Source organism: Phacochoerus africanus, chromosome 5, assembly GCF_016906955.1.
Source record: "Phacochoerus africanus isolate WHEZ1 chromosome 5, ROS_Pafr_v1, whole genome shotgun sequence".
NCBI lineage: Eukaryota > Metazoa > Chordata > Mammalia > Artiodactyla > Suidae > Phacochoerus > Phacochoerus africanus.
In genome coordinates this window covers 112,477,424-112,599,941 of record NC_062548.1, presented here as the reverse complement: position 1 = coordinate 112,599,941, position 122,518 = coordinate 112,477,424, and the positions used below count along the sequence as shown (strand labels likewise).

The 122,518-nt window shown below is 47.3% G+C and overlaps 1 protein-coding gene across 2 annotated transcripts; it reads right to left on the bottom strand.

Moving 5' to 3' along the window:
• Positions 1-49,097: 49,097 nt before the first annotated feature.
• XDH (xanthine dehydrogenase) lies at positions 49,098-114,796 on the bottom strand. 2 transcript variants are annotated; one of them, XM_047782338.1, is made up of 36 exons: positions 114,672-114,796; positions 106,997-107,054; positions 103,685-103,781; positions 101,678-101,786; positions 98,005-98,131; positions 96,989-97,050; positions 93,799-93,867; positions 93,402-93,491; positions 91,958-92,099; positions 89,293-89,385; positions 88,560-88,711; positions 86,793-86,886; positions 84,914-85,023; positions 82,681-82,865; positions 80,973-81,147; positions 79,539-79,622; positions 77,484-77,653; positions 75,087-75,210; positions 73,319-73,438; positions 72,748-72,844; positions 71,755-71,879; positions 70,900-71,033; positions 70,383-70,470; positions 69,124-69,210; positions 63,203-63,394; positions 62,864-63,009; positions 62,481-62,562; positions 61,627-61,722; positions 60,591-60,719; positions 60,057-60,131; positions 57,605-57,657; positions 55,765-55,879; positions 55,046-55,111; positions 53,527-53,715; positions 51,694-51,870; positions 49,098-49,813 (listed from the first exon to the last, which is right to left on the bottom strand). In XM_047782338.1, exons 1-36 carry the CDS (start codon positions 114,717-114,719, stop codon positions 49,763-49,765), a joined length of 4,011 nt encoding a protein of 1,336 aa, XP_047638294.1. In that variant the 5' UTR covers positions 114,720-114,796; the 3' UTR covers positions 49,098-49,762. The 2 variants fall into 2 exon arrangements, with proteins under 2 accessions (XP_047638294.1, XP_047638295.1); XM_047782339.1 differs by having other exon boundaries at positions 93,402-93,488.
• Positions 114,797-122,518: the final 7,722 nt, after the last annotated feature.

Sequence of the window (122,518 nt, the reverse complement as noted above, 5' to 3'; positions counted from 1 at the left end):
GCCTGCCCCAGCACCCAAGGGCAAAAGCATGGCTGAAGCCTAGTCTTGCACAGGGGACACTGCTGCCATAGCGGGCCCGGCCTCAGCTTGCAGAGTGGTTAAAGGTCAAGTCACCCCACCCCCCATTTGTCACCTCTTCCAAGAGCCCTCATTTACATGCTGAACTGTGTCAGAAAGAGTGGAGCCATCTGGGGGGAACAGGCTTATTTTCCCTGTGAGAAGTTAACAAGACTCTATACATATTCAATCTTCTAGTCTAATTTGTCTGTCCGTCCATCCATCCATCCATCCATCCATCCTTTCACTCAGAAGACACTGAGAACCTCCTGCAGTAAAGGCCCTAAGATGATAGTCATACATCGATTGGGCTATTCAAAAATGCTCAATAAATGCCATCTGTGTAGGAGGGACAATTCTTGATGGATCCAATCAAGTTCCAACTCTCAAAGAGCTCACAGCCTAAACATTGATTATACAATGAGGGACTGTGACAGGTCATGGAATGGAGGCGCACAGGCAGAGCGGGGGCTCATGAGAGTCAGAAATGGCTTCCCTCTGAGGTGCGGCACTTGAGCTGACCCTGAAACCTTCTGGGGTCTGCCTCTTGCACGCATCATCCCCCTTCTCTAATCCGAGGAAGACAAGATTTTTGTGCAAAAGTAAACACACGCCATTCCCAGCCCACAAAATCCTGATAGACTCAGAACCACTGATGTATTTGAGGAAAGCATGATGAGAATTTTGCCCCTGGGGACTGTGCTCATTTTTCACAGGCCGTTTCAAGTAAAAAATTTATCGGTATCTTTTAAGTTAAAAATTTCAGTGCCTGGAGGAAAAGAAAAATGGTAACAGAGACATTATCCCATCTGGAGCCATGAGGGAAATGGGAGGAAGTAAGGAGCACGGCTCTCCCCCTCGACCTCCCCCTGGAGTAATGCGAGCTGCTCCCCACTCTCAGCTTCTCAGGTCCTTCTGGTGCAGAGAGGACTGGCCTTTCTCCCTCCCTAAAGTCCAATGAGCTGTGTCCCTTGCTTTGGCCGGTGAAATATAGTGGCAATCAACATGTCCCTTCCTGGCGGTTTGCTACCTTCTGCTTCTCTTGCCTGGCCAGGAGTGCTCAAGGGAGCCTTGCCGAGCCCCAATCCCTGGTCACTCCGCAATCCCTTACCAGTCTGCACTGGACAGGCGCCATGAACAAGATGTAAACTCTAGTCATTTTCATCTTAAGCCATGAGAATCATGGGCTACTTATTACCCAGGATCACCTAGACTGTCATGACCAAAATACCTGCTACGCTCTTCCAACAGTTTAGTCCACTGAGTAAGTATAAGGAGAGCAAGTCTGCCAGGAGATTGAGTTCCTGCTTTCTTAAGAACCAAGGTCACCAGAGAAGCTGAAGGCGCAGGTGATTTGCACAAAGTCCTTTAGTGTCTGAGCCATATTCTATCCCAGATCCAACCCCTCAATGTCACTTTTTAAACTGGAGAGCTTTGCACTAACGGAGCCAAATGCTGACAGGACCTGTCTTCTTTCCACAATAATATAGATGGTGGTGATTGACTGTGTGTTGTCTGCCTAGAGCTAAACAGTGCACGGGTTAGAAAGAGAAAAACTACAATCCCAAGACTCCCTTGTGGCCAGGTTCAGGACGTGATTTTAGATCAGATATACTCACGGGAGAGTTTGCTGAAGTGGATCTTGCTAGAGACAGACCCAGCAGCTCACATCAAAGCTTCCTAACTTCACAGCTTCCTTTTTAAGCTCAAGGAGCTAGGGGCCTAAATTGTGAGCTCAGATGAAGAGGTGGCTGTACCAGTGATGGTGCTATCAACAACTGGATGCCTCCTACCCAGGGTGCCAGAGCCCTGCTGAGATAGGCAGAGGGGGTCAGGCTGCAGCCAGCGGTGTCGTGGAGGGGTGTGTGTGTGTTTTGGGAGGATACCCTGCCTGAAATGGGTCCCACTGGATAAGTGAGGAAGAGAGGGGATGGCAGAAGAGAAGGAAGACTGGGGAATTTTCAAATACTCCCTTTCTAAAAATCCAGAGGTTACAAATGTGTGCACTTAGAACACTTAGGACTACAAAATAAGAAAATGTTAAAATAGCAGCTCCATCTCCTCCCTTGGATTTTCACGAGGGGAATTTCCCCCAACCTCTCCCCAGGAAACAGCACTAAGGGTGGCAACCAAGGGCAGGTCAGCAGGGAAGCACATCCTTCTGCAGAGATGAGGTGGAAGGTGCCAGGCCAGGGGCATCGGCTGCGAGAACTCCAGCATCAGGATAAGCCACATGTCCTCTCCGCGCCTCTGTTTCTCTTTCCCCTAAGTAGGGATCTCTTCAGTTTTTGTGGAGATATTGTGAGAATACAAAGAGACAACAGATGGGAAAGTTCACCAGTAACATAAATGCTGTACCTGTGAGTTTCGTTGGCATCTGTGCTGGAAGGCATGGCTCAGGGACAAGATGAAAATCCTGCACATGGGGGAAGGAAAGAAGCCAAGCCCCAAAAAGGCCCAGAGAAAGGAGAATGGATGAGCAGGGTGGAAGATCTAGGAAGAGCAAGGCTGGCAGCACTTGGATAGGTGAAAGGTGTCCGGGGCCCCGGCATCTGGGTAGATGCACAGCTCTGCATCCCTGCCTGGCCTCTCGGTGCTGACAGGGGCTATGAACAATCAAGGTGCGACCACCGGGTAGGAGGGATGCGGGGGGGGTGGGGGCAGCATGATAGCCTGGCCACACCTGGGGATGTCCTAGGTCATAGCAGATCCTCCAGGATGTTGAATACACAACCCAAGTATCGAATGTTTATCTTCATTCCCACAGTTTCAGAATCACACTGTCGTGCACAGGTGAAGTCTCCTTTTCTGCTAGCCAGTGTTTGTTTGAAATAGCATTTCTGAATTCTTGTTTAAGACAAAGAGCTAAGACAGTAGAAAACACCAGATCAGAGTGGAAAGGAGGTGACCCTCATTACTTCCTGTGACGGAATGGGACAGGGATGTGGTTCACCATTTTTTTTTTTAGGACCACACCTGCGGCATATGGAGGTTCCCAGGCTAGGGGTCAGATTGGAGCTGCAGTTGAGACCCATGCCACAGTCACAGCAACACCAGATCCAAGCTGTGTCTGTGATCAATGCCACTGCTTATGGCAACACCAGATCCTTAACCCACTGGGCAAGGCTAGGGATTGAACTCACAACCTCACAGAGACTACATCAGGTTCTTAACTCCCTGAGCCACAAGGGGAACTCCTGGTTCACCTTTGACAGCATCTCAGACTAACTGGCATAATGACGATGCTGAGGGAGCATGACTCCTGCCCAGGTCTCTTTTCTCAACAGCCCACTTCCTTTCTTCTCTTTCTCCTGCTCTTCTTTCCACCCCCATCCAGGATGCCAAAGGATCACTTCCCTCGAGCCGGGCATCCTGCCCTCTCCAGGCCAAGGGGACACACACACACACGTGTCACACATCAGCCATGTCTAGCCCGCCCCGCCACCCCCGCCCCTCCCCAGACTTGGTCTTGACATGGGACCACTGGTTGATCTGAGGAACCAAAAGTCTGCATGTGTGACCATGGGGTCAGATGCTGCGGCTGTGACTCTGGTCACAGGTATGGGTCTAGCAGGATGGCCCAGTGGAAGCAGTCCCTGTCAATCCAGCAAAGAAGAAGGTGGGAGATTCAGGGTCAGGGAGGTATCAGAACACACCACCCTGCAGGCACCTGCTCCTACACAGACTTCCCCTCTGGATCTTATCTGCTTCCTAAATGCCACCACAGCCTTCTTGGCAGCACACGGCAATTCCCCTTATTCCAGAAAATTTTGCTCCCCAGAAATATGCCATGGCATGAAAAGGTATAGCTGCAAGGAAGTCAGCTGGCGCTTCTTGTCCCGAGCAGAGTAATGGTCCAGGCCCTGAAGTAGATGCAGCTTGTCCTCTTGATACCCTGGCACGTCCAGGGACCACAGGAAGTGAGGCCTGAGATAACAGCAGCCCTGAACTCTGCAGTGACATTTCCTGGAACTTCTTGAGATGAAGAGAAAATAAGCAAGCTGACTCTGAGCTGTAGCACTTGGCCAGACGTCACTCCTTGGCCCCGGGGATTAACTTGATCTCTAGTTCAGAATCCCAGGGCTAGGGCTCTGTGTACAAGCCCCACTTTCGGCACCCAGGATTTCCTTCAGGCTGCCTGGACTGCTAAGGACCACAGCCTGCAAGCCATGGTTTTCCAAGACCCAATTCAAATCCTCCCCCTGAGCAAATGGGACACTTCTGCCCTCAACTTCAAGTCGTCCCTAGAAATTGTCCCCAGCTGCAGAGATCTGCCTCCCCTGATGGCACACCCACTTCCCAGAGCCAGGAGTGGTCAATGAGGGGCTTTAAAAGCCTGGCCCCTTGCCCCGCCTGGAACAGTTCTGAAGTGCCGTCTCAGCTCTAGAACTCCACAAGGGCTCTGCATGAGCCCTCCTGACTGCATGGCCATCCAACTGCTCCCACTGCCCACACCTGCATTTTTCCCTTCCTGAGTGTTCCCCCCAAAAGCACCCTCTAGCAAATTGGCTGCATCCTAAATGCCATCCCAGAGTTTGCTTCCAAGAGAGCCCAACCTGCACTAAAGAACAGGCTCTGGCAGTAGAAGCTGCTCTATAAATCCTGGTTGGCACAATCAAACAGTCAATAGCTCAATGATAAATCCAATCAGAGGTTGGCCTCATGAGGACTAGTGAGTTGACCATGCAAATAGGAGCAGTGGCCTTGCCAGAAAGTAAGTGCCACGTGGCACCAAACCTACTTGGCAGGGAACTCTGAGTTACTAAGGGAAGCTGGATCTGTGCAACACAGGGGAAGAGGCAAAAGGCTTCCAGAGTCACACCCCAGGCAGCTCCAGACAAAGGGTCGGGGTTTTCTTTTCCTTTAGCCATCTTTTTAAGATTTTTATTTTTTATATTACAGTTGATTTACAATGTTCTGTCAATTTCTGCCTTACGGCAAAGTGACCCCATTATACATATATATGTACATGCTTTCTTTCACATTATCCCACATCATGCTCCATCACAAGTGACTAGATACAGTTCCCTGTGCTGTACGGCAGGACCTCATTGCTCATCCCCTCCAAATGCAATAGTTTGCATCTACTAACGAATGAGGAGCAGGGCCATAGGACTCTTCGTCTTTGCAGAATGAGACCATTTTTTCACATCATGCTCAATCTGTAATTTCTTCTTTTCTTAGAGCAAATATCTCCTGTTCTGGGATGCGCCACAGCACAGAGACATACGGGGTCCATAGATGATGGAGGGAACATCCTTGCCTGGGTTGCAGCTGCAACCATAGCTTTTCAAAAAGTAAGCATTTGAGGGAAGGACACTTTCTCAGGGAGGGACCTGGTGAAGATGCTGTCCTTAGCAGATTTCTGGAACCACTGCATAGGGAGACGAAGACTTTTCTACATTTGCTATAAAAGCCCTGGTGATAAGGATGAGATTTCTTTTTAAAAACTGTAGACTTGTAGGATATACGAGAAGATCAGTGGCTGACAAGGAACTGGGGCAACAAAAGATCTGGGGGAGATCAGGACCCCCACAACTGGTGTCTACGTGCAAGCAGCCACGGATGGGTAGCAGCTGCCTGGAACATGGACAGGAGGAGGAGCGTGAGACCCAGTGCCCCTTCCGGGACCCATCACAGAAATGGTGAACCGTGGCACACGCATCCCAGATGAAAACGTCACCTGCTCCTCAGTGAAGAGGAATCACATTTAATACTAGAGCCATACTGTACATTATATGTGCTTTATTGTATAGTAATATGCTAGAAGCATTTAGTAGTTTAATAAACCATGTCGAGTTTATTCCATATTCTCAATTATTTTATCATCGTTGAAAATTCTTGAGAAAAGGAATCCTTTTCAGATTCTTTTAATCAAAGAGAATCCTGGACACAAGGAACCCCAATGAATCCATATGTGGAAGACCCTGCTGTCTGGAGTGGGCGGGATGGGTACGCAGAAGCCCTTTTAGAAGATGCTTTTGTAAGGCCTATTCTTGATTGGGTCTGGCCTTGGTTATAGAGCTGCAAATCTTGGAGCTGCACAGGACCTAGGAGACGATCATGTCCATCCAACCTCCGACACCCACCAATGGGGTTCTGTATCCTTATGACTGTCCCTGGCCACCTACATGTCCACACCAACTGCTTCTGGGTAGAGTATCTTTCAGCATCACTATCTAGTTAGAACAACACTCTGCCTTACAAACATGCACACATCGAACCACATCTGAAAAGGATGTAGGACCAAAATACACTTGTCAAAACCCAATGTACAACACCGAGAGAGAGCCCTCATGTAAACGACAAGCTTTGAGTGATAATGAAGCATCCATGTAGGCTCATGCATTGCAACAGGTGCACCACTCGGGGTGGGGGGGGGGATGTTGAGAGCTGGGGAGGCTGTGCCTGTGGGGGTGAGGGGGGTATATGAGAAATCTCTGTACTTTCTGCTCGGTTTTGCCATGAACTTATTAATACTGTGCTGAAAATAAAGCCTATGAATGAAAAAGAAAGAAGGGAAGTAATCAAGGCCCTTTCTGCACACATGGAGCTCAACAGCTGTATGACACAGAGACAGAAGTGCTATCTGACATGAACTCTGGGGTCAGTGGGATTGGTTCCTCTGCCTCCTTTCCCATCTCACTTAGACAAAATAAAGTTGATGACTGCCGGGCATTATGAGGGGTGGTTTGAGTTCTGAGTTGGGGAAACTGGAGTTGTGAAAAGAAAGATTTTAACAGGTGATCATTTAATTCACTGTCTGCAAGGTCCTTGTCTTTGCAGCTGCAGCTTATCTTGGGAGGCCTTGGTCTCCCTTGTCCTTGTACCCCCTTATTAGCACCCTGTTTTGGTTCTACTATTGAGGGCTGGTCTTCCACCATGGCTGAGCTCTGAGATCATCATGTCTCATCATTTCCCTCTGTTGTTGGTCTCACTTGATCCAGGCACAGAAATAAATAGCCCAAGATGACTTATTGTTGAGAGAAAAGGAGATAAGTCATGAGAAGGGAAAGAATTTTTTTTTTCCTTTGCAGCTCAGGAAATGCAACTCTCCAGATAAGTGAAAAAATGAACTCACAGAACACTGTAAACCAAGTATAATGGAAAAAAATAAAAATCATTAAAAAATAAAAAATTAAAAAATGAACTCTTGCATTTTCTTCCAATGCAAAAATAAAACTTCCCTTCAAAACCAGATGTACCCATTTGCCTCAAACCAGAGAAATAAAAAAGGCAGATTGGGGTGCAAAGAAAATGATCAATTTTGGTCTATTGCCTTTCTCTATGAGAATTAAACAAACAAGGCTGAAAAGTAAGATAATTCTTCCAGTGCTCTTCTCCTGACCCTTCCCACTGCCCACAAGGATTTCACACAAAGTTATTCAGCTTATTGTAGGTTCTGGCCCTAATCCAACAATTTTGCCAAAGTATATATTAGGAGCACTGCAGGGTCTACAGGGCCTTAGCGTGTGTGTGTGTGTGTGTGTGTGTGTGTGTGTGTGTGTGTGTGTGTGTGTGTGTGTGTGTGTGTGTGTGTAGCTGTTTTGTCTTGTTTCTCTAGTGGCCCAACAGTTTTGGAATGTATCTGAGAACAGCTTTGCAAAACACCTTACCAGAACCTTCCTATCCTGTTTTCTATTAAGCAATTCCAGCTTTGGAAAGGCAACATTGAAAAGTGCTTCAAGAGGAGTTCTCATTGTGGTGCAGCAGAAATGAATCTGACTAGTACCCATGAGGATGCGTGTTCGATCCCTGGCCTCATTCAGTGGGTTAAGGATCCAGCATTGCTGTGGCTGTGGCTCAGGCCAGCAGCTATAGCTCTGATTCAACCCCCTAGCCTGGGAACCTCCATATGCCCCAGGTGTAGCCCTAAAAAGTGAAAAAAGAAAAGTGCTTCAAGCTAAACAATTTGAAGACTCAAGACAGTATTGGCATATGATGAATCAGTCAGCTCTCAAGGCCTCCACGCCCATTACCAGCACCTCTGCAGCCTATCCCCTTGGCAGGGAGTGGAACCCCTCTTTGAGGTACATGTGTAAAATGCAAGGCTTTGCACCCCTTCCTCCCGGTGCTGACGAGAAGATGTCCACTTTGGTTGTCACCATTCTCCCCTCTCTCCTTCCCTAGCCACAAGTCCAAATTTGATGCACCCACAAATTTAGCACCTAATAATGTGAGATGGAGCTGTTTATTAAGGGTCTAATGTATCTTTATTTTGTCTGTTGACCAGAATGTAAGCTACCACGGGCAGGCTTGCATTTCCTGCTCCCATTGTTTCCTCCCAAACTGCCTGGACAAGAAACCTACAGGTATTTGGTGCTGGAAAGACTGGCACAGTCCCAGTGATGGCAGTCCCTTGAGGGCTGCAGTCAGAGAAGCCTCCAGCCTTGCACGGACTCAGACGAGACATGAGAGTTTCTTGCCCAAGGTTGACATCCATGAAGTGGTAGGATTAGCAATAGGACGTCTTTCCAAGGGTTGTTGTTCTTAATGTGTATCTTGTCTTCCCCTCTCTAACTGGAGAATTTCAAGGGTAGAGATACACCTTCGTCTACCTTTTATGCCCAATTATGTAGTCTTTTAAAAATACTTGATATAGAACATGATGGAAAAATGGATTAAGAATTTGTGCTACAAAAAATACACAACAGAATACTACTCGGCCATAAAAAAGATAAAATGATGCCATTTGCAGCAACATAGATGCAACTAGAGATTCTCATACTAAGTGAAGTAAGTCAGAAAGAGAAAGACAAATACCATATGATATCACTTATATGTGGAATCTAAAATATGGCATAGACGATCCTCTCCACTAAACAGAAGAGAACACAGACATGGAGAGCAGACTTGTAGTTGCTATGGGGGAGGGGGAAGGGAGCAGGATGGATGGGCAGTTTGGGGTTGGGGAATACAAACTGTAACATTTGGAATGGATGGGCAATGGGCTCCTGCTGCACAGCACAGGGAACTGTATATGATTGGGTCATCTTGCCATACAATAGAACTTTAAGAAACATTGTAAATCAACTATACTATAATTTTAAAAAGAGAACATGATGGAAGATAATATGAGAAAAAGAATGTATGGAATTCCCATTGTGGTGCAGCAGGAACAAATCCAACTAGGAACCATGAGGTTGCGGGTTCAATTCCTGGCCTCGCTCAGTGGGTTAAGGATCTGGCGTTGCAGTGAGCTGTGATGTAGGACACAGACACGGCTCGGATTGGGCATTGCTATGGCTGTGGTACAGGCCGACAGCTGTAGCTCCAATTCAACCCTTAGCCTGAGAACCTCTATAGGCTGCGGGTATGGCCCTAAAAAGAAAAAAAAAAGAAAAAGAGAGAGAGAGAGAGTGTGTGTGTGTGTGTGTGTGTGTGTGTGTGTGTATGAATGACTGGGTCACTTTGCTATACAGCAGAAATTGACAGAACATTGTATATCCACAAAGACAAATACCATATGATATCACTTATATCTGGAATTTAATATACGGCACAAATGAACCTTTCCACAGACAAGAAACTCATGGACTTGGAGAACAGACTTGTGGTTGCCAAAGGGGAAGGGGAAGGAGTGGGATGGACTGGGAATCTGGGGTTAATAGATGCAAACTATTGCATTTGGAGTGAATAAGCAATGAGCTCCTGCCATACAGCACTGGGAACTATATCTAGTCACTTATGATGGAGCGTGATGGAGGATAATGTGAAATAAAGAATGTATATATATATGTATGTGTGTGTGTGTGTGTGCGACTGGATCACTTTGCTATACAGTAGAAATTGACAGAACACTGTAAACCAACTATATTGGGAAAAATAAAAATCATTATTAAAAAAATTTTTTAAATGGATAAACAACAGGGTCCTACTATATAGCACAGCGTATTCAATATTCTGTGATAAACCATAATGGAAAAGAATATGAAAATGAGTATATATATATATATATATGTATAATTGAATGATTTTGCTGTACAGCAGAAATTATTCCCACATTATAAATCAACTATACTTGATAAATTTTTTAAAAAAGAAAAAATGCTTAATAAAGGAATGAAGGTTTTTGTTTTTGTTTTTAAAAAGGAGCAAAGGGCACAAACTCTTTGGGAAATAATAAGAATCACAATGTAGAAAATCTGAGGTTATTCACATACAGACCCCCTGGAGACCAGAAGAATAGACAAGTTCCTCTTTAAAGTCCTTTCTAGACGTGTGACACTGGACACTAAAAAACCTTAACTATTCACACTGTTGACCTTGTTTGTGTCTGGAATTTCTTGGGATCGCTCTGATAATTAGTTACTGACCATCCACGATGTTGCCACATTCTACCCCTTTATTGCAATGGAAAGAATAATAAGGCTTTGATGAGTGAAGACGTCCATCAGATAGGAGAATTTTTTCCACATGAGCAGTGCTCCCAGCACTGGACTAGCTGATCCTCATCTGTCCCCACCAAGGTCCTGACTGTACTGTGAGGGCCTCGTGACTAGGAACCCAATTACCTGAGGCTCTGTGAGGACAAGAACATTTCTGCCAAGTCAAGGATGGGCTATTTCCCCAAACGCTGAATTCTTGCCTAAGGCATATCCAGATTTACTTCCATGCCTTTGGGTAGAAATATTCCATTTCCAGGTTGGATCAGATTTACTTCATTTGATAGCTGAATCCCCAAACCAAGGCAGCCACCTCTTTTGAAAACCGACTAAAATGAACACCTCTCTAGATGGAGCACAGACTTTGGTTCACACCCTCCCCACTCAGCCTGCCAGGTTACACTGCCTGTCTGACTCTGTCAGGAAGATCACTGAAAGCACCGGACCAAGACCTGAGCCTTGAGGGTCGGGGGGATGAACAGGCAGAGAGGGCAGAGGGCGCACTCACTCCCTATACCTGAGACACTGAGCAGCAGCTGCAGAACTGGAAGAAGAAAATGTGATGTCAGGACCCAGTGGTACCAAATGCAATGGAAAAGCTCTCATGATAGAACAAAGGCTGGTGAAGTCTGATATGGGGGATGAGGGGGCCCAAGAGTCATCTGGAAGGGGACAGGGATGTAGTAACATGATAGATTACATGTGGAAGAGGTTCAGCAATCCACAGATGAAGAAGAATGGAACAGGAGCTCAGAAGGAAGCAGAATCATTTAACAAAGAGGCATCATGAGCATGCGTACAGGGTAGGAGGGCGTCAGTGGAGGGAAAGAGCTTAAGGGGGACCCATTGTCCCGATTTGCCCCTAACTGAGCAATTTCCTGGGATGTGAGACTTTCCGCATTTGAAGTGGTAAAGCCCCAAGCAAATGGGAATGAGGTGGTCACCTACAAATGCAAAGGGGACAGTGTGGGGATGGGAAGAGAGAATGACAGGATGCTGGGAGAAGGAGGGAAGCTGATCTGGAGAGGGAGGCTTTCTATACACCAATTTTTATTCCACTGAGAAGTATCTTGGTGCCCAAAGAACATTTGGGTTTACAAATTACAGAAAGATATTCTCAACTGCTCAGTGAGCTTGGTGCAGGGCTGAAGGCTTGCAGCCTCCTGCCATTTCTCATTCAAGCTCTTAGTTAACTCATTCCAGCTACCTAGAACTCTCCGGTCAGTGACTCTCTAGTTCTCTGCCCTCCAAGTCAAGGTCAAGCCTTCACTCTGTTAGCCTGCAGCCCCTCACAAATAAAGCTCCTTAGACCCGAGGTCCCAGGCTGGGCCTCTGCTTTGGACCAAAACATTCTTCAAGCGCTGCACGGGCAGAAAGCCTTCAGGCCTGCGGCATGTGGGCAGGCTTGTCCCCTGCCCTTCTCCTGCTCCCCTCTGGCCACATCCCTGCAGAGCCCACATCCTCAAATCCCTCTCTGACACTTCATCGACCCCATCCTCCTCCATCCTGGCTCTACTTCCTTTGACAGTGGTTTCACAGGGGCAGGATTTAGGCATACGATTCCTTGTTAGAGCAACTTTTCTTAGACTTCAGGAAATTCTCCAAAGCCGACAAACCTCTTCCCTTTACATTATATCAGGAGTTAGTAGCAAACAGGGTGTCCTGAAAAGATGGGAGCAGAGGAGCTACTGGCTCTGTTGCTATTCGCCAGGTGACTCTGGGTAAGTAACTTAAGCTCTCCAAGCCTCTATACCCTCATCTGTAAAATGGGTCTACAATGCCTACCTCCCAGCCTCAGCCTAATTCAATTGGAAGAGATGGGCAAAAAGAGCCAACTCTTAGCCACACTCTGAATAAGCTAGCAGCACAGAGGCGACAATAAGTTAAAAAGACACCATGGAAAGCCAGCAGTAAATATCTGCTGGATGAATGAATAAATGGATGGGTGACTACAGAATTGCTGACCCAGTCAGATCTGTGGAGAACCTAAAAATCAGTCAGTCTAACCTAGGTAGGAAGGGTGAGCAGCCCCGAGTTCACAGAGGCCAAATTTGAAGTAAGTTGGAGACATGGAGACAGGCAGGCTGGCTGGACACATGGAGCAAATGTGAGCCATAGAAAAGGCAGCCACCCTTGCTATGAGAAGCCTCCTAAGCACGGGGCCCAGCACAGGGTAAGCCAAACTCAACTGTCCAGGGTGAGCCTCAACTCCACAGAGGCTGCTGGAGCCAGAAGAGGTTCAAATGCAGATGAAAGGGAGTAAAGCAGACAGGTGCACGACCACGGGGGAGCCCGTCGGTGGGGAACTGGAAGACCCATGCCCTTTACATGCAGGCCTTTCAACATGAGTCAAGAGCAAGACCTTTACCAGCCAGACAAATTCAGATGAAGAAACCAGGTCAGAAAGTAGAAGGGCCTGCCCCTGGGTGACAGCCCAATGATGGGAATCTGGATCCTGCAACTGCAAACCCTACATTGTCAAGACCCCGGAGGAGAGAGGGCAGTCTGTGAACAGGGCAGGTTCAAACACAGGTCATCTGCCCATGATCCTCAGCTTGAGCCGAGCTTCAGGTGGCTTTCAGCACGGACCTTGCCCTGATGCAGATTCTGAGATCAACGTGCGGGAAGGGATGTGCCAGCAGTCACTGTGAGGACGTGATGCCCACTGGTGATGACACAGAGAGGCCAGCTGCCTTAGTCTGCTTGGGCCATCATTGAGAGAGCACCACAGACTGGCTGGTTAAACAACAGAAAGTTCTCTCTTCACAGGCTTGGAGGCAACAAGTCCAAGATCAAGGGGGACAGAACATGAGTTTCTTCTGAGGCTTCTCTCCTTGGCTTCATTTGCTTCACATGATCTTTCCTCTGTGCGTGTCTATGTCCTGACTGCCGCTTTTTATAAGGACATTGGACATCCTGAATTAGGGCTCACCACTGATCTCCTTTAACCGTAATTACCTCCTTAAAACCTCCAAACCACCTTTACATTCGGAGATACTGGAGGTCAGGACTCCGTGTGAATTTGGAGGGGACACGATCCAGCCCATAACACTGGCTCTTGGTAGAAATCAACACCCTTCAACATTTTAATGAGATCAGTCCTTTCTGTGTATCTGAGAAACAATCAAAAGGCCTCAAGGGATGAGAACAAGGGGCCTCATCATAGGAGCCACAGCAAACCTCTAATAATCAGCTTCCCCACCCCCCCAGTCATCTTAATTTTCTCGTTCGAGAACTATTTGGGGAGGACCGAACCTACAGCATTCCAGGCATCCTGCCAGGTGCTGGGGACAGTTTTGGCGAACAAAGCTGACCTGACCTGGGCCCTCAGGTTCATTCAGAGCCTGTTGAAAAACTTCTTTCTTCTGGTCCCACCCTTTACCACTTAGGTGACTTAGACCAGGTGGCTTCATTTCAGCGAGCCTCTGTTTTTTCCTCTGGGAGATGAAGCACATAAGAGCCATAATTAGAGAAGATAATGTGCCACACACAGAAAGTCTGTCACGTGGGGAGCTCATGTGCCCTTCATCATGGCCAACCTTCTCCCCTAAGTCCTGTTACTTAAGAGTCCACATAAAGTGATACATAAAAAGAATTAAACTTTTCAAACTTGGAGCATCTTTATTTTGCCTGAATTTGGTACATCCCCTTCCAGGGCAAGTCGAAAACAGGGCTATAACTTGCAGAGACAATGAACATGTTATCAACAGAAATGCACATTCCGAGATAATGTAGGTCCAGCTTCCCAGGGTCCAGCTTATCCCTCCCTCTTCCAACGCGGGGGGTTGAGGCAGGCCTGGCGCCATCTTGGACCATAAATCATTTCCAAACGGTTCCTGGACGGCACAAACCCCCAGAGCAGTACCTTCTATGCAGCTGAAGAATTTCCTGCCAAAACGGATAAGAATTTCCTGTTTTGCTTTTCATTATTACTTTAAATAATCATATTCAGAGTCTTGGAGGGGCGTAAGCAGCAGGGACCGAGAGGGCGCGGCAACATCTTTTCTGGATTAATTCCGGACTATTGGCTTGCAGCCACTTGAGAAATGGCAAGAGGAGATCGGAACAAAAATGCACAAAACAGCCAGTTGCAGTGAGCGAGCACAGCTGACGCCTGCGGTCCCCTATGTTCAGTGCTGGACTTGGCCCCTGCCTTTCCCCATGACGCCAGACCAGGCAGGAGTGTCCTCCCTGTCACTCAGCCTGATTCGCCTCTTGGAGTTCAGGAGGGAGCCCCCACAAGTCCTCAGGGTTACCCCTTTTTCCTGCCAAGAAGAACCCCGGGTGCCCTTAGAAGCATGACCCTCTCAGGGGGGCAGCTCCAGGTAACTCCCAAACTAACCACACCTGCCCCCGTGGGCATCCACACCTGCTCCAAGAATGCAGGCTAGACAGCTCAAGGTCTCAGGTGCCAAGATCTGGACCACATGTGTCCTGCTGGCCCTGCTGCTCCTACCCTAAAATAAAGCCTCGGAGCCTTAGGGCCTCATCCCATCCAGCCCCAAGGACAGCAGTAGCCTCTTACCCACGTGCTATTCTTAGCCCTTATACTTCTCTAGAGCTGCTCCTACTATCCACACACTACTCAACAGTTCACACACCTGCCCAGAACTGTCAGGGCCTCGCAAACAAGGCACACACCCCTCCTCCTGGCACTCAAAGCCTTGCGTGGCCTGATCTCCGATCGCTCTCTTATTATTCCTTCCCTCTGCACCTACGCTTCAGCCCATCTAGGCAGTTCCCCATGAAGTGAGCACTTCTCGTCCTTTGCCGCACCCCTGCTTCCACCTCCACCACCCCCTTCTAGATCCTCTGTTATCCCCACTCTCAAAGCGCAGCCTCCTCCATAGTTTCCCCATTAAGGCCACTGGGGGCCAGCGCTCCCATCACACCTACCCCACACAGCTATCTTGTTTTGTCACAGTGCAGGCACTGAATGGGTGGTAGGACTGCTGTCAAATATACCCAGTCTCTTCTTCTGGGCATAGAGTGGATGGCCTTGTGACCTGCCTTGGCCAACAAATGTAAATGAAAGTGATCTGTGGCATTTCAGGCCAGAATCTTTTGGAGTTCCCGTCATGGCGCAGTGGTTAACGACTCCGACTAGGAAGCATAAGGTTGCGGGTTCGGTCCCTGCCCTTGCTCAGTGGGTTAAGGATCCGGCGTTGCCGTGAGCTGTGGTGTAGGTTGCAGACGCGGCTCGGATCCTGTGTTGCTGTGGCTCTGGCATAGGCTGGTGGCCACAGCTCCGACTGGATCCCTAGCCTGGGAACCTCCATATGCCGCAGGAGCGGCCCAAGAAATAGCAAAAAGACAAAAAAAAAAAAAAAAAGAATCAGGCCAGAATCTTTAAAAGCCAGTATATACATTCCACATTTTCTTCCCCATGAAACATGTGTCAAGATGGAGCTTCCATTCACCTGAGACCTTGCCGACCTGCTAATGATCATAGCGTGGGAATGAGAAACAGCTTCGCTCCTTAAATCACTGAGATGGGGAGGTGGTCTATCATCACAGCTACATCTACCTTAGTCTGACTTCAGTAACATGAGATCTAGGAGCCCATTTAGTCCTGTCCCCCGCTTTACAGACAAGGAAACTAAGCCTTAGAAGAAGTAGAATGACTTGCCCAAAGTCACATCACTAGCAGTGACTCAAGTCTGGGGCCAAGTTCCCCTAACATCCAATCCAGTGCTGCTTCCATGGCACCATCTCATAGGACCCTTGAAACCAAGGACCCAACAACTGGAGTCTGGGATCTTGGCCCCTGACCTCCTCTACTTAGCCATGTGATCCTGGATAAGTCCCTCCTGCTCACAAACCTCAGTTTTCTCACTTCTAGAATGAAAATATGAGATAAAAATTCCTTCTAGGCTGTCTTTCTGTGTACCCCTGTGTACCCCGAAACATTCACGACGGTGGCCTGCATCTGTTGATGACCAACCAGCAGTCTTGTGGGCTTATCCCACCTCCCATGGGAATGACCAGACCTTCACCATGTGGGCAAAGGCCAGCCTGTGTCCACTGTACCACTCTTGAATCACTCTTCTCACCTCCCAGATCCTCATCCAGCTGCCCACAGGTATGAGTTTATGCTTAACTCTCTCTCTACCAGGCCCTGCCTTTAACTTGTATTTACTCAACAAACACTCACAGTTCTTAACTGACTCTACACAAGTACCTGGCCTCTGACAACACAGTGTACCCCTACACTGAGCAGTGTGAGCTTGCTTTGTTTCACATTTGTTTCTTGTGTTTTTCTTATCACACCCCAATTCTTGAGTATTCTAAGAGCCGTCAGTCTTGTAACCAGGTCATTGGGCTCCGGTCCAGGACACATTCTTAATTCCTCTCTTTTGTCTTTTGATCTCCCTTCCTTAGGCTGCCTTGGCACGAAAAGCAATTCCCTGGAAATTACGACACCTACGCAGGTGCCATTTAAAACATGGCAGGGGAGGGGAAAAAAAAAAACACAGCAGATCATCTCATATTCTTGGACATCGTGTTGAGGCTGCCCTTCAGCCATCAGCCACATGCCCAGCATTCCGAAGGGAGTAGTCAGCCCAGAGCAGGAAGGATCTCAGAGCATGGGTGACCTCTTCTTCGTCCTAGTAGCAGAGAGGATAGTCCACAACCTGGCATAGGTCCTTTCAGAGCAAACAGTTTGCCATAGAAGTTGTCCCCACAATGCCACTGGCAGTCATGGGCCTCCCTGGCCAGCTGTGATGGGCATTAGAGCAAATGACCCTGGCTAAACTCCCGGGTCCCCGCAGCCACCTCAAGTCTTCCCTAAAGCCCTCCTTTCATCTAATCCCAGGCAAGTAACCAACCAGATCAAAAATGGAAAGGAACCCAGAAAGTCTAGTCCAGCCTGTCCATGAGAATCTTATTACAAATAACATCTACATTTTAAATGTTCTAGTTGCCACATTGGTAATGTGAAACAGGTAGGTAAAATTAATTTTAATGTATTTTTAATACATTGTGGTAAATTGAAATGTATTGTTTCAATGTGTAATCAGTATAATTATTACTAATGAGAAAGTTCACATTCTTTGGAACTGTCTTTGAAATCCACTGTGTATTTCACACAGCTCACCCCACTTTGGAACAGAGTTCAAGTGCTCAATGGCCATTTGTAACTAGTGGCCTCTGTACTGAGAGCACAGGTCTAGTTAAGCCTCTAATTACTAGAGATGAGGAAACTGAGGCCCTGAGATGAAAAACGAATGACATCAAGGTCCCCCTTCAGAGGCAGGTTAAAGCCCAAGTGTTTGCAATGCTTTTTTAGTTGCATCCCTAAAAACAAACAAACAAACAAACAAACAAAAAAACAGAAAACAAAAAACAAAAAACAAAAAACACCAAACCAGAACAAAACAAAAATACTACTCAGTAGCAAGTAAGGTGTTAGTCTCTACAAACCCCAGACAAAAGGTTAAGGGTACATTAGCAGGTTACAAGAAGGAGTCATGTGACGTTTAAGTGCAAGCAAGCCCCGGATTCAGGAAATTTGTCCCTGCTCTCTGAGTGGGGCAATTATTTTGCTGCAGGTAAAGCCATGCTAAACAGAGAGATGTTCCAGGAGAAAGGGTCCTTGAGAGCTTCCAGCTGGCTGCACCTACACTAGTGGCCACTGGCTCCATTAGCCTAGCTCCTGACCTGAAGCAAGACATTGAACAAAATATTGCTGGTAAAGAGAAAAGAGCATGAGTTCTGGAATCAAGCAGACTCGACTTCCAGTCCCTGACCACCTCTGCAAGCTCCTGTTTTCTCCACTGTAATGAGGAAGATGCTGATGGTACATTTCACTGATGGCTGCTGGAGAGACTGAATGGCCTGGTCCCACTAATAAGTCCTCAGCACACAGTCAGGCCTCAGTAAACTTTAGCTTTCCTGCCCTGATGGGCCTGAGCTAGCTTCTCGTAACAAAGCACTGCCCTTCTCCTAACTGCTTTTGAGAAACGGGTCCTTTGGCTTTAAGAGCCACTCCTAGCCAGGGCCACTTAGCTGTGGAATCACATGATGGATGTCTCTGGACCACCTTTCTAGGCCCAACCATGATGTGTCTGGAGCCTCGCCCTGTTACAGTCACAGGGGCTGCTCCCAGCAACACTGCTGCCTGGGGTTAGAAAGAAAACCAAGCTGGCATATCATAGCTCTTTGTCCATCTGTGTCATCTGGGACCAGTCTCAGAGGAAGCCAACTCCGGTAGTGAACCCCAGGGCCAAAGCTTGCGAGGATGGGGCATCTCAGTGGGGGGGGATAAACTTAGTGCCCAGCTTGGATATGGGAATGCCTCTCTCTCCTTGTGGTATTTCTAATTCTAACATCAAGTAAAAATAGAATTTCCTGTTGATCTGATAAGAAATTCCTGTTTTTCGAGGGCATGGACGGCAGGGTTTACCAACTACTTCCGACATAGATGATTAAAGAAAGGCAGGGCCGTGTGGGTCCTGGTTCACTTTTCTTTATTTTTAACGTGTAAAGACAGCTCATATCAAGAAGAAACGTAGGGTGTGATTAATAATTTCCTACCTACACTGAAGACCTTGGCTGGCTTTGGAAAAGTTCTTTCTGTGGGTTCTCTGGGGTCTGGATATTTTTAGATGCCAGATGTAGTTTGGTCCAGACTTCTTAGACTGAGCTGCTGGACCTCACGCATGGAACATGGCATAGAAGGGAGGCACCCTGCAGCAGGGTGCAGGGGCCAGGCCCCAGCCTTCACCCCAAATCCTTAGTCCCCCCAACCTGTGCTCTGCTTCTAGGATGGCCCAGAGCCTCTGCTCAGCAGTCCCAGCTGTGCTTGCTTCTGCATCAACAGCTCAAAGAGTTTGTCTCTAGTGGACACTTGGGGCTTTAGGGCCTCCCAGCATCCATCTCCTAGTCCTTCTGTTAATGGCTCCCCCATTTCCATTTGCAGAATGACCTTTTCTCCCCATTGCACAGGCTTGAAGAAATGATCAATCAAGGATTCTCGCCCTCCCCTAGTCAAGTGGCCTGTCAATCAGACCAGACCCTCTTCTGGGATTTGGGACCTTGAGTGGAGGGACGTAAAGACAGGAAAATGACCACCACGCACCCACCCCAGCAGTCAGCCTCTCACCTCTGGGCCCTGGACCTTGTCTGGCCCCTGCCCTCTTGAGTCTGATTATTCATTTCTCCAATTCTGTGGGCCACCCAGCTGCCCTCTGCAGATCTCCCTTTTCTACTACTCCTAAGTAAAGCCCTGTGACGAACACAAGAGTGTATTGATGGTGAGTCAGCGGTGTCGCCTTACAGGCCTCCTAACAGGGAGGCAAGAGCCATAGCACAAACATGTGAACCTTGACGGGCGGAGAGCACCCCCACACCAGACAGCTCCCCAGCCTTTTAACAGCTCTGTGAGGAGGGCAAGCAGCAACCATCGCAGCTTTTGAGAAATGAGGAGGCTGAGGTTCAGAGACCCGCCAGCTGCTACACAGCCTGGGTGCGGCAGAGCCATCACTTAAACATCCGTTTGTCTCCTGATTCCAACCAGGATGTTCCCCACCAGACACTCTCTCCCAGGCCTCTTGAACTGAAGTGCAGCCATTTCTCCAAGATAAGGGTTATCCGATCTTGACCCTTTTCTGCAATTTTTTTTTTTTTTTTTTGCTTTTTAGGGCCATATACGCAACACATGGATGTTCCCAGGTTAGGGGCTGAATTGGCACTGTAGCTGCCAGCCTATGCCACAGCCACAGTAACAGAGGATCTGAGCTGCATCTGCGATCTATGCCACAGCTCACAGCAATGCCAGATCCTTAATCCACTGAGGAAGGCCAGGGATTGAACCTGCATCCTCATGGATACTAGTCAGATTTGTTACTGCTAAGCCACAACGGGAACTCCCTCTTCTGCCTTTTGATGCCCATGGCCTGGCTTACCAGTAACTGAAACTGGGAAACCAACCTCTGAGATATATTTCACAAAGTCTGACTTGTTACTACATCCAAGTGGAGAACTCATATAAACACATCCTCAGAGTTCCTGTTGTGGCGCAGTGGTTAACGAATCCGACTAGGAACCATGAGGTTGCGGGTTGGGTCCCTGCCCTTGCTCAGTGGGTTAACTATCCGGCGTTGCCGTGAGCTGTGGTGTAGGTTGCAGACGTGGCTCGGATCCCGCGTTGCTGTGGCTCTGGCGTAGGCCGGTGGCTACAGCTCCGATTAGACCCCTGGCCTGGGAACCTCCATATGCCGCGGAAGTGGCCCAAAGAAATAGCACAAAGACAAAAAAAAAAACACATCCTCAAAACCATCTTTAAAATGTCATTGGGATTGTATGTGTGTGTTCCTATTGGCTATTCACAACTGCCAAAATGTGGAAGAGTCCAAATATCCATTAATGGGTGAATAGATAAACAAATTTTGGTACACCTATACAAGAGAATATTATTTATCCATTAAAAAGAATAAAGTACTGATTATGCTACAGTGTCAGTGCATCTTAAAAATATACTAAATGAAAGAAATGTAAATAAATGCCAACATTGTATGATTCCATGTATAGGTAATATTCAGAAGAGCTAAGTCCATAAAGACAGAAGACAGTTTATGGTTGCCAGGAGCTGGAAGGAGTGGGAAATGGTGAGAAACGGCTTAATGGGTACAAGGTTGTACTCTGAATGACAGGAAAGTTTTGAAGCACATGAAAAGATGCTTGACATCACTATTAGAGAAATGCAAATCAAAATAACAACGAGGTATTACCTTACACCAGTCAGAATGGCCATCATCAAAAAGCCAACTAACAAATGCTTCAGAGGGTGAGGAAAAAAAGGATCCCTCCTACATTGTTGGTGGGAATGTAAACTGGTACAACCACTATGGAAAACGGTATGGAAGTTCCTTAAAAAAACTAAAAATAGACCTACTATGTGATCCCAGCAATCCCACTCCTGGGCATCTATACAGTGAAAAACATAATTTGGAAAGATACATGCACCCCAATGTTCACTGCAGCACCATTTACAACAGCCAAGACATGGAAGCAACCTAAATGTCCATCGACAGAGGACTGGAGAAAGATGTGGTATATGTACACAATGGAATATTAGTCAGCCGTAAAAAGAATGAAATGTCATTTGCAGCAACGTGGATGGACCCCGAGATGATCATACTATGTGAAGTAAGCCAAAGACAAATATGAATGATATCACTTATACGCAGAATCTAAAAAAATGATACAAATCAACTTACATGCAAAACAGAAATAGACCCACAGACATAGAAAACAATCTTACGATTACCAAAAGGGAAAGCAGGGAGAGGGGAGGGAAAAATAGGAGTTTGGGATTCACATATACACTTGGCTATATATAAAATAGACACCCAACAAAGACCTACTGCATAGATTAGGAAACTATACTCTGTGCTTTATAGTAGCCTATAAAGGAAAAGAATATGAAAAATAGATATGTATGTGTAACTGAATCACTTTGCTGTACACCTGAAAGTAACGCCATATTGTAAATCAACCTACACTCCAATTAAAAACATTTTTTTAAGTTTTGGTACTAGATAAAGTTGGTGGCTGCATAATGTTATGAATGTTCTAAATGCCCCTGGATCACTCACTCTAAAACGGTGAATATTATGTGAATTTTATCTCAATAAGTCACATAAAAACTTCAGTTGCTAAAATAATAATAAAACGAATTTGAACAAAACGAAACCAGAATATCACTGGGCCCCCTGCTTTCCTTTTAATTCCTCTTAGTGTCCCTGACTCCATTCCCTTCCTCAGTTCAGCATTCACGCTCACCTGCCACCACTTTTACTCATGACTGATGTTTGCTCAATCAATAACACCCCTGGACACCCCAGTGACGAGAGATGAAGGCTCAGCTGGGTGTTCAAATCCTCCAGTCTTTACATCTAAACGGCCAGCACCCCTCTACTTGAGTAGCCTGCTCTCCCCACTGTCACTGAGCTACGCGAGCCCAGCCCTCATAAGAGAGATGATCTTGAGGAATCTTCATCCTCTATAAAGGTGGCTGAAAATGTGATGACGTTACTAAACCACTGCGGCTGCTACTAAGAGTGTCCAGCCATCTACAACCTCATTCGCCCCAGCTCTCCAAGGGCTTTTATATTCGGATGAGCATGTGTCCCACCCAGCTGAGACAGTTTTCCTGAGCTCTTCTTGTTTGTGGAGTGCGCTCTGGTGTGAACTGTTCTGGTGACTGCTTTTTTTTTTTTTTGGCCCTTTTCCTTTTGCATATGATGCAGCTTTCTCTCACTCTGCATTTCTACCACGATAACCTCTACTCCCTTTTGTTTTACATTTCCCCTTAACCTTTCCCTTGGTTGAAACATAGAATGGGTATTTGCATGACCTATTGAGCCCAGACAGTGGCACTGGAGCCAAGATATCAGGACAAATCATCTACTAAGAACCTTCCCAAGGGGTGGTGCAGTGTGCTGATGGGCCAGGAGGTCCTAAGAAGAAGATAAAATGAGATCTCTAAGAACAAACATCTTTGATTTGTGAGCAAAGTTCCATGAAAGGGCTGGTTTCCCCTTTCCACTGCAGCATGGACCATGTAGCTTCATTACAGGATGGGAGGGGCTGGATGCAGCCAGTTGTCAAATGTTGCAATGGGGGCCCCGGGTTATTTGTTTGAGGTTTTAGCTGGTTGAAGGGCTGTTTGTTTATCTGTTTCCTCCTGATTCATATGCCTTTGTCAAACACACACTTTTGAGCAAGGCTATGAGCAGCTCAGCCAACCCATGATCAATAGGCATCTCAAAGTCAATGAATGCTAAGATCCTAAGCCAAACTTCAGAGACAAGGCCACCCAAAGAGAGGGTGTTCCGGCAACACTTGACATATACTGTTGCATTTAATATTCATGATAACTGTAGCTACAGAGAGATATAACTATCCCTCCACGAGTGATGAGGAAAAAGGCTCAGAGGGTTAGCCGAATAGCCCCAGCTGCACAGCTGGTACTCGTGGAGTGGGGCTGGATTCCAAAATCTCTGCTTTCCTTCCACTCCAATGTCAGTGCCCCTCTTCTCGCCTTTCTCATTCATCCTTGGAGCTTTTCTAAGAATGGGCTGGCCTCAGTTTAGCTCTCCCACCTGTGGGGTGTCTTTGTTGGACTTCTATAGTGCTGATGAGCTGTGTTGCTCATTTGATTATTGATTTCATAATCTTCTCATACAGTCTCACCTGTGTCCTAACATACACTTGCTTCCAGCATGTGTATCTTGTATCCTTGATAAAAGCATGGATTCCCTGAGAGAGGACAACTGCTCTGCCCTCCTTCGCCAGCCCTGCCTAGTAAAACGCCGAATAAGCGGGAACTGGGATCTGGGACTTTAAATGGTTCTCAAGGACTGTTCTCAGCCAGGGCCAGACCATTCCAGAAACCCCTCAGTGATGATCACATGAGGACATGAAAAAAGAAATAAATGGTTTCAACTGACCTCACGACCTCTAGTTATTTTGGCTGTTAAATAGCAATCTATAATTTCTTCTGGGAGAAAAAAGGGTTAATTCCACTCCTTCCAGGGTTTTGGCTCTCAGAGTTCCAGAGTTGACAGTCACTGCTATTGAAACTCACTTAGGGGACAAACTGCTTGTAAAAGCATTCAGATTCAAAAACCCCTTAAATTAAACTCCCTGGAACCGGTTGTGTTTCAGAATTCAAAATTCTTTAGATTGCAGAAAGGAGAGGTGCATATTCAATCTATTATGTAACAAGCCAGCAGGGTCCAAAGCTGCCCCTCATTAGTGTTTCTAAATATAGCTGGAAGCCACTTGAGGAGAGGTTTTGCTTCCAAATGAGTTTTGACACCAACCATACAATTTTCACAGTTTTTCAGACTTCAGAATCCTAGACAACAGAACATGGACCTCTAATGGATAATAATTATTGAGTGCTTATTATACTCCAGACTCTGCTAAATGCCAACTGTGAGTTATCTCATATAATCCACCAACAGCACTGAGAGGTAGATTCTCATTCTATTTCCATCTCCTAGATGAAGGAACTGAAGCTGAAAGATGTTAGCAACTTGCCCAAGGTCACAGAGCTTGAGCACTGGAGCAGGACTCCATGGGTAGTTATAGGCGTCACATCCTTCCCCCACCTCTGGGGTCCCCTCCAGGGGCACTGAGGCTGGTGGCCTGGGAGAGGCAAGTGACTCCTGTGGGACCGCAGGGCTATGGGTCTGGGCAGATTTCACCCTCAGGCGTGGAGAGGCAGAGCCCCAGGTCTTAAAAGCAAGAAAGTCGGCCACCTCCCTGAACTAAATGAATGACAGGCTCATGGCTGAACTTCAGCCTTGACCCTGAATGAGAAATTATGACACAGGCATCACTTGGCCTGGAGGGCGTGCATGGAACAGTGGTTAAAAGCAGGAGCTCTGAGGTCAGGCCATGGGGGGTCAAATGCTATAACTGGCTGGGGGGTGCTGGGCAAACTGTCTTCCTGGCTAAGTTTCAGCTCCCTCTTCTGTAAGATAAGGTTTCATGGCACTTCATCACAAGACTGTTTTGAAGATTACATGAAACAATTCATGTACACACCCTGCCTGACACAGAGGGGCCCTCGATATTAGCTTTCAATAGAAGCCTGTGTAGGATCATAAACTGAAATAGCCGAGCAGGGAAGGAATCAATCTTCTGATCCTTCGGTGTGCACGGGCCCAGTCTAAATCCTTTTGCTGGAGAAACGCCGTTTCAAAGCCTTTCACCGCTCAGCCACGCTAGACTGGGGTTTGAGGAGGTGAGAGCAGTGCATGGCTCAGATGGCAGGGGACATCAAGTGTGTCCACGGCAGACCCTGCGGAGGTGCCATGGCTGCTTTACACTGGCCGGGGGTGGAAGCGGGGGGAACACGGACTGGGCTGGAGCACGGAGGTTCCAAGAGCCCCAACAAAGACTCAATCCATGGTCTCTGAGCAACTCAAAGACACATCAATAAGTCACTACTCCTGTCAGTTCATTCTACACAAACGTCCTGGGAAAGGGCCTCGGTCGCACATGGTTTTCCTTCCGTAACCCTGAGAATATCTGAAATAATGGCCAGTCCTTCCTGATAAACAGTTTGGCCTTTCCCCACCAAACACAGACCCTCAGAAATGGCCACCTGGAGCAACACACATGACCAGCCATTCAACTGTCCCCAGAGGCTGCCAAGATTTGCCTGCGGGGATGCAAACAGAACCATACATCACCGGGGTCTTCTGGGGCCAGCACTGGGGTGACCTCAGGCCTGGGGCCACATTCTACAGGACACTCATGGAGATTCTGTGCCTGAAAAGCCTTCCTCTGATGCACAAACTCATGGCCAGACACAGGCACCAGACAAAAGGCACCAGAGAACAAAAGTTCCAGGAAGACAGGTCGTTTAACCATGCACCCTGTTCACCTCTGTATCCCCAGAGAAGAACCACATTTGACAAATAATATTACGTGCTTGACCAATGTTTGTTGAGTGAATAAAGAAAAGGACACACACCTTTTGGGCAGTGCAACGTAGGTAGGGCTCAGCTTTCCCCGAGGGGGTGTCTCTGTCTTGTCCTCTCCATCCTGGCCGCAAGCGCCTCTGGCCGGCACTGGAGCCCATCTGAGCACAATGCCTGACACCTGAGGTCAGAGGAAAGGGCGCCAGAGCCCCAGGAGCCTGCCCTCACTGGCTGATCTGACACTGCTGTCAGCTGTGGCCTGTCAACCCCGTATTTAAAGCTCACAACGTCTGCTCTTGTTCCACAGACAGATCTGCCGTTAGGAGTGGTCCAGGCTGAAACTCAGCTGCTCTGAAGAGCAATAATTAAATCAGCAGAGTGTGCTGTCTGCTTCCGGTTCCTTTCACACCTGTCTGCCAGCAGGATTACTGGGTAAAAGAAGGTCTCGGCTGGGCCCAGACTGGTAAGCACCCTGCAAAAGTATCCACAGGCCTGGGACTGGCCGGAAGGGGGTTGGTGGTCAGCCACATGCGGGGCAGCTTCTAAGACCCACAGAGCAACTCAATGACACTTCAGGAGCTGGAGGTGGAGGAGGGAAGCTGTTGAGGCCAGCAGAAGGGCTGGCCGAGGGTGAGGCAGCTAAGGATGGACAGTCAAGGAGGGAGACGTGAGTATTAGATGTGGCCCTGGACCAGCTAGGGTTTGTCTCATTTCCTCTTAGAAGTGTCCCCCAGGAAAAGAGACCACCACAATTCTGGAGGAGCTGCTTCCAGCACGTAAAAGAAGTGGGTCTGAGTGGAGCAAAAGATGGACCATTGAAGATGCTGTTATGAGCAGCTCAGACGCTTCTTCAGGACTACAGGACTGATTCCTGTGGGAGGTGGGGGCAGGAGAGGGTGAGCTTGAGCCAAAAGAGAAGACCCCGGTCCTCTGCTTTCGCCATCACTTTCCAACTTGATGGCCTTGGGCAAATCACCTAATTTTTCCTCTGTTAGATGGGACTGGTAACCCAAGCTCTGCTCTCCATATAGTTTCATTTCTTTTTCTTTTTTAAAAGTCAGTGAAAATATTTGGAAGCATTTGGGGTAAATTGAGGCCAAGAGAATTACAAAGTCCTTGCCTCTTACAACCAGAGACGTTAGACTGAACCCAGGGTCTTGACTCCCAAGCGTAGCCTATGCGGGGTCAAGTAGTATTAGGACCAGAAGTAACAATAGGGATGCTGATTATAACAGGGATCACCGCCACCTTTACCATATCTCAGGCCACTTGGCACGTCTGTCTTCATTCGAAGCCCCTCTGGGTTAAGGGAGCACAGCCTGGTGATGTTATCAAGGTCTTTATTTCAGACCCAACTCCCCATCCACCCCTGCTGCCAGGCACCCTTGGGCAGTGCACAACATGCCCAACTCCACTTGGCAGCCCCTGTGGTCATCACTTGAAGTTTTGAGTTGTTTTTCTGCAGCAGGAGGACTATATGGCAACATGTTACTGTTTTGAAGGCTGTTCCCACATGGAAATCACTTGGCAGCCCCTGTGGTCATCACTTGAAGTTTTGAGTTGTTTTTCTGCAGCAGGAGGACTATATGCGCAACATGTTACTGTTTTGAAGGCTGTCCCCACATGGAAATCAGTGGGCTAGAGTGTAGACTGGCCAAGAAAGAGAGGCACCAACCTGACAGTCAGACATCTCCTTTCCTAGATGAGAACAGGGAAAGGAGGGTAGCCTAGAAACAGAGGGAAGAAAGAAAAGGAGGAGAGCCCAGCATGTGGTTGGGATTTCAGGGAAGTTCTCAGCTTAGAGATGAGGAGAAGGCATTGTCAAACTTCCTGCTGGGGAGGGGACAAGGAGAAAGGACATGGAGAGAAGGGAGCTTTGAATGTTCCCAGTGGTTCCCAAGGGCATGTCCATTCTTGCTGCAAATGTCCCCCCACAACCAGGAGGTCTGGCCCTGCACATGGCAGCCCAGAACCCCATTGCACCAGTGGGAAGAGCAGCTGAGCCTTCTAGGGTGAGACAGGAGGTACTGGGCTTCCCAGCACACAAACCCCACTCCCTCCCCTGCCCTTTCTCCCTCCATGTATCACACATCCCTTTCTTCTGGGTGTGGACCAATGGCATTTTGCCTGGGTGGAAAATGCCCCATGCCCTGTGATACACAGGGCTCCATCCACTGCTCCCAGCTGATGGAATAACTCGGCATCCAGCAAACATCACGTAGCAGTCGGAAGGTGAAGGCATCAGCTCGGACACCATGCTGTGTGTTTCTAGGTCAGGTGAGATTCTGGATCTGCAGCATCAAGGTATTATGGGATGAGAGCACAGAGTTTCAAGTCAGCTGACCTAGATTCAAGTTCTGACTTAGCTACTCACCCACCCAATTTGTGACCTGAATGAGTTAGCTAACCTCGTTGAGGCTATTTCCTGATCTAGAAAATAGGTTTAGTGCTCAAGTCATGGAACTACCGTGAATTAAAAGTATCTGTGAAGTATGAAAGGCTACAGTGCGCTGAGATAGAGTGGAGGGGGAACATGGTAGTCGGGGTTAAAGAGCTCAGCACTGGGGTCCCAGTTCCACTCTTCACTTGCACTGAGCCTTGGACAAGGCACTGAAACTTTTTTTTTTAAATGTGGACTATTTTTTAGAGCAGTCTTAAGTTCACAGCATAGTTGAGCAGAAATTACAGAGACTTCCATATCCCCCCACTCCCCACCATCAGCACCTGCCCAGGGGTGGTACATCCATTACAACTGATGAGCCTCCACTGACACCCAAAATCATTGTCACCCAAAGTCATCATCCCAAGTCTACAGTTTATGTACTCTTGGTGTTGTATATTCTGTGGGTTTTGACAAATGTACAATGTCATGTATCCACCATGTAGTTATCATGCAGAAGAGTTTCACTGCCCCAAAAATCCTCTGTGCTGACTATTCATCCATCTGTCCTTCCAAGCCCTGGCAACCACTTGTCTTTTACTGTCTTCACAGTTTTGCCTTTTCCAGAATGTCATATAGTTGGAATCATATCATGTGGAGCCTGTTCAGAGTGCCTTCTTTGCTTCGTAATACGCATTTAAATTTCCTCCATGTCTTTCCATGGCCTGATAGCTCATTTCTTTTCAGCACTGAATAATATTCCACTATCTGGATTTGCCAGTTTGTTTATCCCTATTTGCCAGTTTGTTTACCCACTTACTGAGGGATATCATGGTTGGGTCCAAGTTTGGGCAATTAGGAACAGAGTTGCTACAAACATCCATGAGAAGATTTTTGTGTGGATGTAAATCTGCACTTCAGTTGAGAAAATACCAAAGAGCACTACTGCTGGATCATATGGTTACTGTAACTTTTCAGAGCCTCATTTTTCCAGATGGTAAAATGGAGATAACATCTCCCTGTAGGGCATGGTGATGGTTCATTGAGCTGAGGCACATGAGGCACTTAGCACAGCACCCAGCTCATAGGTGGTGCTCAACTAATGGGAGCTGTGCTTCTCGCCTGCACAAGTGTTAGTGAACCACTAATGAGGGGGATGACATAGGGGGTATGGCAGTCATGCATCGTGTGTTCACAGTCCAAGGCGGCACAGGACAGCAAGAAAGGCTGGAAGGTTATGGGGGCCCCACTGCCTCCACTGAGGGGGATGGGGTAGTCTCCTGAGCTGTGGGAAGAAGTGGAGATAAACGCTCTGTCTCACAGTGAAGTCTGTCCCAGGTTTAGTCAACCAGCATGTTGGGGAACCTGAACCCTTAGACGTCCGCTGTCCCCCACCGTCTCCTTCCCAAACCCACTCCCCAGGCAGCTGCCCCCAGCTCTTCCTCCACCTGACTCATCTGAAGCTAAGCCCCGCCCATAATCAGAAGCTCAGAGGTGACAAAAACAAGGCTTTAAAAATTTTTCTTTTCTTCTACTTCCTGTGAACTCTCTACTTTTTTCCCGGAATTACTAGGTCACCGGGAAGCATTGCTAGCTCAGTTTTGTTTTTTGTTTTTTGTTTTTTTCCCTTTTACTTCTCTGATGACAAGATCTACTTGGAGGCGGACTTGAGAGTAAGGTGTGTGCCAGCCGTATTTCTTGGGAATCCACTTCTTTGACATTTCTTTGGAGAGGCTGAGTGAGGGGACAGGACTGAATGACAAAATGAAGTTCCCCAAGTACTGTGTGGTTTGCAGAAAACAATGTATCCTTTCCTGCAGGAGGAACTAAAGATATGTTCTCCGAGCCCCCAGCCCCAGGCCATGGTAGCGGAAAGCAATAGTGCTGGTTATGTTTTATGTTTACATCTAACCCTTTCTTCTCCAGGCTGCTTTGGAACAATTATATGGTCTGAGTTAGAATTGGGCCTGAGCCTTCCAGGAGCCGGAAAGCTGATGTTTCCAACAATGACGCTTACAAAGCAAATGAATGGAAGAGGCTTCCATCTGAGAGCCTAGAGTGGGCACCACTCTAGTGACCTCATCTGAGCATCCTCCAGCACTTTGCCCGTAAAATGAGGGCATTGGACTTGATAATCCCTTTGATCTTATCTAGACTCATTTTTCATGACCTTAGCACTATCCTGTAGAAGTTACTGCGATGATGGTTGTGTTCACTAAAGCTACACTGTCCAGCTGGTAGCCACATGTGGCTACTGAACTCTTGAAATGTGCCTCATGGGAGTTCCCACTGTGGCACATCAGAAACGAACCCAACTGGTGTCCATGAGAACGTGAGTTGGATCCATGGCCTCACTCACTGGGTCAAGGATCTGGTGTTTCCATGAGCTATGGTGTAAGTCATAGATGTGGCTCAACTCCCAAGTTGTGGTGGCTGTGGCGTAGGCTGGCAGCTATAGCTCCAGTTGGATCCCTCACCCAGGAACTTCCATATGCCATGGGTGTGGCCCTGAAAAAGCAAGAAAATAACTAAATAAGTAAATTTTTAAAAAAGCAGTGTGCCTCATGGTATGGCAAGCAATGCTTTTTATTTCATTTAATTTTAATTATTTTAAGTAGCCACACTACCATATTAGTCAACACAGGTCTAGCGAGCTGGATTCTGGCTCTTTTAAACTGCATGTTCTGTCGTGTCTACCAGAAAGAGTCATCACAAATCCGTCCTCTTCTCCTTCTAGTTTCCAACTGGAAATCACCATCCTCTCCTCCCTGGTTTCTTTTCTCCTACTTTCACCCTCTAGGATCCATTTGGCAGAGCACAGAGTGAGCTTCTTAAAATATAAAATCAACCAAATAACTTTTCTTCTCAAAACCCTTCAATAACTTCCTCATTGCAGACTGAAAACCCTTCATTAGGCCTGGATATCCTGTTCCCCTCTCCCCCTTGCACCCCAACACTTTAGGTTCCTGGGAGCCACCAAATCCTTTTCCAGCTCAGGTCCTTTGCACAAACTTTCCCCTTGTCCTAGAACTGGGGTATCTGATACAATGGCCATTCGTCACATGAGGCTTTTTACATATATACACTTAAACGAACTGAAATTAAAGATTTAGTTCTTCAGTCACATGAGACACATTTCAAGGGCTCAACATAACATGTGGCTCATGGCTACCATGCTGGACATTAGAGACATGGAATATTTCCATCATCACAGAAGCTCTGGGACATACTTTCCCACACTCAAGATTGGCTAATTCCTACCCATCCTTCAAGTCTCAGCTAAATGGTCACATTCCTGGGAGTTCCTGTTGTGGTGCAGCAGAAACAATCCAACTAGGAACCATGAGGTTTCAGGTTCAATCCCTAGCCTCACTCAGTGGGTTAAAGATCTGGCGCTGCCATGAGCTATGGTGTAGGTTGCAGACACAGCTCAGATCTGATGTTGCTGCAGCTGTGGCGTAAGCCAGCAGCTGTAGCTCCAAATCAACCCCTAGTCTTGGAACATATATATGGGGTGGGTGCAGCCCTAAAAAGCAAAAATAAAATAAATAAATTTCGCATTTCCACAGAGGCCTTTTCTGATCCTCCAGTCTGAAATAAGAGCCCCCCAGGAGTTCCCGTCGTGGTGCAGTGGTTAACGAATCTGACTAGGAACCATGAGGTTGCAGGTTCGGTCCCTGCCCTTGCTCAGTGGGTTAACGATCCGGCGTTGCCGTGAGCTGCGGTGTAGGTTGCAGATGCGGCTTGGATCCTGCGTTGCTGTGGCTCTGGCGTAGGCCAGCGGCTACAGCTCCGATTCGACCCCTGGCCTGGGAACCTCCATATGCCGTGGGAGCGGCCCAAGAAATGGCCAAAAGACAAAAAAAAAGTTTAAAAATAAATAAATAAATAAAATAAGAGCCCCCAACAATCACTATGAAAAACAGTATGGAGGCACCTCAGAAAACTATATATAGAACTACCATATGACCTAGCAATCCTGCTCTTGGGCATATATCCAGACAAAACTTTACCTTGAAAAAGACATATGCACCCCCATGTTCATTGCAGCACTATTCACAATAGCCAAGACATGGAAACAACCTAAATGTCCATCATCAGATGAATGGATTAAGAAGATGTGGTATATATGCACAAAGGAATACTACTCATCCATAAAAAAGAACAAAATAATGCCATGTGCAGCAACATGGATGGAAGTAGAGACTCTCATACTAAGTCAGAAAGAGAAAGACAAATACCATATGATGTCACTTATATCTGGAATCTAATATATGGCACAAATGAACATTTCCACAGAAAAGAAACTCATGGACTTGGATAACAGACTTGTGGTTGCCAAGGGGGAGGGGGAGGGAGCGGGATGGACTGGGAGCTTGGGGTTAATAGATGCAAACAATTGCATTTGCAGTGGATAAGCAATGAGATCCTGCTGTACAGCACAGGGAACTATATCTAGTCACTTGTGATGGAACATGATGGAGGATAATGTGAGAAAAATAATGCATATATGTATTTGTGACTGGGTCACACTACTGCTGTACAGTAGAAATTGACAGAACACTGTAAACAAACTATAATGGAAAAAACAAAAATCATTTAAAAATAAATAAAATAAGAGCCCCTGCTTTCTTACAGAGCCCGCAATTTTCTTTTTCAGTTCTTACAACTGTTTGTAAGGTTATAGGTAGGTGTGTGGTTGTCTAATGTATGTGCCTATTACAGTCTAGGCTACTGTCTTTTTTGTTTACCAGTTAATCCCTGGACCCATTCTCAGTGGCTAAGACTTAGTGGAAGTTCATTCATGTTCGGCGAAGAAATGAAATAATGAACAAACCTATAGATGGATGGCATGGTCACATGTGATTTACTGGTCCTTCAAAGCACTAGGTAAAGAAAGACCCAGAGCTCAGGAACCACCTGGCCCTGGAATGAAATCCTGACTCCCATACGTATTAGCCAGTTGGTTAATCTTTCCAAGCCACCATCTCCCCACAGGTAAGAAGAGTTGTTATTGCCCAGCTCAGATCTCTGCTGAGCAGAGAGAGAGAGAGAAAGATAAAGGCTTGGCAGAGTCAGTGCTATATGGACATGCCTGTCCTGTATCACTTCCCCTATGGCCGTCCAGCCCTCTCTGTGGTCTTCTCCCTCTCACACTGCATCTCTGGTCTTTACCTCTAAGTCTCCCATTCCTTGGTTCTATCCCCTCTTAAAGGCCCTAGTTCTCTTCAAGCTGCCACACCTCAAGGATCAAACCAAAAGATTTCCCCAACATGGCCCACCATGCTTGGTCCTTCCTCACTGCCCTCCCAGCCTCTGACCATATAAACCAGCCTGACCTACCCACCCATCCTGCACTCATACATTTGTTTCTGTGAACCACCTACATCAGTATCCCCTCTGGTGCTTATTTATTTATTTTTTACTTTTTAGGGCCACGTGGGCAGCATATGGAAGTTCTCAGCCAAGGGGTCAAATAGGACCTGCAGCTGCCAGCCTACGTCATAGCCATGGCAGAGGATCTTTAACCCACTAAGTGAGGCCAGGGATCGAACCTGCATCCTCATGGATACTAGTCGGGTTCGTTACTGCTGAGCCACAATGGAAACTCCTCTAGTTCTTATTTAAAAGGTAGGTTCCTGGGCCCTGCACTGCTGACCCACTTAATCAGAATCTCTGTGAAGGGAACTGGAATCTGTATTTTCTTTCTTTCTTTCTTTCTTTCTTTCTTTCTTTCTTTCTTCTTTCTTTCTTTTCCTTTCTTTCTTCCTTCCTCTTCCTTCCTTCCTTCCTTCCTTCCTTCCTTCCTTCCTTCCTTTCTGTCTTTCTGTCTTTCTGTCTTTCTGTCTTTTGTCTTTTTAGGGCTGCACCCGCAGCATATGGAGGTCCCCAGGCTAGGGGCCTAATTGGAGCTATAGCTGCCAGCCTACACCAGAGCCACAGCAATGCCAGATCCGAGCATCGTCTGCAACCTACAGCACAGCTCGCAGCAATGCCAGATCCTCAACCCACTGAGTGAGGCTAGGGATCAAACCCGCAACCCTGTGGTTCATAGTCGGATTCGTTTCCAGTGTACCACGATGGGAATTCTGGGATCTTCATTTTCAGTAACAAGCTCAAGTGATTCTGTTGCTCCAGACTAAGGCTTCTCAGTGTACAATATTTACCCTGTCAAGCACTGGGAGGGTTTTTCTGCTCAGTTATTCATTGGTCCTACCTTTAATAGAAAATTTCATTTTTTACATTAAAAGATTATTTACCAAATACCTACCAAGTAATTTATTAAGTGAATTACCACAATTATCAGGGATCCATAAAGTCACATTAAAAATTTAGTCAGGTTTACAGTGGACCCCAGATCATGGCTCTCCCAGGAAGGCAGGAAGCTGTGCAGGAAGCAGCCATCCCGTGGACATCCATGGGACATGTGTCCCCAAAGACACTGAAGTCCCCAGAGATGTTTAGCAGGACTCACTGTAATCAGAGGACCATCATTGTCTTGAGTTGGTCATGATTTCGAATTGCTGTTCTTCTTGGTCTTTAATGACAACTTACAGTTGGTTTCTCATTGTTGGTTTAGTGTATTATGGATTGTACAGTGAGTCCTACAGTACATATGGGTGCAGAGTGATATCCACACAAGAGGGGCCTAAACATTCCCAATAACTAGACTTTTAAGACATGTAGCTTATTAGAATGTGAATAATCTCAAAGCTAAAGTAATGAGTACGCCAGATGGCCAAAAAACGCATGAAAAGATGTTCAACATCACTCATTCTTAGAGAAATGCAAATCAAAACCACTCTGAGGTACCACCTTACACCACCCAGAATGGCCATTGTCAAAAAGTCTACAAACAATAAGTGCTGGAGAGGGTGTGGAGAAAAAGGAACCCTAGTACACTGTTGGTGGGACTGCAAATGGGTGCAACCACTGTGGAAAGCAGTATGGAGATTCCTCAGAAAACTAAACATACAACTACCATTTGATCCAGCAATCCCACCCCTGGGCATCTATCCAGAGAAAACCAAGACTCGCAAAGACACATGTACTCCAATGTTCACTGCAGCGCTATTTGCAATAGCCAAGACATGGAAACAACCCAAATGTCCATCGACAGAGGAGTGGATCAAGAAGATGTGGTACATATACACAATGGAATATTACTCAGCCATTAAAAGGAAAGAAATACCAGCATTTTTAGCAACATAGATGGATGTAGAAACTATCATGCTAAGTGAAGTCAGCCATGCAATGAGACACCAACATCAAATGCTTTCATTGACATGTGGAATCTGAAAAAAGGACAGACTGAACTTCTTTGCAGAACAGATGCTGACTCACAGACACTGAAAAACTTATGGTCTCCAGAGGAGACAGTTTGGGGGGTGGGGGGATGTGCTTGGGTTATGGGATGGAAATCCTGTGAAATTGGATTGCGATGATCATTATACAACTACAGATGTGATAAATTCATTTGAGTAATAAAAAAAACACACACACAAAATAAAATAATGAGTATGTGCATACACACACACATGTATATATACACACACATACATACTCTACTCCTTAAAAACTTGCTGTAGAATGAGAGTTTATTGTAATCAGGTTGACTTTCCATGTGACAGTATAAAGGGCGGGGTCCGTGAGCTGCAGGCAGTCATTTATCCAGCTCTGCGCTGCACACAGACATCGTCCCTCCTTTTTACTGGCTTTGTGCCCAGGTCCACCTCCTTCGGTCAGAACCGCCAAGTCCTCAGGCACCTGCCCTCCCCTCTTAGAGGATTTTCTCCACTCACCGCTTTCCCCAGGACCCACTGTGGAGGGGCACCACCCAGCAGACCTGGCCAGGGGTCTCTCTGACATTCAGAAACAGCAGTTAAGAGCATCCCCAGCTCCTATCCTCTTGCCCCCTTTCTCTGTGGCCCCTTGACTCTTCACCAGTGTCTATAAGAAATCACAGAGCACAGTGGCCACCCAGAGCCAGCTACAGATCTATCCAGAAAAGTTCTCGTAGGCTCAGGAATGCCTTCCACATGTGTCCCCGGTCCTGTGTCAGCCACGAAGCTGGACTGTTCCACAGAGGACCTTAACCCCTCACCAGGGCACTGACCTGAAAAGGGGGCGATGCCTGTCTCCTTTGTGCAGACGAGAGCGCTGCCAAAACAGCCTCCCACAGCGACCCCTTCCTCGCCATCCCTCAGGGAAGGTCAGTCCCTGGACAGCCCTTCCTGCGCCTTTCTTCTGTTTTAACTCCGCTTATCACTTTGATGTTAACTTGCACAGAAATAGCAAGACCTGCGGGTTTACAAATGCAGTACACATTTAATTTTTTTTAATATTGAGGATCATTTCCATACAGTAAACTGCACAGCTCTTAGGAGCACCATTCCGTGAGCTTCTGGTGCATAAGCCACATCCCATGCAACAAACAGAACGTCTCCCTCACCCCCAGACAAATCCCTTGTGCCCTTTCCAGCCCATCCTCATCCTCCAGAGGAGGCCACTGGGGAACGCATTTAGTTTTAAGATTTTCTGCTTTGCTCCCGCAGGTGGTGGGAGAGGTACACTGGGGAGAAAGCAGAGAAGCAGGAGGTGGACCCAGGGAAGTCTTGCACAGATCCTGTCACTGTCGCACTTGCAGCCTGTGGCCACGGTTCATTCTCCCTCCATCCTCCCAAAGCAGCACAGCTTTTGCTGTTTTCTTCCCTTTCCTTCCAAAGGAAACAGCTTCCAACAGAGGCTCTCAGAAAGCTCCAGCACATCTCCCTGGTGGCCCCTCTCACTCTGGCTTGGAGCCTTCCCCCCACCCTGCTGCCCCCCAACACACCCTTGGGGCGCACACCCCCCCCAAGCTCCCACTGTCCTCAGTGGTGCTTAATCGCTGCTCTGACACCCCCTCCTCATACCACAGCTCCAAGGTCCCAACTGGAGTTCTCAGATGTAGCTGGATCAAGTTAACAACAAAACAAGACACACACAGGAACAGCCATGAGGCCCAAGATGAAAAAACGGGCAAGGAGCTTGTTCAGGCCAACAGCTCTGACTGCATCCAGGCCCCACTCTGCATTCCTGCTGTGAGTCTGAGGACATCCTGTCCAGCATGTCCATCAAAACAACCCTTGTTATGCTCATCTCAGCGTTTGTTTATGGTGGTAAAACAACTTGGGAACAAGCCAAATGTCAACATGAGGGGATCCATTCAATAAACCACTGTGCCATCCCTACAACAGAAAACTATGTATCCATTAAAAATAGCATCGAGGAAGAATATTAATGGACAGGGAAAGCTGGGTGGGTTATATTGCTAAGTTTTAAAGGCATCTCACAAAACCACAAAGCGTTAACAGTTCTTCTGGACAGGGAAAGCTGGGTGGGTATATTGCTAAGTTTTAAAGGCATCTCACAAAACCACAAAGCGTTAACAGTTCTTCTGAGGGTTAGGATTGTGGGTGAGTATTACATTCTTCTGATTTGCCAATACTTTGTGCAATGAATATGGAATATTGAATAAAAATTAGTTATTGAAGGTGTCTGGCTTTACCCTGTTAAATCTAGAAGAGCAAAGCAAATACAGGAAGTGTAGACATGCTACCATAGCAGGTGCATTTGCAGAACAAAGGTGGGTGGCCCTGCACTTCCCACGCCCCTCTGGTCAGGAGCCTATGGCTGCCTTACCCTCGTTCAGTGATTCTTACTCTACCCAAGGGCTTGTACTCACATCTCACCATGTGGAAGGCAAGTTCACACCTCAGGGAGGCTGGCTGTTCTCCCTGCTCCTTGCAGGAGGTCTCCTACCCCCAAGGTTCATTCTTTCCATTTCCTCTGTAAAGGGACCGCTGGCAGAGCTCGGCACATTAAATTCTACCTGTCCCCTACTCTCCAAAGATGTCCACGCCCTAATCCCTGGATCCTGTGACTATGCTATCTTGCAAGGCAAAAGGGACTTTGCAGATGTAATTTAGGCTACAGGCCTAAAAACAGATTGAGTAGCCTAGCTTATCCAGGTGGGCCCAAGCTAACCACTTTGCCCAGCCAGGGTCAGAAAAGACCAGGCAGAAGTCAGAGAGATTCAAAGCATGAGAGGACTCAGCCCCATTGCTGGGGACGGGGGTGGAGCACAGGAAAAGCATGAGGAGGAAATGAGAGTGGCCCCGAGGAGCAAAGATAGCTGGTAAGGAATCAGGACCTCAGTCCTACCACCGCTATTACTGAATCCGGCCAACAACTTGAATGAGCTTAGAAGCAGGTTCATCTGTCAAGCCTCCAGAAGGGAAAGCAGCCCTGCCAACACCTTGATTTTGACCTGATTTTGAAACTCTAAGCAAGGGACCCAGCAGGGCCACATGGTGCCCACATATCTGACCTACAGAACTGTAGGATAATACTGCTCTTGGCAACTTCCGAATATGCAAAACAGCATTAACTACAGTTACCACGCTGCACATTACAAAGTGTAGTTTTAACGCACTACATTTGCTGTATTATGGCAGCAATAGAAAATTAATACACCATCCTTCAGGACCATCGTTTAGTATAAATGCCACTTCCATGAAGCCTTCTCTGGTTTCTCCATCTATAGGTGAGTGTTCCTTGTGAATTTTCAAAGCATCAGCCATTGCCATGATCCAACTGGCATTAAGGTTATTAACGTACATGTCCTATTTCTCCTACTAGACAACATGCTACTGGAGGCAATAGCTGAGGCTTATTCATCTTTATTTTCCTTCCAGAGCACAGCACAGACTTCATGTGTAGTCAGTGCTAAAATTTTGTTGGAAGGATGTTTCACAGCCTCTATGGATGGCCATTGTTTAATAAAATGAATTGCTGTGGCAATTAGGAATTGAAAGATAAACCCTAGAAATTTTTGCAAATATAGAAAGGAGTAGCCAATTGATGATGGATAGTGACAGCGTAAGAAAAACTAGAATGTGCCATGGTAAGATGTACTAATTTGGAAATGTTTGAAATTGTGCTCTAGCAGTTGGTTCTGAGATATCAATTCCTGCACAAAATAAATGGGATTGAAATCTGGGCTCTAAGACGTTTTAAAACATAACCTCTTAAACGATACAACTTCTTGGCAACATGAAGTTTTAATTAAATGAATATTCTTCTTCTGCTTCAAATGAAGAGAAATGCTGTAGAAAATATAACACCTAGTTGAGCTCAGAGTAAAGAAAGGGAGACCCCTAAGTTGCAAAAAGAAGAGGGAGACTGAAGCCAGAGGGTCAAGAGCAAGAGCTCCATTGTCCAGTTGGTGCAACTGCCAGATGATCGCTGTCCTTGGTCCCTGAGAGACTGTAAAGGGCAACCCCCACCAGCATCCTTTGACTCTGTTATCAGAATGAGGAAGAAGAGTACTTCCCAAGCATAATAGAGTTAACCCATACCCAGATAAAGGGATATCATAAAGTCAAATACCTTAACAGAGGAAAAGCAGCCGGGACGAGATGTTTTCCACCTGCAAAAGAATGGTAATTAGACTGACATCAGAAGAATATATTCCAGAGACTGAGAGAAAATAGCTGCTTCCTAGAACTCAATACCCAACTCCATCATTATTTGAGGATGAGGGAAAAATAAAGACACGTTTTACCAAAAAGCCTGCATTTATCATTTACAGATTCTGACGGAAAAACTGCAAATGACGTGTTCCTTAAAAAAGGAAACTGAACCCAGAAGGAAGGAATGGGATGTAAAAGCAATGATGACAAAAACAAAGGTAAACATATGAATAGATCTAAACTGTACGAGAATAACACAACAATGACTAAAGCATTAAAATAAGACTTGTGGCTGCCTGATGGGAGGGGGAGGGAGTGGGAGGGATCGGGAGCTTGGGCTTATCAGACACAACTTAGAATAGATTTACAAGGAGATCCCGCTGAATAGCATTGACAACTTTGTCTAGATACTCATGTTGCAACAGAAGAAAGGGTGGGGGAAAAATGTAATTGTAACGTATACATATAAGGATAACCTGACCCCCTTGCTGTACAGTGGGAAAATAAAAAAATAAAAATAATAAAAATAAATAAAAAATAAAAAATAATAAAATAAAATAAGGTGAAGCTACTTCGTTACAGAGACATGGAGGAAGAGAGGGGACGACCAGAGTTCATGCATTTCGACGTTCTTAACCTGTTTGGCAGCATATACATATTAATTAAACATAGGCTTTTCTACATACAGGGTGCATGTTAAAAATTTAAAGATTACCTTTAGAAATGGGATGTAGAACAGCCAAACTAACAGAGAGAACAGGGTGGGAAGGAAAGAAAAAGCTTGATTAAGCTGCTGGAAGACAATGAGAAAAAGAGAGCAAACATGATCAGTAGAAAAATACCACATGAAATGATAAAAATAAATCAAAATACATTTTATTTTTCTTTTTAGGACTGCCTCTGCAGCATATGGAAGTTCCTGGGCTAGGGGTCAAAATGGAGCTGCAGCTACCAGCCTACGCCACAGCCACAGCAACGCCAAATCCAAGCCACATCTGCAACCTACACCACAGCTCACGGCAACGCTGGATCCTTAACCCACTGAGCAAGGCCAGGGATCAAGCCCGCATCCTCATGGATACTACTCAGGTTCTTAACCTGCTGAGCCACAGTGGAACTCCCAAAATATATTTTTTGTCTTTTCTTTTTTTTTTAGGGTTGCCCCATGGCACATGGAGGGTCCCAGACTACTAGTTGAATTGGAACTATAGCTGCAGGCCTGCATCCTCATGGATACTGCTCAGGTTCTCAATCCACTGAGCCACAAGGGGAACTCCCAAAATACATTATTAATCACTATTACTATAAATACCTTATTTTGCCATTTAAAAGAGAAAGAGCCTCAAATTGCATTTAAACACACATGCACACACAAACACACCCATCTAGACACTCAAATAAAACATGACATGAATAGTCAAAAATAAGGAACAAAGGAGACATACCCAGAAATGCCAGTTTGGGGATATGGGCCTTAGAGGAAAATTCTCACCCGCTACAGAAGGAAGTACAGTCAAGGATGTTTTCCACAGTGTTGTTTGTAACAATGAAAGATTGAAAACAGCCAGAACAGCCACTAGCATGGGATGAAAGGATAAAATTTGGCATATACATATAATAAAACACTATCTAACAGATAAATGACTGAGCTAGATCCAACGGGCCAAGATGAAAAAAACATACTAAAAGCATAACATTGAATGGAAAAGCAAGTTGCTGAAAGGTTTCACCAGAGGATATCATGGATGTAGAGTTTCTACAGAGGAAACTTTTTATTGAAGAGTAATATACATTCATATACATATGCAAATCATAATGACCTGTCTAATGAATTTTCACTATAACCGGCATGCAAATTAAGAAACCAAACATTACCAAGCATCCCAGAAGACCAGAGCCCTTAGAGGCTTCCCTGCCATCCAGGCTGTAGGACAGGCCAGGTTTCTCAGCCTCAGCATCATTGACATCTGGGCCTGAATCATTCTTTCTTTCAGGGGGCTGCCCTGTGCTTTGCAGAATATTTAGTGACATCCTTGGGTGCTACCCACCAAAGGTAAGGAATCATCACCCTTCCCCTAGTTGTGGCAAACTAAGAGGTCTCCAGACATTGCCACATGCACCCTAGGGGACAAAATCACCCCAGTCCAGGACCCCTCGGCTAGGCCCCTTGGGGTTGTCCCTTCCAGCTCTAAAATGGTAATGCTTCAATCACACCACTTGAGCAACACAATCTTCTCAGAGTCCAGGTGACCATTAACCTAAAAGGAACCAACAGCAAGGCAGGCAGCTCCAGCCACTTTGGGGTTGGCGCTTGACTGCTATCTTAGGGCAAGAGGAGCCCTCACTGCAACAGGACAGGAAGTAGATGATGCTTTGACCAGGGGATATTATTGTGAGAACTGGGCAAGTGGCCCTGGATCATGATTGAGACTCAGGAGAACTTTAAGGTATTGTCAAGCTCAAACAAGCACACACACTTGATTCCATTCGTCTGAGTGTCAGCCCCCAATAAACTGTGAACTCCCAGCCACATGTGACATTACAAGAGAGTGGGGATTCCCAGCCACATGATCCCCAGAGGGCAAGGATGCAAGAATATAATGGTTTTAAATTGTGCAGGTAGAAAATGGCATTTGACCTGTCACTTGGTCAATGGGCTTAGAAGGGGTTTCAATGCAGTAATTTACTGGCAGAGTGCTCTCGGGATGGAGAATGACTGAAGCGGGGCAGGGCTGGGGAAGATGCCAAGCAAGGATGTAGGTTCAGCCTCATCCCTTAGACAGTCTGGAGCAGGAACTGCACACCCAGTACAGTTGGTCCCACCTTGAAGCAAGGGCCCAGCCTTCTGTCTGTGGAGACAACCCATCACTGGCTGTGAGCTGCCCCAGTGGCTGAGGGGCACACAGGGTATAGCCTCCCAGATGAGGTGGCTTCTGTTTTCACTGAGGGTGGTTTTCCAGATGACAGGCAGCAGACGTGGGCTGTAAGCAGCCCACACTTAGAGAAACTGCTAACTCGAAGCCCAGCAAAAGGATTTCCAACAGCGTCTACTGCAAGGAATCTGTATAAGTATACTTGGTCACCAAACTTACAAAATTTGTGTACAGGGGCTGGGAATATCCTTCAACAGCAAGGAGTGACATTTATCGAGCACCCAACAAGTGCCAGATGCTGTGCTGGGTGCTTTGCAGAGGTCATTCCATTTAATGCTACAAGACTGATGGCAGGTCTCACCATCTTTTACAAATGAGGAGGTGGAGCTCAGAGGGTGAGTCTGCCCAGGGAAGGGCACACATGGCCACCAGAGCAGAGTGGAAGGGCCATTTGCACCTATGCTCTCCCCACCGCAATCCCGAGCTGAGCGGGGACTCGGCCCTTAAGAAGCACATGGCACATGCAGTTGAGGAGGGAGGTACCCGGATGATGAGACTTGAGGACATGAGGACCGAGATCCTCATGAGCCAGTGTCCTCATCAGCTAAGGGAGGTCTGCCAATTACCAGCAACTCCAGACTGCACATCTCCCAGAGGGCCGGCTCTCCTGGTCCTGGGGCGCAGGTGGGGACAAGGAATGGGGGAGGGAGGCTGTTGCCAGGTTAGAGCAGCTCACTGGAGAGCCTAGACCTACTCTTGTGTCACCAGCTACCACGGGACCAGTGCCACCAAGCCCAAAGGGCCTGTGAAGTATGTAGCATCCTTGAAAGAAGCTCTTGGTCCAGCCCCAAGAGGATAAAGAACACTTAGACTTAATGTTTCATCAGACTGATGGCTCTTTGGGAAGACAGAGAAAGGAGACAAGGCCCCACATACTCTGCTCTATGTGCATCCTGCGCCTGGTACAAACCAATACGCCTACCTTCTATCATTAAGTGGCAATTGGCTTCCCAGAGGACGTGGAAAAAGTGGCCCTTGGGCCACCATGAGTGAACGGTTCCTTCCCCTCTCCTGATGCCATGCAGAGATGGCCCTGGCCCTGAGGTGGCTGTTCTGGGTCTGGGAAGAGGTGAAGGGAGCCTGTCTCCTGTGGCAGGTACTTTCCTTCTGGCAGTGAGCCAGGTGCCCCCTTACCCTTGCATTCAGAGACAGGGGTGGAGGGGAGTGAGAAGGTAGAAAGACGTGTGTGCTCGCACTTTCCAGGGCTAGCAGCCAACTGAAATGTGAAAAGTGAAAAATTACAAGCCAGCACCATCCCATTAAAAGAGTCGAAACCCTGGCCTCTGGAGACCTGGGTTTTGTCATTGCTCAGGTGTCTACTTTATAAAAGCAGCTGCTTCCTTGCCAGGCACTGAGCCTACCTGCACATCCTGATGCCACCCTCCCCACAGCCCTGCAGGAGAGCCATCATTATCCCCATTTCGTGGATGAGAAAGCAGAAGTACAAGGATTTAAACAATTTGCTAAGCAGCTAACTGGGAGTCCCAAGAATGCAACAGGGCAGCTGATCTCAGAACCAGGGCTCCTGAATGCATGCGCCCCCACCACCTTCTCCCCCAGCCTCATCTGGAAAGCAGGAACATTTGTAAAACATACCTCATAGGTGTCTCGCAAGAGTTTGGGTGGAGGTTTTTTTGGTTTATCTTTTTTTTTTTTTTTTTTTTGGTCACTGGCAAGAGTTACACGAAACAGTGCAAGGTGAAGTGCTCACTAATTGCTGTAACAACGTCGCTTGCGTCATTATAAGATTAAACAGCATGGGTAACATGAGGGCAGGACTTCCTCCTTCCAGCCTTTTGATATGGGCCTGTGAAGACAGCTGGGGCAGCCTGACTGGCTCCCTCCCCACCGCCACCTCATCTGTGCCCTCAGTCGGCCTACGCCCTAGCCCAGCCTGCTGGGAAAATCACATTTGTGTGAGAAGCCGAGACACGCTAATCAATCATTTTTGTCACTTGTGCCCAAATATAATCAGCGCTGGTGCCACCTGGCTTAAGGCCACAGCCATCCGTGTGCTGCCACTTTCCCCCTCATCTCATGCCTCATTATGGTCAAGAGTTTGATTCATTTCTGCATCTTCCCTCCTGCTGGTGTTGTGTGTTTTGGAAAGCTCGCTCACGCTCTCCCGGCCATCTGTCCCAGGTGAGCCGCGGTCAAGGGCCTGGAAACAGCCACAGCCCCTACACTCCCCTGAGCGCTGTTAGACCCAACTCACTCTTCCAATCCTCCCAACGGCCCAGCAGGGCCAGTATGATTACTCAGTGACTATTTTGCAGATGCAAAGACCCAGGTTCAGGGGAGCTCAGTGACCTGCCCAAGAGAGAGGAAGAAGAGAAGCAGAGGGGTCGTCCCCCTACCCCCGCCCCCAGTTCATAGGCAACCAAGCACTGCCTGAGACATGTGGGTGCCACTGCCCAGAGCAGGTGGGCCATCCAGCCTCAGCAGGAAGTAAGGAAAGGCGGCACCCCTCGTGTACATCACGTGGCCAGGAGGACACCAGGATATACGCAGCTGGTGGCAGGAAGAACATGGGGCACAGGCATGGATGGGTCAGGACAACTAGCTGCACAGAGGAAAGACCCTGGTCTCCACCCGAGCTGGGATGCGGTGGTGATGGGGAGGCAGGAGCAGAGGGTAGCAGGCCTCGTGCCACCCAGACTCCCTGAAATGTGCCCTGTGCTCCCAGGGCTGAGCACATGGGAACAAGGGGAGCAACCTGGGCACCGCGGTTCTTACACCCCTTCCTCATCATGCAGGGCTCAAACTCAGGAGCGATTTCCCAGTGAGAAACCTCTGCTGTCACTCTCAAGCCATCACAAAGGCTGGAAGACAATTCTGCTGCCTTCCTCCCTGCTGCAAGGTGTCCCCCTGGGGACAGGGGGTGTGGTGGTTGATGTCAGCATGGAACAGACGAGCGGGGCAAGGATGTGTGAGTATCTCACGGGCCACACTGGAGCAAGGAAACCTGAGGCTATTTTGTTCCCCGGGCATAGCTTGGTCTCTCCCTTTGTTGGGATTGCTTCGCCCCCTCCAGGCAGTCCTCCAGGTGTCTCCCTCCAGTGTGGCCACACTGGTATGCCCTGACGCTGGAGGACAAAGTGACTCGCTCCCCTCCCCTTTCCCTTTCTGTTATGCTGCCTCAGGCTCATCCACCCACAGCCCCTCAAGCAGCTCTTGGGACCCCGAGGCTCTGAGTGGTTCCCCAGAAGCTTCCCTGGCCTGGAGGGAAAAACACGTCCCTGACAACATCTCTCTCTCTCCTCGCGTTCCCTCCCTTCTCTTTAACAGGGAGGCTACACATCCTTCGATCTTCGAAGATGTCCTGACCCTCCAGTCCCTCAAACTCTCTATTTCATTTATTCCCTAATGTAGATGATAAGCTAAAGGTGGCAAAGTCCATTTCCAGCCACCCCTCTGCTCTCGCTTAGATGACTGGGCCCCTCACTTCGGAATAAGGGGAAGTTTCGCACTTACTGTTTCGTTCTCACCTGTGGGGCTTCAGAAGAATCCCCACTGCAGCATCCTGACCTATGCACAGGCGACAGGAGGGCGCGAGCCCCTCCCTGCCATGGTGTTTGTCTTGGGCCTCAAGCTCTCCATATATTCGTCCCACCCCATGTGACTAGATTTCTATCATTTTCCCTGCAAGCTGACCCGAAGTACCATCAGAGGAGGCTCCCTTGACTAGAAGATATATTATGGTTTAGTTTGAAGTTTGTGGACCAGGAATCAAGCAGTCTGGTCATAAAGCCTCTCTCTCCCACTAAAGGGCTGTGGGACCCCAAACAAGTCAGTTACCCGCTCTAGGCTTCCATTTCTCAGCTCTTAAACAAAAAGCTTGAGCTTGATGGTTCCCAACGTGCTTCCAGCTCTAGGATGCTAAGCTGGTCTAGAAAATTGTGCAAGGTCAGGGCCAGGCCAGTTCAAGGACAGAGATGATGGCAAAAATGCTTTGGGCAGTTCCTGACATTTCCATTCCCATGGTGGGCTGCTTTGTTTCAGGTGACAAGACTGTCATGGATCTGTCTCCTGCCTTGGGGACATGTACTCCCCCAGGCCAGGATAGAGACAGAACAAAAGGGCAGATCCCTGGGCCTGGGGGTGCCCAGGGCGAAGTCAAATCTTGGCAAGTCAAGGAAGCTGTGTGTTCCAAATAGCCTTGTCCCAGGATCTAAAATAGGCAGCAAAGGGAATGGTTTCCAGGCTCCCCCTCCACTAAAGATAAAAATGTCATGGGCTCAGGGATGTTCCCAGCTGTAAATCAATCAGCCAGGACTATTTCTGTCCTTATCCTTTGCCCAGGGTTCCTCCTACGACCTCCATCCATCCTGCCCTCCCCGTCCTGGCTTCCCCGCCACCTTGGCTGGAGTGGGATGAAGTTCACGAGCTGCCCTCTGACCACAGTCCATGGCTTGGCCCCACCCCTGAGAGAATCCGAACCTGCCTCTGGGCAAACAGATAGGCATTCGGGGGCCTCCTCCAACCTCTGGGAGCATGGGTAGCATGGGAGCATTCTGACAGGCAGAGCAACTCTTGTTTTACACAAGGTGCCCCCACCCGCATGGCTTAGTCGCAGCCCGTTTTCCAGGAGTAAAGGTTTGTGAGCAGCCCCTCGGCACAGCTGTGGGTAGGGTTTCTCCTTCGTGTGGTTATGGAGATTAAAGCACTACCTCTCAAGGCCACTGGGATGATTAAATGAAACTCCATCAGTAAAGTATAAAAATTGGCACCTGGCAAGGTGCAGATACAAGGGTAAGACTTGCCTTCCCCTGCTAGTCACTCACCTGGAACTCAGGCTCCCGTGGCAGACCCACGTCTTCAGAAAGCTCTTTTGAGATTTTTGTCAGTCTGAAACCCTAAGTCAACTTCAAATCTGGCTTTTGAAGAGGCCTTTGAAGACACTTGGTCTACTCAGACACTAACGCACAGCAGATGGGAGACTCTGGCGACTCTGGTCTCAGGTCCAGTCTTCTACTGCCCTCTGCAGGTTGTAGTGCAATACTGCAGGCAGTGCTGGCATCCTTCAGGCAACGCCGAGACCAAGGTCATTGCTTTATAAAGTTGAAGCATTTTGCAGATGAAGACAGCAAGGCAAGGCCAAGTGTCTGAAAAGGGCAATCCCTCGGAACACCATGGTGATTTATAGCTCACAAAGCACTTGCTTGTTAGATTTTCACGACCACTCTGCCTTGCCTCTGTTCCTAAGCTCAGGAGGGAATTCACACTCATTGGTCAGCCCTGACAGCCTCACTAATAGCAGGCCTCAGGTTCAGGCCATACCCTGGAACATTCCAGAAAATCAATGAAACGGACCTGTGCGATCTCAATGCAAATATGGGTTTTATTTCTGAAGCTCTTCACTTTTAATCATGCTGTCAAATAGCCTAGAATATTGCGAGGCAAGAAATTTTGTAAGAAAGTGCGTGCATGTGGTGTGTGCACGTTCTCTAGCGATGAAGCCTGGCTAAGATATGGCAGATGTCAGCCTCTGCCGTGATTATGATAATTAATAAGCATTTCTCACATGCCAACCAGCTGACAGTTTCACTTACTGGTGACAACAAGCACTGGCTCAACAGCATGGTTTCCACTGTGCCCCTTCCGTGGCCACAACCATGGACCCTGTCAGGCACACAACAAGGTCACACAACAAGAAGACACAGAACAAGGTCACACCGTCCACTCAGCACCAGGCAGTGATGAAATCACCTGCTGGAGCAAGCAGAGGGGGTGCTTGCTTTTCTCCTGTTCTCTTTTCCAACCTCAGGCACTTGGGGAGCGGCGGATCCTCAGCCAAGTTGATAAAGCCCAGATATCACAGGATAGTAAGTGGCTGAGTCTCTGAGAACTGCAGATCCCTTATATAACCAGTTTTCAGGTCATATATTTATAGACTTTTAGATCCGGAGAAGACCTTAGAGATTATACCAGTCCAATCCTTTCATTTTGCAGTAAAATGAAGCACAGAGAAGGGAAGTGACAGTCTAAGGTCACACAGATAGAGACATGGCTGGGATGAGAACTCAGGCTCCTTGACTGATTTTTCTCTGGCCCATCGGGACTTTGGGCAGCCTCATTTCCAGATGGAAATTACTGGCTTCAATTGAAGATTTTTTCTTTTTCTTTTTTTTTTTTTTTTTTTTTTTTTCTGCCCTTTAGGGCCATACCTGCAGTATATGGAGTTTTCCAGGGTAGGGGTCTAATCAGAGATACAGCTGCTGGCCTACGCCACAGCCACAGTGACGCCAGATCCAAGCTGCATGACCAACACCACAGCTCATGGCAACCTCGGATCCTTAACTCACTGAGCAGGGCCAGGGATTGAACCTGCAACCTCATGGTTCCTAGTCAGATTCGTTTCCACTGTGCCACGACAGGAACTCCAATTGAAGATTTTTAAACTTGGTCTTTTTAATGCATGAAAGGAAGAGAAGAAAGTAGCACACTGTAGGCAGTCAATGATGGGTTTGTTGGCTTTAGGTGCCATAGAACAATCTTACTTTACACGGCTTAAAAAGACTACATCCAATTTGTTTCATTCTTTATTCTCTCCAGTGACGTGGTTAGTGGTTTGAATCTCACCCCCACTGTCCCATTGCAAATCTGAGGGGGGATCTGAGGTTATAACATGACGTTCACTGGTTTGAAAGAAAGTCCAGATTTAGAGTAACTTTGGTTTAAGCTTCTGGAGGTTTCTGGGGCTGGCTCCTCCCTGAAGGACAGACACCATCAGCCCTTGAGGTAATGAAGTCTGGTGAGTTGAGACATAGAACGCACACACCCTAAACCTATTGCAGACATGTGATTAAAACAGACATGAAATGATGCTAATTGCTGATTAGCTACTTGAGCCTAACAGTTCTTATAATGTCTATAAATCATATTTTTGATCAAAATCTTTGGGTGCAGTCAATGTTCTTCCAAAGCATCATCCTGATGAGTCACACCATGTCCACCTGCACCTCTCACACATTCACGTTCTGCAGGACAAGTGCCATCGTCCATGGAATCCCCAGTGGAGCATAAGGAGACTCCAACGGGGGCTTCTTCTTCAGACCCTCAGAGACCAGGGTTTACAGTGTTCTGGTACTTCAGTGACACACTAGGAAGGAACAATGGAGAGCTTACTGCAGGGTTTCCCATAGATCGAGACATGGTGCCCCTCCCGCCACTGTCGACCACCCTTCCAAGACCAGACACCCTGCAGCCCCAACTACTGGGAGTGCCCCCAGGGCAGGACCCCTTAATTTCCTAGTCACTCATTTATTTTTACTGAGCATGTTCCATGTGGCAGGCACTGTGACAGGCTCTAGACACGGGGATGACCAAACACAGAAGTGGTCCTTTCTCGCTGGCACTCACAGTCCATCAAAAGCACAACTGGCTCCTGAATCAGTTGCTCATGCAAATCCACTGCAGGTATCTTAAATCACTGCTGTGTTGTCATCATAGCAGAGGGGCTTGGGTTCGAATCTATGCTTTGCGTCTGGGCCTCAGAGGGAGAGGATCATCAAACCACTGAGTTCTGCATCAGCCAGTGTGCCAGGAGCTAACTCTGCAGCACCCCTCCCCTGGGGGAACAGGGTTCGGGTAATTGTTGGCACTGGGGCTGTGCTGGGAAGGTTCTGGGCTCCGGAAAGGCTGCTGCACAGCTGTGGGTGTCCTTACTGCCTGCTCCCCGCCCCCGCACATGGGTCCATGTGGCGCTCCCCCTATCGCCAAAGCTGTAGGAACCTATCCACCTGCCTCACCTGCGGTATGGACGGCAGATGCGCCTGCTCCGGGGGCTCTCCTATTTCCTCCATCCCTGGAAGCACTGGCTTCACGAGTACCCACTTCACCTCCAACCCCAAAACACCTGTCAAATTCCCTATCAAGTACCCAGGGGAAAAGCCAACATGGGAATCAGGAAGAACCCAGTTCTGCCAACTCAGCGAGAGTGCAGAGGCAATCAGAGAGCCCTGTGTGTGCGGGACCCCCTTCCGCACGACCCCAGACTGCGCTAGCTCTGAGGCTCCTACAGTGGCTAGCACTGTCCCAGCATGGTCTCCTTCTGCCAGGCATCGTCCACAAGTGTCACTCAGGGAATCACACAATGATTCCAGTGACCTGGACTTGTGGTTAAAATCCTGCTACACGGGAGTTCCCGTCGTGGCGCAGTGGTTAATGAATCCGACTAGGAACCATGAGGTTGCGGGTTCGGTCCCTGCCCTTGCTCAGTGGGTTAAGGATCCGGCGTTGCCGTGAGCTGTGGTGTAGGTTGCAGACGCGGCTCGGATCCCGCGTTGCTGTGGCTCTGGCGTAGGCCGGTGGCTACAGCTCCGATTCAACCCCTAGCCTGGGAACCTCCATATGCCGCGGGAGCGGCCCAAGAAATAGCAACAACAACAACAACAAAAAAAAAAATCCTGCTACACGCAGCTCCACCCCTACTCCCAGGAATAGCTGGGCACCCCATAGTGCAAGCATCTGATTTCCTAAAAGGCTGCTGAGTCTTTGGAGCTCCTCTGCGACCCCAGTATCAGCTTGACACGTGGTAATCACTGAACAAAGGTGGTCCATCTAATTAATTCATTCATTCCTTCCTCTTTCTTTCCTCCGTCTCCTTTCCTTAGTATCTCATACAACATCTTCAGCAAAGAGCCTCAAAAATGCCAGTGATGGACACTAAAGATGAGACTCTTCTGAAGTTTATCCATCACCCTCATCTTTATGGAAAAGCATGAAATCTGCAGGTAGAATATGCATCACACAGCCCCTTCCTCTCAGGAGGCCCAGCTGTAAGCTGCCACTCTAAGGGGTTTCTTGTTTTCTGGTCGGTTAGGGGGTGCCTCAGCTGCATGACAGGGGGGTGGCATGGACCCAAGACCTCCAGTTGAGAGAAAGCCTAATACCCCCCCCCCCCCGCTTCCTTCCATAGCGCTACCTTCTCCGGCCTCGGCCGGCCATGCCCCACCTCCCCCGACTGAGCAGGCATCATACCAGGGAGGTGAACTTGTCTACGCAGGCATTGCGGATCTTCTCTGGGGTGGCAGGGCTGTCCAGCCGGAAGAGCTCCTTGGAGTTATTGTCTGTGTGCTGCACTCGGGCTGCGCGGATGGCGTCCTTGATGGCAAAGAAGATGGACGCCCCCAGAAAGAGGGGCGGCTCCCCCACAGCCTGAGTGGAACAGGGCAGAGACACGGGGTCACCAGGACTGGTGATGCCTGGAACCCCGCCAGCACTAATGGCCACACCAGCAAGGCAGGACGGGAAGTCAAAATTAATTGGGGGCTTAAATAAATCAATTCAGTGAATGACTCAACCTTGTGGGCAGGTGTCTTTTAACTATAACTATGTGTTTTCTCTGATGTCACCAGGCAAATATAATGGACCATTAAAAGCTATATTAAATAATTACGTCTTGCAAACCAAACAACAACAACAACAAAAAATCTGAACTTGGAGTTTCCTTGTGGTGCAGCAGGTTAAGGATCCAGCATTGTCACTGCAGTGGCTCAGGTTGCTGCTGTGGCATGGGTTCAACCCCTGGCCTGGGAAACCCCATATGCTTTGGATGTGGCCAAAAATAATAATAATCTGAATTTTAATCATTTCAACACAGTACTAAGCCTAGGGGAATAATCTACCTGCAATTCTGTCACCAGCATTTACAGGCACCATAATTACACTTACAATTTGCTGAAATACAGGCATCATGACAAACAGGAATGAAAACATTTTCCAGCAGAGGTTTCATCCCCTGCCAAAGTATAGATCAGGGACTATGAACACCATTAGGGACACCTGTTTGTTTGTTTTGTTTGCTTATCTTTGTTATTTTTCTTTTTACAGCCACACCCATGGCATATGGAAATTCCTGGACCAGGGGTCAAACTGGAGCGGCTGTTGTGACCTATGCCACAGCCACGGCAACACTGGATCCTTAACCCACTGAGCAAGGCCAGGGATCAAACCCTCATCCTCACAGAGACAACATCAGGTCCCTAACTCGCTGAGCCACAACAGGAACTCCATAGGGATGCTTGTTAAAAATGCAGGCTCCAGGGCCCAACCCCAGACCTACCCACAGAATCAAAATTTCTAAGGGTAGGCCCCATGGAGCTACATTTTTATCATGAGCCCCCAGAGGGCTGATGCATGCTAAAGTGTGAGAGCCAACAGCAAGGATCACAGAGCGTCCTAGGTCCTCCCACAGTGAAGCCGGAGATGAACGAGGGGTGTGTCAAATTGGTTACAAGCAATTACCTGTCTCCCTTCTTAGATCAACAACTATCTCAATCAACTTGACAGATTTTCAACTGTTTTCCTACTTCTTTGGGAAGAGAGGAAGTGGAGGATGATTACAGCCCTCCAGGCGTGCTGATCAAGCCTTAGGCCTAGTGGCCACGGTAGGAGGGAAGGCGTGTGCACAGAAGTGCTGCCCTGTGTGCTATGAATAGGCTGATCTCAGGGAATGACAGGGGGTGCTGTACCTGCGAGATCAGCTCTAGGACCAAGCATCAGGGATGCACACTGAGACCCGGGCACAGGTCAGGATCTGATCTACAGGACTGAACTACGAGATCCCTCTGGGTGCACCCAAAGAGCGGGCTTTGACCACACAGAGGTGGTGTCATCTCCAATCCAGTTCCCCTGTGTTTCCTGGCAGGACTGCCCACCCCTCCATCACCCCCTCCCAGGCTGGTGCCAAGCCCTCTTCTCTCTTCCATACAAGCCCCTGCAGAGCCATAGTGGTGGCTGGAGCTTCCCGTCGCCACCCGTGGCTTCCCAACTTGCAGACCGGAAGGCAGCACAGACCCAGGGCCACAGTACCTTGGAGGCATAGATGGCCTTCTTGTTGGGGCAGTCACGGAGCAGGGACACTCTGAACTCGGTGGGGATGCTGCCGAAGGCAGGGATCTTGTAGGTGCTGGGGCCGCGGGTGTGCAGGATCCCATCTGGGGAGTAGTGCAGCTCCTCCAGAGTGAAGAGGCCAAGGCCCTGGACAAACGCCCCTTCCACCTGCAGGGCAGACAGAGACGGTGGTTACCCGCCTGCCCTCACAGAGGGTTTCAGCCCCGCCTGCACTGGAGCCTGGAGAAAAGCTGCAAAGCGCACCCCCTGCTTCCCTGGCTCCAGCCCTAGTTACAGATAACTGGCCTGGGCCTTTTCCAGGCCTTGGTGTCGGCAGAGCAAAGGAACAGACACTGAAGTCAGTTTGGAACTTGACAGGCAATGACAGGTGTGTCTGCCATGAACACCTGCCTCGGGCAGGTGGAGTTGTTCCTTCCACACCGCCACGGGGGGACAGCCACCCCAAGCTGAGACGACGCTCCTGTGTGCTGAGTGGGACCGTGTGCTTTGGGGCAGCCCCACAGGAGAGGACGGTCTTGGACAGGAGATCCAGGCTTTCCGAACACCCAGCCCCGCCCGCCCTCTGGGAGAAGGTGCCTCTGCTGCAGCTCACATATCTTTGAAGGGCACCTGCCACGCTCTGCTGCCCACACTCTGCTCCCGCAGCCTCCCTGCACAGAATCGTGATGTGTGGCACCAGTGTGACTAAACGTGTATGTTCAGTGGGGAGGGAGGCGGGGGGGTGCTAAGCCCCTCTGAGTCCATGGCACTGAGCTCAGCGCCTGTCCAGAGGCAAAGATCCCCCCATGGTCGCTCAGTGAGTTCATGAAGAGGTAAATGGTGGGGTTTCTGTATTCTCAGTCACTGTCCAGTTTTAAGAACTACAATGAACACGCTCGGCCAGATGGTCAATACTTCAGTTCCTGATTCGTCCCTCTGTCTCTTCCTGCTCCGCCTGCTCTGCCCACTCTGCCCCATGTGCTCGTATTTTCCAAAAGTGACTTTCTTCAGGCATCCCTTTATTCCTCTTGCTGAAACTCATGTCTTTTGCCCCCAGAACCCTCCACCACCCCATGCTTGGCGGCATTTACCTCCCAGCTGTCCTCGGTGGAAGACGGGGAGGGGGCAAACTCCTCTGACCTGAGACCCCACTGCCTGCACACCAATCCCAAACTCAATCTCCATTCCACCGTGTGCTCCCAATTAACGATGCATATATGTGTGCGTGTGTGTGTGTGCGCGCACCCAAGGTTCCCACCATTCATCATCCTGTTTTCTGACCTCTGAACACCCTTCCCAAGATATCCACAGAGATTTGTCCTCTGCCCCAACAGGTGGGTAGGCACCCATCTACATAAGTCCTCCTCTCAGGGAGACCCACTTGGCACCTTACTCAGACCTGATTAGAAATGACAGTGGACATGAGGCTGGGGACCCCAGAGGCAGCAGGGCACACCATGGCCACGTCCATCACCACCCTGATCCCCCAGATTCTCACCTGTCCAATATCGATGGCAGGATTCAGACTGGAGCCAACATCCATGACAATGTCTGTGCGGAGGTTCTAGTGCAGAGACCAAAATGAAAGCAGTTTTAGAATGGGCAGTGCAGAAGGACAGAAGGCTCTTGGTGACCCCAAGGTTACTCGGGGCCAACCTGAAGAGGACTTTAGCCAGCAGAGTGCTCCAGCCACACTCAGGCTGGAGTGGGTGCAAAGGGCAGGTCCTCAGGTGCCTGGGGCTGCGAACCTGAGTCTGGGTCAACCATGTAAGGAAGGGGTTGATGAATTATGTTCCAGGGGTTGAACCCAGCCTGTTCCCTGATTTTTTGGGGCCTGTAAACTAATAGGGGTTTTTATATTTGACAAGGACTGACAAAAATACAAAAGACATGTTGTAGCACATGAAAACAACATGAAATTCACACTCAGTGTGCATCAATTACATTTTATTGGAACACATCCATGCTCATCTGGTTACACACATTCATGTCTGTTTTCACATTCTGATAATAGAGTGAACAATTGAGGCAGAGTCTCTGTGGCCCAGAAAACCTAAACTATTTACTCTCTGGTCCTTTATAGAAAGTTTGCCAGGCCGTGATGTAAGGTATTATTTTCCCAACCAGAAAGTTCTTCCCTGTCAGCTCTTTGTACTGCAATTCAGATGTTTCTCTTCTCTTTTCCCCTTTAGTACGAAAGTTTTGCAACCTTCTTACCTTATGATCTCCTGTTAAGCAGTCAATCTCCACTTCAGAGCAAGCCACCCCATAGGTGAAGTAGTGGAAGGCATTCCCTGAGTTGGTCTCAAAGCTGTAGCCCAGGTTAGGTGTCCTGGGGGAGAAGAGAGAAAATACAGCACATATATTAAGATGAACATGTCCCCTGCTCCACCACACACACACAAAGAGCTTGTCCCATAAAATCTTAAGATCCCAAAGGTTTTATTTTTTCATTCAGCTGTTCTTCCAAAAAGTCTACGAGTTTTGAACATTTTGAATCTGATCATGAACCCAGGCATTCTGGAGCATTTTGCCTCGTCTCTACTCTATTTTGCCAACAGCCACTTATATGAACGCTTTTTAGAGCTGAGCAGCGTCGAGTCCCAACAGGCTGGCCTTTCCATGGTAGAAACGGAGGTGACAGACTGGTCCGATTCATGGAGGACATGAAAGTCACACTCCAAGGGATCTACCAAGGTCTCAGAAACAAAGGTTCTACCCATGCTGGTTCCTGGGCTCTTCATAACAAGTTCACCTGCTCATGGGGCTGTGCACCTTTCTCAGGGTGAAAGGTAACAGGATCAGCACCTCATGCCAGCCTTGGTGCATCCTGAAGCAGCCACCTGCCTGGTATTCCTCCTCCCCCTCCTCTGACCCCCTTCTAAGTTTCGACAGATGATTTGAGGGGAGTGTTATTAACAAAAGCAGATACTCGTTTTATACTTTTTTCTTTTTCAATTCTGAACATCTTTATACAATTCTAATTGTGCATAATTCACACATATGAATGTGTGTGTGTGTATTCTCATACCCAGCATTTACAGTGCTCTGTATCTATGTGATTCTATTCATCACACAGCATTAATAATGTGAGCTGATATGATCAGAATCTACATGAAAACCAAACCAATAAACATAGGGCTTAGGGAAAAAGACTTCTCCCCAGGAGAAACATCACCTTCCCTGACCTCTGTGCTCACTCTCTTCATTTGCTTGTTCCCTTTGTATAACCTCAGTCTTGCCAATTCCAAGAATGAAACAGGGGCTGATGAGAAAATCTGCACTAGTTTGTGTAGGTCAGATATTACATAACCCATGGAGGTCTGGCGATGTTACTTTGCTCAATATATATTCATATAATTTGTCTTCATAAATTAACACAAGACTTTTGAAAGCAAACATTGAACTCTTTTCTAAATCCACTGACCCGGGAAGAAGAGGTCCTCGTTAAATTTCCCAGAGAAAGCTAAAACATGATGACTGCCAGGAAATACAATCATATCTTTTTACAGCTTCTAAATCAGGTGGGCAGGGTCTCTGCTACTGAATTTTAAAGTTACAGAAGATGTGCATTCTTTTCTAAATCTCACTGTAAGTTCCAACGAGTTCTGCATTTTAGAACAAGACCACATGCTCCAAAGCCTCCCCTCATTCTTTTAAAGGAAAGCCTCCCTAAAGAAACCGGATGCACAGCACAAAGTAAGAGGGGAATAACTCAGGACACCAGACACGCCTGGCTTTTGCAGGAGGACACTGGCGAGGAATGGCTGGTCAAGGTCCCACCGTGTCATAAATGAGGAGACAGGCTCGGAGGGAACCACTGATTCCCCCAAGTAAACTGTAAGACCAGAACTAGAACAGAGGTCTTCTGATGGGTCAGCTCATGCTTCTGGCACATGGTTTGGTAAGTCTGTGCATTTCAGAGGAACATTGAGGAGATGAGAGTTTCCATGGAACTGCTCTCTTCTGGCCACAGCTGGAGAGTTCAGTGCTGGAGGGGCTTCCGAGGTTAGGATGACAACATACGTAAGGTGGGTGACATGAGCGCCATACTTACTTATAAAACCCAGTAGCAGACAAGCTCACTCTATCAAGGTAGGCAGCCGTGACCTGAGGAGGGGAAACAGCCGTGAGGAAGGGGAAGCAGGGGTTCCAGAAACCCTGACCCAGCGCTAAGCCGTCCCAAGTTCATCCTCTTCCTCTGGAAGTTGATCTCCTCTTTTCACTAGTGACTCTCACTTCCACACCTTCTCTCACCTTCTCACTGCCCCCCCCCCCCCACTCCCGCACTAGGTCCTTGTCATCTGAAGCCTGGAGCAGTGCAGCCGCCTCTTAACTGGTTTTCCTTCGCAAGTCACCTCTCCACCTGCTGTGCAGCCCAGCCCAGTCAGAGCCATCATCTTAATACGCCGCACTATCCATGTCACTCCCCTACTCCAGAGCTTTTGATGACTCCCTACTGCCTGTAGAGCAATAAAGCCTGATGTTAAGAACCCCAGTCTTCCCTCTGGCTTTATGTAATACACACCACTGCTACTCTAGCCAAACTCAAGTGTGACCTCTCCCCATCCCCTCCACGTCCCCACACATCTGCACCTTCATTTATGTGCCTCTTCTGCTGTATTTGTCCAAGTCCTTCCCTCCCCTCAGCAACCAGCTTAAGCTCACATCTTCATCCACTTGTCCTGTGATCACATCCTACTCTGGTCCTTTACCGGCAACTCTTCCATTGCTCCTTTGATAACTTAACACGTTAGCGTTGTGATCTTATATTTTCCTAGTAAGAAAGCTATCCATCTCTCCATCAATTCTATCTCTTTAGCTACAGAGTAGCTTTCTTTTCTTTCTTTCCCCCTCCCTTCCTTCTCTCTCTCGTTCTCTCTGTTTTTTATGCACAGCACCAAGATTTAATTTGTTGTTGATATTGTTTGTATCGTGATCACTGTCAATTACCAAGCACTTCACTATGTAATGGACACTCGTGAGTACTCAGCATACACTACCTCACTTAACATTCAGTACAACCCAGTAAGATCAGTGCTATATTATCTTCATTTTACAGAAGAAAAAACTAAGGTTTGGAGAATTTCTCTAGGATCCTTGCCATATGCACATGGTATCCAGTATATACACAGATAGTAGTGGTGGCAGTAAGGGCTTGTTTTTCAGAACAGCACGGACCCTAAAGAGGTTTGATGCCTGTCAGCTCCTGATCACGCCCTTCTGACAACGGCCTTTCAGGTGTTTATCTACTTACAGGGAACACTAGACTACATGGCCAGCAGCTGGGGACAAAGCCCACGTCAACAGACTATAGAGGCTGTTGTTGAAAACACATTGCCTCACAAATTCATGCTAAAATCCAAACTGCCAAAATCAACCCCCCATCACATGGTATCTATGAATGCGGGCTGGGGGGCAGAGGTTGTGTGAGGTTCAGTAAGATGAGTGGGTCTGAGAGAAACAGCTTATTTTCGTTGAATCTCTCGAGGGAGGCTTGTACCATCTGAGCTGGTATGCGTTCCTACTGTATCCGGGCCTTTCATTCCAGCATTAGGGGAGGTGAAGCTGGGCTACCACTGCTACTTCTGCCTGTAGGGGGAGCCAAAGTCCCCTGCCGGAGAGAGATTTCCTAGCAGCTTCCCTCCGAGGGTTCCAGACACACAGGCCTCTGAACCAGAAGTCAGAACTGGGCTCATTCTCATTACCAGTGCCTGTGGTGTCTCTCCTAAAATCACAGGGACGGAAGAAACTCTTGCATTAGCATCTTTTTCCTGCTCCCTCCCAGACAGTCTCAGGGGACCCAGACCCAGAGCTGGGTTGGGGGCAGGGGGGCAGCTCCCAGGGCAGCCCTCCAGGAGACCGAGGTTCATTAAGACTGCAAACGAGGAGTTCCTGTCGTGTCACAGTGGTTAACGAATCCGACTAGGAACCATGAGGTTGCGGGTTCGGTCCCTGCCCTTGCTCAGTGGGTTTATGATCCGGCGTTGCCGTGAGCTGTGGTGTAGGTTGCAGATGTGGCTCGGATCCCGCGTTGCTGTGGCTCTGGTGTAGGCCAGTGGCTGCAGCTCCGATTCAACCCCTAGCCTGGGAACCTCCATATGCCATGAGAGCAGCCCGAGAAATGGCAAAAAGACAAAAAAAAAAAAAAAAGACTGCAAACGAGAGGGGTGCAGGACTAGCCCCAAGTGACCAAGACTTCTCATGAGCCATGTTCAGCAGTCACCCCATCTTCTGAGGCCCAGGGCAGCTGAACCCCCAATTCCCACAGGGCTGTCAAGATCCTGGATCAAAAATTCTCCTGAGTGACTTCCCGCCAATACAAAAACTGTAGAGAAGGGGCTGGGCAAAGTTGAGCGTTTGCTTGTCTTGTGAAAGTGCACAGAGCACCCCAGCTCTGCCTGTGTGACTAGATCCTGATGTCCTATTCCTGCTCAGGGCCGGGGACAGAGCCCTGCTCTTAAGTTCCCTTTCATTTGCAAGAGCGACTTGGACCGGCTCGGACTTACCCAGTCTTCCCAGGATCCGCTGGGATTCTTCCTCTTGAAGGGGTCCAGCCTTTTCAGGATGGTCTGACAAGCTTCCTAAAGAACACATCCCCGCACAGCAGACACCTCAGTCCTCTGCAATCCCGGACCCAGGCAAAGCCCGAGGGCCTCCAGGCAATGCTGTGCCGGAGCGCCACTCACACAGCCCCGCCACCCTCTGCCGAGTGTCCACAGCCCAGGGCAGAAGCCGCTGGCCTTGCCCCTGGAGAGCACTTCCCAGGCCCCATCCTGAGGCTGGCAGGGAACTGCGGAGGGATCCCTAAGGAGACGCCTTCTCCCCTCCCACTCCTAGGCTCATCCTTCCTGGCTTGGATAGAAGGGGCTCTGGTCCTTGGGCCCCTCTGTGATCTTGATGTTCTCCTGGAGAAGAGAGCCAGAGGCATGGCCACAGCCAAGAGCCTGCAAGGACCCAGCCCAGCTTCCCCGCCCCCCGGGGACTCTCCAGACCAGGAGCCTTGGGCTGGCCCCGAGCTCAGCGACCCCGCAGCTCCTTACATAGACGGCCTGTCCATAGATGTCGCTGCTGACAGAGGCGGCCGTGGGGGAGGAGTTGGGGACCGTGTTGGTGCTCGTCTCGCTGATGTAGATCTTGGAGGTGGGGATCTTCAGGGCTCTGCCGGCCACCTGAGAAGAGAGAGGACGTCACCCTCTAGGGAGGGGACTGGCATGGGGCTTGGCTGCCTTCTCCCCGAGGTGGGATCCAGGCGCCATGGTGCAGACAAGAAAGTCGTATCTCCTAAACCCCATTTCTGCTGAGACTGGGATGTTCTCACGTCTGATGAAGCAACACTGCACAGAATGGTTTGGTTGGACGGAAAAGTTCATAAACCTGAAGGTGATGGACAGTGCCTTTTAAAATGAACCTTGGCTTTTTTTTTTTTGCCTTTTTGCCTTTTTGCCATTTCTTGGGCCGCTCCCACAGCATATGGAGGTTCCCAGGTTAGGGGTCCAATTGGAGCTGTAGCCACCAGCCTACGCCAGAGCCACAGCAACGCAGGGATCCGAGCTGTGTCTGCAACCTACACCACAGCTCACGGCAAGGCCGGATCCTTAACCTACTGAGCAAGGGCAGGGATCAAACCTGCAACCTCATGGTTTCTAGTCAGATTCGTTAACCACTGAGCCATGACGGGAACTCCAATACAAACCCTGACTTTTTAAGAAACCTTGTTTGGCCAGTGCCCACGAGCCAAGTAGGTGCACCAACTCTAATCCAGCCCCCAGGGAGGAGTCCCAGTGTGCGAGGGGAGCCAACTACCTTTAACACATAACATACACACCTGCCACACAGTCACAGAGCCCTAGAGTGCTGTTGACGGCCTGACTTATCACCTGGCTGATCCCTTTGCACAGATGGGGAAACTGAGGCCAGGAGGAGGGGCACACTTGCCCAAGGTCACATGCTGAGAAGCAGGGCCAGGGCCAGAGCTCAGGCCTGCCTCTGCCTTTGGTAGGTGGCACTGCTCACATCCTCTCGGCATCTTCCCTCACACAGACCCCACGGTGCCAGAGAGGATGCCAGACGGCTCACCTGGACCATCTTGGTGTGGAGGCCTTGGCCCATCTCAGTGCCCCCGTGGCTCACCAGCACTGAGCCATCTGTGTACACGTGGATCAGGGCACCTGCCTGAGGGAAGAGAAGGATACCAACAAAAATTTCAGTAAATCCCAACTCAGTTAAGGGCTGGAACCAAAAGCACTAGAGCTCAGGAAAAAGAAAACCAGCAGTAGCATTTTGGATAGAAACCCCAAACAAAAATCAAAGCAGGATAAATCTCATGATTTGATTATATAGTCCTTTAGGGGTCTGCAAAACTACTTTTCTTCTTTTCTTTTTAGCACTGTCCTGTGGTACATGGAAGTTCCTGGACAAGGGGTCAAATTGGAGCTGCAGCTGCCACAGCCACAGCAACACCAGATCCGAGCTGCATCTGTGACCTACACTACAGCTCACAGCAACGCTGAACCTATAACCCACTGAGCAAGGCCAGGAGTTGAGCCTGCATCCTCATGGATACTAGCAGGGTTCTTAACCCACTGAGCCACAACGGGAACTCCTACTTTTTTTTTTTTTTTTTCCCTATCTCTCTGTCACCAAATTCAGGGGGAACTAGGCAAATAACTTTGTCCTGACTCTGTGGCTGAAGACATTGGATCAGAAAGGCAGAGGAGCTGTCCATAGTCCTAAAATCAGGAAAATAAGGTTAGGAAATTGACCCTGGCTCAAATAGGGATGTGTGAGTTCATCTTTCACATAAACAGCAACGAGCCCCTCTGGTCAGCTCCGTTCCCGTGACAACGGGCTTTCCCTTGCAACACCGCAAACAGGGGGTGAAATGGGGCCCCAGTGCAGTGGAGATAGACACAATTATATAAAGCAATTACCTGATTCAAAAAAGGAATTGTGAAGCTTACTCCAAATTTGGTAGGAATTATGCACAATCCTCTCTTTTTCCAACAATTCTCCCTGGAGAAATGAAAAACATTCTCATAGCAGTTTCTCGGCCATATTCATATTCATGTGAGATGGGACCTATTTTCAGTCCACAGCTTTGCAAAATCGGAACAGGGTATCCTTGGAACGGCTCACCTAGTCTTTGTCATAACTGACTTGTGCTTCAATTGTGTCAGCAGCCTCATAAGTTATCTATTAAATTATCAGCTTCTTATTTTGAGTTCAGCCTCATAAGTTATCTATTAAATTATCGGCTTCTTATTTTGAATCTGAAACCCTAGAGAGGCCAGCCTCCGCCCCTCCTGGCGCTTACCTGTTGAACTTGTCAACCTCGCTCTTCCGAGCGTGATACTGAGAGCTCTCCAGGCATTCATCCCAGCACCTGGGCAAGGTGAACCCCTCAAGCTTCTGGTTGAAGTGTGTCAGGTCCCCTTCTTTGTACAGGTTCTTCCTCCGCACCTGCCCAAGGAGAGAGACACTGAAGCCTTGTCAGTGGCAAGAGACCAGGTCAGGGGGTGCTTTGGACCTGAAGTTGAGCTTCCAGCCCCTCATAGTGTGGGTCCATCCTCTGTCCCCACAGGAGATGTCCAAGATACACCCACCCTGATGTGTACCCCCACCCCCCCACCCCCGCCACCAAGGGCCAGCTTACTTCCTCTGCAGGCAGCCCACAGGTCACCGCGACCTCACTCATCCAGTACTCAGCAACAAACATCCCCTGGGGCCCCCCAAAGCCCCGGAAGGCTGTGTTGGAGGGCAGGTTGGTCTTGCACAGCCGCCCAGTACCACGGATGTTGGGGATTTTATAGCTGTTGTCCATGTGGAACAGAGCTCGTTCCATAATCTGAAGCAGAAGAAACCAAAATGGGAGAGAACAGGGCATGGATTTCACTGGCTCCTCAAAAAAGGCATCTCAAGGGCTGCATAACCCATCCCTGCCTTGGGAAGCTGCAGTGTCAACTGCTCTGGGATATTTCAACTGCCTCCTGAGTGCATGCCTGGCTTTCTGTGTGTCTACCCTCTAATCTATGCCTCACAAAAATGTAAGGTCATAGCAGGTCAAGCATGTGCTTGAAATCGGCATTTAGTTAATATCGCCAATGTGAAGTCTGTGTATGACCAAGCATGGAATTCAAGACACTTTCTGACCTTTCCCATTAGAGAGATACATAGAGATAAATAAATAGATAGATAAATATTGCTATAGATTTTTTTTTAGGCTACAGTGTGCAGTGGCTTGATCTGGGATCTCAGTTCCCAGACCAGGGATTGAACCGGGGCCACAGTGGTGAAAGCACCAAATCCTAACCACTAGACCAGCAGGGAACTCTCTCCCCAAAATAGTTTTTATCCTCTTTGCTGACTGCATGTTATTCTCACCTGTAACGCCCCTCCAATTAGCTTGTATTCCCGTTAAAGTCATACTGCACAGAGTTTAAAAGGATCAAACACCTCCAGAAGTCACATTATGCAGAACAGCAGCTCCACTTCCCTTCTTTCCACCGCTGGGAAGCACTCATTCTCCATCAGCTATTTACACGACCTCCCACATCTCCAAATGTGTTTATATCACTATTTTTTTACTTGTTCAGCCTTAGACTTTTACATTGTTTTCCTATCATGGAGAGGAGCATTTAATTTCCACCTATGTCCTTGTCTCTACATACACACCAGCCTCCTATCTCCCATCCTCCCCATACAGTCAGACTTTGATCTGATCAATAGTCCATTTAATAATTCTGTAAACATCACTTACACGTGAACCATATAGTTAGACTGGGATTAATTCTTTCTTCATAATATTCTCCCCTTTGGAGTTAATAGTTATGGTTTTATTTGCTTCATTTTCCATGCACGCATCACTAGAAACCTGTACTTAACATGTTTGAACACACCCAATTTTCTCTTCGTCTCATCTTCTGAAGAAACTGTTTCTGGAGCCTTCTGGCCTGCTCCAAATTAAATCTGTGCCCCCAGGCTCTGTTCAGCTGTCACCCAGGAGTTTTCCCCTCAGTGTTCCAGGGATTCCCTCTGCCTCTCTCCACACCACAGCTCCTGCTTCTAAATCCCATGCCTTCTTGGAGTTCCCGTCGTGGCTCAGTGGTTAACGAATCCGACTAGGAACCATGAGGTTGCGGGTTCGGTCCCTGCCCTTGCTCAGTGGGTTAATGATCCGGCGTTGCCATGAGCTGTGGTGTAGGTTGCAGACGCGGCTCGGATCCTGCATTGCTGTGACTCTGGCGTAGGCCAGCGGCTACAGCTCTGATTCCACCCCTAGCCTGGGAACCTCCATATGCCACGGGAGCGGGCGAAGAAATGGCAAAAAAAAAAAAAATAATAATAATAATAATAAAATTAATCCCATGCCTTCTCCTTTCTTAGTTTCACACTTTCATATTATTGGAATACAACCTTCAATATCTTCACCAAAAAAAAGTCTACAAGTGGCATTTTCTGAGGACTTACATGTCTGAAATGTCTATTCTACTCTCACCCTTAATTCATGATTTGGCTGTACAGAGCATTCCAGGTTGGAAATAAGGTTCCCAGTTACCCTCAGCAGTTTGAAGGCATTTCACTGGTGCATTCTATCCCCCCAAAATGAGAAATCCAATCAATGCCTTTCCAACTCTTGGACTGACTTCTGATTTTTTTTTCCCTCCCTAGAAATTGTAAAATCTCTTTTGTCCCCAGGTTTCTAAAATTTCACACTAATATAAATCAGCATATGTCTATTTTCCTTTATTGTGCTAGTTCCTGGATTGGTTCTTCTAATCTCAAAATGTATGCCCATTAATTTGGGAACATTTCTTGAATTACTTCTTTTTTTTTTTTTGCTTTTTGCTTTTTGCTTTTTATAGGGCTGCACCCACAGCATATGAAAGTACCCAGGCTAGGGGTCGAATCAGAGCTACAGCTGCCAGCCTACACCCCAGCCATAGCAACTTGGGATCCAAGCCGCGTCTGCAACCTACACCACAGCTCACGGCAACGCCGGATCCTTAACCCACTGAGCAAGGCCAGGGATTGAACCTGCATCCTCATGGATACTAGTCGGGTTCATTTCTGCGGCACCACAGTGGGAACTCCCTTGAGTTACTTCTTAATAGTTTCCTCCTCTCCCCCTCTCTCTCTTTTTTTTTCCCTATTCTTCCTTTCTGAAACTCTGGGTCTCCTGCACTGGTCCTCAGATTTTTCTCAGATTTTCTCTGCTATATTTCCACATTGTTTTCTCTGTTTTTAAGAGAGCACCTTAGGTTTCTTTCAATGCTTCTGCTTCACAGTTTTAATTCACAAGACTTCATTTTTATTCTCAGACTGCTCCATTTTTATAGCACCCTGTTCTTTCTTTAAAGTATAATAACTCATCTCTCTGATAAACTAAATGGTAGCTTTTATTTGTTTGTTTCAGTTTGGCTTTAGTTTACTCCCACATTTATAGTCTCTCTCCCACAGGTTGCTTTTGGGGTCTTCGATTTTTTTCCGTCTTAGCCATCCTAGATGACTTTTATGTCTCAATTTCATTTTTGCTTTCCCTTAGCACTTTGTCAACTGTATTTCTATTTCATTTTGTCTTTTATTATCTCTCCCCCATTATATTGTGAACTTCTTGAGAGCAGAAACAATGCCATATTCTTTATGTCACCACCCCAGGTGCTCCATAAATATTTGCTGGATCGAATTTTAAAACTTGGAAAATCTTTGGGGACAAGTCCTGTATCTTTTTCAACCTGACTTTTCATACAACACCAAGAAGCAGGTATTATAACTGGTGAGACTACTGGAAATGTTTCCTGTTTTGAACAGGTTCTTGTACTAGATCTGAAGTATGAAGTTTCCTAATTGAGCCAAGTAGAGAAGCCTCTAGCATGTCCAAAGTGGGAATAATGGGGAACTTGCACTTTTCCTGAAATGTTTACATTTTGTTAACTATAAGAATCTATGCATATATAAAGAATGTGGTTATACAATTAAGATCTAAAAAACCTACAAGTGGGAGTTCCCATTGTGGCTCAGTGGGTTACAAACCCAATTAGTATCCGTGAGGATTGGGGTTCAATCCCCCGCCTCACTCAGTGGGTTACGGGTCTGGCATTACTGTGAGCTATGGTATAGGTCACAGACATGGCTTGGATCTGGCGTTACTGTGGCAGTGGTGCAGGCCAGCTGCTGCAGCACCAATTCAACCCCTAGCCTGGCAACTTCCATGTGCCCTTAAAAAAAAAAAAAAAAAAAAAAAAACCTTAAAAGATGGAATTCCCGATGTGGCACAGCAGGTTAATAATCCAGCTTGTCTCTGTGGAGGCGTGCCTTGGATCCCTAGCCCAGCACAGTGGATTAAGGATCCAGCATTGCTGAAGCTGAGGCAAAGGTCACAGCTGGAGCTCAGATTTGACCCCTGGCCTGGGAACTTCTGTATGCTGTGGGTATGGCCAAAAAAGGAGAAAAAAAATTAAAAGGTAGTACCACCAAGGTAACTTTGTTAATTTTCAAAACAACAAAAATATAGGTCATATGAGAAGGTTCAAAGCAGCATGATCCATAAAAACTAAAAACTGGAAACAACCCAAATGTCCATCAAGTGGTGAATGGAAAACAAAACATCAAAACATGGTCTATTCAAACAATGGAATATTCTTCATCAGGAAAAAGGAATGAAGGAATGAGCCACTCTATAACTTGGGTGAACCGCAAGAACTATATTCTGAGAGGAAAAAAGTCAGACAGGAAAGAATACATGGTACATGATTCCATTTACATTAATTGGCCACGACCAGAAAATCTATAAAGATAGAAAGTAGGTGGGTGGTCATCTGGGCGTGAGGGGTAGGAACAGGAGTGACTGCAAATGGCCATAAGAGACCATTGCGGAGTGATGGAAATGTTAAAAAAAAAAAAGAAAGAAAAGAAAAGAAAAGAAAAAAAAAACCTGGATTGCAGTCCTGGTTGCCTGACTCCTTCAACGTACTAAAACCACTAAATTACATAGAGCCGACCATTGAAAGAAATAGTTTTAACTGCACGGGTCCACTTATATTTTTTTCAGCAAATATATTGGAATTTTTTTTCTGAGATTGCAACAAGCTGACGAATTGCACAGATAAACCACAAACTGCATTGGCTAGAAATACTAAAAAATTAAGAAGTTTTAGGTAAGACATGGATACAACATGAAGTTTCATAATTGAGCCAATTAGTCTATCCTAATTAGTCTATCCTTATTAGGTATAAGGTAAGTGACACTTAACATAAAATTAATATTAATTAATATTTTCTTCATGTTTTAAAACTTTGCTTTCAAAGATTTACATTAATATGCAGTATGTCCCACTCTTTAATTGGAGAAACTGTATCAGCCTATCATCACAGGTAAGTGGGTTTTAAACTGTACTTTAATAAAAAAGGTTTATAAATACCAAAAAAGTAACAATGTTTCTAACACTGTATTACATATGACTGTCATATACTTTATGCCATAAAAATTACAGTATGCCATAAAAGTTTTATAATGATTCATTCGTGTACAGGTTAGGCTACCCTAAAGCAATCCTACTGATTACACTGGGCTACCATAAAAAGCAATCATATTGCTGTCTCTTTGTTATCAATGCATGAATCACTAGATCTGTAAACAAATATCAATTTCTCTCTCACATTCTTTTCACTGTTGATGTGTAGTGTTAGTAGCACTGTGATATGTATTACTACATCTACAGTGTTTTGTATCATATAAGACGATACTGATATTGCTACTTACAGATGGTTCATCATGTAAACTGATTATCTAAATTGATGGTATCAATAAATACAGTAGAGTACTGTATTTTCTTTTCCTTAGGATTTTCCTAATAATATTTTCTCTTCTCTAATTTACTTTATTTAAAACCTCCCTATATAATACATATTGCACACAAAATATGTGTTAACGGACTGTTCATGTTATTGGTTGGGATCCCAGTCAATAGTAGGCTATTGGTATGTAAATCTGGGGAAAGTCAAAAGATACACATATATTTTTGACTGGGAGTTTGGGGAGCAATGCCCCTAATACCTATTGTTCAATGGTCAACTGTCCCTCAAGTAGGTGAAACTTTGGTATATAATCTATATTTCAATTAAATTTTTAAAAAGGTAAATCAAGTCACTACTTAAAATTAAAACATCACAGAAATGATGATATAGAAAATGACAGTATGTACCCCCCTTAAGCCTGCCCAATCACTCACTGGTGTTATGTTCTACCAGACTTTTTTCATGTATTTACACACACACACACACACACACACACACACACACAATGTCACCATACTACACATAAAGTTTTGAAACTAACTTTGCTTGCTTGGCAAAATATCTTGCACCAGAAGGATGAGTTTCCCGTCAGATAATAATATGAGCATCTATGCTTTAGAGAATAACCAAGGATGGAGACCCTGCAGTTGGGGACCAAGTAGGAAGCTACTGCAACAATAACAGGCAAGAACCGAGGCCTATTCCTGTGTGTACCAACAGGCTAGGGGCCCACCTGTGACCTCCCAGTTGCCCCAGGAAGCAGGGGCAGGTCCCACATACACCATGAGAGAGGTCCAGGCTGTTCCCAGCATTGCTGTAGTGATCCACCTCCAGAGCCACAATCTTCCCAGTCTTCATGAAGCCAACCTGATTAAAAAGGAGAGTGAGTTCTTGGCTGTCCCCTCCTTTGTCTGTCTCTAACCATTTCCTCCCACTTACACTCCCTGGAGAAAACAGACATAAGACAGCCATAAGACATCATACCATGAAAAAGAGGAGAACTTAGGAGAGCGCCAGACTGCCCAGGAGAAGAAGAAAGGAAGTGACATCTCCCCAGTGATGGACCCTGGCCACACCTCCCCACACTCCTTCTTCCTCCCTACTCCTGGCTTCTGGTCCTAGCATCGGGAGTGAGGAGGTAAAGGGGATGCTGGTCGTGATAGGGCGGGGCGGGGCTGGAAGAGACACTGGAGCCTCCTCTCTCAGCTCTCGCCAGCAGACAGCAAAAGTTGCCCTTTGCACAAGCATGGATGTGCTCTCCCAACCCCAACTATCTAAACAAACCCTGACGGGCTGTTTCATGAGTGGACCCATTAAGACCAAGTTACTTTCTTGGAGCCCACAAGAATTTGGGAATAAGAGAACCAGAATTCCTTTTGGAGGGTTAAATCATGAAACAGAGTCAGAAGGGGCCAAAGAGGAGATGGTCAAAGCCAGCTGGGGAAGACAGAGGGCTCCCAGGTTTACAGGGCTAGACTGGGACCTGTTAGGTTATCCTGGCATATGGAGAAGGATGCATGGTCAGAACAGGAGCTGGGCATCCACAGAAGCCCAGAAAGGGACAGGCCCACAGAAGACTTGGTCTGGCAGAGGAGGTGCCCTGACAGTTCACACCTGTCCAGCCCCCTGGGAAGTTGTATTTCTCATTGGAAATTCCTAAGTAGCCATTCTGACTTCTACATCAGGCTCTAACACGTTAACGTTAGGCCATCCTGCAAGACGGATGTGCCCCAGATCTGCTGACCCACGCTGTTTCCGAATCTGAGTGGACAGAGACCAGATCTGGACCCCAGAAAATTCACACAAGTCATGCACCCCACCGCGGGATGTGTCTTGGGAGGTGACCTCCCAACTTCCGCCCGCATCACCTCCCTGTTGCTGTTGGCTGATTTGAATCTCTCTCCTTACTATTTCTTCTTTGAACTTTTCCAGGTAATCATTAAGAACGTCAGAGTACCTCCCTGGATCCCTGAAGCTTCATCCCCAGTCTCCTAAGCAGCTGGCAGTGCCCACCCAGCCCAGCCCCTGATATGGAGAACCTTGTATCTGGCTAAGAAGGGGTGTCTGCCACCAGTCATCAGCATGTCCTCATCACGATCCAGCATGCAGCGCACGGGGCGGCCCGTCCTAGGGGAGGCACTGAGGGTGAGAAACTTCTACAACAGCCCTGCCCTGTGAGTCTCAGGGATGAGAACAGCAAGGAAGCCTTCTTTAGCACACCCCACCCCCACCCCCGGCACACTGAGCAGACTGCATGACAAGGTAGGGAGTCTAGACACTGCTAGACAAGGTAGGGAGTACACAGGTACGGAGTGGGGTGTGTCCTTGCCACTGGGGCCCTCACAGCCAGGTGAGGAAGACAGGACAGTGACACATGTGTCCGAACACAGTGAACCAGGTAATGTTGCCCTCACCCCTATGCGCAAGAGTTGTAGAAACAGAGGGCTATGAAAATTCAAAACAAAGTGAATCTACTTCCCCAAGGGGGAAATCCAGGAAGCCTTTCTGCCAGAGGCAGCCTTATTCTTCTTCCCAGAGCCCACTGGGGGAACTCACTTGTATGCAGCCAGGGCCACTGCCACGGTCAGCCCAGTGCCCCGGGTCTCCTTCCCTCCAAAGCCTCCTCCCATTCTCTTCACTCGGACCAAAATCCGGTTTATTGGAACCCCCAACGTGCTGGCAACAGAAGACTGTGGACAAAAGAACAAAAGACTCCCATTGAATGTATCACCTGGACTGATTTCATGCCTGACCCAGAGGCTGCCCGACACACAAAAGCCTAATTCCTGCCATGGACTCTCAAATTCCTGAATTCGAGAGTCCCCCTCCTGTTCTAGGGCAGCCCTTGGGTAGTGGTACTGGGGTCCTACACCCATCAGTCACCGCACACTGAATTCAAACACTTGTTGTTAACTAGAGGCGGGGAACGGCTGGTCATACCCAGCTTTCAGAGCCAAAACTCATTCCATTTGGCCAGGAACTGGTGGGTCATGAGGGCAAGACCAGTTGCCACAAACGCTGGCAACCAATGTCATTTTACATGCAATGGAGAAATGGGGAATATTTGAGCCACTGCAGACAATTCCGTGGTCTCTGTTACTAACACTTAGCACAGCTCCTTCCCTTAACAGAGGAGGAAACTGAGGCCAGATATGATCTGACCAAGGCAAGACGGCACTGGAATGATAAAGCCTAACACTCTCTGGGCTCTATGGAAGTGTTAAAGCCCATCCAATCATTACAACCCTACCAGACCTTATTTTATAGGTGAGAAAGGTTACCAAATAAGCTTGATGACACCAGCTTGCTGGCAACAGGGCCTGATTCCAGGACTACCACCCTCACATCCCCTTATGGACCAGCCCACCTTTCCCTCTCTCCCGGCCCCTTACCAACCCCCAGGACACCTACCTGGGCCATCATGGCATTCTGCGTAGATACGAAGAGCTCCATCTCCCCTGCCTCGCCTTTCGGGACAGCAATGGTGCAGTGAGTCTCCAGGTAGAAGTGCTCTTGGCCGCCGATGTACAACTCGCCTGGGGAAGCAACAACACCCCCCTACAGTGAGCCCCAAACTACAGGGGTGGTGAGTTTGCTTAAGGGAGCCATGTACTCAGTCGGTGCCCTGGGCAGGAACCAGCTTTTCACAGATAACTTTTCAGCTCCCTCTCTGGGGTGGAAAAGGGTCTCAAAGTCTCAGCTATCCAGGAGACGAACCCATCACCCCAAGAAAGAAACCAGAATGACACTGAGATGCATCAGGTGTGAAGCTCCCCTCTCCCTGCAGCCAGTGGAAATCAAAGATTCTGAAACTATTATGGTAAAGTTTAGAAAAAGTTAAAAAAAAAAAAAGAACAAACAGATGTGATTGAGAAGTTGAAAGTAAACAGCATCTTCCAGAGCTGAAGCTGTCAGCAATGCACAGAAAACAATTCCCAAAGGGGTCTGAACAGCACCCTTGCCCCAGGCTGAGAGCTCTGGACCTAAATGCTCAATGCAGGAGGGAGGAGGGAAGGAGAGGAGAGAGCCCCCGTGGAGGTGGGTGAGGACTGCCTTCAGGCAGATGGGGGACCGGGAGTCTGGGTGGCTGAAGGCCTGGCAGAGCCAAGGCTGACCAGGCATCCATGACCCTTATCTTTCCTGACGGTCTTCCAAGTTCGACACATTATAATCGCTCCAGAATCCCTTAGGCATGTCCAGCCTAGAGACAAGAGAGTAGAGACCGAGAGCTGAAGTTCCTGCCCAGCCATCTGTGTAGTATATTTGCTACAAACATCAGAGAGACTCTCCTGTTAGGAAATGTCAGGAAATCTCTCTCCTGCTCCAGGGCTCATGGTATAGCTCTTGAATTTCACTCACAAACCAGGGCCACCTCATCTGCACTGCTGCATGGTGCAGCCATACCTGAAACAACATTATCTGCTTCCGAAAACCCCTTCTTGAGGTCTCCTTTCTCAATCTTCAGCTCAGACTCATAAAAGGAATTGTATTTTATAGCATCCTGGGGATTAAAAAGAAGCTTCAGTGACTTGGCTTTAGGGGCGGAAGGTGATTTCTGAATGGGGCAGAGAAGCTCTTGGGATTACTATCTCTCTCTCCTCACAAAAGTCACCTTAGGCATCTCTCTAAGTTTCTTATCCAGACTTCAAGTAAGTTCAGTTGTATCCCAAGGTGTCCTATTACTCCATTTCCTCAGATATAGACGTGCAACACTATGGATCTTGAGGAAAAGCAAAGAATTTCTCAAGGAACCAGCTGGAACTGAAACTGGAAAGGAAGGACTCAGCTTGGCTGTTGGTGGACTGAGTCTAGGAGCAGGATGGGGAAGGAGTCATAGGACCACACCATGGCAGGGCAGGGGGAGATTTAAAAACCTGCCTGGTCAAATCCCACCTGCTGCTCAAATCTCCTCTAGAGGATCCTAATAAATGTGCCTCCCAGGACAGGTAGCTCATCTCTCTCCACACTCAGTTACCTCAATTGTGATGATGGCTGGAAGATCTTCATAGGTGACTTTCACCCCATGAGCAGCTCTCTGAGCGTGTTCTGGGGTGTCAGCAACCACAGCACCAATGGCGTGCCCAACACAGGTCACCTGGGAACAGAGCCAGACTGTTAAAGAACATTAACACGCTCCTCATGAAGCAAATTATTTTGGATTGTTCAAAAAAGCAAAGGAAGTCCTGCCCCCACAATTTTTAAGGTACATTTCAGGAGTGTCCTGGGGCTTTTTCATTTTCTTATCTTCCTATTTGGGGTTATGTGCTTCTTCATACATGTTTAGAATGAGTAGAACTGGAATGGGATTTGGAGATAACTAGTATCAGGATGGCAAATGCTCTTCATCCCAAAGGCCAATTCTGATGGTACTGGCAGCCTGTTGAGAAGCTGCCCAGGATAAAACGTGGCAATTGATTAGTGATGTCTGCCATGAGCAGCAGAATGGAGGGTATGGCCTGGTGACATGCATCTGTCAACTCAGATCTACCCTACAACTCTTCATCTCAGATGAAGAGATGGAGACCCAGATGGCAAGGCACAAGTGGCTTGGTACTAGACCATGACTAAATCTGAGCTCCTGACTCCCAGTTTTATTTTCTTTCTACCACCCCACTCTCTTTTATCTTCCATTTCTCAGATGTATACCAAAAGCTTCTCAAAGGCAGCAATCATGTCTTACATGTCATCTAGATGCCCTAAGCAGTAGTTCCCAAATACTGATTCTTAGACTTGATGACCAGTTTTGCTGGTTGTTAGATTTATAGAATAATTAATGATTATTGTTTTCTTTCCATTAAATAAATTCAGTTTGTATAAAAACTTAATGGATCTCCGTCATCAATCATTTTTTTCCAACATCTCCCTAAAAATAAAAAAAAGATTATCTACTTCATCCCTTTGGAATATGAGATTTATGACAATAGGAACCCAATTAAGTTACTGACTGAATTGGTTAGCATAGTGGTTGTTGAGCCTGGCTGATTCTCACTAACTCTGATGCTCATTATGATCTTAGAGGCTCTTGAAGTTTATAAAGCAATTTGTCTTCTATTGAATGTTCTCCTTTTGGAGTCCTTGTATCTCAGAGTTACAGTTTTTCATTCTCTCCCTCACTTTTATATCAACAATAAATTGAATTTGTCCTTTAGAAACACCTATCCGCCTCTAATTTGCAACATTTGAACTATATTGAAACTATAAAACAAATGTCTTAGAGCTATCCGATAAGTATAGGAATTTTTGTAGCAGCTGTCTTGAATGTTTGGTTAAAAAAGTTTTTAAGAACTCCATATATAGTTGAAATCAATAGATAAACTTTCATGTAAATGAATTATCAATACACATAGTAGCAGTATTGTAATTTCTGTTCTGGTTAGTTTGTTTAATTTGTTTTTATTTTCTTTGACTAAAGGAGCTTAACATTGTAGCCCTAAAAAAACTGACTGTTAGCTAAAAAACAGTCCCTGGCCTTTTTTGAATGCCACTTTGGCATGTAGTCATCCTACTACATCTTATACCATGTACAAGAAGCAGCCATCAATTAAATAGATAAGTAAACATTAAGTCAAAAGTAAAAGTGCTACCAGGCATATTCTATCTCTTTACTGCTTGTCCCCAGTACTGGATAATTGGGGGATGGCCACAGATATGTACAAATGTATCATCTTTTCAAGATTAGAGATTTGGAAGAATGAAAAAAAATTCCACTAACTTCACATTAAAAAAAAAAATCCCAGACATACCTTATCCTTTACAAAGACTGTTTCATCCTTAAAAACTCCAATTTCATTACTCCCAGGAATATCATCAGCAGAGAGAAAGCAAACAAACCCTGGAACCTTCTGAGCTTCTGAAATATCAATGGACCTACAAGAAAGAGGAGTGTGAAGAGCCAGGAAAGAAAACTGAAGCAAGAAGACCTGCCGCTGGACAAAATGCTGAACTATGCCATGCTTCAACCCTACATATCAGCAATTTTTCCAAGAGAGAAAATTTGTGATCTTCAGCTGTATTTTTGTATCTTATGTATCTTGCTCTTTGTAGTTCCCCATCCAATACCATCCATCTCCTCACAGGAAGAACGGATACTATCATCTAGCATGGGGATCTATACCCTCAAAGGGTCCACTGATAGAATTCAGAGATCCATGCCCAGTGTTCACTGCAGCACTCTTCTCAACAGCCAAGATATGGAAGCAACCTAAATGCCCATCGATGGATGGATAAAGACTGTGGTATAAATACACAATGGAAGACTCGTCGTTCATAAAAAGGAATGAAATATCCATTCTATATATAATAGTTTGCATCTGCTAACCCCATGTATATGTGTATATGTGTATAACCCCATGTATACGTGTATAATCATCTTGTTGTACGGCAGAAATTAGCACACTGTAAATCAACCATACTTCAGTTTAAAAAATATGAAATAATGCTATTTGCAGCAACATGGAGGGACCAGAAATGAACATCCTAAGTGAGGTAAGCCAGAAAGAGAAAGACAAATACCATATGACATTACTTATATGTGGAATCTAAAATATGACACATATGAACTTACCTACAAAACAGAAACAGACTCACAGGTGAGAATAGACTTGTGGTTGCCAAGGGGGATAGGGGGTAGAGAAGGGATGGATTGGGAATTTGGGATTAGCAGACACAAACTATTATAGATATGTATAACTGAATCACGCTGTGATACGCCAGAAACTAACACAACATCGTAAATCAACTATGCTTCAATAAAATACATTTTTACAAAAGAATTCAGAGGAACCTAAATGGGAAAAAAAAATTTTTCATCTTCAAAAACAAACAAACCACCACTCACCGAGCAGGATAATCTTGTCTTCTTTTTGACACGGTTTTTCCTCCACCCCAATTCCTCCCTTTTATACCTCCTTTTCTCTCCTATCTTATCATAGCCTATTCTGACAAGGTTAATAAAATGCTTACCATATGCAGGCCAATGTGCTGGGTGCTGCAGGGGATACAGGACGTATAGGACAGGTCCGACCCATGGACCTTGCACAACGCCCTGCTCTGGTCTCCAGGTACATGGGAACCGACACACAGTGAGTAGCATTTACTCTGGAGAGCTCTGACTAAAACACGCATCCAGAATCAGGACATTAGGGCCCTTCCTGAACCACTCAGTGAGGAATAAATGAGCCAATACATGTAAAATGCTTTAAACCAGGCTGCAATAAAAAAATAAGTGTACAGGGTTCCCGTCATGGTGCAGCAGAAATGAATCTGACTAGGAACCATGAGGTTGCAGGTTCGATCCCTGGCCTCGCTCAGTGGGTTAAGGATCTGGCGTTGCCATGAGCTGTGGTGTAGGTCACAGACGCAGCTCGGATCTGGCATTGCTGTGGCTGTGATGGAGGCCAGCAGCTGTAGCTCCGATTCGACCCCTAGCCTGGGAACCATACGCCACGGGTGCGGCCCTAAAAAGCTAAAAACATAAAGAAATAAATAAGTGTGATATGAGCATTTTATCATCAACATCATTGTCATCACAGAGGTGGCGATTCTTGTCATTTGAGCTCTCAACTTCAACAGAGAGGTTCAGGTGACCACTCTCTACTGGGTCCTTTGTGGACACTATTGCTGATCCTCAAAAAAAAAAAAAAAAAAAAAAAACCAGAAAACAAAAAACGAATAACAAATAAGCTATTACATATGAGGAAAATGAGAGCTTAATAAGCACACAAGCCAAGGTCACAGTTGGAAAGCACTCAAGGCCAAGGCTGTCACTTACTCGGGCTCATTCTTCCTTTTAGGGCTCACTCAAGTTCTTAAAGATTTGCCCTAAAGTTTAGGCCAATATCCAGAGTGCAGATCTAAGAGAGGCCTTTCAGCAGCTCCCCATTGCTTTCCGGGCCAGTGTAGTGTCCCTGTTCGGCTTTCTTGGTCTGGCCCCTGCCTACCTCTCCAGCATCACCCCCCGACCCTCCCGGGCACCCCCGAGCCCCTCGTGTCTCCTGCTCCTCTCCCATCTGGTTTTAACATGAGTCCCCATGTCCCTCTCTGGACCAGGAGGCCCTGGGGGAGGCTCATTGTCATGGCATCGCTAGTGCCTGGCAGGTGCTCCCCGCACCCTCCTCCCCAAGTGTTTTTACTACACGCACTTGATCTTGGCATGGGCCCGGGTGCTGGTGACCAGCCGGAGGAACAGCTCATTCTCGTAGCAAGGGATGTCGTCACAGTACACAGCCTCCCCAGAGGCCTGCAGGGCCGCGGCCAGGTGGGGCAGGGGCCGGCCCACCATGTCCTCCTCAGACTGACCCTTGGGCACCTCCTGGAACAACAGGGCACCAGTCAGGCTGAGCTGCAGAGGACACTGCCCCCTACAGGCCCAGGGGAGCTGTAAAAGCTTCAGGCCAAAGCAAATGTGAGGCATGAGAATGGAGGAGGCAGGAGGGGCACCGGGTGAGGGAAACGTAAGCAGGTAAGAGGTCACGGAGAAGGGTGGTCCTAGGACCCCCATAGAGTCATCCCAGGTATCCGTGGGCACTGGTTCCAGAAGCCCTTGCGGATACTAAGATCCACAGACGTTCCAGTCTCTTACATAAAACAGGGTCGTATAGTTGGTCCCCCCACATCCATGGGTTCCACATCCACAGACACAGCAGGCTGACTGTATACAGGAACCAAACAAGGAACTTAAATGTCCATCTGTTGGGGGTAATCTCTGCTGTGCCCATGCGGTGGAAGAATACACAACTATTAAAACATACTTTTGAAGAATTTTCATTAGCAGGAAAGAATGCTCATGCTAAACGTAAAAACAGGACATATACCATTGTGTGTATGATTCAAAATCTATAGGAAAAAAAAGGTTATATATTATAAATATGTCTGTATATGCATAGGAAAAAAAAACAGAAAGAAATAAACAAACATACCCTAATGATTTGCTCCTGGAGGTAGGATTTGGAGTGATTTTTATTTTCTTCTTTATGTTTTTCTAGATTTTTCAAAATGTTCTAAAGTGTAGTCAGTTTATAATAAAATTCTGTTTTGTATTTTTTCTTTTTTTTTTGTCTTTTGTCTTTTTTGTTGTTGTTGTTGTTGTTGCTATTTCTTGGGCCGCTCCTGCGGCATATGGAGGTTCCCAGGCTAGGGGTTGAGTCGGAGCTGTAGCCACCGGCCTACACCAGAGCCACAGCAACGCGGGATCTGAGCCGCGTCTGCAACCTACACCACAGCTCACGGCAACGCCGGATCGTTAACCCACTGAGCAAGGGCAGGGATCGAACCCGCAACCTCATGGTTCCTAGTCGGATTCGTTAACCACTGCGCCACGACGGGAACTCCTGTTTTGTATTTTTTCAAAGTGATAACACTGATAGCTAGTATTTGTTGAGAGTTTACTATCTGCCAGGAACTAAGCTATTTACTTTTATTAACCCATTGAATTCTCAAAACCATGCTGTAAAACAGGAACCGATATTTGCGGCTGGACATAATTAACTTGCCCAAGAGGCACAGAGAGAAAGTAAATTGTCCAAGATTACATGGTTATGTGATGACAGAGTTTGGATTCAAGTCTTGGCAGTCAGGCCCAGAGGTCACACTTTGGACCATGACATTCTAGAGCAGAGTTCTACAAACTGTGGATCACAGGTCAAATCTGGCCCACTTTCTGTTTTTATAAATAAAGTTTTATTGGTGCACAGCCACACACATTTATTTATTACTGCCTCTGGCTCCTTTTGTGCTATAGTAATGGAGTTGAGGAATTACCGTGGAGACTACGTGACCCACCAAATCCAAAACGTTTACAGGAAAGGCTGATCTTTGACCTAGTGCCTCTCAAAAAGTTGTTTGGAAAAAAAAAAATGTTATCTTTTCAAATTTTGTTTTCTTTTGTTTACCTGCTCAAGAGAACTCCTGGCTTTGCATATTAGCCCCACACAGGAACCAGAAAAGGAGAAAGGGAAAAAAAGGTTTTTTCTTTAAAGAGCAAGTGAAGATGAGAGTAATCCCATGAGAAAAATTTAAGTGAGCAAGGGGAGAAACAGCTTCACTGACATTAATATAATTCCCATTTTCTTCACTGGATAATTATGCACAATGGTACAGAGCTGTAAGCACCCACAGACAATGCAAGTCGGTCTTTCTCCAATGGTCAGCATCACTCGAGGTGGCCGGCAAGGACCCCTGATACCGTCCATACTCACTTGGAAAAGCTGGACATTGGCTGGAGGGTCTTTGTGAAAGAGCCAGGTGGCGCTGGTGTAGGTGGGATCCAATTTACCACACTTCTGTGGAGAGAAGGCAGCAGAGGTGATTGTGACTGCTTCTATCACTGTCCCCACCCTCGGTTGTCCCCACATGATAAAAATAACAACTTTCTCCTCTCCTCGTGTGCATGCCTTCTGGAACGGCTGGATCTATCTCAGCATCCAAATGTGGGCTCTGACAGTGTCTCTTCCAGCACCACTGCTTCCCTACTTCCCGCATTCATGCTTGCTGCTCTATTAGAAACATCCTTCTCCCCAGCCTTCCTGGAAAAGTCGTCCTTTTTCTCCTCAAGGCTGAGGAAAATATGTCCTGATGTCGGAAATATTCCCAACATAATCTCGACAGAATAAAGGCGGACATGAAACTCCATATAGAGCAGGAGCCCAAGTCTGTTAAGAAAATGATAGGATCAGATCAGAAGATAGAATAATGACAAATACATAGCTAGATGGATGGAAGGACAGATAGAAAGAGAGAGATGGGGCAGAAAAACAGGATGACAGACGGATGGACAGATAGATGTAAGAAAAAGATCAGAGGAATAAGCAAAAATATTAGCAGTGGTTTTCTCTAGGGTCTGAGAGTAATTTTAATTTTTCTTTATATGTTTCTGTCCTTCTAAAGAGTTCCATAAGTTGCTTCTATAATCAAAAAATGAGTATTGGAAATGTTTATTAAAGAGGGATGTCACTTTTCTGTCCCCAAAGCTGTGAACATTTCTTTCCTTTGTGCCCCACCCCACCCCAACTCTATCTCCTCAGTTGTCACATCAGGCTGGCCTTGACTGACCCTGTTCTGTCCCACACGAGGCTGCCCCCCTCCCCACCCCTAGCGCCTGGTGCAATCTTATGATATAAAAGGTGCAAAATAAGTGTTTGCTGGTGAACCAACCTTAGCCTCTGCTGAATGCACATCCCCCCACCCCCACCCCACACCCCCAGCTGAAGTGGCCCCAGCTTACATTCTTGTCACATTACGTTTGTTTCTGTTTTAAGTACACAACCACAGTTGTATCAACTATGCTGCTGGAAGGATCATCTGGTCTACCTGCCCCCAGATCTTACAGCTGAGACACAGAGTTGTGACCTCTTCAAGTTCTCACTCAATGTCATGACAAGCCAGGAAAGAACCCACATCCCTGACTCACAGCCCAGAGCTCTGTCTCTCACCCACTCGGCTGGCCCCCGACGCTGTGAGGCTCCCTAGGCTGTGTCCCTGGTCCCTGGTCCCTGCACCTCTGTGCTTAAGCGTCCAGAGGAGAGGAGCGTTTGCCACCTGGCCCACAGCACTCTCTCACCCAGGCCAGCTTCCCAGGTCCCTCAACACAAGCGCTGCAGGGAGTCTTGGCCTTGCCCAGCCCCCACACTCACATCCTCTGGGTCCTCTCTGCCCAGCTTCTGAAGCACAGTCAGGTAGAACTTGAAGAAGAAGCTGAGGGAAAGGGTGCGCCGGAACTCCACCATGCCCCCCGGGGCATCTGGGGGCAAGGACAGCTCCTCCACCAGGCCTGCACACACGTCCTGCAGCAGCTTCTCATTCCAGAACCTGCCAGAGAGCAGGCTGTGGGAGAGCGTTCCCATCTAGCTCTCGGAATCACTGGTGTGCAGTGCTTTGCACAGGGCCTTGGAGTCATGAACCTCCGCTCCAAATGTGGCTCCAACACTTGTAGTTATGTGACTTTAGGCAAGTTATTAACCTTCTTGAGCCTCAGTTTCCTCTTCTTTAAAAATAGATACAATTTTTGGAGTTCCCGTGATGGCTCCGCAGTTAACGAAGCAGACTAAGATCCATGAGGACGCAAGTTCGATCCCTGGCCTCACCCAGTGGGTTAAGGATCCAGTGTTACCATGCACTGTGGTGTAGGTCGCAGATGCAGCTTGGATCCAGCATTGCTGTGGCTGTGGTGTAGGCTGGTGCTACAGCTCCAATTGGACCCCTAGCCTGAGAACCTCCATACGCCACAAAAAGAACAACAACCAAAAAAAAGAGATACAATTTTTAAAAGACCGCAAAAATAATAATAGTTCAATCTACGGAGTTCTTCCAAGGCACTGAGCAATATCCTAAGTGCTTTACATGAAACATCACTTTCAATTTAAAATAAAGGCAGAGTAGGGAAAATTTTTATACTCAGATTACAAATGAGAAAACTGAGACATGATAAAATTAAGCAACTTGACTTATATTACCCATCTGGTAAGTGCTGGAACCAAGAACTGGAACCAAGGAGCCAAACTCAAAAGTTAAGCTTTATCTATCCATAAGGTGATGGAATACATAGACCAGTGCCTGCAAAGTGGTTGCTACAACTGCTTCCCCATAGTAGCCATAGTAACAGTAGCTGCTGTGGTAATACTGCAGGAGTGATAACAGTAATGGCAAACAACAATAAAATAGCAAAAATACTAGTAGCAGTAATACTAGTAATACTAGTAGCAGTGACAGAAGCAGTAATAGTAGTAGTTATGGGAGTAAAAGTCATTGCAATAGAAGCAGAAGTAATAATAGAAATAGGAGAAGAGCACCAATAATACTACTACTGAGAGCAGAAGTAGCAGCAGCAGTAGCGATACTACTATTTGTAGTCACAGTGGCTGCTGTATTAGTTGCAATAGTGATAGTTGTAATAGCCATAACGGTAGTAGTAATAGTAATAGTAGTAGCATTATAGTAACAGCAGCAACACAAGTAGTAGTAATTCCAGGAGTAGCAGCAGTATTAGTATTGGTATTGGTATTAGTATTAGTAAAAGAGTGAGCAGTCGTAACTATGATAGTAAAATAGCCACAATAACAACATTAGTCATAGTAGGGAGAGCAGCAGGAATAGCAGTAATGTAGCAGTAGAACAGGAGTAACAGCAGTAGCAGAAATAAGAGAAGTAGCACCAGCAGGAGTAACTGTAGTAGCAGAAGCAGCGGCAGTAATCGCAATAGTAACAGTAGTTGTAGCTGCAGCAGTAAGCAGTAATAGTATCAATAATAGCAGCAGTAGTAGCGATGCTAATAGCACAGCAGCAGCAATGTAATCAGCAGCAACACCACTGTGGCAGCAATTGAATTTTGCCGTTAGCCCTTACTGGGACAGCTGCTTCCGCGTGGTCTTGAGGGCTGAGATGGTTCTGTCCGCCATCCCACCATAGCAGAGGTCCAGCTCCTTTATCTGTGTGGTCCCTGGCTCAAACAGGACTCTCATGCCACAGGTCACCTTCGCTATGTCATCTTCTCTCCGGGAGGCCTGCTTGAAGGCTGAGAAAAACTCACCCTAAAAATAAAAGCACCTGTTTCCCACCTTGTTCTGCAAGGACTGCACATGGTGGGCCTGAAGCAGGGGTGTGAGGGGAGCGGAGGGGAGCAGAGGGGAAGTGGTGGGACCATCGCAGAGCAGCAAGGAGCTGGTGGTAGGGGTCAGAGGTCAAGGCATAACTACCACCTTTTTCGAAGTTCCAGATAGCATTCCCAGAAGCTGGGAAAGGGCCAAGATTTCTGCCTGTCAGTCAGGAAAAAAATGGGAAGTCAGGGACCCCGGAGAACTGGGTGCTCTCAAGCAAAGAGCTGGAGGAGGAAAGGTGCTTCCACAAAGGCTCCTCAGAGACCGGCTCAGCCCCCACATCTTCCCCCTCTCGGCTCCCAATGCCATGTCCATCCAGCCTCCCTGGGGCTGTGCCGAAGCCTCTGTTGCCTGACCACCTCTCGGGCATGTGCAGAGAGATGCCAAAGGCTGTTTGAAATACAACTTCAGCTGGTGGCCTCCACAGATTTGTGATTTGTCTCTCCTGCAAACCTATTGGCTACAGTTAGAAATCATGTTTCCTGAAAGGAAGACTCACTGTGAAATGACAGCTGCCTTTGTGCTTTGAACATACGTTTCCTCCTGGGTCCAAGCCAGGCTGTCTTCAGGGGCAGGAGGAGAGCGTGAGTGACTCTCCAGGTAAGAACCATCAGTGCCAGATTCTGCTCGAGGTTTGAGCTCACCCTGGCAGCACAAGTTCTGAGTAACACCCAAGGTGGGAGCTTTACGGAAAGGTTTGTTGGAGCAATAAAGAGGCCCACAGTTAAGGGCCGAGATGACCCTGGGCTCTTGCTGAAGAAGCCACAGAGACCTCTTGAGAGGACAAAGCTCATCCAGATTCCCAGTGTCTACACGGCCTTGGGGCAACAAGCCCAGAACTTGAAGTCAGTTCTGGAACAGAGGTTCCAGCTGCTCACCAGCCCACGGTGACGTTTCCACCAGGGTTCATGCAAAGTCACTGTCAGGTCATCTGCTCTTTTTTCCTGAGAAAGCCTTCCTAAGTCTGGGTATTAAAACCTCCTTTCATTTATGAAATGTTTTTTGGTTAATGTCCCTTCCTGGCAAAATAAAAACTGGGCAGTGCTATGCCGGTTGCCTCCTCCTTTCTCCATCTCATAATTAAAAAAGAAAAAAAAAAATCCACTGATCTGTGAAATACAAAAACTCTGGGAATCCTTGTTCAAAGTGGTCTATAAGGACAAGCTGGAACATCATTAAGAAATCACCTCATGGATGTAAATGCTCTCATTTAATTAGCAGTCTCATTAAGGAGGTCAAAACCAGGAAGGGAAAACAAGCATCATAACTCCGCTAAAGGATAAGCTATGGAAAATCCCTAATACCCTCTCACAGATCACTTTTCTGAAGACCCACAGTGAATGTGTGGGACAGAACCACACCAGCTCAGGACGCCACAGACCCCCAGGAACAAGAGCAAGGCAGCCTGAGGAGCCTGGACCTGTCCCGACAGACCAGAAAACCCATCTGCGAAGCAGAAACCCATCCGAGCCAATCCAGAAAGGGGTCCGTGAAAAAACACCCAGTCGAGCCCAAGGTCAGCATGGGAGGACCTGACTCGGGCAGCTTCTCCACCCAGCATGTAAAACCCACAATTTCATCATGTGACACCTGGGGCAGGGATACTCAAGAGCTGATTGTGTTCTTGGAACTGTCACTAGCTACCAGCTGGTGATCTCCACCGGCTCCCAGACATCTGCCAGGAAGCACAGGAGTTCTTTCTTTTCAGTCCTCACAAGAACCTGCACGGTCAGTAACACGGGCCCATTTCACAGATGTGGAAAATGGGGGCTCAGAAAGATAAATGACTCACTCAGGATCACAGCTACCTGTCTGGCTTCACAGTCCATGCCCTGTGCCCCCTACCCTGGAACTCACTGTCCAGAGTGGAATATGGTTGGCTAAAGGCAAGTTTCAGAGACAAGAACATCCATGTTCAAGTGGAGAAATGCTAGGTTTGGTCCCCGCAGCCGTGATTCAGGATGATTCCGACAGCGTCTCACCTCCCTGCTGTAGGGGATCTCGATGGAAAGCAGTATCTCCTCCGGACCTAGCAGAGTCTTTCTGTAGCTGGGGAAGAAGGTGTGGTCCATCGGAACCGTTCTCCTGGTGCCTGCACAGAGGGGAGATGAAGAGGGACCAGCGTGAGAAAGCACAGGACAGCCTGTCCGTGGAATTCTCCATCCTGGTCTCAGATGCCCACAGTCAGAAGGAGCGGGTGGCACAACGGGGGCCTAGGGGCTCCCTCTGAAATCCATGTTGTGCTGCTGACTGTTTAATACTCAGGTTTTTTTTTTTTTTTTTTTTTTGAGCAAAAGCCCCGATGCATGGCATATGCTCGTTTCTCCTACCTCGGCCAATGTCAAGCTACCAGTGCAACATCGCTCAGTGTGAAACTGGAAGGAGGGTAGCACAGGGTTGACGGCAGCAGACCTGCTCTCCCCTGAAAACCCTGCTTCCAAGGCTGGCCCTTGGCTGTCCTCTGGGAACTTGGATTTCAGGAGATGAAATCCCACCGTCCCCTAATAAGAAGAGCTCACTGTGCCTAACATGCCTATACAAATAATACATGCTTATATTAAATATATATGTTTATGCTGAACATCTTGCTTTCGTTCTGGGAGTCTGGACTTCTAGTACGTGCCAGGCAGAGCTACGTGACCATCCCCCAGTAAAAGCCATCATCAGGTGCCAAGGGTCTCACAAGCAGCCCTGGTAGACCACCCCTTCTGTGTGTTGTCACAACTCAACTCATTACTGAGGAAACTGAGCGTGTCCCACGTGACCCCTGCAAGGAGGCTCTGGACATGTGCGCCTGGTTTCCTCTGCCTGAGCATCTTTTCTCTTTGCTGATGGTGCTCTCCAGCCTCCTGCCGAAGTAAAGTCACAGGCACAAGGAGACTCTGTGCTAGGTCCCAGAGCCCCCTACCCTGGAACTCACTGTCCAGAGTGGAATATGGTTGGCTAAAGAGTCATCAAACCTGGAGGTTGCCTTCGGGACCCTGCAGAAAAGGAAGACCCTCCGGAGAACACCATTCTGTAGCATTCCCACTCTACACACATAATAAATGGATATAACCTCAAGGGCGTGGATGATAATAAAATGAAGGAAAATAATTAGGAGGTGGTGAATTTTGAGTATTTATTACCTTTGTTTTTTTTTTTACCTTTGTTTTTAACATAATTTATTTCATTGTGAGGTCATAGAGTTTAATCTGTAATAATGGCAGTGTTTGGCGTTCTCGTGGCTCACGGGTAATGAACCCAACTAGTATCCATGAAGACACAGGTTCAATCCCCAGCCTCCCTCAGTGGGTTAAGGATCTGGTACTGCCATGAGTGGTGGTGTAGGTCACAGAAGCGGTTCAGATCCCGCATTGCTGTGGTTGTGATGGAGGCCAGCAGCTATAGCTCTGATTCGACCCCTAGCGTGGGAACCTCTATATGCTGTGGGTGTGGCTCTAAAAAAATTAAATAATTATCGCCGGGTTTAACAAGTGCTCAGATTCCCTGCAAACATGGCAATCAGCTATGGTGAGCAGCATATTCTGGCCCCAGCACACTGTAGGTAAGGCATCTGCAGGCAGAAGTTCCCAGGTCAAGGATCGAACCTGCACCACCCAATAAACCACAGCAGTGACAATGCCGGGTCTTAACCACTAGACCATCAGGGAGCTTCTGTGAATTCTTAGTAAAGTGATGGTCCACACCCCTGGCCCCAGACCTCAGTGCATCTCCCTTGCAGCTGCCAAGAATCTGAACTTTAGGAAAGCTGCATCACTGAACTCTGGGCTCCGTTTCTCCAGAAAGTGACCTGTCTTGTGAGATTCCACTTGCCCCTCCCCCAGGCCCTCTTTCTGACCTCTGCATGAGGCAGCTCACCTCTGGACACGATGGTCAGCTTGGCCCTACTGGCCATGAACACAGGGTTGAGGTCGGAGATGGGGCTGGCGGTGATGATATTCCCTCCGATGGACTAGGACAAGCAGAGCAAGTGTGTGAGAGTCCACCCAGGACACCCCCGCTCACACAGCTGGCTCCCAACCACCCGGAAGGTGGGAGACACCCACTGAAGGAGAGCCCTGAGGTCCTCCACCCCCTGCAGACACATGATCAGCACAAAAAGAATTAGGGCAGTGGGGCAAGATACACAACTTGAGATCTCAATGCCTGGGACTCTGAAATTTACCTGTTGGTAAACCAGGATCAGCCCCTTTAAGTCTGTTTCCTTGTTTGGTTTCACCCAACTTTTTCTGAGGTTTTCTGCTTGAGGCGGTTTATCACAGAGGCCATAGAGAGTTAGTAAAAAAGGAAATAAAAGACAAAGATCAAGGAAAAAGAGGAGGAAGCCTTAAGGATGAACAGTTTGTTCTAACTGAGCTTCCTTGGCAAGGAATGTAGGGAGAATTAGACACAGGGTTCCCATTAGTAGAAAAGCGGAAGAAAATCATTTGATCCAGGAAAAAAAAATTCTTCCCAGAAGTGGATTGCAACAGAGCCGGGGAACTCAGTGGAGCTTTCTGGGTTTATACATCCTTATCTACAACCCATCCATAACTGGAAGAGGCAGGTGCTAGGAGAAGGGGGAGGGGGATAGGAGTCAGCTGTTTTGCTTTGGGTTTTTGTTCAAATTTCAAACAGCAACAATAAAAATAGAATGGAAGGGCCAGCTTTCCTCGCAACGCCATCCACGGTTGTGAGACTCAAATGGTGCCAGGTCTGTGATGCCGTCTAAACACTGGGACTCTAGGAACTCGTCTGAAGGCTGATGGCAAACAGTCAACAAGTGGACCCCTTCCCTTCTCTCGGGCATCCGCCTCTGGTTCTCCTCCCAACTCTGAAAGGCAGCCCCCCTTCCTAGTCTGGCTTCTCCCTAACTCTTCTCTCATCCATCTGCCGGCAGCCTCGGCCAAGTTCAAGAAGGAGACAGGTGGCTCCATCTCTCCAACCTTAGGGGTAACGACTGAGTCACAGCACGAGTGTTTTCCAGGGTGGCCCACAGGCCACCTTCCTCTGAGGCACCTGTGGAGCTTGTTAAAAACCTGATCCCTGAGCGCCATCCCAGACCTGATGTTGGGCTCCGAGGGTGGGACCCAGGAATCCGTCTTTTTAACAAGCACCCACAGGCAATTCTTTTTTCTTTTGTTTTTAAATTTTTATTATAGTTGATTTACAATGTTCTGTCAATTTCTGCTATACAGCAAAGTGACCAAGTCATACACGAATACACATTCCTTTTCTCATATTATCTTCTATCAAGTTCTATCACAAGTGATTGGATATAGTTCCCCATACTGCACAGCAGGACATCATTGCTTATCTATTCTCAATGTAATAGTTCGCATCTACGAACCCCAAACTCCCAGTCCATCCCACTCCCTCCCCCTTGGTGACTACAAGTCTGCTGTCCACGTCTGTGAGTCTGTTTCTGTTCTGTAGACAGGTTCATCTGTGCCATATTTAGATCCCACATGTAAGTGATATCACGTGGTATTTGCTTTCTCTTTCTGACTTACTTCACTTAGTATAAGAGTCTCTAGTTGCATCCCCAGGCAATTCTAGGCACTCAAGTTTGAGACTCATTGGCTCTGCAGCTGAGGCCAGACTAGCGCCCCCATCTGTGATGAAAGCACCCGTCCTGGAACTCACCGCCACCGCCTTGACTTGCTTCCCAGCAAACCAGCGCAGCTGCTCCAAGACACCTCTGAACACCTCCGTTTTGTGGGAAGGCAGCTTAGCAACTGCATCGAGCAGGGTCTTTTCCACAACACTCAGGGAGCAAGCGGCTCCAAAGGAGATACCTGGCAACACAGGCTCAGAATAACAGCGACCCCATCACAGCAGGAAAGCACTTCCTTACACAGCTGCTAGGGGGCATCACAGCAACCCCACTAAGGCTGAACCAGGATGCACATCCTTATATGGATAAAGAAAGTAAGGCTCAGAGAGGTCAAGGGACTTGCCCAGTGCCACACAGCTAATAAAAGAGCCAAGACTCAGCCCTAGGCCTGTTGATCCTATAAACAGAGTGCTCTTTCCTTGAAACCAGTGGTTCTCAACTCAATAAAATTAGATCTCTGAGGGTGAAGTCCTGGCTTTTCTTTTTTTTTTTTTTAAAGCACCCCCTACCTACTCCCACTCCCATGAGTGATTCTAATGAGTAGCCAGGATGGAAAACAACTACTGAAAATCTCAAGCCCCTCTCCCACTGACACTCAGCAGAGGAAGGCCATCAGCGTGCCCTTGTCCCCATGCAGGGCGGCTCCAGAAGAAGCAGGTGGCCGCAGGAGCCAGAGGGGAGGCTTTCTTGACACCCGCCATTCCCCATGCGACCGTCTGCAACATCCCAGCCCCTCTGGGGACCCTGGCAAACCTCCCTTACCTTCCAGTCCCTGTTCCACGGAATTCAGCTCAGGGATCCAGGCTGGGCAGATGATCACAGGAAACAGCCGATTCTTAAACTTCATCTCAATGCCTGGAGAAAAACAAGAAGCCTCAAATTAAAGGCCCGTTATCACCAGGGCACTTTTTCCATCACTGCACACAGGATGGAGGACACATTCACATCTGTAACCTGCCCCTTGGGTATCTCAGGATTAGAGGGTGCAGAGGACAAGATGTGGGATAAAGTGCAGTTTCCACACTATCAGCCCTGAAAGCTGTCTTCTTCTTCCTCTCAAAAAAAAAAAAAATCGAATTCAAATGAGATGAACTTGAACTCCTATGTGTGCATATGCATGTGTGTGCATATGTGTATAACAACAATATTATAAAACACAGGGCATTAAAATAAGTCAAGAACCCTTCTAAGGGCTTTACATATTTTAACTCATTTAATCCTCACAATAACTGTGATTTTTCTCTGTTTACAGATGAAGAAAAGGAGGTACAGGAATGTTAAGAAATTACACAGCAAAGAATGGGAACCTTTCAGTACTGGAGGGATTATTACAGTTGAGATGTAACAATAATAATAACATGAAAGTCTAATATTCAGACAAAAAAGGAAAACTGACTACAAGAGAAAACTTCGAGTCGGCCTCCCTATCCCCAACATCCGTCTGAGTTCTTAAGGTACATGGCTTGGTGGGACCAGAGTCTGTGTCTGCTTTCTGTCCTTCCTTCCAGGGAAGTTAGAAAGACAGACCCAGTTAGCACAGCACCTCTCCCAGCCCCGTGCACATGGCTGCAGGTGAGAAAGGTTAAGAAAGAAAGAAAGGTCTCTGCATCGTCCCCACCTTCTCATATGCCGTGGAGGGTCCCTGAAAGGTGGCGCAGGCTCCGAGGAGTCTGGCCTGTTTAAATATCAGCTCGTAGGACAAAGAATGCAGATGGAAGCAGTAAGTGGCCCATCTTGACAAGGGCCTCTCTGTGCCCGGCCTCCACGGGCTGTGTGAATAGGGGAGGAAGGGGTAGAGCCATGGAATGCTCCTTTTTTTTGTTCTTTTCATGGCCACACCTGCAGCATATGGAAGTTCCCTGGACTAGCGGTCGAATCGGAGCTGCAGCTGCTGGCCTACGCCACAGCCACAGCCACGCAGGATCCGAACCATGTCTGTGCCCTACACCGCAGCTCACAGCAACGCTGGATCCTTGACACACTGAGCGAGGCCAGGGATCGCACCTCATCCTCGCCGATACCATGTCAGGCTCTGTGGAGTGGTCTTAAGAAATCATTTCTGGAGTTCCCGTCGTGGCGCAGTGGTTAACGAATCTGACTAGGAACCATGAGGTTGCGGGTTCGGTCCCTGCCCTCGCTCAGTGGGTTAACGATCCGGCGTTGCCGTGAGCTGTGGTGTAGGTTGCAGACACGGCTCGGATCCCGCGTTGCTGTGGCTCTGGCGTAGGCCGGTGGCCACAGCTCCGATTCAACCCCTAGCCTGGGAACCTCCATATGCCACGGGAGCAGCCCAAGAAATAGCAACAACAACAAAAAAGACAAGAAAAAAAAGAAATCATTTCTAACTTGGAGCTCAGAACATCTTTGTGAATTCCTTTCCCTCGAATCTAACTGGGCCCAGGACATGGCATGACTCAAGGCAAGGAACAGGTCACATATCAAAGGACCCCAAAGATTTGCCATCTTAACTCGCACTACCTGGGCCATCATAATCCTATCACCTGAGGCACGTCTCACAGGCCACCCTGCCATCCTGACATGTCACGTTACTACAGCAGGGGACGGATATCGCACCTGCGCTCACAAGGTGGCCCAGCTCTGCACTTTCCTAGCACAAACCTGAGCCAGGCCCTCCTCTTTGTGGCTGCAGAACCAACCCAAACCCAGGGCTCCAGGGCTGCTTCCAGAGCCCCAGCCAGGGGTTCCCAACAAGCTGGACTTAAAACCACGTCCCCCACCCCAGGGCCTCTCTGAGACAGGCCTCGGTGGGGCCACCATCCTCTTCTTGGATCCTCAATGGGCTTGGGGCGCAGCCAAGTGGAAACAGGCCCAGGCCAGGCTTAGAAATGGATGGAGACTAGCAGGGGCCTGGCCACCTCTGCCCCTGCATCTGCAGGCACCAAGGCTGAGAGCTGCGCACCTGGAATTGCCTGACCTGTTCACATGTTGTGGGCCTCCTGTCCCAGGGGTGGCCCCATGGGGCAGGTGCTATGGTCATGGGCAATGCACACACACTCACTCCTGGTCATCTTCCTCCCCCTTGCCTTACCCCATCACCCCAGAAAAAGGGGGTGAGAGAGTGACATTTATGGAACCCCTAGTCTCCATCAGGCCCAGGCCCTGACATTGGCTTTCACTGTTCCCTCCAGCCTCAGACTAGGAGATCCTCAGGGAAGCCCTCTTGTCCAGGAGACCTGGGTACCCAGCTCTCCCAGAGTTCCTGGCGCACAGCTGGCTCTGTCAGAATAGATGGAGAACAGACACAAGGAGCTCCGTGAATGCTCAGAGCAGCCTTAGCAGAGGTCTTATTGCCGCCACGTATGAAATGGGGAACAAGGCAGAGGAGGAGAAGTCCGTTTTTGGAGGACACACAGAGGACACAGGGCCACAGGGCCACAGGGGGTGGACGCGGGCAGCCTGGCCTCACCGAGCTCTGTGTTCCCCACCACCAGCTTGGCCTCCGGGTGCTGCGCTTTGAGGTCCAACAGCTCCTTCAGGGTTGAGGCCTGGATCCAGGTCACACGCTCCCCTTCAAAACGCAGCTGCTTCTGCGGAGTGTCTTTCAGCCTCTGGAAAAGGTGGTTTGCTTACTGCACGGCCCCCTCCTCCCCCCCAGTGCCATTCCCAGCACCGCTGCTTTGAGTCCACAGGGGGATCGACTCTTCTAGTGATTTGTTTAACATTGAATTCAGAATGAAAGACAGGTCGGGGGAGAAGCGAGTGGAAACACCAGGTACTGAGGCGGGAATTACGTTGTGGCTCTTATGCATGTTACTTCTCGCAGTCTGTAGGAGATCTCCATCAGGGAGACACTCTTAGCCCCGCGTTTTACAGGTGAAGGAGGAATCTGAGGACCAAGGTTATGGGACCTTCAGAAGGTCACCTGCCCCAGGATGACTTGAACTGTCCCAGGAGGTGCAGGAGGAGACGGACGGGTGAAGGACGGGTGTTAGAAGGGAAAGCAGGAGTTCCTGTTGTGGCTCAGTGGTTAACGAATCCAACTAGGAATGATGAGGTTGTGGGTTTGATCTCTGGCCTTGCTCAGTGGGTTAAGGATCCGGCGTTGCCACGAGCTGTGGTGTAGATCACAGATGCGACTCAGATCTGGTGTTGCTGTGGCTGTGGTGTAGGCCAGCAGCTATAGCTACGATTAGACCCCTAGCCTAGGAACCTCCATATGCTGCAGGTGCAGCCCTAAAAAGACAGGAAAAAAAAAAGGAGAAGGGAAAGCAATGGAGGGCCAGTTATAATGCCCAGGAGGGGGGGAGGTAGAGGCTGGGAGAGAATCCCCCCAAACCCATGATGGTTTTACAAGGTTTCACGATGCAGAGAAAGGTACTCTGGGGCCTGCTGCAAAACCACTCTCCCTGGCTCGCCAGCCCCTGGGAAATGCATGCTTGAGAAACTCTGAGAGTGGCTTGATTGTGTCTTGCAGGAAATGTTGGAGGGAGAGGGCAGGACGCCCAAGCTGAGAAAGAGGGTGTGAGAGGCATCCCTAAGACAGGGCTGCAGGCCATGGACTGGGTCCTTTGAACCCAGCTCTCCTGTTTCCTTGTTTTTTAAGGAAAAGGACTGCTTACTGAGAGGAGAGTGGCCTGCCTAGGGGCTTAGACATGAGATTAGCCAGGAGGTTGACAAGTCCTTCTGGAGTTCCTGTTACCCTATGTGGTGTGCCAGAGACACCCCCACTGTGCTCAGAGTGACAGGTGTGAGAAAGAGAAGGGCAGGCCCCCGTGGGAGTACGTGGCACAGGGACCTGACATCCGGGTGTCAGAGAAAGGAAGAGAACTTCAGGCTGAAACCTACAGGACAAGTAGGATGCAGAGGTTCCAGGGGTGTGAAAGAAAGCGGGCTCCAGGGGCACTGCCTACCAGCAGCTCTGGGGGGAAGATGGGTTCCTGGGTGGGATCCAGGGGCATGAACTCCTCTGCGTTGAATAAAGATGGTGAGAGGGTGACCTGCTGGAAAAGGGAACAGGTGGGTGATACCGTGTCCCCTCCCTTCGAACGGCCCATGGGGCCGGCCCAGCCCCCTGTCCATGCAAGCTGGTCTGCAGCCCCCAGCTGGGCTGGTGGAGGGGCAGGTAGCTCCCGGGAAGCGGTGACAAGGAGGTTTAACCCAGGGCTACTGTGCCCATGCGCCACCCTCTCGGGCTGGGAGTAACCACCTCCTCTTCAGCCACGACTGCCCAGAGTGTGGACAGAGTCCCCTGCTCCTCGGATCTGAGGTCTGGCCCCCAGGCTGCCAGGCCAAGAAGGACCCACTTACCTTGTGGTCTTTCTTCTGGTTCAGGCAGCAGTTTGGGGTGTCCCCACTTCCTCCACAGCATCCGCCATCCTAGAGAGATAACCAACATCCACATACAGATATCTGCAAAGTTTTCACAGAAGCTACAGAACCTAGATTATTTCTATCAAGTGAAATCTGGATGCAATACCCGTCCCAGCATCAAGGGGAAGAACAGACCCCGCCCCCACCCCACCCCATCCCACCTGCCTCTGCAGAGAGGTAAGTCCTCTGCTCCAACTACTGTCTCTCGCTTGGTTCATGTAGATTAAATAACTTGAGAATAAGCAGATAGGACCTCTCCAGAAAGCAGCAGGGGAATTTAACTTTAAGACCATTTCTCCAGAAAAGCCCGGTCTTATTTTTCCAAAGCATCTCTTTGTGCCCGCTTTCCCACTTCAGTTCTGCTTCCTGAGAAAGCCTGCACGAGAGAAATCCCCTCCGGTTCTCGCAGCACTCCGGGGCCGCTACTTTAGACCATCAGGTTCGTGGGGATTGGCTGGGTGCCTCCCAGCTGGGTCTTTGTGGGGCTCCCGCCAAAGATGGTCCAGGACCGGAGCTGCGGCCAGAGGCGTGTCCCGCCACTGTGCCTGGGGGCCTCACCACTACTGATCAGACACTTGCTGCCAGCAAGCTCACACTCTCCATCTGTCACGGCTCTGGAGGGAGTTTACAGGTGAGGATCTGTCACCTGGGGAAAGGACTTGCTCAGGACGTCTCGCCAGAGGCCAGAGACCCAGCTCAGGGCGTCAGGAGACCCTACAGAACCACAGAGTTGTGCTAAGAGGCTAAAGTGGGGAACACTCCCAGGCACAGACCCAGCCCATTTCCAGGGCAGCCAACTCCCCGGGGGAGCAGGCTGGGGGGAGCCCTTCTGTACTTCAGTCACAGATGACATCGTTCATGTTGACACTTCCAAAAGGGTGGGTCACAACCCACCGGTGTTCCCAAGGGAGTTCTCAGAGGGCCAAGGAGGCCAAAGGTGTGGCCTTTGAGAACTTGCAAGCGCTGTCAGACTTGCCTCGAGCCTCTGCAGGTGCAGCTGCCCTGCCTGCACCGCACGCCTGTAGTCACCACTTCGTCACCGGCTCTGGGAGCGGCTCTGTCTATTCAGGGCCTCGCCCGACTGCCTTGCCCTTCCCTTTTGTATTTGGCCAGAAAGGGGAGAGAGAGGGGTCCCTCTGGTGCCTCTTCTCATCTCTCCTTGTGGAGAGGGAGTGATGTGGGGGAATGACGAGACCCAGCACACAGCGAGGCAACAGCCTTACTCACCCGGTCCTTGTGAGAAAGGATGTATTTCACAGAAGCAGATTTTTCAGATAATTAAAGTGCCAGCACATTTTTACTTAGATCTTTTTTCTTGATAACTCGATGTGTCTATGACATAAATTCTTGTCATGTACAATCATGTGTCACTGCCCCCAAGGTCGATGGAGGTTGGATAAGGCTGGGTTTTTTCCCCAGAGAGATTTCCACTTTTCTCAGTAGGCTGCAACTGCTGGGCTCATGCTTATTTTTATGGGTCCTCCATTTCTTTCCCCGCTGCTAGATGGATGTTGTCATTTCTTGCCTCCCTCGAGCGGACCCTCCTCTAGTGTGTGCTATGGCCGTGAAAACTAGACAACTGAGTTTGTTAGAATTGTGTGTAAAGTAAGAGTTAAAAGGCGCTTTGAATAAAGGCCTTGGGGGCTTCCAATGAGTAACATGCATGAGCTTCTGAGCACATTCTGTGCCAGTCATTTTGGCTGCTTGGAGCACCCAGTTCTGCTCTGCTCTGCACAACACTGCCAGGCAGCTGGAATGAGGGAGGGGCTGCCATACAGTGGACTCAGGGACCATTTCAGTGCTAAAATGCTGGCCCTCAGAAGGAGCATAATTGCCAGCTCCACTCAAAAGCTCCTGTTTTTTGAGGGACTTAGGAGGGCTGGTTAGATTGTCTCTTTGAGAAGCCGCCTGAGAAATAAATACATGGACAAAATTAATGACCCCTGGTATCCAGGGAAGCCTAAGCAATACATGAAGATCAAATATTGAGTAATGGAAGAAATGTACCAGTATCATAATTTACATTGCTCTTTACTAGAAATTTAAGGTGTGCCAGGCATTGTCTTAAGAGCTTTATAGGAAGTGCTTCCCAGGAGCACTGAAAGGCGGGGATCATTATAATCCCCATTTTAGAAACAAGGACATTTGCCCAGTGTCATGAATCAGTTAAAAGATAGAATGGGAGCTGAATCCAGGTCTACAGACCGAATCTAAGCTGTCAGCCGTTTTCGTTTAAATCCATTCCTCTGGGTCCCTCATCATCAGCAGCATTCACCAAGGTGTGGGGTTTTCTATCCTCAGAGGCCCCATCTCCAACCCCACCTTTTTGAGCTCTTTGGACACAAAACTCCTTGCTGTGTTGTCCCAACTCTAAAGGTCATGGAAAGGCGCAGGAGTCTACGACTCCCCTCAAGCCAGAATCAAACTGAGATAAGATAGTCTGAAGGGATCCATTTGGCCCAGATGGAGAATCAGGCAAAATCTAGGGGGTGGCAGGGGGTGGTATTAAGCCAGGGGAGAAGAAGCCAGCTCTCTGTCCTCCTTGCCAGGTGGCAGGTGTGTGTGTTTATGTAATCAATGCCCACGCACCCCAGCCGCGGTTTCTCACTCAGTTACACACACACTGCAGGAGTTCACTAACTGTCTGGAGATCTAATTAGCAGTTTCATAAGCCCAGCAGAGTGCCAAGTGCAGAAAGCGGCTGGGGCAGGAGAGGAGGAGGGACGTGAGCACTGAGCTGGGCTGGGCTGGGCTGGGCTGTCATTAATGCCATGTTCAGCACCTGTGCCATAGGTTGAGCATGCCAGTCTCCAAGGAAGGCTGCCAAGCCCAATGCCCTCGGGGAAGTTAGCTTTTGGGCAGCAGGTGTCTTCCAGGTACCAGCTCTCCAGACCCTCCCAGGAAGGAAAGTCTCCGTGCTACTGATGAGAACCGCCATCTCCCCCTGCCCCCTGCAATAAGAATGGCAGAGCCCAACATCTGGCACCTGCGGCAGAAGGACCCACCCACTGGCCATCTTATCTTTCATTTCTGTATCTCAGAGGCCCTCAGCATCTCTCCCATCTGTGATTCCTGAGTGCTACTGCTTCAGGAGCAGGGCTGCTGCTGTCCTGGGGCCCCCACGTACCTTGGCAAAGGTCCGGAAGCCCTGGAGGATGGGTCTGTAGCCTGTACAACGGCACAGATTTCCTGCAGGCCAAGGAAAAAGCCGCAATGTCAGCGCACGCCCCAGGGTAGGTAAAGGGTAGGTAAAGGCTTTGCTTCCAGCTCAGTTAAATGCTCTCTTTACATATTCTATTTTCATTGCTTGGAATGAACCTCCACTGCTGATATCTCTGACTTCAGAACATCTACCACTTCTTCCAGGAAGACTTCCTAGAATGCCTAGACTGAATCAGGTGCCCTTCCTAAGTGCTCCCATGTTGCCTAGTCATAGTGTTATCAGTGAACTTATCAAACTACATTATAAACTCTCCTCCCCTTCAGAGTATGAACTCCTTGGGAGTAGGGACTGTGTCTTTTATTCCTGTGTCCCTTACACCCTGCATGGTCCCTGACATAGGACAGGACTTCATGTAACTGATTGCCTAAATGGTGGATTGACATGAGGAATGAATGGGAAGCCTTCTCTATTCAATTCAGAGGTACAGACCCCAGGTCCAGACACCTGGACCCATCTACAGAATGCAAAGTAGGAAGCCAGTTCCCGCCCAAGACTCAGATTCATGGCCACCTGCCTCATGTATGGCCTTTGCCCTGCAGAATCCTGTCCTGATGGAAGCTGAAAGGCAGGAGGCCAGGTGACTAGCTTCTGTGCAGCTTCCCAGATGATCTCCTCCCACGCCAGCCACTCAAGGCCACGCCATCCTGGCACAGGGTGTGGGCAGGAAGACATCTCAGGAAGATGAACGCTAAGGCAGGAAACTCCAGCAGGTCTCCAACCATGCAAGTGTTCTTCAAATTAAGAAAGGGCCAAGCTTCCAGTCACTCTTGGCCGCCATAGTGGGATGGCCTGGGCTCTTCCCTCAAAGGGCAGTGCCTCAAACTCCTGGTCTGCTCCTGGCTTCCACTGTAGCCCTGCCCCACCCTCCGCAGAGCCCCGTTTGCCATTCCACCTCCTGAGCCGTGCCCCAAGGCCCATACCTTGGAAGGCATCCTCAATCTCCTCAATGGTGGGCTCGGGCTGGTTCCGAAGCAGCGTGTACATGCTCATGACAATGCCGGGGGTGCAGAAGCCACACTGCGAGCCATGGCTTTTGGCAATTCTCTCCTAAAAGGGACAGATGAAATAGACACCAGTGTTGGCAGAACCCCTCCCAGGCTGCCTATGTGACTCAACTGAAGCCAAGCCACGTTGACTGGCAAAGTAGGGTGGCAGTCCCTGCACAAAGTCCACTCCTTGTGCCACTGATGCCAACTGTGACCTTGGCCAGGTTACCAAGCCTCCCTAAGCCTTGTCTGTATGCTCGGGACATCCCAGTGCTTCTCTCCAGAGCTGTGCTGAGGCTTCAGTGAGACTGTTGACATAAAATTCTCAATATCAGACCTGGCACAGAGTAGGCAGTCGGCCAGTGGGAATTATTAATAAGAAACCACACCTTAAAGAACAGCGACTATCGGAGCCAGCAACCATTAGCGCTATTCCTTTCACTGAACAGAGGAGGAAGAAGGCCCAGAGATTCAAGAGACTGTGCACGATCACGCATGGGAAATGCAGAAGCCGTGTCAAGTTCTTTTTTTTTTTTTTGTCTTTTTGCTATTTCTTTGGGCCACTCCCGCGGCATACGGAGGTTCCCAGGCTAGGGGTTGAATCGGAGCTGTAGCCACCGGCCTATGCCAGAGCCACAGCAACGCGGGATCCGAGCCGCGTCTGCAACCTACACCACAGCTCACGGCAACGCCGGATCATTAACCCACTGAGCAAGGGCAGGGACCGAACCCGCAACCTCATGGTTCCTAGTCGGATTCGTTAACCGCTGCGCCACAACGGGAACTCCCGTGTCAAGTTCTTTTAACTACACTACCCCGCAATCCGAAACCAACCAGACAAATGAATGCATTTTACTCTGAATTAGAATGCCACTGTATTCTCCAGCGCAGGCAATCTCTGAAGTCCAGCGGGGAGTTCTGAATTGGGAAATGTGTCATATAGAATGTGCTATATGCACTGGATGTCACCAATTTTCATTCAAACCTGCAAGGTTTTTATTACAAGGAGATTCTTCTCATCCACATTATTTTTTAATCTCTTGGGAATCTCTCCAGGTACTTCTAGCAAGTACTATTGCTAGAATGCTGTATCCCCAGCGCCTGGCACGGACAGTCATTCACTTGACAAATATTTACTGAGAACCTGTTATGCATCAGGCGTGGACAAGGAACCAGGTCAGAGAGTGAAGAAGGGGGATGATGAGGTCCTTGGGTTCATGAAGCTTACGTCCTAGTCGGGGAAATACTGACACAAACAAAGAAGAAACATTCCAAGCAGAGGTCCGTGCTCTGCAGAGAATTAGTACAAGATGACATGGCCCAGAGTGACGAGGTCAGAAAAGCCACTCTGAAAAAGTGACCTTTAAGTTGAATTTAATAACATGATGGAATGGGGAAGAGTGTATCTCAGGGAGAGGGAACAGCAAGCACAAAGGCTCTAAGGACAGACGGTGCAAAAGCCTGGTGTGCTAGAGCTGCTGAAAGGCCAGGGTGGGCAGAACCCCCCGAGCTGAGGGAAGTTGATGAGGGGCTGGGAAGCAGCCAGACCATGCAGTTATTCATAAGCCAAAGTAGAGACCTGGATTCTTATTCTGGGTGTGACAATAGGAAGATTTTAGGAGAATTTCAGCAGGACGTCATATGATCTACTTGATGTTTTTAAAGACTCACTCTAGGTAGGGAGTTCCCTGGTGGCACAGCAAGTTAAAGATCTGGCATTGTCACTGTTGTGGTGCGGGTTCCATCTTTGGCCCGGGAATTTGTGTATGCTGAGGTGCAGCCAAAAAAAAAAAAAAAATCACTCGAGCTGTTGGGTGGGGAATGGTTGTGGGGGCAAGAGAAGAAATAGGGGACCAGGACACTGAAGTGGCCCAGGCAAGAAGGGATGGTGGCTTGGACTAAGGAGTGACAGGGGAAACTGAAAACGAAATGAAGACTTCATTGTAGATTTTGGAGGGAGCATAGCTATTACTTCTGGATGGATTTCATGTAGGGTATGAGAAAAGAATCCTGGGTGACTCCTAGATTTTTGCCTTGAGCAATTGGCTGGCTGTTTTTACTACTGACTCAGATGGAGGAAGAGTGAGGAAGAAAGAAGTTAGGGGGAAAATAGGGTTTTGTTAAGTTTGAGAATAGACCTGTATCTGGTGATGCCAGGTAGGCTGCTGGAAGTAGGAGTCTGACCTTGGAGGGGAGGTCAAAGCTGAAGCTATACCTGTATGAGTGCATTCACATGTAGCAGATGGCATTGAAGTCATCTAGGGAGTGTGTGAGGATAGGGGAAGGGCCCAAGCCAGAGCCCGGGGTGCTGTGGCCATGATTACGGACTGAGCAGAGGAAGAGCTGCACACGGACAGAGCAAGGAGATAGGAGGAAAATGAGCAAGGCAGGAGAAGCCAGGAGAAAAATGCAAATGGACAAAGGGGATGTGGAATCTACAGCTTATCTGGAGCCAGAATAAGTGCCTTGGGTATAAGGATCAGTACCATTGGAAAGAGAGGGCTTTCGCCTGACTGTAGAGACAGGATCCCTGTGTTTAAATGGTTCATTCTTTCTTTCATCTATTTGTTTCAAAGAAAATGACAAGGCCTTATGAACCCTCTCACACCAGCTGCAGGTTGGACAACTTTAGCGATCTGCCCTTTTCCTACCTGGGAAGCAAAGCCACAGGAGTGAGGTAGGATCACCCCACCCACGCGGAGCCCACAGGACTGGTCCAAGCCACGCCCTGCAAAGAGTATAATTAGCTTGCTCTACTGGTGGCCTGGCTCCAAGATTCACGTAAGGGGCCTGAGGGAGGGCAGCAGGATCTAAGCCACAGGTCTCCTCCAAAGGCCAAGGGAAGATTAAGAAGAGGGTGTGGCTCGGCCACCTCCTGTGACTGCAGTGTCCGAAAGACCTCCCTAAATCAGAAGCACTGGGAATGGCACCTTTCCCTCCCACAGAGCTCTGCTCCCAAGTGGGCTCCATGCTGCCCAGGCTAGGAGCATCTTTCCTCTCTCCACAACCCCGCAGAATACCACCTGCTCCTCCCAGAAGCAATCCCGAGGTCAATCCATTCCTGAGTGTCTGATGCCATAGGGAAGAAAGCCTTGGTGACACCCCTGTGTGTCTCAGTTCTCTGACTCAGCCCTTGCTCACCTCCATTTTAATGAGCCCACTTTGTATGGTCTGTGGGCAGGAGGTGAGAGGTGCCATGGAAATACCATTGGCAAGAGTGAGACTAGGTGGGCCTTCTATCAAGGGGCAGAGAACATTTGGAATCTTCAATCTGAGAAGGCAGGGGGTTCCTAAGCACACTTGGGCACAAGGTGAGGACAGGCCCCCAGCCCTCCTCCATCCAGTTCTGGCACAGCTGCCCTTCCCAGCCACCAGAACCAAGTGGATTCTTGGTTCTCTTGGTACCACCTTGGTTCTCTTGGTGCCCTCCTGGAGGAGGGAGCTGCAAGCTCAAGTCCTCCTCTTTCTGCCTCACAGCCACCCCCCACCGCACACCTCACTACCAACAAGGAGAACAGGAGGTCCAGGGTGCCTTCTCTGCCCAGCAGTGACACTCAGCCCAACAAGGCAGAGCCAGTCTGCAGCCTTGGTAAGAGCCCCTGGTTACCTGCACCGGATGCAGCCTCGTCTTGGTACTTCCTATTCCTTCCACAGTCGTCACGGCAACATGGTGCAAGGAGCAGATGGGGGCTAGGCAGGCATTGGCAGAAAAGTGGCTGGAACCCCCGATTAAGGTCATTCCATTGATTACTCAGGTCATCAGAGCAGACCTGAGGGAGGGTCTGGGGGATCTGTGATGTCTTGCATCCCTTCTCTTCATTCTACATCATGGTCTTGTCCCTTCTAAAGGTGTCCTCACCTTTACACCCAAGATTCTGAGCCTGAGCCCCTCCAGCACCCATGGGGTCAGACATCAGGGCACCCTAGGCCTCTGAGCTGAAGCATGGGAACCAGGGTCACCCTAGCTTCCTCTTACTTAACCCGACCCTGGAGGTTGAGTCAAGAAGGAACTTCTGAAAGGCTCCAGTTCCAACTCATGCTCTTCTCTCCACAGGGCCCCTCCTTAGCCTCTTCAGTTTCAGAATCTCCTGTCACTTTTGCTTCCCTGCTTTTACCCACCTCCATTTCTCCCACTCCTCTGTGGGAAGGGGGACAGGAAACTCCCCAGGCAACCTGGGACATCTACCCTTAGAGCTTCCCCACATCCACCCCCCTTTATTCATCACTCACTCACACACACAGCCAATAACGGTTTCTTCTTTCTTTTTTTTTTTCTTTCTGTCTTTTCGCCTTTTTTTTTTTTTTCTAGGGCTGCTCTTGCGGCATATGGAGATTCCCAGGCTAGGAGGCCAATTGAAGCTGTAGCCAACCAGCCTATGCCAGAGCCACAGCAACGCAGAATCCGAGCTGCATCTGCGACTTACACCACAGCTCACAGCAACACCAGATCCTTAACCCACTGAGCGAGGCCAGGGACTGAACCTGCAACCTCATGGTTCCTAGTTGGATTCGTTAACCCCTGAGTCACAACAGGAACTCCGATAACGGTTTCTAAATGGCAGCCATATGCCAGGCACCTTGCCAAGGGCTGAGGAAATCAAGGTGAATACAATAGAGTATCTGCCCTTTAATAGCGTGCCTTTAACTCAAGAAAAGAGAAGCCAGTGTGAAGATGTAATTTAAACATCTTACAGGAAGTGCTTCAGGAGGGCTGTGCACAAGGGACTGTGGGACCAGCACAGATAAGGGTCACCTAACCCAATCCCAGGAAGGGCTTCCTGAAGGAGGTGACTTTTTTCCAGTCCTAAAGAGCTAGGAAGAGCTAGCCAGGTAGAGAAGCCCTGGATGAAAGGACATTCAAGATGGGAAACAGCTTATGTAAAGACCAAGAAATGAGTGGGCCTGAAGCCCTGGCTGTTCACAACTGTTTCTACATGAACGGAGTGCTGGGCCCATAAAGAAAAAGAAAACTGGAGAGGAAAAGTGGGGCCAAGTGAAGGGCCTCATATGTTGAGCTAAAAGACTGGACTTTAATTTGGGGGCAATGGAGGCCTCTTGAAGGATTTCATGGGATGTGAAATGAGTCTGAATTTTAGAAAGGTCATTTTTTTTTGTCTTTTTTTTGTTGTTGTTGTTGTTGTTGTTGTTGCTATTTCTTGGGCCGCTCCCGCGGCATATGGGGGTTCCCAGGCTAGGGGTTGAATCGGAGCTGTAGCCACCGGCCTATGCCAGAGCCACAGAAACGTGGGATCCGAGCCGCGTCTGCAACCTACACCACAGCTCCCGGCAACACCGGATCGGTAACCCACTGAGCAAGGGCAGGGATCGAACCCGCAACCTCATGGTTCCTAGTCGGATTCGTTAACCACTGCGCCACGACGGGAACTCCATAGAAAGGTCATTTTATCAGCAGCTCAGAATCTTGTCCATATTCATAAGCCAGTAAGATACTAAGATATCATGCCATAATGTCCCTGACCACGATCAAAGCCACATGTGTGTGCGCACACGCGCATACACACAAAGGCGCATGCACACGCACACACACACGAACACACGCACTTGCTCTGCATAAAGTTCCCACAAGGGCGACCAGCCAGCAGGCAAAGGATACACGATCTTGTCCTGGAGACGATCATACTTGGAAAGCATCACCGTGCATGCTCCGCAGCCCCCTTCTCCACAGCCCAGCTTGGTCCCTCGCAGCCCCACTGGATGGTCAAGGGTTAAGGGACATGAACTCAGAAAACAACAGTCTTTGCTGGACTGCTGGCAGGTACCCGGGCTGAGCTGGGAGTATAGAGCCATCCCTCCTTACACAGACTCAGGCCCTCACCTGGGAAGGCATCAGGCTCACGCGGCCTTCCATTGAGAGGCCCCCCCTGCACCCCGAGGAGGCAGGGCAGGGGACCAGCTCCACCACCCAGCACAGGAAAGGCACCAGCACCCCAGTCTCATCCCCAGCACTGGGGTTCCACTGCTCTCTAGTCCTGGAGATCTGGGAATGAGCTCTTCTAAGTGTAGTCTGACAGGCCCTCTAACCCTGTGGTCATGCTGGGCAGGGGAACTGGGCTTGCGGGGTGGCCCTCATAGGGGCACTGGGCTTGCGGGGAAGCCACTCACTGCAGAACGAGATGCTGATCTGTTCTGGGACTTGCTGAGTCTGCCTTGGCCCCCAAAAGTTTTTGGGCTGATGAGATCCAGCTACCAAAATCAGGGCTGGACTAGAGGCTTTTGGATATCCAGCCCATAGGATGCATAAATGGATATTAAAATGAAGATATTTTTGATGTCAAGAATCAATATTTGAGCCATCTCTTACATAAACCTAGGAAAAGAAACTCCGATGCTTTGCATTTTCTGGAGGACAGCAATCACAGAGCCCTCCTTCCCAGGCTCTGTTGGTGTTTCTCCCTCAGGCCCAAGGCTTTTAAGCCATCCAGCCTCCTGCTGAAGACGGAAGGAGCTGAGGCTATTATCTTCTGGTCACTTCCCCTCATTTCCAACATCAAATGAGTAACTAACAACACCAAAGCCTCTTCTACTTAGAAAGCATTATACCCATGGATCTATTTGATCTCCACAATAATGTGGTTAGCAGGTGGGGCAGGAACTAGTATTAGGAAGGAAGAAAAGAATAAAGAAAGGAAGGAAGAAAGAAAGAAACTGAGACCCAAGATGTAACATGAGCCCTGCAAGGTAACCTTGAGTGTTGGGGCCCAAACACAGTCATCTGACTCTAGCTTTGGGGCCTCTTCCATCACCATGCTGCTGCTTCTTTCAACACACAGCTGAGGAAGGCATTCTAGATTGTAAGTTATTTTTTTCCACTAGTCTGGGCATGAGATCAGCAGTTCAGATCACTCCAAGGGCACATGAGGACGAACAGAAGCAGTCCAGCAGAGTCTAGAGGTCTCTGCTAGCCTGGGGATCTTTCTGGAAGCCAGGGCAGAAATCAAGGTTTGGGTCTTCTCTCTTGCCCAGAACTCCCACAAATGAACTCTCAGCACAAGCAGCAACAAGCCATGTGGACTTCAGATTTACATGCCAACTTTTGAGTCTGGATTTCATTTGAGATTTGGCCTTTAAACCAGCCAACTGCTATGGTCAGGAACTTCTGCGGCTGTTGGACCTTTAAAACTTTTATTAGAAAACTAAACCTGATACCAAAAATCTCTAAGAAGGAGCCTCTCTTCCCAGACTGCCCAGGGAGATGGGCTGGAAACAGAGTTCCACGCAGTCTCCTGATCCCACCTCATAGGTCTGCTTTTACAAAAAAAAAAAAAAAAAAAATCCACCAGGTCCTTTTGCTGCCCTCTCCAGGTCAAAAATCCAGGACAAAGTACACCAGAGCCAACCACTATCTGGCGGGGGTGAAAGAACCATGGGAAGTCCATGGGTTCCTGGCGCACTTCTCTGGGTGTTGAAATGATCCCCTGTCATTCCAAAATACAGCACTGGCAGGAGCCACCAGACATCCCCACCTCTGGGAGCCACAGCAGTTTGTTGACAGAGGTCAGGATGAGCATCGTTCCACAACAGTCCCTAGAGAGTTTCCAGTGTGTGTGGGAAGTTTAGACCATGGCTCTGGGCTTCAGTCCAGGTCTGCCAGCATTTGCCCAGAATACATAAGGGAGAGCTGGGTCCCTTAACATTCCCAGCCGTGTTTCCTCCTCTGTCGAAGGGAGCAGTGAGATAACCTTCACAGATCACCTTGAATTCCACCAGTACATGGTCAGTGCCCATTCAGTGTTAGCTCCTAATTTATCTTTGCTGTTGTTTTTGTTCCAGGGTCTCAGAACACTTGCCTATGATGAAAGAACAGAGGGGATGGAGGATCTTAACAGGAGCCTTCCCCAGGCCGGGAGCAGAACAGCACCCCCAGCCTCCTTCAGGAGTCCCTGCCCTGTGCTTCCCAGTGCCAGCCATTCCCACAGTGGGTGGTGCTGCTACAGAGCTCACACCTCAGGCATCCCTTTCCCAACAAATAGCCCTTCCCCCGCTTTCCCTCCACCTTTGCAGAGCTAGAAACGCTCCCTGAGAAGCCCATTCTTGCATTAATAAAGGTCCGCCTGCCAGGAGGAGCAGGGTCCATTAACAAAGGGCCCTGGTCCCCCTGGCAGGGGGAGGGGAATGACCACGAAGCTTGCCAGCTAATGAGGGCCTTTTGGAGCTGTGTGTTTTACAGGCCTAGGACTAAACCTTGGTGTTACCAAAGTCTTAAATGCAAGAAACTTGAAGAACATCAAGAACAATATTCTGGAGTTCCTGTCGTGGCACAGTGGTTAATGAATCCGACTAGGAACCATGAGGTTGCAGGTTCGATCCCTGCCTTTGCTCAGTGGGTTAACGATCCGGCGTTGTCGTGAGCTGTGGTGTAGGTCACAGACATGGCTCTGATCCTGCATTGCTATGGCTCTGGCGTAGGCTGGTGGCTACAGCTCCGATTAGACCCCTAGCCTGGGAACCTCCATATGCCGCAGGAGCCGCCCAAGAGATGGCAAAAAGACAAAAAAAAGCAAAAAACAAAAAACAATATTCTTCTTGGTGGTCATGGGTTTTTTGGCCACACTCACAGCATGAAGAAGTTCCTGGGCAGGGATCAAACCCAAGCCACAGCAGTCAACTGAGCCACAGCCGTGACAACACCAAGTCCTTAACTGCTAGGCCACCAGGGAACTCCCAAGAATAATATTCCTCCTCAATAGCTGAGAATTTCAGACCCGCAGAGCTCAAATGACTTCCCAGCATCACACGGCTGCCAAGTGACAGGGTTGCAAGTAAAAAGCAGGTGCCCAGAGACCCATTCAGTGCTCTTTCCTCTGCACTTCACAGCCTCCAGACCAGTCACTAGCAAATGGCATGAGGCACAAAGAATGAGTCCCCCCATTCCCCCTCCCTCAGCCCCGCAGTGAAGTCAGGATACACTTTCTTCTCAGGTAGGCCAAAAGGGTTGTTTCTGGATCTGCATTTTTCTCCACCACCTATAAAGACAAAAACAAAAGAAAGCTATCTCATAGGTATACTTAGCCATTGTCTCACCCAAGAACTTGTAGAGTTAATGAAGATGTGCCACACATATTGTGAAAAGTAAGCTATTTTTCTTGACAATTCCAATAAGATGGACCCAGGAGCTGCAAGTCAAACTGAGGTACTGACACTCAGCAAGTCTAAAATTCTGCATCATTGCTCAGCTTGGGACCCACCACAGAGCACTGAGGTGTTGCACCTGCCATGCTGGGCTGACCAAGGCAAAGTCCCCTTCAAACCAAACACGGCATCTCACTTCCAGCTGCTGGATCGCATCTGTGAATGCCAGGGACAGCCGAGAGCGGCAGCGTGCAGACCTCTGGCTTTCTGCCTAGAGCATACGCTCTCAGGCAGTGGATGGCCCATCTGCTGGCCTGTTGAACTGCTGTACTGTAGGCACCACAGTCAACAACCCGAACACGGAAATGGGTAGAAAGGGAGGCAAAATCTCAAACCAAAGGTCCACGAACAGAATGTTCAGTAAAACAGAAAGGTTGTCTGCTGAGTGCCAGTTCCTGATGGAAATCATCAAAGGAAATCTATGCAAACCTGCTTCCCTTCCCCTCATGCATCATCAAAGCTAAAAGGGTTTGAGTGAGAGACGATTAATGGGAGAGAACATGTGGTAAGACTTTCTTTAGAGACACCTGTCCTATGAGTCCCACTAAGGCACCTGCCTCACACCTCACACCTCAAACTTCACCAGGGCCTTCTGCAGCCCTCTGTGTAAAGCCAACATGCGGCAGTGCATGTGGTGGCCTGGCTTACCTAAAAGCTAGAGAGAGGCTGACCTGTCAGGCTGAGGAAGAATTATAGTGTAAGGGCTGGTGCACACTCCTGGAGTTTGGAAAAGCAAAGGATGGGAACGTGTTGGTCATGGACCTAGTGCAGGTCACACATGAGAGAGACAGCTCAGTTGGGAGTGATTAAGTGATTCCTGAAAGACTGATTACGGGAGGTGATGGGGCCTCCATCAGTGTCTGTGTCCAGTGGCCCTCCCAAAACTGGAGGCTCCGAGAAAAATGTATCGCCCATGTCATGAGAACACCCCAGGGGTGGGCAGCCAACTTACACTGGCACTTATTAAGCAGAACTTGCTTAAGACACCCAAACACAACTGAGGCTGTGTTTGGCAACTGATAATTGCCAATAGGATTTTTTTGTTGACTAATCCAAAAGGTTATGAAACTGCCAGAACTTACTGCTTAAATAAAGTTTACAGAAAAGTGGAAGGTCAAGTTAATGCTCTTTTATGATTACACCCCACATGTCTGGCTTGTTCAAAGTCTTGGTTACAAGTTTCACACAAGGAGTCATTTCTTTTCTCTTAGAGAAGAAAGCATAAATGCACAAAGTAAAGATCCTTATTACCTTTCTCAGCTTATCACCCTCCCCTCAAGATCTTCCTTCCTCCTGTCCCGCTGCTCTCCCTTTATCCCAGCAGTTTCCTACTCAGTGCCTTCACTGACACCCCCCCACTCCCATATTCAAGGTAGCATCCACGTCCCTTAGGCTATCTTTCAAGGCCCTTTTCAATGTGTCCCCAATCCTTTTCAGCCTCTTTCCCTCCTACTTCCCTACCAAGTTGGTCTTTGTACTTCAATGACTTCTATGCCTTTGGCCACTCCATTCCACTTCCACCTGCTCCTTAACTTATCAGAAGACCCCAAATACTTCTCTAGCAGGCTTTCCATATTACCCCGGCCACAAGTGGTCCAACCTTCCTTGAATTCCTGCCAAGAATGACCATGCCACTCTCATGGCATGGCATGGCTACAGTGTTTGCTCCAGAAAACTCCACAGAACCAGGGGACCACAGGAAATGGGTGTCCCAAAGGAAAAACACTGTGGGAAAGTGAGCTGAGGAACTGCTGGGTTAAGCAGACTGTTCTAGTAAAACTCAAGCATCAAAACAAATAACAGCTGTAACAGATTATAACCCAAATTCTATAAACAGAATTAAAACTCCTAAGTCCAAACTGACCATTAATTAAAAAAAAAAATCAGGAGAGAAAGGAAAGTTCTCGCTGACAGGGAACACTAATAAATATGGTTGGCCATTTTATAATCAGTCAAGTCAAGAATCATCAATGGATGCTGCAATCATCAATGGATTCTTATTGAGAATCAAGGTGTTTACATCATCCCAAAGGGTCTTCTCACAGATTATCCATTAATAGCAAAGGGGAAAAGAGTAATTTTACAGTGGAGAAAATTGACAGACGTCACCTTAACTGAGGGACCAAGTTTATATCACAAATAATGGGGAAAACTGGTAACATGCTGCCCGATATAATCTTCAAGAAAGATATGTCGCCTCCCTGGCATCCTGCCCAAAATGCAGACTCTGCATCTGATTATAAGGAAGCATGACCCAAATGCAAAATGAGGGACATTCTAAAAAATTATGGTTGTTCTCTTCATAAACATCAATGTCACAAAAGATAAAGAAAAGCTAAGGAGTTGTTCCAGATTAAAGGAGATTAAAGAGAGATAGCAACTAACTACAAGGCATGATCCTGGGTCCTGGGATGGGAGGGAGAAAGTCATAAACGACATTATTGGGAAAATTAAACCACTGCGGCATAAAGTCTGTAGGTTAGATAAGAGTGACACATTAATACCAGGTTTCCTGATTTTGATAAATAGATTATGGGTTCTGTAAGAATATACTATTCTTAGATTAGGGGATAAAAGAAGCCTGATAGCTGAAATTTACCCTCAATGGTTCAGAAATAAAGTTATATACTTTACGTATTTATTCCAATGAATGACTTGTATAAAATATATAAAATTATTCCTATGCTAATATATCTCTGTATAGGTACAGATCCATACACATGTATCTAGCATATGCATGTATACATAAAGAGAAGATGTTAAAGCAAATGTGGCAAAATAGTCACAGGTATTGAACGTGAGTGAGATTTCTTTGAAAAAAAAAAAAAAAAAGGAGTTCCCAGCTTGGCTCGGTGGTTAACGGATATGACTAGGAACCATGAGGTTCAGGGTTCGATTCCTGGCATTGCTCAGCAGCTTGAAGATCCAGTGTTGCCATGACCTGTGGTGTAAGATGCAGATGTGGCTTGGATCCCGCATGGCTGTGGCTGTGGTGTAGGCCGGCAGCTATAGCTCTGATTGGACCCCTAGCCTGGGAACCTCCATATGCCATGGGTGCTTCCCTGGAAAAGACAAAAAAAAAAAAAAGATTTCTTTGTATTTTTACAGCTTCCTTGTAAATTTAAAATAATTTTAAAATACAAAGTTCGAAAAATGAATTTCTTTGGTAGAGGATTCCTCAGAATTTTAATATTAATCCATTCATTCTGTCCACATTAATTGGACACTTACTATGTGCCAACACTCTACAGAGTGGTCTAAGAATATCTAAGAAGAGCATCTCATGGGGAGATTTTCCTGTGAAATACCTTTTGGAATATGGTACTTTACCTAATCACAGTCCACTTCCCCAACTAGCTCAGCAGCTCCCAAACAGTAAGTGCCTGGTCTTAGAGACTTTGTTCCTCTAGGGCATGTATGACCAGCAGACTCAGACTCAGGAGGACCTTATAAATGTTGAGGACACGGGTGGGGGGTGGGGGGGTGTTGGTTCACTGACTGCTGCTTCTTGTGGGGGTCATTCCTGGACCCTTTCAGCTGCCCCTACATGCCCAATCTTCCCAGACTCATCCAGGTGTCCCCATCTCCACTAACTAGAGAGAGACTGCTCGGAGAAACAAGAATCCTGCCCTCCCAAAGGACGGTCACCTCAATGAAACCAAAACCCCAGGCAGCTCTTTCTCCTTGACTCTGAGTCTAGACCAGATGATGTCAAAACTACAGCCACCAAGGCCATCGAGGTATTTGGTCATTTGCATCCCTCGAGGTATTTGGTCATTTGCATCCTACACCCTCTCCGGGACCACAGTGAGTGAAGACAGAGTCCTGGACAGGTGTCTGGAACAAGGAGAGTGGGAAACTCATATTTAAGAGTGAGGCACCAAGCTCCAGCAGCTTCCTTGAAAATGCCTTGCACAATATCTGGCAACAAAAGATCTAGAACATTGTAGGAATCGAATTGGGAACAAACTGACAGCTGCCTTTACTGGACTGGGAATTCCCTTGCTTGGTCTAGTTTTTGTAGCCCAGCTTTCACCTTTTTGCAGCAGATTCTCAAGAGGCAGACTCTCAAGATTTTCTAAAATCAAAAGCACAGATACTCAGCACAGAAACTGGCAGGGGGAGTTCCCGTCATGGCGCAATGGAAACGAATTCGACTAGGAACCTGTGGGTTCAATCCCTGGCCTCGCTCAGTGGGTTAAGGATCCAGTGTTGTCGTGAGCTGTGGTGTAGGTCGCAGATGTGGCTCGGATCTGGTGTTGCTGTGGCTCTGGCGTAGGCCAGCAGCTGTAGCTCCAATTAGACCCCTAGCCTGGGAACCTCCATGTGCCACAGATGTGGCCTTCAAAAGACAAAACACACACACACAAACACACACACACAAACTGGCAGGAGTAGAAACTTCGAGAGAGAGAGTAGGGTTTGATGTGATGATACCATCTAAAAATTTTAAATTGCTCTCCTAAGGTGAAAATAAAATACATGAGGAAACAATTTTCACCGAGCCAGATGTACCTTGAAATATTCTTTTTTTTTTTTTTTGGTGCATCCCAGCAAACCACCCTTAAGAGCAGAAGCTTGTACTGTCCCTCACAAGTTGATGGCTTAATAAATAACCAAACCCCTAAGCCTTTGCTTTGGCAGTCAGTGAATCCAGCTGCTTAGCCAAGGCCGCAGAAAGCTGCCTCTAATGTATGAAATACGTCTGGAAAGCCAATTCAACAACTATTTCTTAAATTTCTACAGTGTGATTACTGTATGTAACAAAGCTGTTGGAATTCTTTTTTTCTGTTGGAATTCTGGGCTGCAAAAGTCTTAGAATCACCAGTGCGGAAGTTCTGCCCTACCTCTTGGCTTGCTGCCAGAGGCCAATCCTGAGAGGAAGTTGGCACAGAGAGATAACCCTGCACCAGGAAGAGCATGGCTGGCCCCCTCCCCTAGTGTCACCAGTGATGCCACTCGAACTGAATCCAGCAGTCCTGGAAGCATCCATGTTGCAATGCCTCATGGAATTCCCCTGCTAGTCAGCCAAACACACACTGACAATGCACCAGACGTCCTATGAAGCACATTTTAGTTCTTGAAAATTGTTTCCAAAGCCACCCAGTTTCTCAACTCAAAAGTGCCAATATTGCAAAACCAATAAACCTGCTCTTTGATGACTGAGTACAATCATCAGTCACACTGTCCACATAGCTGTTCACAACGTGCCACTGCAGCTACCCTTTTCCTGTCCCTTTCATTCCCAAGTGGGGAGCTGAAGCAGACGCAAGCACCTCAGCGGTGGTGTAGGGAGGGCAAGAGGGCGAGGGTGATGGTGTCGTGTACTTGCACCCACCCTCCCTGCACTGGCCTTAACATTTGCAAAGATTCTCTCCCTTCCAGTGCCACCAGGACTGGTACCCACATCATAAGACTTCCTCTGCCCCACCCCATCCCTACCTTCCCTAGGTCCCTGTGTACCAGTGAGGTTAATCCAAGTGGACAATTTGTATCAAAGAGATTTGTGATATTTATACGCACAACTAAATGTGCGGTGGCGAAAACATGCCCTTTATGAGACAAAAATTGTAGCTTGCCACAAGATGTCAGTATACATCCTCACACAAGTTAGCTGTTCCATTTCTGCTGATGAAACATCAGAATCAAAGCACAGCAAAGGAAACCATAAAACAAAAAACCAAAAAGACAACCTACGGAATGGGAGAAAATTGTTTCAAATGATGCAACTGACAAGGGCTTGATGTCTAAAATATATAAACAACTTATACAACTCAACAGCAAAAAAAACCAACAACCCAATTGAAAAATGGGCAAAAGACCTGAATGGACATTTCTCCAAAGAAGATACGCAGATGGCCAATAAGCACATGAAAAAATGCTCAACATCCCTGATTATTAGAGAAGTGCAAATCAAAACACCATGAGATAGCACTTCACACCAGTCAGAATGGCCATCAATAAGTCCACAAATAACAAATGCTGGAAGGGGTGTGGAGAAAAGGGAACCCTCCTGCGCTGTTGATGGGAATGCAAGCTGATACAACCACTATGGAAAACAGTATGGAGGTACTTCAGAAAACTAAATATAGAACTACCATATGACCCAGCAATCCCACTCTTGGGCATATATCCGGACAAAACTTTCCTTGAAAAAGACACATGCACCCATATATTCACTGAGCGCTATTCACAAGAGCCAAGACATGGAAACAACCTAAATGTCCATCAAAAGATGAATGGATTAAGAAGAAGTGGTATATATACACAATGGAATACTACTCAGCCATAAAAAAGAATGACATAATCCCATTTGCAGCAACATGGATGGAACTAGAGACTCTCCTACTAAGTGAAGTCAGAAAGATAAAGACAAATGCCATAGGAAATCACTTAAATCTGGAATCTAATATATGGCGCAAATGAACATTTCCGCAGAAAAGAAACTCATGGACTTGGAGAACAGATTTGTGGTTGCCAAGGGGGAGGGCGAGGAGGAGAGGGAGGGAGTGGGATGGACTGGGAATCTGGGGTTAATAGATGCAAACTATTGCATTTGGAGTGGATAAGCCATGAGATCCTAATGTATAGCACAGGGAACTACATCCAGTCACTTGTAATGGAACATGGTATAGCATAAAGTGAGAAAAAGAAAATACATATATATGTAAAAAAAAAAAAAAGCTATGTGATGGACAGGAATTTGGGTTAGTAGATGCAAACTATTACATTTAGAATGGATAAGCAATAAGGTTCTACTGTACAGCACAGGGAAATATATCCAGTCTCTCGTGATAGAACATAATGGGAGATAATATGAAAAAAAGAATACGTATATATATACATACACACACACACACGTATATATATATACACATATATGACTGGGTTACTTTGCTATATAGCAGAAATTGAAACAACAATGTATATCAACTATACTTTAATAAAAAAAATTTTTAAAGAATCAATGCTGAGTACATCTCATACTTTCACATTAGCAAAAAAACACATTCCTGCTCCTTTTCTCAGTAAAGAAAGCAACAAAAGCCTTAAGATACATTTGCCTAAACACAGAAATAGAGGTGTAGTGGGTGACCTCCAGTCTCACCTAGAACCCTGCCCACCTTTCTCAGCTTCATGTCAGTGTCTCTACTACTGCAAAAGGGGCAGGGTAGCACAGGTGGAGCTCAGAGACACCTTGACACGTTTCTTCTTGCTTCCCTCCCCACCACTCCTCTGCCCCATGAATATCTTGACTGCGTTCTAGCACTGAGAAGGTCCGCTTCCCCAAGATTATTCCAGATGTAGCACAGCTCCAAAGGAAGAGAGAGAAAAAGGTGAACAAGTAAGGGAGAACACAAGAGAGAGAGAACAAGAAGGAGCCTTTTCCAAAGGATACACATCCCTCCCAGGGAGCAGGGAAACCAGAGGAATGCTCAGCTGCTGCTTACCTTTTTGCCATTCACAAAGAAAACCAACTCATCCGCTGTCATTGTCATGAGTTGGGGGGGTCCCCTGAACTGCAGGTGCCTCACGCCCAAGAGTCACTGCCAGTTATCACTGCTCTGCCACTTGAAAAATACGCCTCCCAATAAAATGGAATGAAATCAGCCAATGGCAGGGACCCAGCTTAGAGCTTCGGGGCATGGAGAGTTCTTGGCAAAGCCACCAGTTTACATAATCAAGGAAAATGCAAACAATCATACACAGCACATCACACCCCTGACACTTACATCAAAGAGCACAGAGGAAACCACGGGCCGATATCAGCAGGGGGATGCATTGATGCCAGAGGATCGTGGGTCTCAGTCACAAGCCTCACAGAACTGCTTCATCCCCCCACTTGCTGAAGACCCAGGGGGGAGGGGCATGGTCCGAGTCACAGTCTCAGCAATAGAGGTGATTCACACCCTCCGCGTCCACACTTGTCATTTTACCATTTAGGTTTACTGCGACTCACACTCAGCACTTCCATGCAGGACTCTTTTCCCACAGCCTGGAGAAATATGGAGTTACAAGATACAGATCAGATACAAAATCTGGCCTCTGACCTCAGCAGGTCACTCACCACTTTCAGAACTCACTGATTTTCATCCTGCAAATGGGCAAATGAATGACACCAAGAGCAAAAGGGCTGTATTTTGGAAATGCTTTGTAAATTTGCAAACAACCAAACTTGTATTACTATTACAAATGCATTCTCAACAGCACACACAAAAAATAATCCTGATAATAAAACATCTGTGACGTTTTCCTTTCATTTCCGTCAGGGAAATGCCCTTGATTGAATTGTCAGCCTAACTCAAAAAATATTTCAAAATACTGTAACAAGTAAAATGTGCACTTCCCATAACCATAGGCCAAATTAATACAGAGCTGAAAACCTTCCCCAATCCAGTTCCCATTAACTCCTGGTATAAACACACATGTATATCACCCACTCAGACAGCACCAATGGGCTCTCAAGTCCAGCACCCAACTGCCCCTCCCAACACCCACACACCCACACACCCCTCTGGTCGTCTTCTACTCAGCTAGCCTCTCTGGAGTAGGGCTATGAGGGAGGAAGAAAGCAGTACTGGGCAGGTGTGCTTGGTACCAAAATAACTTGGAGAAACTGAAGATTGCCAGGACAACCACCATGTTTTCAACACAACACCCCTCACCACAACAGCCTTTATCTAAGCAGGAGATGAAACCCTAGTTGTAGGGAGACTAATCATCCCAGTTTGTCCCCGGATAGCTTGGTTTTAGCACTAAATTCCTGTAAATCCCTCAGTCCTGGGCAAACTAGCATGACTGGTCAGCATGAAACAGTCATTCTTAACTGGACAGGTGGAAGCCTATCCTAGAAGCCTTTTAGCAATGTCTGGGGATATGCTTTGGTGACAAAAGTCACCAATAATCATTTATAATAATAATACTGGAGAGTTTTGTTTGAGTCAAACTGAGAACTATAATCCAGAAAACAGTCTGATAGCTCTGAAAAACTATTCCGGAGAAGCATGGTTTTCAGCACAGTTTTATAGCTTGTCAGAAAAAAATACATCTAACATGAGAGGAATACATTTCTTCATCATTTCAAAAAAAAAAGATCAGCACCTACACAGAGAGTCAGTAAAGCCCTGGCACCTGGGAAAGGAGACTTACCATCAAAAGAGTGGTAGCACAAGTGTAGAATTAATATTTATTTTTAAAACATACATCCTTGGAGCTCCTGTTGTGGCTCAGCAGAAGTGAACCTGACTAGCATCCACAAAGACACGGGTTTGTTCCCCGGCCTTGCTCAGTGGGTTAAGGATCTGGCATTGCTGCGAGCTGTGGTGTAGGTTGCAGATGAGGCTCAGATCTGGTGTTGCTGTGGCTGTGGTGTAGGCTGGCAGCTGCAGCTCCAATTCAACCCCTGGCCTGGGAACCTCCATACGCCACACTTGTGGCCTAGAAAGAAAGAAAATAATAATAAAAATAAAAATGATAAGAAAGTCTTACTTCTGGTCAATGCAGACTTTGATTTATCCATTAAAGCATATGTACAATGTATGTATAATATGCCACAAAACAGTCTGTTCTAGTCCACATAAAGTTTAAGTTGAATCATATGTAAGCCGAAGTGACTTCCCCATATCTCAATATGTGAAATTTTTATCCATCATTTTCCTCTTTTGATTGCAAATAAAATCTTTCAAAAGAGGACTTCCCGTCGTGGCGCAGTGGTTAACGAATCCGACTAGGAACCATGAGGTTACGGGTTCAGTCCCTGCCCTTGCTCAGTGGGTTAACGATCCGGCGTTGCCGTGAGCTGTGGTGTAGGTTGCAGATGCAGCTCGGATCCTGCGTTGCTGTGGCTCTGGCATAGGCTTGGCAGCTACAGCTCCGATTCGACCCCTAGCCTGGGAACCTCCATATGCTACGGGAGCGGCCCAAAAAATAGCAAAAAAAGAAAAAAAAAAAAGAAAGCAAGCACCAACCATCAAAATATTTGTCCCTTGATGCCAGTGTGGTCACTGCCTGCCCAGCACATGTCTCGTGCTAGGACTGCCTCTCTTTTTATTTTTTTAGAGGACAACAGTTGCCTAGTTATCCTTGTTGGGGGAGTGGTAATTAGTTCATCCAACAAAGTAAACACAGAAGTATATGCTGACGGGTAAACATTTGATGGGCTATACATATTATCCATTATATCAAATTGTTACCCAAACATTTTCCACGTATTTTGCTAAAAGTCAACTTAGAGCAAACATAAATACACGTCACATGTACCTTGATAGCCAGGAAAAGAATGATAACACATACAATGACAACAACAATCAGCTGAAAGCCAGGTGGGGAAAACTGCCTATTACGCAAGCGAGCAAACTAGACAGATTATTTAAAGGGCCGTTTACCATACATCTTTTAGCCTTTTTGCATTGGGGGATTTTTTTTTTTCTAAGTGTATATCTACTTCTCCACAGGGGTTGATTTAAGTGCAATAAGTAATGTGAGTAACAGCACAAACACCTTCTTGTTTAGCCAACAGGAAATCTAAGGCAACCCTGTTATCTAATACTCCTGGGCTAAGGAGTGTAGGGACGTTTGTTGTGCTGCAAATCTTCTTGCAGTGCCCTCAGCACTTTGACCAATGGTGAATGACAGACTTATGACCATCTGTCTGTTTGCAACTACTCCTGCACTAGGAATCAAGATTCCCAAAAGACTCTGCCACCAGGTATCTTGGTATCTCACTAACATGGACCTCTTGAGTCTGTAGTGAAGAGAGGAAGGAGGTTTATCTATTGCCTTATGTATAGACAATGGAGTAACATAATGTCCCAATAAGAATAATTATTCTATTTGCCAGCTATATAAGACATTTGTGTGCTCATCCTTGGGAAGGTGGGTCAATTCTAATACAAAGATAAAACCTGGGGGAGCACAAGTGATCTCACTGATAACCTCATTAACTGGAGGTCTTCCTAACATAGTATTAAGCCACAGATCATTTTTCTTGCAAGTTTTCCAAAAGCTGTCTGTATAGTATTTGACATTTGAGAGTATCTGGCACAATTTATTCATGTTTTTCTCCTTAAGACATTGGTTAATTATGTAAGGCAAGGAGTGAAGTGGTCCTAGGGTACATTGCACCTAGTCTCTAAGGAATGAAGATGATATTAGACAAGGAATGGACACATTCATATGTTGAAGAATTTGAACCTGAAATGTTAGACCAGAGAGAGGTCAGTCTTGACGAGTGATAACATTAAGGACATCTGAAAAGTCTGTGACAGGTATGAAGGGCCTATATCAGTCCTGTATTTGATGACAGATTCAACATTCTGTTACACTGCCCCCAGGAGCTATACTCTACCACAACTTTACTAGAGAATGTTCTTCCATCCTGAACATGGAGCAAAAGTATAGCTAGAAATAAAACATCAATTTTCAATTTGATAGGGTGACAAACATTTGGTAAACAGTTCAACCGAACTGGTAGGATGCGCCTTAGAGGCCTGATCCGGATACTTGTCACCTGTCTACCATGGCTGCCTTCGCACCCTGGCCTACGGTGCTTGCCTTGCTCAGTGAAAGCCAGGTGTCAGAAGCAGGTGTCAAAGTCCACCCAGATGGACTTTTAAATGAGAGATGTGAATCCATATGTCTATGCCCTTTAATTCAACAGCACATGGACTCACAAATAATACTTGATAAGGTCCTTTCCAAGGCGGCTGCCAAGAATCTTTTGTTTGATTTCTTTTGCAATGTGTGACATCTCCTGGCCACAGTCATAGGGCATCTGATCTTCATCCAGAAAGAGATTCCTGATGTAAGCTTCGTAACCAGGCTTAGAATGTCCTTTTGAATAATTCAGTTAATGTGCCTCATTGGCGCACTGGGTCACACATCAGTCTCATAATAATTCAGCTGATAATAGAGTAACACGGAAACAAGGAGCCATCTAGGAAGTCAGTCTCAGGCAACACATACCAAATCTCAAAGATCATTAACAACATGAGAACTTAACATCCATGAAGGTACATTAATGACCTATCATTTTCCTCTCTAAAATCACCTCATCTCTATAAAATACACTCAAATTAAGAATAATTTGTTTGCAAAATAAGTCTGGTCTCAATAAACTTGGCCTAATATTAAAACAAGTGTAAGTGATCATATAGGCTCTTTTAAATTTGACTTTGTTAGAATTTTTCATAAGGAATCTTAAATTGAACCTTCAAAAGGCTTTTCAAGACCAGGAAAGTCATGCCAAGGACGTGCCATCAGATTGTGCCTGCAATACCTACAGATTTGGAAGGATTTCTCTCTCCTCAAGATCCAAAATATCTTGAGGTTCCTGCAAGTACCAGGAAGTGGCCTTCTTTATTCATCTGGCAAAGTTGCTGGGAACCCTAAAAGCAAGATACCAGGTTGTTTTTCTCAAGGGGATTTATGGTTCCATAAAATCTACTTTAGTTCTTTAAAGCTATCTAGCTATGCTTTGTTTTATGTATATTCCCAAATAAACGACATTTTAGTCAAAGCTGTGGTGATATAGCCAAAATTTCCAATTTGTGTTTTGTTATAAGGAGAACAAATTCTTACTGAACTCATGCAAACAGCTTATATTGCCATGAAAATAAAACTACTCATGAAGAGTTTCCAAACTCTGATGGGAACAGGTAGGGAGAAAAGATAAGGATTTTAATTTTGGTCACAAAGGTATAATTTACCAAATTGATGTAAGTCATATTGAGCTTAGAGGAAAGGGTTCTTATATCTGGAAGATAAAGATGAAAAGGCCAAGAATATTTGAGATTTTAAAAAATCACTAAAATTATCATTATATTTATCAGTTCATTCAATCTCATGTAACTTACTCTTTTTTTTTTTTTTAGGCAAGAAATAGATTTATTAAGATAGGACACTTGTGAGGGATACAAACGGGCAGGAGAGAAGGCTCTTCATGTAACTAATTCTTCTTCTGTTTGAGTCCAGCTTTTCCTTTTTATCAACCTTGCCTGATGATTGAGGATGACAGTGTCAGTGACAATTTCAAGAAGTTTGTGAGATTTCTGTTAAGGCTTAAGGGAAGTGGGTACACTGGTCACTTGGGACTGTGCAAGATATACCCCGAGTTGAAAACATTTTCTAACAGTTTCATTATCACTGTGAGGGCATCAGCCTTGCAGTAAGGAAAGGTTTTAACCCATCAAATAAAAAATGGAGTTTGCCAGGGATCCAGGAAGAGCCAAGTGGTCATCTTAGGCTTCCCAAAGCCCGACTATTTAATTGACAGCTCGTCTTATTTTCTCTGATTTAGGAGTAGACTGTTGCTATGTTACAAAGACATCAGGATGGCAAAGACTGACAATGAGGGGTTAACTTTTTGCAGAAGTAGAATGGACTTTTATCCAGACATGCCATCATCTTTATAGATTCCATTATTGTTCTCTTTGCATGAAAGTCAGCTAGGGCATTTCCCTGATACTTGGGTTCAGTCCCTTTATCATGCGCCTCAATTTTGATGACAGATAATATTTTATGTCAGGACACCTAAGACTTCCTGTAATTTCACATAATTTCTGGAAAACTTATAAGGCATATTTATATGGACACTACATAAAGAAGGCTGATTGATGCTTTTTGACAATGCTTCCCATGACAACATGCCTACTTAGTCTAATATCTCTCGTTTTATAAGGAAAGAAAAATATCTCAAGGTTAGTTCTAAACCAAAAGGCTTCATTTAGAATTTGAATATGGAAGGGTTTTTTCAAAAATATCAAAAAAAATTTTTAAACATTTAGTCAAATAAGTCACTGAGAAAAAAATGTTTAATCATTCACTTAATCACAGAGATGAAATATTTCAAAGGCAAATACAGAAGGACAACAGATTGCTTAAAATGTACAGAAACTTTCACAATCCATTATCAAAACAGATCAATATTCCAAGAAAACTTTGTCCTCCTAACAGAGACAGAACCAGATTCTAGTTTTGCAGCAGCTTAGCTTTAAATCTTTAAAGGTAACATGTAAATTAACCATCCTGGCAACATTTTTTTCTCAGGGTGCCTTTTCCACAAACCTTGCACAATTTTCTATGCCCAAAATGTCTCTTAGTTTCTTTCTTATTTAGAAATAACCAGATTCAGGACAAAATCACTTTCTTTTTACCATAACAAAATACATTTCTAATCCTCACACCTTCTTTTACTGGAATCACATATCCTACTTTCTTTGAATACTGAAATGTTTCCCTTATTGTTTCTAGTAGGTTTAATTAAATATATATTACAAATTTTAACTTTAAGAACCTTAATCTCTAGCAAAAATCAAGAAGCAACAATTGCGAATTGTCTGTTATACCAGTATTTCCTGACTGGCAAACTTAGGCATATATGCCATAGCCTCTAGAAACGTAACTGTTCTTACAGCATAATTTGTTCCTCAGTGTGGTATGTGTACAATAAACCAAACATCTTTAGTTTTTCTCTAACAAAAGACAAAAGTAGGTAAACATAAACTTGCCTAATAGTTAATGTTTAGGTGTTATTTTAAAATGATCTTGGAGTTCCCCAGCAGCCTAGAGGGCTAGGGATTTGGCGTGATCACTGTTGTGGCTTGGGTCACTGCTGTAGTGCGGGTTTGACCCCCGGCCTGGAAACTTCCACGTGCCATGGGTGTGGCCAAAAAAAATTCTAGACATTAAATGAATTACCATCACTAAACTTAATTTAGCCAAACTCTAGTGTTTCAAGCCACCAAAAATCTAGAGAAACTATTTTAAAGTAGACATATAATTAAAACGATTATTCTTAAGGAATCTAAAACCCATTTATCTCTATTTTATTACTTTTGAAAGTATCATCATTCCAAGTTAATTTTCCTGTTGACAAATTTTCGAAACTTTAAAACAAAAGTCTATCAACTTTCCATAAACTCCAGAACTAAATGAGGTAGAGATTAGATGTGTTGCCTATAGTAAATAATAATATATTCAGTTGTCCCACAGTATCCATGGGGGATTGGTTCCAGGACCTCTGTGGATACCAAAAGCTGCAGATGCTCAAGTCTCTTTCATAAAATGGCTAAAGTTCAGTAAGCTGTTGGCCCTTCAAATCCCTATTCATGGTCTGGCATATGTGGATTCAACCAATCATGGATTGCATTTCCAGGCTCCTGGTTGAGTCTGCGGATTAAAACTGGTGGATACATAGTTTCAACTGTAGGGACTGATTTACTTCCCACTCAGCCAATCCTTAGCCTCCTTCTCCTAAATGGAGATGGAATTCTACTGTTACTATGGAACAGTGAAAATG

What these genes read in the sequence shown, in the direction of transcription:
- XDH (XM_047782338.1), bottom strand. Translation starts at nt 114,719, where the DNA reads ATGACAATGACAGCGGATGAGTTGGTTTTCTTTGTGAATGGCAAAAAG. An exon ending in AGAATGCCATGATGGCCCAG is followed by an intron (nt 71,034 to 71,754) that starts GTAGGTGTCCTG and finishes TTTTGTCCACAG; the next exon opens with TCTTCTGTTGCCAGCACGTT. An exon ending in TCCACACCAAGATGGTCCAG is followed by an intron (nt 60,720 to 61,626) that starts GTGAGCCGTCTG and finishes CTCTCTTCTCAG; the next exon opens with GTGGCCGGCAGAGCCCTGAA.